General features: G+C 40.6%; 9 protein-coding genes and 1 long non-coding RNA gene across 18 annotated transcripts; 7 read left to right on the top strand and 3 right to left on the bottom strand.

The window, feature by feature from the left end:
- Nucleotides 1-7,844: 7,844 nt before the first annotated feature.
- Nucleotides 7,845-13,312, bottom strand: mtfr1l (mitochondrial fission regulator 1-like). Of its 3 annotated transcripts, XM_080784834.1 has the most exons (8): nucleotides 13,185-13,312; nucleotides 11,884-12,027; nucleotides 11,628-11,735; nucleotides 11,396-11,505; nucleotides 11,051-11,262; nucleotides 10,216-10,582; nucleotides 9,831-9,979; nucleotides 7,845-9,647 (listed from the first exon to the last, which is right to left on the bottom strand). In XM_080784834.1, the coding sequence occupies exons 2-7, from the start codon at nucleotides 11,896-11,898 to the stop codon at nucleotides 9,862-9,864; spliced, it is 930 nt and encodes a 309-aa protein (XP_080640960.1). In that variant the 5' UTR covers nucleotides 11,899-12,027; nucleotides 13,185-13,312; the 3' UTR covers nucleotides 7,845-9,647; nucleotides 9,831-9,861. The 3 variants fall into 3 exon arrangements, with proteins under 3 accessions (XP_080640960.1, XP_080640959.1, XP_080640961.1); XM_080784833.1 differs by having other exon boundaries at nucleotides 7,845-9,979; XM_080784835.1 differs by having other exon boundaries at nucleotides 7,845-9,979; nucleotides 11,884-11,929; nucleotides 13,185-13,276.
- Nucleotides 13,313-13,580: 268 nt separating this feature from the next.
- Nucleotides 13,581-28,237, top strand: LOC308330115 (nuclear receptor coactivator 7). 2 transcript variants are annotated; one of them, XM_080784812.1, is made up of 16 exons: nucleotides 13,581-13,690; nucleotides 14,429-14,654; nucleotides 15,119-15,318; nucleotides 16,021-16,100; nucleotides 17,226-17,372; nucleotides 18,159-18,332; nucleotides 21,656-21,787; nucleotides 22,020-22,204; nucleotides 22,863-23,245; nucleotides 23,823-23,982; nucleotides 24,672-24,852; nucleotides 25,372-25,485; nucleotides 25,650-25,802; nucleotides 25,909-26,004; nucleotides 26,308-26,381; nucleotides 26,579-28,237. In XM_080784812.1, exons 2-16 carry the CDS (start codon nucleotides 14,551-14,553, stop codon nucleotides 26,712-26,714), a joined length of 2,319 nt encoding a protein of 772 aa, XP_080640938.1. In that variant the 5' UTR covers nucleotides 13,581-13,690; nucleotides 14,429-14,550; the 3' UTR covers nucleotides 26,715-28,237. The 2 variants fall into 2 exon arrangements, 1 of the variants encoding a protein (XP_080640938.1); XR_013965440.1 differs by lacking the exon at nucleotides 26,579-28,237 and having other exon boundaries at nucleotides 25,896-26,004.
- On the bottom strand, nucleotides 26,803-36,190 carry selenon (selenoprotein N). The gene is made up of 12 exons (XM_080784817.1): nucleotides 35,719-36,190; nucleotides 34,163-34,280; nucleotides 33,565-33,695; nucleotides 32,843-33,055; nucleotides 32,602-32,726; nucleotides 31,893-32,030; nucleotides 31,441-31,522; nucleotides 30,812-31,000; nucleotides 30,569-30,674; nucleotides 29,653-29,765; nucleotides 29,414-29,515; nucleotides 26,803-29,190 (listed from the first exon to the last, which is right to left on the bottom strand). The coding sequence occupies exons 1-12, from the start codon at nucleotides 35,932-35,934 to the stop codon at nucleotides 29,023-29,025; spliced, it is 1,701 nt and encodes a 566-aa protein (XP_080640943.1). The 5' UTR covers nucleotides 35,935-36,190; the 3' UTR covers nucleotides 26,803-29,022.
- Nucleotides 36,191-36,437: 247 nt separating this feature from the next.
- znf593 (zinc finger protein 593) lies at nucleotides 36,438-39,935 on the bottom strand. The gene is made up of 4 exons (XM_080784839.1): nucleotides 39,858-39,935; nucleotides 37,828-38,022; nucleotides 36,986-37,048; nucleotides 36,438-36,861 (listed from the first exon to the last, which is right to left on the bottom strand). Exons 2-4 carry the CDS (start codon nucleotides 38,016-38,018, stop codon nucleotides 36,732-36,734), a joined length of 384 nt encoding a protein of 127 aa, XP_080640965.1. The 5' UTR covers nucleotides 38,019-38,022; nucleotides 39,858-39,935; the 3' UTR covers nucleotides 36,438-36,731.
- Nucleotides 39,936-40,552: 617 nt separating this feature from the next.
- On the top strand, nucleotides 40,553-60,760 carry rlf (RLF zinc finger). 2 transcript variants are annotated; one of them, XM_080784800.1, is made up of 8 exons: nucleotides 40,553-40,750; nucleotides 46,025-46,179; nucleotides 47,232-47,313; nucleotides 48,754-48,889; nucleotides 49,010-49,212; nucleotides 51,880-52,016; nucleotides 52,303-52,444; nucleotides 54,967-60,760. In XM_080784800.1, the coding sequence occupies exons 1-8, from the start codon at nucleotides 40,565-40,567 to the stop codon at nucleotides 60,259-60,261; spliced, it is 6,336 nt and encodes a 2,111-aa protein (XP_080640926.1). In that variant the 5' UTR covers nucleotides 40,553-40,564; the 3' UTR covers nucleotides 60,262-60,760. The 2 variants fall into 2 exon arrangements, with proteins under 2 accessions (XP_080640926.1, XP_080640927.1); XM_080784801.1 differs by lacking the exon at nucleotides 54,967-60,760 and adding an exon at nucleotides 53,918-54,056.
- A 2,620-nt stretch (nucleotides 60,761-63,380) lies between these two features.
- Nucleotides 63,381-70,652, top strand: zmpste24 (zinc metallopeptidase, STE24 homolog). The gene is made up of 9 exons (XM_080784821.1): nucleotides 63,381-63,774; nucleotides 65,239-65,385; nucleotides 65,595-65,798; nucleotides 66,031-66,183; nucleotides 66,749-66,890; nucleotides 67,497-67,672; nucleotides 68,118-68,222; nucleotides 68,731-68,874; nucleotides 69,037-70,652. The coding sequence occupies exons 1-9, from the start codon at nucleotides 63,664-63,666 to the stop codon at nucleotides 69,259-69,261; spliced, it is 1,407 nt and encodes a 468-aa protein (XP_080640947.1). The 5' UTR covers nucleotides 63,381-63,663; the 3' UTR covers nucleotides 69,262-70,652.
- A 706-nt stretch (nucleotides 70,653-71,358) lies between these two features.
- LOC308330134 (ATPase inhibitor, mitochondrial-like) lies at nucleotides 71,359-75,757 on the top strand. 2 transcript variants are annotated; one of them, XR_013965441.1, is made up of 4 exons: nucleotides 71,359-71,474; nucleotides 73,176-73,276; nucleotides 73,630-75,231; nucleotides 75,271-75,757. XR_013965441.1 is itself a non-coding variant. In XM_080784841.1 (3 exons), the coding sequence occupies exons 1-3, from the start codon at nucleotides 71,403-71,405 to the stop codon at nucleotides 73,769-73,771; spliced, it is 315 nt and encodes a 104-aa protein (XP_080640967.1). In that variant the 5' UTR covers nucleotides 71,359-71,402; the 3' UTR covers nucleotides 73,772-75,757. The 2 variants fall into 2 exon arrangements, 1 of the variants encoding a protein (XP_080640967.1); XM_080784841.1 differs by having other exon boundaries at nucleotides 73,630-75,757.
- A 490-nt stretch (nucleotides 75,758-76,247) lies between these two features.
- Nucleotides 76,248-77,490, top strand: LOC308330133 (uncharacterized protein). Its single transcript, XM_080784840.1, has 3 exons — nucleotides 76,248-76,373; nucleotides 76,959-77,071; nucleotides 77,186-77,490. Exons 1-3 carry the CDS (start codon nucleotides 76,302-76,304, stop codon nucleotides 77,325-77,327), a joined length of 327 nt encoding a protein of 108 aa, XP_080640966.1. The 5' UTR covers nucleotides 76,248-76,301; the 3' UTR covers nucleotides 77,328-77,490.
- Nucleotides 77,491-78,767: 1,277 nt separating this feature from the next.
- LOC308330137 lies at nucleotides 78,768-85,936 on the top strand. Of its 4 annotated transcripts, XR_013965442.1 has the most exons (19): nucleotides 78,768-78,831; nucleotides 79,603-79,677; nucleotides 80,078-80,141; nucleotides 80,569-80,629; nucleotides 80,824-80,956; nucleotides 81,228-81,291; nucleotides 81,731-81,794; nucleotides 81,989-82,137; nucleotides 82,397-82,462; nucleotides 82,662-82,725; nucleotides 83,064-83,129; nucleotides 83,327-83,450; nucleotides 83,716-83,778; nucleotides 83,969-84,129; nucleotides 84,340-84,451; nucleotides 84,647-84,775; nucleotides 84,971-85,050; nucleotides 85,242-85,401; nucleotides 85,584-85,936. It is a non-coding gene; the product is annotated as an uncharacterized lncRNA (long non-coding RNA). The 4 variants fall into 4 exon arrangements; XR_013965445.1 differs by lacking the exons at nucleotides 80,078-80,141; nucleotides 80,569-80,629; nucleotides 80,824-80,956 and having other exon boundaries at nucleotides 78,791-78,831; XR_013965443.1 differs by lacking the exons at nucleotides 80,078-80,141; nucleotides 80,569-80,629; nucleotides 80,824-80,956; nucleotides 82,397-82,462 and having other exon boundaries at nucleotides 78,791-78,831.
- Nucleotides 85,937-87,841: 1,905 nt separating this feature from the next.
- rpl13a (ribosomal protein L13a) lies at nucleotides 87,842-91,525 on the top strand. The gene is made up of 7 exons (XM_080784837.1): nucleotides 87,842-87,887; nucleotides 88,563-88,635; nucleotides 88,905-88,970; nucleotides 89,184-89,285; nucleotides 90,132-90,217; nucleotides 90,419-90,478; nucleotides 91,166-91,525. The coding sequence occupies exons 1-7, from the start codon at nucleotides 87,867-87,869 to the stop codon at nucleotides 91,373-91,375; spliced, it is 618 nt and encodes a 205-aa protein (XP_080640963.1). The 5' UTR covers nucleotides 87,842-87,866; the 3' UTR covers nucleotides 91,376-91,525.
- Nucleotides 91,526-117,716: the final 26,191 nt, after the last annotated feature.

The raw sequence follows: 117,716 nt of genomic DNA, 5'->3' as shown, positions 1-117,716 counted from the left end.
TAATCTCAGTGCATGTCACACAGGCTACATTTAACAAAACCGCCTTTCTGATGTAATAGGTTACCATTTATATAAAATGTATTTCTTAATATAACTACCTGAATGATACTGATTTGATTTATCGATAGTTAAAAGGGGATCTAGAATCATATAGATCATCACAATAGACTAGGGTATGCATGTGACATCATCCTCATCATACCCAGAAGTTATGCGGGAATGCCTACTGAGTGGCAAAGAACTACTTTCTGCTCTTGACAGCCCATACATTCAAACAGAAAAGTCCTACCTATTTTGTTAAACAACGTTAAACTCACACTGCCACACACTTTGCCACTCGATTAGCCACTCACTTTATGCATCTGCATACCCTCTATATAAAATGTAGGCCTACTGTAAGACAGTAATAGTAATATTTCTGTTATACAGTAGCGGCAACATTGTTCGTATTAACGTGTCCATGTAAACTGTCTGGGCTCAATATGAACACAATCATTTGAGAAAAAGGGGAAAAGGTTGCACTGAACTCCATCAATGCCACAGCTGAGCAATTTCACTGATCCCACAATAGGATGTTACTATATCCCTTCTGACACTTGCAGTACAAAGGGACGTGCGTCAAGCTCCACATTTATGTACCTCTTTCTGGTTGGTTCTTGTGTCCTCTGAGAGACATAACATGTCAGCCAGTTATTCTTAGAAATCAAATTCCTAAATACACGTGTTGCAGCATGATGCGGTGGCAACAAGAGAGTCTTATCACCTGCTACACAGCCTCCAAGCTCACAAAGCCTATGCTCAGCTTTAGTGATGATAAATGATTATCCATTCATCTTGTATATAATTAATAGTCCTGATGTATTTCCACAAGACTTCATTTTGTGAAAAATGTATTACAATTGAAAATGATTATAATCAATATTTAAATTGACTCGATCTGTACCATGAAACCATTCTCATTTGAAGAATCCAGTATAGCCCTAGAAATGATATGAATGATAGCTTTATTTTTAAAGACCATCAATTAGATATGTAGCCAGCACTCAATATATAATGTGATAGAATATCAAAGTTGCTTCATCAAAGCAATCCATTTGTACACACTTGTTTTGAAGTGGTGTCATTTGAGGCTGCAAATAAACAGGAATATGACATTATATCTGATGGTGCAGAAATCCCTCTGAAGTGTATGGACCACAGGTATGCAGTATGCACCTCATTAATTCATTTTCTGTGTCTTCAACTCAAACTGAGACTAAAAATGTTACCAATTACCGACCCTTACCAACCACACTTGCATGTACTGTACATGTGCTTAGTGCACGCGCACACACACACACACACACACACACACACACACACACACACACACACACACACACACGTGTGTGTTGGGCAAATGGACTCCCTACAGAACCAACCATGGCTAATTAAGCCACCTTATTAGGAGAACTCGTGGAACGGTCTCTGCAGGGAAGGGGACAAAATGATGAGAGAAATTAGTGTGTGTGTGTGTGTGTGTGTGTGTGTGTGTGTGTGTGTGTGTGTGTGTGTGAGACGAATGTGCGTGCGTGCATGCACGCGTGTGTGTGAGGTGCATGCCTGCAGGCGTCCGTGTGTGCGTGTACAAGAGAGAGAGAGAGATGTATCAAAATTACATAAAAATTTGTTCTGAAAAACTTCAAATATTTATTCCAAAAATGTTATATTGCTATATACTGTACATAGCATAGGGGGAAGAATGAAGATAATAAAAAAGTAATCAACAAACTAAACTATAAAACCTGGTCAAACATTGGCCAAATTGTCAAATAAGAAAGGAAAAATAAATAAAAAAGCTGATCTATAAGCTCAAAACTTTGCTATTTTCCACAATATTTATCTGTGCAACTGAATCAAACTAAATGTAATGCCGCCTCAACTCCTGCATTCCCAAGTGCTTATCAGGGTGGGACTTGAGCGGTTCCCAGTTCAAATATGATTATTTTGTGGGGTCACATTAGTCTGAAAAGGTTGAGAACCACTGTCCTAGACCTAGACCACCAATTACCGTCGCTGTTTTGACTGATATTATATCAAAGAGTGCAAAATGAATTCTAATCAATTAGAAAAACTTAAAGTCAATGAAAAAAATAAGAATATTCAAAAGTAGATGGTCACGCATCGTGGACTTGTACTGTAGATCGGCTGATTTTTTTATATTAGCCGATCTTTTGCCTATATGACATGCCCAAAACTCTTTACAAATAATAGTTGCCGATACCAATGTGGTCCAAAAAGTAAAGTAATGGCCAATATATATAGGCCAAACCAATATAGTCGTTACTGCACTTCCGTCGGTGACGCACAGCTGACCCCCTAGGCCTAGGACCATGCTGCATGGTTTCCAGCTGGTCATCTCTCAATCTCTGGGAGCACAAAAGCACGGCTAATGAGACAGAGCAGAGACTATAAATGGCACAGAGCTATAGCAGGTCTCCTGCCTTGTCGGACACATCACAGCTGTATACAAACAGAGCACACGACACAGCAAAATCTCGAGTTTACCGGTCCAGTTTCACGTTGTCACTGGTGGGGCGGTAATCACAAGTGGAATTCGCAGTTTACAGAGTTTGTCTTAACTAGATTATGACATTGATATTATTATATATTTTATTAGATATGTGATATAGTTTAGAAAAAGCCTGCATATGTCAGTATGGGCTGATATCGGAATCGGAAATTAAGAGTTGGACAATATCAGAAAATCAACACATTAACTTTCTGGAGAAACTAGAAAATGCCAATGAATACAAACAACAGTATCCAAATTGATATAAGTCTTAGTTCTGGTATAAATCCCATCCTTAAAAGAAAACTCTTGCAGCCCTGGTTCGGTATCTGAAGTATTTGTGGTGTCTTTGCTCCTGTAGAGCAAAGACACCTGTATAACCTATATAACCTAAAGGTATTAACATTGATATCGATTGGAAACCTTCTCCAAAACTGCTTCTCTTTTTTTTACAAAGCCTAAAAGCCAATGTATCAAAAACACAATTACATCATTAAATGCAATTATTTGTATGACAACTAATAGTCAAGTAAAGTTTCATGATTGTGACAATGCTAATTCTGAGACCTATTCCTGTAAGTAGCACAGTATAGGCCTGCTAGCTATCCCTCATCTCCCTGGAGCACTGTATTTTAAACTGAGGAAAAGTGGAACCAGTGTTCTCATAACTTCCACCCTGCCCCACTAACTGTGCCTTTGATGATCACATGATCTGTGCAGTACACACACAGTACAGTACATATCGTTTTGCATCCTAACACCTGGACAAGTTTGAGTTTCATGACCTCTAAATGTTAAACACTAAGCTTATCTTGTGGCACATTAAGCAAGCAAGGTTGCACCCCAAGCGAGGTTAGGGTTAGCGACCTATGTGGCCGGTTAAGACTGAGGTTAGTATAGTGATCTATGTGGCCGGTTAAGACTGAGGTTAGGGTTAGCGACCTACGTGGCCGGTTAAGACTGAGGTTAGTATAGTGACCTATGTGGCCGGTTAAGACTGAGGTTAGGGTTAGCGACCTACGTGGCCGGTTAAGACCCCAAACCTAAAAGATTGAGTGCTGGAATAAAGCTCACTAATTTGTACTCTGTATTTTGAGAAAGTAACGTTTTGAGTCACCATGCAGGCTCTTTCTCAGGCCTTGGGGATCTCTCCATATTGTCCAGACATACAGACAGAAAACCTTTTGCCTGTTTTTACCAAAATAAAAGTCAATGAAGCTGAACAGGCCGATATAATAAGCTACTCGACTATCAAATCAAACATTAACTTTGCCCTGCAAAGCTGTGGGCTGCTTTCCTAGTATTCAGGAATTCAGTATGTTTGTCAGTTTATGTTGATGAAGATAAACCATAACCTTTTACAGACAACATGCCATAGCCCGAATACCAAATGTGGCATTTTCAATTGAGAGTACATTTCTGGCCATATAATGACTTCACTTCATCATAATGGACTCCTAGAAATCCCATAGCATAGAGAAATCCCCAGGACCCACCGCTGAACCTGGGGCGACCGGGGGGCAGACCTTTCACAGGTGCCGGCGTGCCGCCCCCTCACAGTGGAAGTCACTAAATCAAAGCAGTTCCCACCCTCTTTCTTTTAAAGCCGCCGTCAAAAGCTTTAATCTAATCCCATTTCTGTTGTTTTCAACTTTTTATTTGAATCGTCTAAAACAGTTGGCCGAAGGCCAGTGTCCCTCCGTGTGAGTGCCAGAAATACCCATGTGTCTATCCATTTGGGGCCAAGCAATTTATTGATCGATTCAACTTTCACTGCAATTGATAGATTCAGATTGATGCAATTATATTGTGGCTATTTCCCCTCTCTGCTCATCTGTTGCTGTGGGCTGGGGTGAGGCAGAGTTCGAGCGCTGCCGTGCCCATTAGAATCATGCCTCTGGTATTTCCTCTGGTACTTCCACATTGGCAGGCCAGTCTGTCTAGACTATTGTGTCATTACCATGGAGGAAAAAGGTAATATGACTTGACTCTGGGAGGCGATGCATATGCAAGGTCACAAATGGCATTTTCTATGGTTCCCTGTCACTGATAAGGCCTTCCTATGAAACTGCAGCACTGAAAGCGAGACATTCTTGCACATGATACCTGTAGATCCAGACAGTCACGCAGTCCTTTAGGCTACCCACAATATGAACCATGACTAAGGGATCAGGATCAGGAGGATACGCCTTCCTTAATCTTGCATATCCAGACAATCAGAGAAAAAGATTTCCACCTACAGATAAGTCTGGTGTGACATTTAAATCCAGTGAATGGGCAAAAACTGGGAGGAGAAGATTGGGGAAAAGACACGAAATAAAACTTCACAGAATCAGTGCAAAGACTTCATAGGGCGGTCCTTCAGAATTGGTTTTCAGCAGTGGCCGTAGGTTTGTTACCTCTTGTTTTCTCCAACATTCGATCAAGTCCTGTTCATTCAATTAATTTAAATGTCAGCTAGGCAGAGATCTCTGATTGTCTATCTATGCAAGACTAAAACATCCGTAACCACTTTTATACTATTAAAATGTTTGAACTTTGAAGAAATTGTGAAAAAGAAAAAGGTCTCCGCAAGTTATTGTGGGCCAGCAAATGTTCTGGAATTATCGAGGCGAGTGGAATCTGTAGAAGTTGAGGGATTAATGTCGATGAAGTTATTGCAGACATGCAAACTTTAGATGCCAATCTTAGCCAATCAGGATGGAATGTGAAAAAACTAACAGATCCCTATTGATCACGTCTATAGAGATAATGTAAAAACCGATTTGTGTGATGTTTGGACAAAAGCTGCAGTAGTAATAATATCAAAAATATTGTTTTCAAAGATTCTTGAAAATGTTCGTTTATAATGATGACATGCGCATGTCATGTTATCCAGGTTGAAAGTGGTCTACAGGGGTGTGAATCTGCCAGTGTATGCTGCAGAAATGTTTTCACCTATGACCTTCTTATGCTGCTCCTTGGTTTTATGAGAATGATAGCTTCTGGGACAATGTCTAGTTCCTTGGTTTCACTTCACTTAGCCGGCCACTGGTGTGCAATGCTTCAGTGCTTGAAACATTTGTCAGGAAGATTAATCAAAGCTAAAGCCTGTAACATTGTTCCTGCACAAAGTGAAACTATCACTTCAACAGCACAAGGAAATTATTGTTCCCTGAAGGGAAACATTTATAGCTGACAGAATCAATATTTCTGTTAGGGAGAGGAATAGAAAAAGGGTTACCAGCGTTTGACAAGAGAGAGATAACTACGTCTACTAGTAATAGGGCATTGGGTATACATTTTGTTCTCAATAGCAGGTTTACTACAGTCTATGGTTTACTTACTAAGATCTTCCAGAAAGCCAAGGATACAGTGATGAAAAGTGAGCTTGAGGGAGAAGAACGGTCCTGTTGACCAGTCAATATGACAGATAGGACTATTGTACTTGCTGGCCTGTTTGTTGCCTCACGGCCACTAATCATCACAGGCTAGCACGGTTGAGAAGGCCACCGACCCTCTTGGTGGTAATGTTGTAGATAATGAAAGGCAGGGATACTACTAGTGACATTGAAAGACATCTCTCTGATGGAAATAGTTTCTTTCCTTTGATCTGTACTCCCTTTCAACTAGAGTAAACACTTGTACGCATCGTTACATAACCTTTGAGGGTATTAGCTTACTACCGGTATGTATGGTTTGAAGCTGTAGATTATTTTCTAACTGTCAAAAACATAATCTGTTTTGAATACATGTTATGCACATCTTCTAATCTAAATGATGAAAAATATGTCAATGACATTCTAAAGTACTATATTTAAAGATTGAACAAAGACACATTATGATGCTGAGCCCTATTAATTGAACTCTCCATAGACATCTCCCTGCATCTAAAATGGGTACAGTGGGAAGTCCATAGTGGAGGTGACAAGGGACAAAGTAGGCCAAGGACTCGGAAACACAGAAAAGAGGCGCCGGGGGGAGGGGCAGGATCATCTTCGATGTTTGAGAAGAAGTAGAAATTGAACAATGTGGGTTAACAACAAACGTTATAGTTCTACAGTACTTTGACCCCCAAGGGGAAATTGATTTGTCCTCCGCATTTAACCCAGACTAATGGGGCAGCCACTGTGAGCAGCCCCCGGGATTAGCTTTTTACGGTTGGTGACGTACTTTTAGGAGTATATCCCTAATCTGTGTCTTTTGGTACAGGAGGAAATTAGGGGGAAGACTGCAAACCTGGGAGCACAGGCAGATATAGGTTACAGCCCAGGCAGTTTGACAACCCGGCAGTTTCACGCCCCAGACCTCGGTGTTATCAGAAAATAATAGTTTGTGTGAAATTATTCAATATTGAGCAGCGCTGCAGCAGCATGGCCTATTTCTATCAGAAAATGTAATAAGAAAATGAATCAATATTGAGCAACGGCATGGTCAATTTTTCACCTAAAATGTTATCGGACACTATTTTCTGATAACATTTTAGGTGAAAATAGCCCATGCAGTTGCTCAATATCGATGTACAAAGTTTGTTAACATTTCGGAGCAGAAATGCATTTCATAACATTTATAGAAGTAGCCTCAAAGTACTCTCATTTACTTTCATTGTAATAGGGAACGCAGCCTCTGCACAGCCGGTTATCAAATTATTGGCTTAGGAATGTGACAAAATCAAAATAAACAAACGAAACCAATGAATTCAAGGCTTCATGGGATGTGTAATTGCTAGAAAAGTCATTTTTTTGGGGTGAACTACTCCTTTAAGGTTATTTTGTTCTGGGTTGTGAAACTGCCTGTGGCATGTACTATATGCGTGCTCCAGCCTAGGTCTGCAGCCTGCCAGCCTCTGGAAAGCAGAACATCCACAACTAAACTGCAGCTCGCTGTGAGGCAACAGCGTTAGAGCAACAAAAATAGGAGAGAAATAGGCCCACCAATGTGTGAAGAGAAGGTTCTATTGTCTCAAACATCTGATCATTCTAACTCACATTTTAATAGCATCAAAAGTTACATATTGTTTTTAAAGGAATACAATGACTAATTTCCCTTTCTTTAATACTGCTTGTTCATCATATTTCGATGCATCAGATATACTGAAATACATACAACTAACACACCCTAGTGTGTTTATAATATAGTGTGCATAATAATTAAAGAACAAGGCTTACAAAGTTTAAAAGTTTCATTATTTGGAAATTACTATTTTATTTGGTGTCTCTACATTGCCACCTCTTGGTGAGTCTGTGCAACTGCAACTTAGGCTGCTACGTTCTTCTTTTTTAAGTATAGCATAATCCCAAGTAATTCATCATAATTTCAAAATACCAGCCCATATTTATTTACATTTCAAAAGACAAACAAGACATCCACATTACAGCAGGAAACAAACATACACATGGTGGTGGTAATCCTCACTAACAATTAAGTATAAAGGGAAGAAAAAAGAAGAAAAAAAAGAAAAAAGGTTACGTTTGTGAATTATAAGGTAGCACTGGCAGACGGTTTTCTCGCTCCCTTTCACACTGTTTATAGGTTCAACAGCTCAAGTAAAAGACCGCATACAGCCGAGTGAACCATGTCTAACATAATCACAATAACGAAGTGCTCAGAAATACGATCATCGAATCCTTTATCAACTCCATCTACAGTACAAGAATGTTACCGAGAAGGCCAAAGGGTATAATTAATCCCAACAGATGGGCATATTATTGTCTCACACTGCAAAACTACATTAAAAGAGTCACTCACTCGTGTTCCATGCGCAATTACACATATAGTAATTCAAAAAAGGAGTCGGTCATATCAAATCATTCTAACTTGATATGGTTGGAGCTACAAACGACAAGCAAACAAAAGCTATTGGGGCATACAAGTCATTGTGCCATGAACACTCTTCAGCAATAGGGGCATATTCTGGGAAAAAAAAGAAATGTGGGTGAAAATTGTGGGGGGTGGGCCGAATAAAAATAGCTTTTGAACTGAACAATGGAGAATAAAATCAGGCAGGTTGCAGTAAGGCGTCAACAGGAAAACTAGTTTTCACACAGGCATCATAGTCGCTTTGACATAACCCTGAATACAGAATATTAAAGCACACATGCAGAGTTTAGGAGTCTGTATGTCACAGGAAATCCAGTGACATGGTAATAGTAGATTTTAGCAATTTCGGAGAGACACCCTTTCTAAGACACAGGGAAGTCACTGTATTAATAAAGAAAACTGTACAAGCTTGTTTCTGGTGTAGTCTTCAACAGACAACCCAAACACGCAGTAGATACATACTGTATTTCTGTCACACAACCGTAGAACAGTCATTCAGCAGTCTTGCTTAAGTTTTAATGCATCACACAAGTCACTCCAGCTCAAACCATGTCACACACATGTATACGGCTTCCGAGTTGTGATAAACTGTCACGCTAGCCAGTGGCTGCTCTTAAATGAAAGGTTAAAGGAAAACCAAAGACAGGAATTAAATTAGCGGATTTATGGGTGTGGTGGAGTGGTTTATGAACAGGGAGAAGTGAGCAACAGATATGATGCCGTTAATGGACTATTAACAAACTCAATATTTCAATGAAAGACATTAACGGGCTCCAAAGTTGTAATAAGCTAAAAGTCATCACCGTTTGTTGGCTAGATCTTTCCGCTTGTACATAAAATATTTTCAAGTATGTTGGAGGACTTTTTACATCAATTTAAAAAAAAAAGGTTTACTTGCGTCTCTTCTATAGAAAGTTTATATTTGTATGAAAAGAATCGCACTATACAACTTGCCTCTTGCAATAGCAGTACAATTTCTATGCTCTTTAGAGAATATAGCCTGCACAAAGGGCAAGTTATTGGCAGAAGTTAAATCAATCCTTCTTATGGGAATGAAGTAACTTAAACATGAATATCTTCCTGTACCATTGTGATAAGGTATATTTCAGGGAGATTGAATTGGGTATGTGTTGATAAACTGACTGTTAACTGGATCAAGAGTAGGGATCAAGAGTAGACAATTTCCCTTTCCATTGCACCAGGACAGTGCATTTGTTTTATACTTTGTTAGTTTTCCTCATATTGCCATTGGTCTGTGAGGCCAAGATGGGTCTTCTTGGGTACACATTTCCAAGGCCTTGTAACAAGCAGAGACATTTCATAGAATGAGCGGAAACTCATATTTCTTTTAATATATATATATATAGAACACTTGCAAATCTTTAAAACAAATGACCCTAAACAATAACCCTTGAATAAACAGCTTGTTGAGGTAACTTTTCAAGCATCGTCTCAAAGCTATTGTCCTGTTCCGACTTACATGCTGTAGCACTGAGAGGCGGAAAAATGAGCTACTTCCGTTTCATGTCTTCTTCCTTCAGGGTAAACTTTTTCCGCAGGGCCTCTGAAATCAGAGAGGCAGAGTCCTCCTCTCTCAAGGAGGTACAGCCCCTGTTAGTGTAGTTGTACCTGTATTGACATATACCAGACAAAACAGGTTGTTATCCAAGGACTGATTGATGGTGATAACATTTATTCAGAAGCCTTCAAATGCTGCTCAAGGAAACTCATCAATATAGAACACAGTTTTTATGCAATATGTTCTATATTATATTAATAGTTGGACCAAATGGGCACCGCTCAGGACATTGTCAGTCATAAACAAATTATCTAAATTATGAGACACTTGAACTGGCATCTCTTACCTGTCCTTGCTCATTTTCATGCGGTTCATATCTTTTAGGATATCCATGACATCGGCAAAACTGGTGGACTTGGAAAGCGACACAGTGTCCTCCTCCGCCTCCCGGAAGTCCATGCTGGGTCTATCCAGGTCAAAGGTCGCAGAGGCCGTCATCGAGACAGGAGGTAGGGGATCGGGGACCAGCTCCGACACCACAGAGACGACGTCTTCCTCGTCTTCCTCCTCCTCGTCCTCCTCTGTGACATCACTGATGACGAAGGAGGCGCTGGCTGCCGGTTGGTAGGGTGCCGTTTCGAAAGGAGCCAGGGAAAAGCTCATGCTGGTGTCGTCGGGTGAAAGAAGGTCAGGGGTCACCGGGTTGGAGGAGTCTGAACGAAGGGGAAGAGCAGAGTGGGGAGAGAATTTGTAGGTTTGCTATGAATTCACAAAGACTTGAATTGGATCATGAATGGTGAGACCATTATCTAACTGAGACAACATAGCATTTAAGATGTCTGAGATAAGGGGCATGAGCATGGGAAAGGTGGTAACTCTCCTGGACTCACTAGTACTACTACATCATGACATGTCTACATCATCATAACTCACTAGTACTACTACATCATGACATGTCTACATCATCATAACTCACTAGTACTACTACATCATCATAACTCACTAGTACTACTACATCATGACATGTCTACATCATCGTAACTCACTAGTACTACTACATCATGACATGTCTACATCATCATAACTCACTAGTACTACTACATCATCATAACTCACTAGTACTACTACATCATGACATGTCTACATCATCATAACTCATGTGCCAAAGACCTGAGTCTTACCGGATTCAGTTGCGACGATCTTGGCAATCTGTGAACGTAGTCTGCTCAACTCATCCTGAAGAGCTGTAGTGCGGTTCATTGCAGTCACACCAGGCTTCCTTAGCCCCTCCACCTTCTTTCCCTCACGGCGGAAGTTGGGTACAGATGAGTTCCTATGGAGTACCAGGAGTGGTGTGGGTCTCCATTCATGTCTAAAGGGACGCGAGTCACTCCTGGAAGCCAAAGCAAAGTATGGAAACCATTGAAACCATGGAATAACATAATTAAAGGGTGATATTGAAATCACACCCAATAATCCCCACCGTATCGTTTGGGGCTAGACTGGGTCTAGACTATATAACTTACCGTACTCTGGCATACGTTTCCTCTTCATCTGCGGCAATCCAGGCTATGTCTGCCAGGGTAGGAACCATGGGGCCATCCATAGGCCGCAAGGGGGGCAGGCCTGGTAGTTCCTAATATCCAGATATTGAGGGACGACAATAGAGATCAAAGTTTGTACATTTGTAATTGTCATGGCAGAAATAGGAGATTATTGTCTTTATACAAGTGATTCACCATAGCCTGTACAACATACCTGAAAGCATGCCCGTTGTGGAGGTTTAAGGGGAAGAGTGGAACCTATTCTCCTCACCACACTACGGGTGGATCCATGAGGCTTGTTTTGCCATATGGGTATCACTTCCTAAACAGGTGAGTGAAAAAAACAGTTAGCCTACTAGTGTCACCAAGTTACATTCCCATGTCAGTTTATAGGCCGGAAATATCAGCCATCAAAAGCTGTATGGAGATGAAATAAACCCAAAAATAAAGGACATGAGATTTAAACTTACCGTTTCTGTATCCATGGTTAAGAATCTGTGTCCACCGAAGCTGGTGCTTAAAGTGGTTGAAGATGGATGGAGCAATTCATTAAACAAACACCACGTCAACCCTCTGCTATGTTTTCAGTATGGGACCGCGAAGTCTCAGAACATCTGTTTTGAGCAATAGGCAATAGCAATACATTTATCCATTAGACAAAAGCAAGCTAATGTGCAGCTAATGTTAAAAGAAAACCCTTGTTTAAAGCAGGAAAACGATATGCTCATCCCAGTTTCAGAATACGGTGCTGGACCCAAAAAATGACTGAATGAAGAAACACGATACGCACACGATATAATTCCCTGTCTTTTTTATTTTAACCTATAAATACAACAACGTTTCACCCCTCCGGGCTTTCTCAAGTTACATGGGTATGGCCTTGTTCTCATCATCAAATATTGACTAGAATAAATTGTGTTAAAGTGAGTAGTGTTTTGTTTTACAAGTGACCCTGTCACTGGTGACTTTCAGCCAAATACTGCAAGTCTGTGGTTGTCAATTACTGTAGTAATTCTACAGTAGATATTCTCTTGAAAACAGGTTAGAGCAAAGATTCACAACTTTTTTAATTTCAAGGACCCCCAGTTATAGATATTATCTCTGGGACCCCAATCTAAGACAAATATCATAATAGTGGACAACCCAATTAAGCATTACACTTAACCTTGTAAATGCCTCTGCTTGTTTTTCTCTATTAAGGTTTTTCCACGCACAGCTTTGTGTGATGAATGTGATATGGTTTGATTGGCTGAGCACTGAATGTGCTGATGTATGATAAGAGCGCCCCTCACGTCACACGTGTGTGATTTAATTCATCATTGGAGTCTTGTTTGATGAAACGTTTCGCGTACCAACACCGTCAAGTTTTGAAAGCTGCTTGTTATGTTGTTGTTGGTGGTCGTGACGTGGTGTGTGTTTACGGGAAGCGAACTCATTCACGTTGTTATTCTGTACTCGTAATAGAAGTAACACAACAACTCATACCACCACCAACTACCAGGCACAGACAGACGCGGCTGAAAGTCGCCAGTTTTTAACAGGGGGTCACTCGTTAAACCAAACACCATCCACCCCCCTAGCCTTCTGCCCCCACTTAGGTTATTATAACCATAACCTAGCTAGCTAAGCAAGCAACAGTAGCATCGGAGACCGTCACCCTGCCGTTGACCCTCTCTACCTTTCACCGTCACTCACTATGTCGTTTTTTGGGACACCATTCCGTACTTCTACCACAAAAAATGTGAGGAATATGACTTGCACATATACTTACCATATATGATACAGTATCTGGGCACGCAAACCAGCAAATTACAATCACACAAACACCTCCTTCTCCTCTTCGCCTTTCAACTGTGTATTTTAGGCCAGGAACTGGGGTCTTCTCTTTGTGTCGTCTGATTGGTCGTATTGGTCTTCTTCTTGTGTGGCTGAATGGCCTGTGCTAGTGTGCTTACAGTGCACAGCGCCCCCAGCCGGGCAAGAATGGACGAATAACGGAGCGCCTGTTTTTCAGCCCAAAAATAAAAGGAAATAAAAACATTATTTCAGATGCAATTGTAAATGTAATCACATTGCGCACAGGACACAGCATTCTGCATGACCACAAACAATCCATCACTGTCCACAGCACCACCACTGGTCCTTTAATTAATGGGCGGAGCATGGATGCTGAACTGGTCACTGACGGCGGACCGTGGTCTGCAGTGATATCACTGCAATATGAGGCGTTCTTAATTATGGTTGCAGCAATACGTCTCCATCCCCAAACAAACCGAGGTCAGTTTCAAAATCTTCTTCATCTATGTTGTTGTCTAATGTTGTTCTTATCAGAAGAAGCTCTCTTATCTCTTATATTGGCCTTAATGGCCCTGAGAATGAAGCTTAGCTGTATTTCTTCTGCTGTTCTGTAAACATGCAGGTAGGCGTCGCATGTCATCCTTCCATGTTATCAAAGCTAACGTTATATACTTCACGATATGGTGGAACGTAGCACTCGACTTGATACAATTATCTTCTATATTGTATAGTCATGTAGTGTATATGTATAGGTCTACATGCACGATCTAGAGAAAGATGTAGGCTATACGTAGGTCTGTCTTTGCAGTCCTTGCCAGAGATCTTACTCTGGCGGAAAACTGTATTAAAGTTGCATACATTTTGGCTGTTGCAAGATCACAGGTTCCGGAATTGTCTACTGCTGCAACAGCAGCAGTGGCATTGCACATAACGTAATACATAGTTTCATTCGTTCAACAAAGGGAGGCCATATTTTTGTACATTATATTTATTGAATGCTATTAGAGTGATTATATGCAGTATGCACGGAATGGATTAACAATTTGACGAAATGGAAAAACGTAGGTCTATTTATAGGCACATTATTTTGTTAAGAAAGTGAATAAATCATGTTACTTAAAGAGCTGGGCATGTGGGCAGCTGTTGGTTGAGATTTTGTCTCCCATAACAAATCTGTGTTTTTAATTCCCCTCGCTTTTATTTTACACTGTCTCTCAGTTTCATCAGGTGCTTTAGCTGAGGCATGTTGGGCATGGAGATCAAGAGGAGGTGGAAGGCTGATACTATAGCTGAGCCCCTCATCACTGCCGCTCACCTCAACTCAGACTAGCACAGACAATATGGCTCAGTCTGTGAGGAGGCCTGAGGTGCTTGGAGCCGTTGTGGAACATAAACTCCAGAGGGAGAAGAACAGAACCAGCTACTTTGGCAATGTCAAGACCAGGTCAGCCTCAATGTTATAGGTGGATTATTGTGATAATAAAAAATTGCTTGTTGCAGGATATTGGCTGGCTTTGTCTCTACGTCATATTTTGAGTACTGTCTGTAAGTCTCCCTCGCGCTCTCTTATCGTTGAAATGGTGAAAGTACGAGTGTTGTGTTAGAGCCAAAGAAAAGTTTTCGGCAGCCACACGTCCTTCCAGCGATGACCCAGACCCTCCAGCAAATGCATTACGTAGGCGATAACTTCACCATTGCTTTGCTATAGTCACGACTCTAGCAACTCCTACTCTCTTATAAAGTATAGAGTGTGAACTCAGCCCTAGCTATCATTATTCTTATAATATGCCCATAATAAGCCTACCAAATCTGCAAATAATTCTTAAATGGAAATGAAGGGATATTGTGTGTGCATGTACACAAGAACAAATGCATTACCTATAGTTGCTCCTGCTCTTTTTTGCTTAGGTTGGGTTCCAAGTTGCCTGCAGGGGTCAAACAGCCACCAGAGTTCACCAAAGGCCCACACAGGTCTACACAGAAGCAGGTTCAAGTTGTCAACGATGCCACAGACAACTGCACCATTCACCACCACCCAAATGCAGGTCGCACTCTCAACCGTGTCCCCCATATCAGAAACCCTAAACTGCGGCAATACTACCTCCAAGGTATAGGCTACTCAGGCAATGTGTTGACGTTTCTAACTAGGTCAAGAACTGGATTATTTGCACCAGGAAGAGCAATGAAGTAGCTATAGTGGGATGAACATCATAGCTGATTTATAGCTGGCCAATTTGCATTTGCTTATCTTCATTAATTTTCATATGTGATCACATTATGCAGACAAAGGCAGGTATTGACTTGCTGTGCATGACTTCACATATACTGATAATGACACTACAATGCACCAACAACTAATTGGAAAACATTTGTTTGACATGGCATGAACATGGGGAAAGACCCACATGCGCACACAAACACGCACGCACGCGCACACACACACACACACACACACACACACACACACACACACACACACACACACACACACACACACACATGCTCAGTTGCTCACGCCATATATTCCCACTATGACGACACTCGGAGCACATGACTGTCACAGCTTCATGCTTATCATGATTGACATGTGGTACCGCTGTTGACAGTAGTGAAAAGACAACTGGCTGAATGTATATAGAGGGCTTTGGGATATGTTATTACTGGATAATAAATAGTCCTATGCATTTGTAGGTAAATGGATACGCACTGTAGATGCACTGCAGGGGACACAACAAGCATTAATATAATATTAGCAAGTTGGAGAGAGAGTTTAGAGAGAGAAAAGGACACACTGTTCTTTGCCTTCTCAGGAATTCCATCGGAGCAGAATAATGTCACAGTGAAGCCAGGGTACGAGAATGGACAGCAACATGACAAACCAAGCGGAGAGGTTAGTAAAAAAACAAAAATGTCTTCTTGTAAAGAGAGGTCAAAACCTTGCTTGGTATCATTCGATGCTGTGTTCATCTGGATGAGGGCATCTGTTAAATGTCTAAACTGTAATCTATTGAGTCCAGAGAGGAGCAGGTGCAGCTACTTGAGATGATTGAGTGTGTGTGTGTGTGTGTGTGTGTGTGTGTGTGTGTGTGTGTGTGTGTGTGTGTGTGTGTGTGTGTGTGTGTGTGTGTGTGTGTGTGTGTGTGTGTGTGTGTTCGTGCAATGAATACGTAACAATCTGCAGGCATGCGCAGCAAACAGCCTCATAACACTGATACACCCAATATCTTAAGTCATTTATGGCGAGTCTGATAAACAATGTCCAAGGTTCATGGAAAAACTGTGTGTCAGAGTCTGAGTGGCCACATACAGTAGCAGTTCCCTCACCATGGGTAAAGCAGGTCTATTTCAGAATCTCTACCACAAGTACTCCGGGTGGAATGTGTATTCTAAGGTATTGTTAAGCATATTACTTAAAATTGATGCTGTTGTTTTCGGCATTGATTAAACAGAATCAGGAAGAGCATTGATTATCATTGTCCTGTCTTCATTGATAACTGTAGTGATATTGAAAGCTGCCGTGGTGCTCATAATGCGAAGTTCCTCTTTGGTCAGATTATAGATACATTATTATTAGGTTTGTTTGATTGACAAGTTTTTGTTTGTTTGAAAGATTTGTCAATATTGTAAATGTAAAAAAATAAGAATGACAATGACATTATTTTCACTGATCCTATTTATGTTGTGTGTGTTCCTTAAACTACAGAGCAGTAATTCATCATTGTCTGTATCCCGCCATATATAATGTAAATATTTCTAATTCTGTGAAATTCTGTGGTTAGTCTACTCTACTAAAGGAAATTGTCTTAGAAAGGGTTTTAAACAGTGTTTTAGGAAATAACAGTAGACATATTATATATGCTGTACCAATATGAACACAGAAAACTTATAAAGATTTGATGATTGATATGCTTCTTGGGAAGATTGGGGAGTTTGGTTTTATATTCATGTCTGTTGTCTAAAACAGAACAGGCGTGTTGGGACTTTGGTGTTGTATTCATGTGTGCTTTCCTCCAAGGGGCTCCCGGTCCCTGCGGACACAGTGTTCAGCATCAGCTCCCACTTGAAGAACAACAGCACGTTAGCAGATAAGACCAAAACGAACCCAGATCCTAGTCCGTCTTCACATGTGTCCACCTTATCATCTACCCTCATCCCCAGGCAGGTACGTGGGTCGACTATAGGATGATGATGCTTTTGTAATTACATACTACACACTTGTAGTATGTATGTGCACTTGAGGTGCACACTGCACATTCTCTTAAAATGCATAAAATATGATATGTGGAAATAGTCTTGTCAAATGTATTGCGACTGCAGGTCGCAGTTACGAAATCGCCCCATATATGGTCATGTCTCGTGACATCACGTGATTTGACGTCATCAATATTAAGCCCATATATGGAGACCCCTGATGTCATCAATATTTGCCAGCAACTCTACATCTCACCTCAAACCTCAAACCCTTAGATCTACATATATGGAACTAACCTGTTCTGACATTCCATATGTTGATCCTTCCCCATCCATCCTTCCTCTTCGAAGTCTCCCTTTTGACTGATACCTGTCCAAAGTTATTAGTGCAGCCACGCCCAGAGAACTGTGTGCCCAGGGCGGTAGGTTTCTTCTCGCCCTCAGGCGTCTTACTGATAGGCATACATTTAGATGGCGGACTAGTGCTATCTTTCAAAGATATTTATCTTGTGTGGTTTTTATGTTTCTAAAATGGATTTGAAGTGCAAAACAAGACCTTTGCCAAGTCTGCTGTCACTTTAACTATGTAGTAGACAGATGGTTAAGAAGTTTTGCACGCAGCACTCCCCCCACCCCCTATGTGTCAGGACCAAAAACAAACAGACGAGGCACGCAGGAAGGTCAGTGGAAAGAGGAACTACTACTAAGTCATGAGACTGACTTATATTCTTCTCTTGTTATGGCTGCCTTTTTTAAGCAACTACGTGTCCCGAAAGAAAACAAGAGCTTCACCAGCCAAGGCTCATCTCTATCAGAACTCAATCCAGACCCTGATCCTGATCCTGAACTGAGGCTACAACCACAGTTAGTAGTAGCTGATCCTGGCTGTTCCCACTCCCCCTCACCAGATGCGGAATATGACAAACTACTGGTAAGAAGCAAAGTGTTTTCTAACATATTTACATAGACGCAGAAGCTCTCACTTAAGAAAGTTATGTAGTGGCAATGGTAATAAATAATAGAAGGTCAGCTCAGTGGGAAGGGACAGCCCACAACAAGCAAAATTTTTCACAGCACGTAATACTGTATATTCCAGTTTGTGCTAAGCATTTGTTAAAATGAACTGAAATTTAGAAGTTAGAATTGACCTTGGTTTTCTTGCAAGCAATCTTTGGTAAAGAAGAGAAGTAAGATAAGTTTATTCTTAGTCTGCATTGGTTTCCAATGAGTGACCGAATTGATTTTAAATCACTCTTGGTTTAGGGAACTATGCAGTTTGCTTTTATATTGTGAATCCTTGAGTCATCTCACGTCGTCTGGGACTGGTCTGTCAACTGTTCCCAGAGTTACAACAAAACATAGTGAGGCAGCTTTGGAATCCAGGCTAAAAACGTGTATGCTCTCCATGCCATTACAAAAATGTAAAAATCAAGCTTTCAGTTTGTGTGTGTGTGTGTGTGTGTGTGTGTGTGTGTGTGTGTGTGTGTGTGTGTGTGAGTGAGACAGTTGTTTTGTGTCTGTTGAAGACAGACAAAGCTTCATCAGAAGGATACATTGATCCAACTGTATGATATTTTCTGTATGTTTAAGCCTTTAAATGCCTGTCTTTGACTTATGTAATGACCTTTTGTGTGACAAATATGCCTTGCCTTGCCTTGCCTTAGATTGGAATGAATCAGGCAGTTCTGCATCTCAATAGAAACTGTAAAGTTTAAGTAGTAGCAAACTTCCCCCTTTTTTGGGGGACGGGGCTATACTGAATGGAATATTAGGTGGCCATACAGTAGTAGCTGAAAGAGTAAAGAGGCTGTCTGGGAATTAGAAGGTCCCCCGTTTGCCCTTTGGGAATTAGAAGGTCCCCTGTTTGCCCTTTGGGAATTAGAAGGTCCCCTGTTTGCCCTTTGGGAATTAGAAGGTCCCCTGTTTGCCCTTTGTTTTGGCCATTGTTGACGTTTCCCCGAGCAAGAAACCTAACTGGTCCTCGGGCACTGGATTAGGGGTAAAACCTCTAGGTTGCCTTGTTTGAAATATGTTACAGTTATTATTTAACATTGTGATATGTTGTGTTAGGCTACCTATTTTAGGTTGGCCTTCAATATAAGCCCATGTAGCTGAACAAAACAATGTGGCATTTCTCAATGCATTTAGGATCAATGTAGGTGTGGAAAAAACTACTCTTGAGTGGTTAATGGCTTTCATTGATTGAATTGTCATGGTGCTTCTATTTGCTTTTAAAAATGTCACAGTCAGCATTACAATAGATGTACTGTATAGTGTTTCTGTAGGGAAAACACTTAAACATGCATCAAGCTTGTTAACCATTTAAAGGACAACTTTAGTTTTTTTCAACCAAGGTTCATGTTTTAGGTTGTTATTAGAGAAAGTAAAAGATGAGTGTTATTTGCTGCTTTCTTTCCTTTTAGCCCCAGTAGGCTACCTTCACATTCAGTAGATTCTGTGATTCTTTTGTGGCCAGATGTAATTTCCTGGGGTTTATTAGGACGATAGTAAATAATAAAAAAATAAATCGCCATAATATTTTGTAAAGAAATACATATTTAGCCCCATGCTCGAATGCCCCCGCCCCCCTAGCAAAAACAGCTAAAATCCCTAAAATGAAAGAAAGCAGCAAATGAAAAAAAAATAACACTCATCTTTTACTTTCTCTAATAACCTAAAACAAGAACCTTGGTTGTCCTTTAAGCACTATAGTACCAAAGTACCCATGGCTATGGGTCTAACGGCCCTGTTACGACCCCCTGTCTAGGGTAAGGGGAGGTGACATAATAATGAGGAGACAGCTTTCACAAAAGAAGATTAGTTTATTACTCTCCTTTTTTATCTTTTGACAGAGACAAAAACGTGTCAATTCTCTGTTGGTTCAAAGAAATAAAGGCTTCAGGGTGTCTGTTACATTGAAGAAAAACGTACTATCTAAGAAAAGAAAATTACCCCTAACTAAAGTCCCTAACAAAGTGGAAACAAAAATACAGTTACTAACCTCACTACACTAACTAACAAAATACAGTAAATGGGATTCAAACAAAAGAACTATCAAACACCCCTACGGGTTGGTAAAGTAGGGTTTCACATTACATGGGAAATACGAAAGTACAATAAATAACTGACGATCAAAAATAAGAGCAAATACTAAAGGTTACTTAAGAACTCATAACTGACATGAAACTGGGATAACAAAATAGAACTTACTCAAAGGAACTGAAGACAGACTAACTAAGAAACAGAATAGAGGACAAGAGGGATGGGGTCTCCGCTGCAGAATTAGCTGTCGTCCTCACAGCAGTCAGGACAGACTGAGCACATTTATAGACAGCAGGGCCATTACCCAGCTGCTGGGAACCAATGAGGAATAAGGGGCAGGTCCAGGTAGGACCTGTCATGATTGCAGCCACCCGCTTTCAATTGACCAGTCAAGTCATCAGCACCACACCCATTCTCTACATTCTCCATTCACCTCCATTCATGACCTTAGAGAACACAAAAGGGAAACAATATAACACAGGCCACCAACATTTCCAACTCATCACAATTATTCCCAAATTAACTAAACACAATAATAACAATACTAATCATAAGGACAGCGGTCCGTAACAGGCCCCCTCCTTTTTCCATCTACACCAACATCTCTTAACTGAAGCAGATCTGCAAGCCCATAATGCTTTGACACGTTTTGAGCTTGTAAATCTGCTATTTTCGCCAACTGTTTGCCTATTTCTTTCATGTTCACCTATTATGTTATTGCCCAGAATATACTGACACTAGGCTTCAAGACTAGAAATCTGTATACTGTACGAGCGGCCTAGAGGTCTGAGGCTGGTAATCCAGTCAATCTACTGTGATCTATCAATAAAGGCAAAAAGGCCCAAAGATATCTTAAAAAAACATCCAATGTGGTGTGGAAAGGGCTGATATAAACATTTTAGGGATGGAAAAGCAAAAACAGCTATTACGACATCTATTATGATTCATGCATTCATAAATGTTTTGGTTTAAAAAAAAGAAAGAACTGTATTACTTTGCAACTGCTCTGTGCCTTTCTAGGCTTACAGTTTCAGGGTTAACTAATTGCTGATGAACTAAAGACACGCAAAATCAGACATTTGCCTGCAGTAGCATTGCTATACTGTATGTATAAATATCAATCAAATGATCACGTTCGGTTCTATGTGAAACCAAGCACTTTTTACTTCATAAATATGCTACAATAATACACATTTATTGTGTTTCTGACAGGATGTGGAGGCAGTACCAATGCCTGATGGACATACGTGCCTATTGGCTCTTCCACCAGAGTGCACCGAAGGGGAGGGACCGACGGTCATGCCGTACCTCAAACTGTTCTGTCGCTATATCACTGACCGCAAGGTGAGTTTGAAGACCAACTAAGTTAAGTAACACATTTTTAAATGGGGAAATATAAACCTTAATGGATTGTTGTCTTATAAAGCCACTGACGGAAATGAAAGAATGAAACTCAAACTAAATGTGTGTTATTGTAGTAGTTTTCATTTGCAGGCTAACAAGATATAACATTCTGTCATTCTCATCCTCTCTCTCTCTCTCTCTCTCTCTCTCTCTCTCTCTCTCTCTCTCTCAGGGTGTGGTCTCTGGTGTCTTGCTGGTGACGTCCAATAAGATCTTCTTTGATCCGTGTAAGACACATCCTCTGGTTATGGAGCATGGATGTGAGGAGTACCTCATGTCATGTTCAATCGACTGTCTGGCATCTGTCACCTTCTTTTCAGATATAACACATGTTCACTTCAACCCTTCCCAGCTCAGGTTAGCATGGAATTGCAGTTTGGAATATTCATGCATACATACACATGTACACTACAGTACACGCACGCACGCACGCACAACACAGTGATGCCACCTGGGATGTTTTATAGCCACAACCCTCAGTGGTGGTTGATGTAATAATAGCCATGGACCATATCGTTGCTGTCGAGAGGAAACCACCTAACTAACTACATTTTTTAGATTTTTGATTGATTTGCATAAATCAGTGCTGTTGAACACCCTTTACGTCTGTGTGTTGTTTTGAAAATATTGAACTACTAACGCAACTAACTCCACCACATCTCTCAAGTAATTGACCACCAACTTTGATGAGACAGTATTGCTTTGTTTTCAAAATATATGTTTTTCTTAATTTCCTGAAAGTTTTATATTTTGAATTTCCTGAAACATGGACATTTTGGAGTTAGGTGGTTTCTTCCTGACAGCAGACATATACTGTAGGTGTGCTATGATGTTGCTTACCTGCAAAATGTATTATGATAATTGTAGGAAAACCATGAACCGCCAAAATACACAGAAATGAGAATTGTCTCTGTCAATGGGGATGTAGGCCTATGGCCTAGCGTAAATATTGTGGTTTCGGTAGACCATGATAAGACTGACATTGTAAGTCAAGTGCATTCTTCTCTATTTCCAGGTGGAAAGGACCAAAAAGTGTCCAGAAGTCCAAAGCTGAGTGCCTCCAGGGTAGCTCTTCGAACCACGAAGCAGAGGCAGTCCCAGCCCTGGTGTCTGCAGCTATGTCAAAAGTGCAGTCCACCCCGGCTCTGAGTCTGAGCAGAGAGGTTTCTGAGGAGGGGACAGCTGAGACCAGAGATATGGCCGAGACCGAGAGCCAGCTGGACGGCGGCCCACCGGAGGACGAAGGAGCACAGTCTGCAGGAACACTGGGGGTGGCTGTTCTCAGCGGTGCCGCCTCCCTCTGCTGTGGAGGCCAAGATGTGGGCAGTAAAGTCAAAATGGAGCTGTTGCACACCGACAAAAGAGAGAAGGGTTCCTATGTGAAAGATCAGACTGCAGGTGGGAATAATTGTCAAATCTATACTGAACAGTTTTGTCTGTAATTCCATTCAAAATAAATTGCCTCCTACTGTATATGTGATGCAGGGACTTACTGTATGTTAGTATGCTACATGAATGCATTGTATGCAAAGCTTTACTCCAACATAGCGATGCATGTTTAATGCAATAGTTTCTCCTGCATACCATGACCACTTGCTGTGGTCATGCCTGAGGCTAAATCAATACTGGTATTTATATAAGATATTTGAATTCTATCAGAAGGCTTTTAGTTTGACAATAAATCAAACCCCCCCTTTTTTTATTCCAGCAGTACTGCTATACACATCACATAGGTATAAAGATAGCTCTCCAACTCCTACACATGATCATGTGATGCAGAAAATTAGGTTCTCTGAAAGCGTACTCAACACAAATTTAAATACAAAGAGACCTTTTCGGTATTATTTGGTCACCTTACATCACATCTGAGGTTGACGGCAGCTAGTTGCTTTGACCTATTTTCCATTTGTAAATACAGCATTTCTGTTGCGGGACATGTTGTCACAAGACATTGACCTTTAATCTTGTCTTTCAGTGCCCCAAAGACTACCTTCATGTTGTCCTGGGGATCTGATGTTTATCCGGATGCGGGTCCACCAGGCTGCAGGGAAGAAAAAAACGATTGCAGGCCTTCGGTTGGGAACAGCCAAAACCCTACCCAGAAGGGACTCCTGGTTAGCCGTCTCAAAAGAAAGGTACAGTAACAGCAAAACATTCTGTTGATTCAGACTGTGTAGCATTTGGTTTTTTAAGAGCTAATATAAGTAACCTACATTAATGGGGGAACTGTATCTGTGTTATATTACTGATTTGTTAAGTGCTAGGTGCACAAGTTTTATTTTATTATTTTCTTGTCAATATCCAGATTCAGGGTTAAAGTGAATTTGGTTTTACTTGGTTCTTTGTTTTGGATGTGCAGTCCTGTAACACTCTTTAAAGCACTTTTTAAATCACTGTATAACAGTCACTATTGCTCACACCTAAGATTGTGCATGTTAAGGTTTATCCTATAAAAAAATACTTTTGACTGAATCCAATCCATCTGTTGTATCTTAAAAATGTGAACTGTAGGAATCGGATAACTCAATAAAAACATATCTTTGAACAATTGACGTCATGAACAGACGTCACTGAACATTAATGTGCTAGTATTGCCATAGCCATAACCAGGCAGTGTCATCTTGTGCATTGCCCAATGTCTCATCATGTTGACATAACTATAGGACCTGTTTGTCATTTCAACAATTTCTCTGTGCCAAGAATTCGCAGCCCGTAACTGTATCAGGGAAAGCACTGGAGGCGGAGTTCCTTAAAAAAAATCCAGATCTTGTGATTCTGATTCTAAATGTAACGGTATGCACTGTTTGTTGCCTTCACTCTTTAGCTCAGACGAGCTGTACGCCTACCTAGCCCACTGTCGGCCAGACGTATGTATCCTAGAGGGAGAGGGGGCAGGTGGTGATGGTGACGAAGAGGAGTTTGTAGTGATTGAAGACAGAGAGGAAGAGGCAGACAAGGAGGAAGAGGTTTTCCAGAGCCACTGGTGTTCAGGGGACGAGTGGGAGGTAAGCGCATGAATTCTGTTCCTGCTGTGATTTAGGACTAACTTACTGAGTGAGTACTCGTCTGAGAACACCAGAAGTACTGAATGTCAGCTTGTGTATATACGTATGTCTTTAAAAAAAAGATTGGTGCTGCGCATTGTTGTTTTTGGCAGCAAAATTTGATTTTAGTCTTTTGAATAGTTTTCATTTAGTTTCAGTCACATTTTAGTCCCCTGGAATGGTTTTAGTCAACTAAATGTCATGAGATTTTAGTCGACTAAATCTACGGTTGATTTAGTCAACTAAAATGTATTTTGGCGGGCCTCGATGCCGCCGTAATGGCTGATTTTACGCTTAACATTTTAGTCTAGTTTTTATTTATTGAAATTGTCGATTTATTTAGTCTTAGAATGTAGTACTGTAGAGTGTAGAATCCTGATGGTCCAGTTGTTGAAATATCTATAGTGTGCAAAATAAAATGTGTTTTCAAGCTCTTGTAAAAGTCTTGTTTTTCGATTTTTCTTTCTGTTTCTGTTTCAGATGGTGTCAGTGGAGGAGAGTGTGGTCAAACCAGTGGTCATTGACAAAGACCCAGAGGGACTGAGTGAAATTGTTGCTCAGAGCCGCATTTTAGATGCATCACTTATTAGAGAGGTGAGTCACAGCAATTCCACTATTCCGTCTAGCACATTTTAACCGAGATAGTACTCGTCTGATACCGACAATAAACCTCTTAATTAACCTACTTAAATCACCTTGTTTTCTGTAGTTGCATCCTTTGTATTCTCCGCCTCACGCCCTGTCCTCTACCCACCCAGCTATGTGCAGAACTGCCCCCCAGGACAATAGGCCATACCTGGCATCTGTCATACAGCACGTCCTGCCACGGTTCCAGCCTCAAGACCCTCTACAGAAAACTCAGCAACACTGAGTCTCCTGCACTCATTGTTATCAGGGATGCACTTGATCAGGTAAAAAAAAAGAAAACAAAAAAATGTATTGTTGTGTTAACTGGTCTTAATTTTCACTTAAAGACTTAAAGTAAATTCATTTAATTAAAACAGTTTATTGTTGCAGGTGTTTGGAAGTTTCCTCTCCCATCCCCTGAGAATTAGTGAGACGTTCTATGGCACAGGGGAGACCTTCCTCTTCATGTTGCATCCCCGCTTCAAGGTTCAAGACACAGTCTTCATTGCTTAGCTCTTCTGAGAGTGCACACTGCACATATTAGATAATTAACCAATACACATTGTATTTTGATCAACTGTTTTCAATTCACTTTAAATTCTAAAATCAGTTGTATCACAACTTTACACACCGACTACTTCATTGCTCATCCAATGTCTTTTAGAAATAGGCGTCCATTATTGTAAAAAGGTCTAGTGTTACATTAATTATAGATGGTTAACCTGAGCTTTCTTGTACATTTACAGGACTTAGTTATATATTGACTATCTCTGCTGTCCCTATTTGCAGTGCTTTCGGTGGACTGGGGAGAACTCCTTTTTCATCAAGGGAGATCTAGACTCCTTTGCCGTTGGTGGTGGCAGGTAATGCATTTTCTGATCGATTCGATCAATTCTTCTGGCAAAGCCTGATGTAACACCTTGTATTGCATGGTAAATTCAGTATTTTGATTATGGATGTCTACTAAATGGAAAATCAATATTAAACTAACATAAAATATACCTTCTCCTTATCCTTGTGTGTTCCCTCCATTTCCCTTTCTCTGGCTGTTTCTCCTCAGTGGCCATTTTGGTCTGTGGCTGGACGAGACACTATATTTGGGGCGGAGTAGCCCCTGTTATACTTTCAATAACTGCAGCCTCTCTGAAACCGACGACTTCAGGGTCATGGATATGGAGGTGTGGACATTCAGCTGAGGAGACCGCTGAGCTTTGACCTTCTCCTCACCTCAGTCTTCTGGCAGACTTCAGCAAGACAGCATTCATCAGTGAACAGAACACCCACATATACAAAGGATCATTAGATGGTGACAGCAACTTTCAAATATCAACTGTTGGATGTGCTTATTTGATCCAGTCATTATGGCTTTTAACCATATTGAACTTTTCTGAACTTGGTCTCCCTGAATGGGTTCTATAGTCATGAATAATTACATGGCAGGCTCATTCCTGAATCCTGTGGGTATGGCAGCCAAACGGAGGAGTGCTGAACTGAATCTGAAACCAATTCTTTGAATGCTCATTTTTGAACGGAGAGGGAGCTGAAGAAGAGGGTTTGTAATTTGCACAGGAATGCTACTTTTGAAAGCAATTTGACCCATGTCTCCTTATTCCTTAATGTAGTAGGTATGTAAACTTACAAACTATTTCTTTATTGGTATTGTATATCACCTACATCACACAACTACAGTATATATATGCAAGGTACAAGATAAAAACAACATGCATGGATGGTTCATTCCTACCATTCTGAAAGCCTACAGTATGTGCATGTACGTACCTGTATATGGCCCAGAAGTCCACAAACACACCTTCATGAGCCTTTTTGCAGCAACTCGATCAACATTGAAGGCAATAACCCACTTAAAGGACATTTGGACTTTCTGAGGCATTTATATTTATTATATCCCTATACTGCACTTTTTGTTTTAGTTTGAACACTTTATCCAATGTTGATAAAAAGCATGGGTTCTCACATCAATCCCATGCTTTTAAAACCCACTGTGGAACAGATACACTTTACAAGAATTTAATGCAATCCAGTCATTCAGCAACACTCGACTATGAGATGCACTCACTGATCCTCTCAGACGTTCTCATATTGTATAATACTGTAGATGAAATAATAAAATTAGCACAAACAATGACCATTGGAATATTGTCACTTACAGTACTTGTGATATGCCCGGCATGTTTCCTTGAATAGTTTTTGCCATTTGTTGTGACAGTTTTATTTCATAAAGTTATTTTCCACATAAGCTGTAAAAAAAAAAAAAAAAAAAAGGAAAACTAAAAAAACACAAATTCCAAAGACCAAGAACAAGAATGGTCTTAAGGCGTTTCAGAGGTAACATTAAAACTGAAGTTCCCATTAATTCCAAATTTACTGACTGAAATGTAATAAGTGTCCTTCATCACAAATTCTACTAGTTACTCTTTACACGTATAGGAAGAAACAACTATCATCGTAAATAATTAGTCATTAGCCATTTTGGCCTATAAACAAATCAGAGAGGAAACGGGGACATTCAAATCTATTATGTTACATGAAAATATCCTTGTGTACAACTTACACAATGTACAAGTATTTCTGCTGAATATTATTTTGCTCAGCATCTAGTCTACTGTCTGTATATGTACATGTGTCTTTGGTGTGGGTCACATCGTGTATGACATGTGGGCTATTATCCCACATTGGAAAATCTACAAAAGTATATATATATATAAAAAAACATTATTACACCTTTTATGTGCCAGCACTATCCAGTCTCGTTTCCCTTCTGCTTTTGCTGTCCTGGGGTAGAGATGTTCCCTCCAGAGGCCTCAGCAATGACATCAGGCCTTGCCCAGCCCACAGAAAGCTTTAAGGCAAGGCCTTCACAAACTACTTCAGCTCAATGGCAGGCAACAACTGGACCCTCCCTGTCCCTGGGATTATAATATGACTAGCAGCAAAAATCAGAAACACACGCTGGCGGTAGTTCAGTCTCTAAACACACACACATCATTGAGATATACAAAAATAAATGTGGAATATTATGTTGCAAGCTTGCATCATATGGGAAAAACACCAGTTCAAGAATTACTTGGCAAACATCAGTCCTAATGGTTAACCAACTATAACGCTGTGCTTGGCTACAGTACAAGCAGCGACACCATAGTTGAAATATATCAAGCTTTGTTACTATTTAGTGTGCATGGACTTTGTATTTAGTCAAAATATACTGTAGTGTCTGACAAGTGACAACAAGTATTTTACAAAACATAATTTTTTAACTGATTTTAACTCTTGCTTGCACTGTTATGCAAACTGAATACTGAGTGAAAAGTGAAAAGGCCTGAATAAATATTAAGAAAAAGAAGAACAGGATAGGAAGATGGCAAAACAAGTTTTTCAGCTGCCAAAACTATAGGAAATATATCCCTTCCACAAAACTGGAGATTGTTTGTAATATTTGATAATTTCCTCCTTTTTTCCTCCTATAAACAATGACACAAACACACATTAATGTGCTAGGTACTCCTTAGCTTTCTCCAAGCCTTCCTTGAGGAAGGTGATGTATGTTGCAGTGGAGGGGTCCTCAAACCCAGCCGAGAAACTAAATGTGGCTCCTTCCTCTTCTGGCTTCATGGCCGTCTGGTCGAGGAAATAATTTGCATTGATGTGGTGGACCTAAAAATCATTAGAATCACAGATAGAAATTATATAAAAGTTGGACTGCAACATTCGATTATTGTATTAACTTTAACGATTATTCTATAGATTACTTTTTTGATTAAGCGATGGATTATGGAGGACATTTTTCATGGCTTAGTAGATATTTAGTAGATATATTAAATCTTTAGCTATTCTTGGGATATTTCTGGAAAATAGAGGATTGAACTACAATACTTACAATAGTGCCATTGGGCAGTGCCACCATCATTTCTACTGGGAAGTTGTACTTCTCCAGATGTAGACGGGCCTTTTCGCTCAGCAGAGGATTTTTCCCATCAGCCTGATGAATCAGAACAGTAATAGGAAATTGAGAATGTGACTTTTTGTTTGTTTTAGATAAAACCCTTCTGACATTTTGTTTAAAAGAAGAAAATTAAAATTGGTCATGGCCCATGGGTGGTATGGCTGTTTTCTCACCTGCATGTCCTCTAGCTCTTTGACCAGGGACCAGCTGCTAATGAAGCTCTGGTTGAGCAAGGCCAGAATGGGCGAACTTTCCAGGACTGTCTCCCGGAGAGTTCGCCCCGAACCTACAGGGAATAAGGAGGGAGGACAGGGAAGAAAAGGTCAGGCACAAAAAGTAATTCAAATAAAAAGAGTATCCATGGCAAACAAATTTGTGAGGCAAGACAAAATTACAATGATGCCCCCCCCCCCCCCACACACACACACACACCCACACACACCAGTCCTATCAGTGTTTTAGCTTTGTTCTTTTATGTCTAATTTACCCGAGTATTCGACAAGTGGATACCATCACATCCTTTAAATCCCTTCCTAATTTGTTCAGAAAAACATTCCCCCTCTTTCCTTGTTGAACTTTGTATCAATTGTAGCGGTGAAATCTTCTATGTTGCATGTTTTGTTGTTTTCCTTGATTTGTTTTAATTTTGTTTTAACTTTGTGACTTATGTTTAGAAAGATGCTGTATATAAATTATCATTAAAGTTATTCCTTTATACTAAGTATAAATTAGCTCTGACCACAATGACCTTTTCTCACTATCTGGTCCAATATTATTTGCTTAAAACTTATTTTTTTGTTGTCAGTATATAAGGCTTAGAAATATATGTGCCTTGTGACATGTGCCTTGTGACTCCGCCAGTTAGTAAATACCATTATGCTCCTAGTGAGCATGAGGACCTGAGTTCTAATCTGACCCGGGTTCTAATCTGACCCCCATCTGGTCTCTGCCCTTGGTTTCTTGTCTCTCTACACTAGCAATCTGAAATAAACATAACATGCCAAACGTAAACCTTTAAAATGTCAATAAATGAAAAGTTAAAACGGAGTATATTTCAAGTATTTTAAAATATTACTGTAATTATCTCACCTCAACAGGACTGATCATCTAATGCACCCCAAAGGAGAATGGAGTGCACTAGCTTACTTTCCGCTTGTGCTTGATTAAAGACTTCATAAAAAGGTAGGTAAGGCACCTATGAGGCAAACACAATGACAAGGTTTTGCACTGTAAGTGTACACAGCCATACATACAACAGTGAAACAGAGTGGCTGTAGATATAAAGACAATAAACAATTCAAACCAGACCACATATGTGGCACAGAAAAATACCTTCTTAAAGGGGTAGAATGTGACCTCCATATGTCTAACAGCCTCCTTGTGGCTGATCTCTGAGGTCCAGTGGATGTCCTCAAAGATAAATTGGATGGGCTCGCTCCCTTCGCCCCGGCTGTCGATGATGTTACCCTGCTCATCCTGGATGAATGTGGGAGTGGATGGACCAGTGGACTGTAGCTCCAACTATGAGAGAACACACACACACACACACACACACACACACACACACACACACACACACACACACACACACACACACCTTAAGTCCTATATTATAATTGATTGTATGTCAGTGTCGCACAAAAGTAGCTGATCTACAAGCACAAGCACACACCGTGTTGCAATGAATGCAATGCATTGTGATACCCAAAATAAAGACGCCAGGTTTAAAGTGGTTAAGCATGGCGGATGTCACACCACAGGATAAAACGCTGTTATACACAAGCACCAGCCATTCATCAGAAAGCCGAAATGTAATAATGATATTAATAATGAATTGCACTTTTCAAGGAATCCCAGAGTGCTACATGGTTAAAAACATAAAATCTATCATAGAAGGTTAAAAACAGGGTTAACAAAAGAAACTTTGCAAAGCGACAGTGTGTGGCCATTGCAGCTTTTACCTGTGGTAGGTAACCAATGTCCACCTCCATGTTGCTACTCTCACTGGCCCCGTATAGCCACTCCATATCCACATTCAAAGACCTGGGAGACCAGAGGACATTGCACTTGAATTAGAGGGGTGGGTGTCTGCTTCTATGTTAGTGGTTCTCAAAAGTTTTCATGTCAATTTGAACAGATATTTACCGGGGATCACCATAAGAGATTTTTAAAATATAATATTACCGTTTCCAAAATAGCCAAACTACAAGCTGTATGTTAACTTGTTAACTTGTAGGGAAATTTCACATAGCCAATGAATACATTTGGGTTAACGTGTAAACTGTTACTCATTTTGCTGGGGTTCCCCCTGGGACTCTCTCAGACCCCTAGTGGTCCTGCTGGGACCCCACTTTGGGAACCACGGTTCTATGAGTGTTCATCTTGTGTAAAACAGCATACTGACAAGACTAACCTGTCATTGGGGACATAGAGGTGGAAGTGACGGACATGGGATGCATCTCTGGACAGGACGACGTTCCCAGTGAACTGGCCTGGGGTGAACCAGAAGGGAAAATCTGGAACATCGTTCAGCTGGAATTCTGCATGAATCCTGTGGAATGTGAAAGCAGTATCGTTAAGAAAATAGGCCTCCGTTAGCCAGTAACAAGAATATCCCATGACGGAATTCATCTATAATATCGAGGTGTAATACAATAAATGCACTTCTCATTCCACTGTCAAGTCAAAACAGATTTATGCTACAATGGTATTACACTGTATAGTCAAGTCTGTGAAGAAATCACTACAGTCTCCTGAAATTTTATACGACACAACAGTGTCGCTTGCCAACAAGAACCAATCTTCAGGCTAACCAGCTGAAAACTTCTAACCAGTAGACACACAAGCCAGTCTCTATGCATTGCTTGGAGATTTTTTTTTAAACTACACTGCAGAACCAATCCAAACTCTTGAAGGGGTGGTGACTGGATTGGTTTCCAAAGCAGTGGGTGTAGGTTTGTTAGCGGCTCAGCTGTTCTAGCAACTAACGTTCATTTAGAAGTCTCCAGACATTATCGGTGGGTGAAGACCTCAGATCTTTTAAGTAGAAGATCAGTTTTTGGGGGGCTAGCGGCGACATCATTGTGACGCAGTATACTGGTAGATATGGCATTGCTCCTCACCTGAACACAATGTCATAGTAAAAGTCATTGCTGGCACGAATGCAGGCCACTGTGCCCTGAGGAGCAAAGCGTGACTTGATGAAAGGCCGAGGGTGGAACATACTCAGCAAGGTATGGATAAGAACCTGGACAGGTAGGGGGAGAATAGATTAACTTATATATGTAGACATTCAGATAATGTATCACCATGTTCTCATTGTTCTGGCCAAGTATTATACTGTATTATGCAATGCAAAAATACCTCTTTGCCCTTCGGTGTGGGAGGATGGTAACGGTTGTTAGGCAAGTACCCGGTGAAGATATTGAGCTCACTAGCAATCACCCACCAGGTGTCTCCCACATTGACCTTGTTCTTTGGGGGCAAGAAGGCCCTGAATTGGCTGGCAGAGAAGATGGAGGAAGGCACGGCTGGGGTCTTCCATGACCGCAGTCCACTCAGAGAGCTATGGGCAACCTGGGAGAGACAGAAGCCAGGAATCACTTATATATTACTATAACCAATAGTTTAGAAGAAATTATGAAATACATTTAGTAAGACAGGGTCTAATAACTCCATATTTGGGCAAGGTTTCAGCACGATCCGAGCTCCACTGACTTCCATTACAACATTTATTAAAGTTAAATATTTCTATTCTGTGATCACATTTTGGCGGGTGGAAAACTGCTCAAGGCCATGGTTAACAAACATGCAAAGCCAACTTTTAAAGTACCTTTTATTCATTTAACATGGCAAAACGCAAAAGACATTTTATTGTTGAGTAGAGTATGAGTTTGAGGGCTTTTTTTTGGTGTCTGGTCTGAGGTCTCAGCTTTGCCCTTGACTGTGATTTGCCGCATACTGTAGCTACAAAATAACATCCTCCACATTCATTTAACTCTGAGAGTGGTCTATTTTTACAGTTACATGATGGGATTCCATATGTATAAGCCTGCCTGGTTAGTCAGGTTAGTTTCTCGTCTTACCCCAAGGAACCCATCTTTGCTTTTGGTCATGGTGTCTAGAAGCAGAGGTTCCATTTTAGCCTCCAGTGTCAGAGTCTCTCCATTAGGGTCATGGCTTTCTTCCTCTTCAAACTCTACTGGAGCTGCGAGCCCTGCAGACAGTCAGGTAAAGCAGACGTTCTCAACATGGGGGTCACGATCCCTCAGTGCGTCGCCAAATTAGTTTGGGGGGGTCCCCAGACTAAGACTTTTTTGCAACTGAATGGCTGGAAAATGTAAATTAAGAGTTTACATAGTACACATAGTACATGCATAAACTTTCCTTAATGATTATATCTGGTTTCAGTATTTATTTATGATGTATTTTCTCTATTATTAAGGTTAATGTAGCGGTCAATTTGTATTGGGGGCGGGGAGGGGGGAGCGTCAGGGGTCACGAGACATGGCCAAAGCATTTCTGGGGGTCCCCAGCAAAGAAAAACAAAAACGCTGATCAATATCAGAGTAGATGGCTAGTCAGAGTGTACTTTAGAAAGATTGGATTTAATCACACACACACACACACACACACACACACACACACACACACACACACACACACACAATGACTGTGGCAAACCTGTGAGTTTCTCAGCAATGGGTTTAAACTCCTCAGGGCTGAGAAACAGGTCATGGTCTGTGTCCAAGGATGCGAACAGAAAGAGCCCCTCTGCACCCAGGGCCTTGACTCCGTCTTCCTATTGGAGGAAGACACAGAAAAGGATTGTCCGTACTTGGAGTCATTACACATGCTCCACAGAATTTCAATAGCATGTGTCATGTTAAACAAGAGCAAAATAGCCATATTATTGTTGCATAATCAACACAATTTTTTTGGTTCCTGACGAAATACAATAAATAAGAGGCAATAATGTGCCACAGAATTCGAGGGCTTATTGAATAATTGTGACAGTTTGACTGACAAATCTAGACCCGAGAAATAACATGGTACCAGTCCTGCTCAAACTTTTGGCACAGAAGCTTGAGGCCCTACTGCAGTTCCAGGGGGGGGCAGATAAAATAGTGATTGATAGTTGGGAACCAAATGAACCCTTATGGGTCTGTAATGAGTCTACAATTTGTAACATTTGATCTCCATTTGTACAGTTACTCTGGATCCCCAGTTTGATATGGATTATAATGTATCATTAGTCTAATCTAATCACTCTAATCATAATGCATATGGGCAAAAGGCCTCATGGCCCCACACTTAATGTGGCCTGCACGTCAATATCCGAAAAATGATATGGATTTCAGCTGTTCCAATTCCAAACATGCAAGTAATGGTAGCCTATTGTATTTTTATGTCCAATGTATTTGTTCATATAGTTACTAAATACAAATTTTACACTGAATAATCATGATTGTTAATATCCCTTTATTCATACATTTGATTTGGTAGGCCTACTATCCTGGACTATTTGAGTGGTTTACTGGTGACTGACTGAGAGTAGGTAGGTTATTGGTACGCAATACGCATGTACGCAATGTGCCCCCCGTGGGTAAATACAGTAGCTCTCTCCATCAGTTGGCCGCAGCCCACCCCTAATATAAAACTGTGGGTCCTTGAATTAGAAGATTTGAGAATCACTGGTCTACTACTACAGTACCAACCACCAAGTAGGCCTAGCCGTCTAGACATACTGTTTTATTATGAGACCACCCTGTCCCAGCGCAGACTGCGTGCCCGTTGTAGCTTGTACAATGGAGGGCAGGGGGAGGTACATTTTGAACTTCAGTGTAACTTTTGTAGGCACACTGTTGGATGGCTGACGACTCCAACAGCTGTGCCAGTCTGCCAGACTTCCAGCCCCCTAATAGAAAAACCCAGCCGTTTGTTCCACTACTGACAATACGTGGCAAAGTAGATGTATACAGTATTATCTATCGCATATCAAAGCAAAAAAGGATATAAATAGGCTACATTTATCTCTACAAATGGTCATGATGCACATTTTAAGTTGCCCAAGTGCGGGTCTCTCATCCTTCCTTAAAAAGTTACCCAAGAGACAAAACACTATAGCCAGCCCTATGTTTAGGTAGGTATAGTAGTGGTACAGTAATCAGAAAAGGAATAAATGATGATAAGGATCCTTTCTCGACCTTTACTATAATAAACAAGAGATGTGATCTCACCTGGCGTTTAAGGAGCAGCGTGTCTTGGTAATACTTGATCCCAAAAGCTAGGATGGGGACAACAGCGACCACCATCAGAGTCCAAATGAGTCTGGTCCACGATCTACTTGCGCTTCTGTCTGAAGGTACCCCATCGCCAGCACCGTGCTGGTCCTCTGGTGGAGTAACATTTTCGGCCAACTCCTGGGGGATCCTCTTGTCCACGTCCGCGGCCATCCTACCCAGCTATTTAGAAGAAGACATGGTATAGCCGAAGAACGTCCAATTGGGCTAACCGTAGCGTCGGCGGACCGCGAATTGCTTCTTCCTTGCGTAATAACGTTAACGATGGCTAAAGTCTCATCATTTATTCTACACGTCGTCTGAATCTGAACTGAACCAAACGCCCTTTCCCAAGGCGCTTGTCTGACAGCTAGCCTGTAGATGTAACCACACACATCCAGGGGAACCAAACCAAACTGCTGCAACCCGGGAGACATGTAACCCCTCTTAAAGGGCCAGTGTATACATGGCAGGAATGTGAGTTTGGTTAGTCATCAACCATAATTATAGTTATTCCGGAAATCTCCCCCCCCACCCAAATCATGCCTCAATTTTAGCCAATGTACAAGTAGAATTCAGCGATTTTCTTCAGATAGATATTTAAATGGTTTTATGATTAACATTCTAATGAAAAGTATACAATAATAATCATCATCAAAATAAATTCCCCTCAATACTCAATATCTTATTTTAGTTTATTATCATGTGTAGAATTGGTCAGAACAGGTCATATTTAAACACGTGTACAATGTTGCAATAACCAAATCAAGACAAGGTTTTTCTTGGTTCTGGATGGGAGCCCAAGGCATAACATAACTGAAGGAGAAAAGACATATCTGTCACAGAAAGCATTAAATGAAGCATCAGCCAGGCCACCCATCTCCACACTCCACTCCATTGGTGGCATATGATATTCCAATTTATTAATCTGTGATTGAGTAAATCAGTCCATTCGTTGATGTCGTTTGTTCTTAAGCCATGTCCTCTTCCACAGACTGTGTCTTCACTTTGGGCCCAACTTTGGGTTTGATGTAGGAACCCATACCTGCTGCTCGATCCGCCTCTGCATGGGAATACGGTTCGTCTCTGAGATCTTTGAGTCTGAATGGTGCAAAAGAGTGAGTTATGACAATCTTATGACTCCTCAGTTAGTCTTCTTAGAATTATATTATACTACTATGCCTTCAATCAAGAATTGTAATAGTAAATTAATAGGGTATATTACCGTCTTTTGTGCGCTTTCGTTTTAAAGTGCTCTTTCAAGGTTCTCATGTCAGAAAAGTATTTCCTGCAGGACAGAAAAAACAAAATTTTAACATTTAAAGTATGTATGCCACATTCCCTGAAGAAGACCTCCTGGCAGGTCAAAACATTGGTTTCTTTATAAATAAACATAATCTTCTGCATCATGGCTACCGTTTATACAAGCCACTGTGTGGCCTCTTCTTTCATATGTATGCTTTGGCAGGCACACCCTGCTTGTTTGTTTGCCAACATCTACGCTACAACATATTTTAACCCATGAAAAGTGAAAGGGCTGCTGCATGTCAAGGGCTGTCAAGTAATGGTTGGAATGAAGTTATCTTTTAAGATGAATAATCTAGATAAATATGATGGTGCAGCCGAAGTGGAACATGTTCCTCAGTCATGTTGCAGGCCATGTGTTCTTTGCCAGGCATTCCCTTTTGATTGTTCATTGTTTTTAACATACATATGATACGGTTGATGATGCTGCGTCGTTGGTCGTGTAAACTTTTTCTTTTTTTTAAATTATCTTGTCTATCCATGTTTTATAGTATGTTTCTGTGCTCATACATCATGTCCATGCATACTTGTATTCTGTTGGTGTTGTTGTTTCTTGTGTAACCCAAATAAAGTGCTGATCATAAAGAAATGGTTGGAATAGAGGTGCTCTTTGGTGCAGATAGTATATTCAGAAAGCTCTCTAATTTATCAAAGACATTTTATATTTAACAGTTGAAAGGCTTCCAGAGCATTGCAAATATATGCCCAAAATACTAAATAGGGATGGCAGGGTTAATGTGTTTGAATAAGGAAACCACTTACGCGCAATGTAAACAGTAGTGCTGGGCACATCCTGTCACATCAAAGTCTTCCTCCTGGTTGAGCAGCTTCTTTGCCATCTCAGGCTTCATATCATGGTGGATCTGATCTATGTCCTTCACCCTGTGCTTTGTCTTCCATTTCTTACCCTGGAAATTGGTCTTGTGGTTGTTGGAATTCCTGGACTTCCCCATGGTTCTAGGCAGGAAAATGAAGTATGCAATTTTATCCAAATGTAATGCGTGTATGTTTGTCAAATGACAGATTTCCCCTTTTCTTGGTATATTGCAAACAGTTAACAAAAAATGACACCCGTGTGAAGTGCTCTTATCATCTTACGTCATCATGCATCATCTCATTCTAGCCAATCACAATTTGCATCCTCACTTTTAGCTTCAATGTTTGTGTTTACACACTTTTGTCTTCAATGTTTTGTTTACACAAACCCCCAAAGCTGGACATAGGAGGGGCTAGTGCCCCTCAAAAAAGTCCCTGTGAGAGAAGGAAGAATTGCTACTAATACTAAATGTCTTTAGCACTAGGTTTGTTTGATACAACAGATAATGATGAATACAAATAAAACAGAGAGGGTATACATGGAAGGTAAAGTAAAAGAAGGATGGATTGAGCAGCTGTCACATTGTGAAGGTCCAGGAGTCTGACACTGATCTGAAAGTTGAAATAATAGAGCTCCAGGAGGATGCAAAGTCGAGTTTCCTGTTTTTCCTGTGTGTACCGCAGTACCGGTATATTTGTACGTCTTTAAATGTTCTGATGAATTGAAAATGGAGGAACCTAGCTGATGTAAACAAGTCTTAGTGACTCCTACAAAACCGCTCTCAAAGGGCACCTACGGACAGCTGCAATTCGAAACTGGCCCACGTAAAATCTGAATCCTGCACCTTTTTCCCTCACTGTATGTATTTCCCCCCTTTTTACCTCCTTTATGATAATTTCCTGTTTTGGCTATATAGAAGTGCAGAAAGATAGAGTATGTCTCTATAAAATAGCTCAAAGCTCTGTTGCTGGTTGCTTAGGTTAGAGCCCGCCGCAGTGGTGTCCAACTAGAACTTAAACCAGGATGCTTTGCCTTCTAAGCTCTGAGAAGACCTCTATTAAATATTATCCAACTATGCTTTGTCACGATGACTGAGCCAATAAGATCTATACATATGGGTTCTATGGTTCTTCCACATCGATCTAATATCAGCACTAGGTCGACCCGGTCCAAATATAGGGATTGTCATACTAGACATATAATCCAACGTGCTAGTCGAATATCCCCATGTATGGAGACTAGATCTAATGAGCAACTCTCCCAGATACGATAATATGAATGGAAGTGAGTCTTCGTTACAGTCTCTAAATGTTATGATGAATTGAAAACGGTGGACCCTCTTGTAAACAAGTGTAATGCTTTATGGTGTCGTCGACTCACAGTTAACAGTTGTTGTATTGAGTTGGGCTTGAAATGTACTGTCATTCTGCAAACTGTTATACTTCAATCAATCAATCAATGCTTTCATATGAAATGTACTCATTCTACCATTCTATCAATCAAAACAGTATTTTGGCTCCTTCCTCAGTAAACATCGTGCAATTATCCCTTTATCCAATATCCGCCAGCTAGCCTATGTTGACATTCTCTACCGATACAGGGCTTTCCGGAAATCATCCAGATACACTTGCAAATTGCTGTGCACTATACTATTATAATGCACTAATAATGAGCCGTTCAGACTACAGTGATGCAAAGGGACATACAATGAGTGCTGGTATTTTCTTCATCTAAACTTTGTAATATAGCCTACACATCGTTGATTTGGCTAAGCTAGCAAAATGATAAACTTGCATGTTACACGACACGTACCAGACCAAACAACACAGTACACCTATAAAAGGAACTTTTAAATGTTACAATTCACACTATAGCCTATTTACATAACTGTAAGACCAAAAACATACGCCGTTAACTCTTTATATTTCTATATTAAACAGTGCTCTTTGCTGAAATGTGTTTTGGATTTGCTTACCTCTAACACGTGTTTATCGGAAAGAATGATTTATTTCCGGGTCAACAGAAGAAAAAACAAAAACAAGTATATTACACGCCGGGAGAGGGCAGCACACACTATTTGGAATATGAAAACGGCTGAGGATACAGTGCTAAATTACTCGTCTTTCTCACACGTTAATTTAATATTTGCATTGCTTGGTGTCTAATTAAATTAGCACCCGATGTAGTATCGAATGCACAGGATTTACCATCTATTTTATCCACACACAAATGTGTAATACACAGGCGCTACTCCTGGCCTGTACTGATTGTTGATAAACAACACGGTCAATGTAAGTCAATTCAACTTCATATACAGCTCCTTCGGAAATGGGTTGCTTCATGCTTTCAAAACATTACTAATATATTTTCCCATATTTGTTTCAATAAGCTTTATTTCAAAGAGTCTCTCAGGACAGACTGCTGACTGCCTGACTCACGCAAATCCAAAGGAAAGGCGGAGGGCGCTGCTTTTCCTCTGTTTCCTTTGCATCTCCTTTGAATTGAATTCGAAAAACTGTGCTCATTTATTTTGAAGTGTGTCCACAGGAAGTTGTGTTTTTATTGAAGCTGGTTTGACGGCTTGACGCCAGTGAGTGTGTGTGGGGGTTCGGTTCAACTTCACATCGTTTTATCACATGACAGAAACAGAAAGCTGCATACGCGCTGTGGCGGAGTGCGAAGATGGCGGAGAACAGTGTCGAGCCCTCGGATGAGCCCGAGTGGGGCAACCGGGCCCTGGACACCGCCGAGGACACTCTGGTGGCGATGGAGACCTTGCTGGCCACACTGAAAACGTTCGAAGACGTCCTCAGGCAACAAGAAATATCCTCGTCGTCTTCCACCGAATACTGCGACAACTTCTGTCAGGTACTGTAGTGTGTGCATGCTCAAAACCAATGCTAACCCGGGCTAAAGCCTGGGCTTTAGTTGGCACGGCGGTGTCCGACTTGTCCGTGCCGCGCAGCGAAAATAGCCGATCTGCAAGCTCACAACGGGTCGCGCTGCGACGCGTTGTGAGCTTGCAGATCGGCTAGTTTCGCATAACATTAACCGAGCGAGGTTGTTTCGCTTTCTAGTCTGCAAAGCAGGCTACACGACGACGGCCTGGCCAAGCAAGCACTATGGCCCGCTAGCTTCTGCCCTGATAAACAATAACAATACTTTTTTTTCCACAGTTTGCAATGCACAAATCAATTATGTTTTGTCACATTTGTGTGGCAAATGTTAACGTTCATGCATTAACGCTTACGCAATGTTGACAATTCTTTCGAAGCCTTGTTTTTTTTGCTCGTTTGCAAAACGGCTAAATGTGCAATATTAAATAAATAAAAGTTAACTAGGTTTGTTTATGGACATCTTCAAAGATTTCAAGCCGTGCATGTACGTCAGATAACAATGTGAGTTGTGCAGTGTACTGGAACAGATGTGTGTGGGGCGGGGCGCAGACATTATGCATACTGTATATCTAGTTACCCCAAATAAAATAAAATAAAATCATGTAATGGTTGTAGCTCAGTGCCATGCAGTGGATATTATTATTATCGTTATTTTGGTCAGTTGTACCGGTTATATATGTTTTCTGCATAACTAACGTATGCAGTAAAACATGTTGGTTGAACTAGTTCAAATCGGAAGCATTCCTGTGTGATGTCATGAGTCGTACCTCTGGGCGGGGGGGGGGGGGGGGGGGGGCTCTCCTCTAGAATTAAACCACGTTCGGCAGGTTGTATATTTAGACTAAGGGGAATTAAAATAGTAACTAACCTTGGGCACCAAGGTGTCCGCCCCCTGCAAATGAGACTCTTGGGATGCTGAATGGAGCCTTGATGCACTTTTTAAAGTTGTGCAACCACTTCCCCTAAGTGACTGTGGGTCGGTGCGTCTGAGCACGGAAACAGCATGGTTGTTTTTCACCACCTGTGCGCAACCTAACACACGCACATATTAACTGTATATATGGTGATTTCGGGTGTGACAGTACAGTACAGTGGAGGGTACAGGTATGTTCTGTATCCTGTGTCTTGCTTTGGTCCTGTAGACTGGGTATTTGAGATTGTTGGAGATACCGTGTGCGTTGGTTGAGATAGAAAACCCATTGGACTAAACCAAATTATAAAACAGCAAAGGGAAAACTATCTGACACATTGGAAAGAAGCAACACAAAAGCAGAGTAAACTAGAATGCTATCTGGCCCTAAACAGAGAATACACAGTGGCAGAATACCTGAGCACTGTGACCGACCCAAAACAAAGAAACATCTTAACTAGGTACAGACTCAGTGAGCACAGTCTCGCGATCGAGAAAGGCCGTCATAGGCAGACCTGTATCCCGAGAGAAGACAGACTATGCACCCACTGCACACTAAATGAAGTGGAAACCGAGCTACACTTCCTAACCATCTGTCCATTGTACCAAGACATCAGAGACACATACTTCCCACAGATTACAACCACACAGAGATTTTTAAAGCATGACCAATGACAAAAAACTCCCATATCTGCTGGGCGAAGTACAACAATGTGCAAACACAGCAGCAAGACTTGTGAGTTGCTGTGATAGGAGAAGGATATCAAATGGAACACAACCACCCTAAAGACTAATCATTGTGTATATTCCTGCACTATACCTGCATCGAGTGACCTTGGTACATAGAAGTTGATCTATTGAAGATTCTGACCTTCAAAGTACATAATTTTTGTTTTGATTGTATTGCTGTATTGTTCTTTCTGCTTTGGCAATGTAAACGTATGTTTTCTCATGCCAATAAAGCCCTTTGAATTGAATTTAATTGGTTGGCATGTGAGGTTTTGATTGAAGCTGAGAGCTGTCCTTTTAGACTGTGTAAGCCTGCTGTCAGGGTGATGTGTCGTCATTCCCATCTGAAGATCCAAGTGATGATGTTAGTGTTGGTATGCCCATATGAGTATTCAGGTAATGTAGTCTCGATGGTCGGTCCCCATGTAGAGAGCCTTAGTTGCGAATGCAGTGAGCACTTACTATGAGACCTAGCAGATCATGTCTGTCTGTGTGTGTGTGTGTGTGTGTGTATCTGTCTGTCTGTCCCGCTATTGTGCCCATATATGGAGCTGAGTGATTACGTCACCATGACTCAGCCATAACCATATAAGGAGCCCCCAAAGCAGCTATACGTCCAAAACCCAAATATGTACGAGCTGCGTTCGCTTCCCGCGTCTTACTGGTAATAGTAACGTGGGTAGTGTTCATACCCAATTTTATCTTAAGTTGTCTATAAATTGACAATAATCTTCTTCATTAATAAGAATAAAACTTATAAAAGTACTTCACAATAAATATGTTGGTGTAGCCTAACTTGCTATAAATTGTAAAATAAAATATGTGTAAAAATATCTAGGTCTTGTTTGGACATCAATCATCAAATTCTGGCCAAGATTATATCAAAAATACTTTCTATTGTCAGGCAAACAGGAAAAACTGACATTGTCATTGTCATTGTAAACAGCAATGAGGTTAGCTTTACTTGTGCTTTGTGATTCATATTTGTTTTATATAGTTCAACTCAAGAGTTCCTTAATTATGAGAAAAGCCTTGCAAACAATTACAATGTGATTTAAAAAAAACAACAACCTTTTAATGACACCCAAGCCTGCCTGTGTCAGGTGCATTTATATTTGGTAGATGCCTTATATTTGAATACCCTTAGGCCCAATCAGGAGAACCTCACACAAGACAGAACGTCAACTGGGAGCAGTTTGGTCTAGACAGTAGACTGGCATCTCTCATGGGTGTCCAACACCTCTCATCTAGTATTACCATCTTTGGGATCACATCAGTGACAAATGCAAAGTTCACTAACGAGTCTAAACGTGTAAAAGCCTTGAACTGGACTGTTTGTGTTGAAGTGTTTTGAATGAACCATCATTTTCATCCTTAGAACCCCATGCTCTCACTAGTGCAGCTAAACATTTGGGTGGGAGGAGGCTAAGACGAACATTATTGTGTGTCTACAAGTTGATGAGGTGCAGAGCGTATTACATTGCTACTATACCCATGAGATTCTGTTTTTGTGACATTACCATGTCGTATGTCTTGTAGCCACAACATAACCAGTAAGACGACTAAGGGTGAGAAGCGATCTCACCCTAAAGGGCGAGGTCGCGTGCACGCATCCACTTTGTTGACGGCAGACTGCTGGGCGACTGCTGGCGCTTTGGCATGGGGGGTCAGATAACATGGAATTAATTCTGTAATCTGTACTGGCCATTACAATTTACAATTTACAATTTACAATTTAGGCATTTAGCAGACGCTCTTAATCCAGAGCGATTTACATTAAGCAAGAACAAAAGCATGGGAATACATCATATAAGGAGCATGTCTTGAGTTGAGTGTACAGGGTTTGATGAGGTCAGATCAACACATGAAATGTCAGAACAGGTCAGCTGCAGAGATCTAAGAATGGTAGCGGGGACATTCTCTTGAGTGTACAGGGTTTGATGAGGGCCAGGCCGGGCACGGCTGCGTGCACTAATAACTTTGGGGGAGGCCTGTCTATAGTTTAAATGGACAGGTATCAGTCAAAGGGAGACATCATCCCTGATGATGTCACGAGACCTGGGCACCATACTGTATATGGGGGCATTCCCATGTATGGGGATTTTGAGTGACTGCATTCCCATGTATGGGAATTCTGAGTGACTGATGGGGAAATGTACGATTTCATAGTAAATGCGGCTTTCAGTCGCAACTAACTGAACTGAACCAAGGTTAACTGACGGCACAATTAAATAGATTTTCATGAGAAACTATCTGTGTTATAAGATCATTTTGAGGGGCACTTGCACACAATGTCCGGCAGAGTCCAGACAAATGTAGACATTTGTTGCTGTCCAAAATGGTCAATTTTCAAGGAAATGGGAAGAAGAACCTGGCTGTGTTCCCCCTGGAGTAGTTGTGGTTAATAGTAGTTATTGTGTGTAGTTATTCCTTCTAATCTTTAGTATTACACGACAGTTATTCAGTTACAAGCGCTCATTTCATTGGTTAAAAAAAGTACTTTCACTTACAATCTGTTAAAGGAAAATCAAACCCGTGTGAATGAGGGGCGCCTTATCATCATACGTCACATCATCATACTGTACATCATCTCATTCTGGCCAATCACAATTTGCGTCCTCACTTTTGTCTTCAATGTTTGTGTTTACACAAAGCCCTCAAAGCTGCACATAGATGGACTTAGCACCCCTCAAAAATAGATCTATGAGCTCACAAGCTTGTAGATCTTCTATTTTTGAGGGCCTCCTATATACAGCTTTTATCACCACATGTCTCATATTTTTCCATTGACAATGAAAGGAGAAATTAGGTCATATGTCCGTCAAATATGAAGTAAATGTGTGGCACCACAAACATTAAATGCCATTGACAATGAAGGGACGATTTACATCATAGACGAGCAAATTGGCTAACCAATCACATAAATTCAGTTGTTCATGAGATGATATATAATGATAAGATAATAAGATAAGCCCCTCACTTTTTCTACTTTTGTGTGACTTATTATTACTTATTGTGACGAAGTAAGGCATTAATTTACAACACAACATAATTTAAGGTAAAATTTGGAGATGCAAGGTTTTTGTCCAACAGCAACGATAGAGCACCGAAGTCCTGACGTAACTCGCTCATCCCTTCGATTCCCCTGGTTCGCGGAAGTAATTTCTCTATGGAGAATAACATGGGGTGATCTTAATATCGTCTACTATAAGCGTTGTGGTCCAAAAATAAACAAGCTGTCTCGGCGTTATTGTCAGGGAGGTGTCTCTGTATCGTTTGCAACAGTCACTCACTCATATATGATACAGTCTGCTTCTAGCGAAAATCTAACTAATTCAGCAGCAGTAACATTAGCGTTTTCTCTCAGTCAGTTGATTCTTCATATCCATATGAGTGAAGCGGCCGGGGTGACATGTCTATTTTTCAAACACAGTTCTTATATGAAGCAATCTAAAAATCCTCCTATGGCGATTTCAATGCAACTAAACAAATACATGAACCTGGGGACTGACGCCCTCTACTGAAAGTGACGTCAGACTTCGGTGCTCTATATGCTAGTTGACTATTTGGCTGTTGGACCCAACTCTAATGGTTGTTTGTTTATAGGCACTAATGCACTATGCTGGGAGCAGAAACTCGGTAGAACATGGTCTTCCTCTGCTGGAGGTCTACTGCCTGTCCATAAACTGCTTTGCTGCCGCCAGGAACCACCTCACCCCAGAGTCAGACAGCGTGGCCCTCGTGTTGAAGAGACTTGCTTTGTGAGTACTAATGATTATTACATTAAACAAGGTTTCATTATGAGATTAAATATATAGATTTCTGGAGGATTCACTGGTGTTACTTACACCACAGAAAAGTGCACATATCTTTCCAGTCGCCGATCTGATACATTAATTTGTATATATCCTCATGAGAGACAGCGAGATCATTCCTCGACGAACGACGACGTCGTTATTTTCATCGACGCACGCCTCGACGTGCGGGCGTCATCGCGTGACCGTGCGTCATGACGCACGGCCGTGGGTCGCGCCGAACGTTCTTTTTTTATGAAAATAAAATTAACGTGTCCAGACGGACACACGGATGGCGTGCAAAACATACTCTCCCCATGCCTTTGGCTGGTGGAGACAATTATATACTAAAACATTTTGGTTATTGCTTAAAAATACATGATTATATTCTGGAACTGTATACTACTCCCAGGAAAATGGCATACTTTTATAGAGTTAAAGGCATCGATTACTCACCCCATGGAGACTTATTGGTTTAGGAATGCGACAAAAAAAATAATAATAATCTTGAATTCAAGTCTCCATGGGGTGGGATAGCTGATCTCCGATACATGAAGTACGTCATATCGGAACCCGATCTGGTGTGGTATCTGATCGATTCCATCTGTATCCCTAATAGCGTTCAGATTAATGACTTAGATTAAAACACGTGTCTTTTTTCAGTGGTTAGTGTCTTATGTGTTTACGTGAGTGGATGCTTTGCTAAAAGGTGAAGTATGACACGTAGGCAGTACAGGCACACTGTCGCACGCAGACGCGTCAGAAGAACCGGAAGCCCTTCTTCTTCGTGGGGTTTTTAGACAGCTGGTGGATGGAAAAGAAGCTCCACCTCCGCGGCTGACTGACGCGGAGGAGGGCTTCAGGTTCTTCTGACGCGTCTGCGCGCGACAGTGTGCCTGTACTGAGGGACTGAGCACTGACTGCAGTCAATTAGACTGTGCATTTTCGTGATGTGAATTATAAGAAAACTTAAATGCCCCTGTAGTGTGGTGAACACATTTTCACTTTTGTGCTTACAGGAGCTGTTTTGAATTGCTGCTGTCTGTGCCTGAAAATGACATCCCTCTTGAAGCTTGGGATCAGTTTCACCATGCTGTCCAGGTAAAGAACAGTAGATTGAAGAAAATGTGAAGAAAAACTGTAGGGATGATGACTTGATTTACACAAAGTGGAAAAAGAGCATACCAAGTACGGTTGTATTTTACTAATTAAACTAAATAATATTGAATTGCATGTTTTTAAAAATAAAATGAAAGAACAAACAATCAAGCTCTAAAGATCAACCATAGTTTTGTATGAATGTATTTGAATAGAATGGATCACCCCAATGTACACAGTACCAAACTCATTTGGTAATGAAATTCATGTGGCATCTCCACTTCGCTCAATATAGTACTTGTATTGTAACGCACGCATCCATTTACGTCTCTGCACATTCACAAGTCAATCCAAACTAACAAAAGTAATCCAATAACTTGTCAGGATCAATACAAATAATCCATAGTAATTGAATTTTGCCAATCTAATAGAAGTGAATAAATAAAATATCTTACTGGTAAAATGACTCATTGATACATATTCCTGTGTGTAATCTCCAGTGATTGTGGCATGCAGTTATAGTTTGTAGTCAGGTGGTAAGACATTTATTCTTTTAAGTTTATCGGGGGGAAAGCACAGCTGTTTTTCTCATGTTATGAATATAGAATGTTTTCACTTGTTTAGAAAAGAGGCTGGCGTTATCATCCTTGTGCTCAACGTAGGTACACACACAGACCCATAGCTAAGGCAGGCTTACACATTGGTACTTCAGCGACGGTCAGCTATGGACAGTGGTCCAATATAGTCTAAATAAATCCAGTGTTTTGACAGCAGACGTTGCTGTAACTGAAGACTCACAATGGAGTCTTATCCACTTTGTGATGCACTTAATAGTTGGATATCACATTTCAGCATATAATAGCTGTAGCGAGATATGACTTTTGCTTTTTGTAGCTTGACAATGATTAGCCTACCCCAGCCTGTGATTTCTGGTCTAGAGGGGCAGGTGGCGGCGAAAACAGACGGTTGATCCTATTGGTTCACTGATCTGTGTGCCTGCTGCCCTCTTCCCCTCCCCGGTAGAAAACGTCAGAGAACACTGATTGGACTGACGCCCCTCTGCACTGTTATTGGTTAGCGAAATACAAGTTTGCTCCCACTTCCTATGCCAGATTTTCCAATGGGTTTCCCCAGGCTTTTCATTTTTAGCTGAATATGAACGAAAATAAAAGCCTGGATACTGGAGCTAGGAATACATAGCCTAATGGGTATCAATATCACAGGGAAAATGTTCCAAAACAAGCTATGTCATACAGTTCAGTTGAATTTACATTTGATTGGCCTGGTACCATATCTTATCAAGTTTCATTTTTAAGTGGTGCAATGAAAACAGCATGGTTGTAACTGTCATTTCTCAACCGTTTCGGACGGAGTTGCACCACTTACTCCACACGGGTGTGACTTTTATCACTTGGCATAATCTTTACTTCCTGTGTATTGCAGCTTGCACATGACAACTTGCTGCAGTATGGGAGCACAGACCTCCAAGCGTTGCTCCAAATCACAGGAGAGGGTGGAGCGTGGTGCAACCAAGTTCTTACTGCCCTGTTCACCGGTCAGCATATCAGTCCAGAAGAAGGTTGGTATCTCACTTGAATGCCAAGATTTAGATTTTGAGATGGTGTGTGGGAGGCGTTGTGACATTATTTAAGTCTATCTCATGTTTCCCATTACCTTTCTATTCTTCCTCTTTCCCTAGTTGATGCATACATCAGCTTAGAGGGGGAGGGATTCATGGAAATGCGAGTGAAGCACCTGGAGAAGATGGGTGACTTGACCAAGGCAGTAGTGCTTGCTAAAGCCTGTACTGACTGTTGCCTCATCTCCAACCAAGGCACCTTCCGTCAGACCTACGTTTCCCTGCTATGCCATCTGCTGCCCAGTGAGGAGGCCATCACAGAGGTATTATTTACATCTAGAATGGGAATCGTGTAAAGCTGTACCAAATAGTTTGAAGCTTAATTTGTAATGTTGACCAACCATGAAAATGTTTGCAAAATATTCTTTACTTTATCAATCGTCAGTTGCTGAGCATACTTCACCTTCCCTTCAGACTTCCACTGACTGACATCTGTTAATGACAGACTGCATGATTATTAATGCCTAATAATAGATGTTAGTTTAATAATAATAATAATAATGACCAGGGTGGAGGCACCTGCAATTGTAGATTGTTTTGGCTATTATCCAGTTTGTTTCCTTTCAACTGTAGTTTTCACTTGTTCAATCGTATTTGTTTGCAGTCTGACAAATTTGTTTTTTTTCCCGTGGTCACGGACACAGGGTTATTAGTGTTTTTTCTGCTCAGATGCGATAAAGTACCATGTTTGGGAGCTTATAAAACATTAATCCGAGCTTGCGCTAAGGAAATGAATCGTCCATGCGTTGGTACACAGCCTAGATTAAACAGCAGTGCTTGATGCACATATTTCTACCGTGGCCATCAAAAGGTAGCGATTCTGGTTATCTCAGTAACGCTGGGCAGGGTTCCCACAGTCATTAAATTCCTGGAAATAATTTGAGGCCTTAAAGGTTTGGAATTAATCCAGTTTCATATAAATATTACGCAAAGTACAGTATGATCAAATGAGTCTCTTGAGTCTCACTACTCCAGTGTGCTATGCCCTTGGATAGGTGATGATGTAGCAAACAATTCCGCACGGAATATGGAATGTAGTGATGTGAACGACTTAGTATTTCGCGAGTCGACGTGTCGTGGCCATTTACCGACTTGTCGATCAATTTGATAACTGCTGCGTTAGGGCGAGTGCGCTTCTCGCCCTCAGGGCGTCTTAATGGGAAACCACAGTCAGTGACACGTCACTGACGAATGGTATCTTCATTCAACCAAGTCAACCTTTCACAGCTGAAAATCCTGGTGACGCACAGTTACAGATTCACGTCGGGGAAAACTTGCGATTCCCTTCTTGCGTAACAGTGGGACATGTCCCGCGTACCAGCACCGCTACACGTGCTTGGTTGGGATCCTCTGATATAGACCTATAAATGTAGTTGTTTAATGTTTTATATTATAATGAATTGGTAAAAATGTGAGGGAACCCTGACACCAGTGCAATGGTTCATCGTTTGCATCCAGGTAAATGCAGCAGGAAATGCAGCAGTCTGCAAATACCTTTTAGTTAATGCATTCTCGTGGGGGAGTGAGGCAGTTGATGATGTACTTTGACTCATCATTTTAAGGAGATCTCCTTAGTTTCTTTTATACCAGGAGGCGGCAAACTATCTCCAACTTTGCCAGCAGCAGCTGTCGGATTTGCTTCAGTTTTGTCGTTTGCTGGCAATATCTCTCAAGACAGTAGTGCATATTTAGGGGGTCTGTAATTCTTGGCCAGCAGTCCTTTTATAGACTTCTGCTCCATATTTTCCACACAGAACATCACTTAGCTTCTCTCTCATGTTCCATCAGCGAGTTCAGTGTCGGTAGGTGGGTTTCCATCAAGCCCTTAAATTCCTGAATGGAAACACCTCAAAATCCACGCAATGGGGAGTCAGTGGAGTGAATGGAGGGTGGGTGGGTGTGATGTGGATATATTTTCCCACTCTCATTCAGGAAATTCTAGCAGATCAGGTTTCACCGAAGAGACTGTCCTGCCAGTTATGTATGAGATGTGTTGTTTACGATCAGACACACAAGATGTGAGCAGCCTCGTGCTACAATATTGTGCCTGTCATCTTTGTTCCCCATCGTGTTGTGCAGTCCTCTGAAACATGACAGTTGGACAGTTAGGAAGAGTTAGAACGACTTTAAATAGCATTGTTTAATTTAATGTGTAGTTTAGGCAGGGTCCCAGAGATTAAAGTGGGGGTGCAATGGCCTTTTGGGCATTTTATTTTGTAGTTTCAGTCTGAAACTGAACCAATCAGAGCTTTGCATCCCTTCAGTCTACATTTGCGTTTAGTCTCTTTCTTTACAGGTGTATGAGTATTCGAGACAGTGGCTCTCAGCATGTGTGCTACTATGTGGCTTATTTCTAACTTATTTTGTTTTCCGATACATATTTTATCATGCTGATTAAGGTTAAAATGAGTAATACAGTGCTTGAATGTCATCTTGAATGAGATTAAAAACAGTGTAATTCTGTAATCGAAGGGAATAAAACGGGTGAATGAAATCAAGGTTATTTTGGACCTCGACACGCAGCACATTTTTTGTTCAAAGGAAGTAATTAAAATAGCATTTTTGATATAAAAATACACACAAATTAGAATTTTCCCATTGTTTTGGCAGGTTAGGTAGGCCCATATGATGCTCTAAAAGTGTGAAAAACATATTTTTCCTCGTAACCAAAACATATATTGGTGTCCATAACTTAAAAAGCATAGCAAACCGGGGGTCCATAACTGCTCTTATGCCTTCGATTAGACTTTTTTGTTTTGGCTTTGTAACAGCGGATAGTGGAAATCGGCCACACACATTCTTATTCTTTGTTTAATTGTATTAATAAAGTTTTACAGGTTATTTGGGGGCTCCAGGTCGAACAAGTCAAAAGACAGACACAAACAAATGCTCACAATTGCCTGCTCTGGCTGTCTCTTGTCTCATAACAGATATCTAGGCTCGACTGCAAGGATGTGCTGGAGATCACATGTAACTTGGAGACAGAAGGGGAAGAGAATACAGCCTTCATTTTGTGTACCACTTTCCTGACGCAACAGCTTCAACAGCAAAGCCTTTATTGCTCTTGGTGTGTATAATACATATTTGGTTTGTGGCGTGTGTGAAAGCAAGTCAATGCATATACAGTTGTTGTTTAGAAAGCCTTAATTTGTTCTATGTATTATGAGTCATACAGGGCTAGTTACATGTGCTGGTATGTTATCAGTGTTGTGTCTACTCTTGACAATAGCAGATCTACAAGCTGAGCTCGCAAAACACATGTAACGTGTTGTGAGCTTTTCAGTGTACGACACCATTGTACAACAAAGTCTGAATCGAGACTAAGCCCGACTGTGTTTTCATCTTGTCCAAAGGGAGTTGATACTGTTGTGGAGTAAGCTTCAGAGGAGGATTGACCCTTCCTTGGAATCTCTCTTGGAGCGGTGCCTTCAGCTAGGTGCCATTGCCAAAACGGTCGACCATTTGTTGTACCTGGTCCAAGTTATTCGAACAGAGGTAAGAATATTAAACTGTTTTCGATATTTTAGTTAATTTATGACGCATTTCCGGCTCCCAAACATGGGCGTTGAAACTAAATGTGTTCTGTTCCAATTTCTGGTGTGTGGGTACATCGGAGTGTAATGACCGAAATTCATTTTCTTCCGTAATATGATTCAAACAGTGAAACTTTCATATATTCTCAATTCATTGCGCATAAAGTGAAGTACCGTTATTTAAACACTTTTTTTTGTTTTAACCTTGATGATTATGGCATTCAGCACATGAAAATCAAAAAATCTATTGTATCTCAAAATATTATTACTTAAAAAGATTTTTTAATTGAGAAATGTCAACCATCTGAAAAGTATATTAACTTTTTCTTTGCTTTCTACGATTATAATCGTACACAGTAATACCATGGTCAGTACACCAATTACTAGTAGTTTTGGCACTGTGGGCTGGTGCCAAATCGAGCTGGAAAGGAAAATCAGCATCTCCATAAAGCTTGTCAACATACTGACTGACAGAACAAAGGGTCTCGCTTTATGCTGATGTCCTCCTTTTATACCTCTCCAACCTGTCCATATCTGTTCCAGCTGCACTGAGCACGCTAAACTCATTTAGTTTTATTTCAGGATACAAACTTAACCTTGGCAAAAGTGAACTTTTCCCTCTGGGTACAACAGCCCAAAGCTATCCCTTACATAATCTCCCATTTAAAATATCTGTTTATAGCTTCACATATTTAGGAGTTCAAATTACAAGTGACTACAACAATCTGTTTTTCTTCAAAAAAAATTATAGCTTAATATTGGACTTTATTTGGAATACGAAAAAACCAAGACTCCGTAAGGATTTTCTACAAAAATCAAAACCATTGGGAGGAATGGCCTTGCCAAATTTTAGATTATACTATTGGGCTGCTAATCTCAGTATGCTACAACTCTGGCTACACCCAGGAGCACTTAGTCCTCCACCAGAGTGGTTAGAGATGGAGTCATTTTCCTCAAGACCTGTATCTCTGGCTGCTCTGGTACACTGCCCTCCCAACTGCAACTCCTCCTTGTACACAAATAATACAATTGTTAAAACGTCCTTACAAATTTGGAATCAGTTTAAACGACACTTTGACCTACAGTCTTTCTCCACCCTGGCCCCACTCATAGATAACCATGTCTTCCCTCCTTCCATATCAGACGGGGCATTTGCCGTATGGGCCAATCTGGGAATCAAACGGTTCAAAGATTTATACATTAATAATGTTTTTGGCTCGTTCCAAGAGCTTTCAAATTTGTTCGATCTCCCCAGACAAAATTTATTTCGCTACCTACAAATCCGGAGTTTTGTGCGTAATAGGTTTCCCCAATTTCCTCACAAACCCGAAAAAAGCCCCATAGATAACTTTCTAGCTCAGGTACCGGTGAAAAAACTTATAATTTCATATTTTTATAACCTAATGCAATCCCTATCCACTGTATCTACGAATAGTGTGAAGGAGCGCTGGGTGGAGGATTTGGAGATGGAAATCTCAGACGATCTTTGGCAGGATATCCTCAATCGTGTCCATACTTCATCAGCCTGTGCCAGACATGGCCTACTCCAGTGTAAAGTCGTCCACCGAACCCACTGGACGAAAGCTAAGCTGTTAAAAATATACGATAACATTGATCACATTGATCCTAACTGTGAAAAATGCCTACTGCCTAATTGCACTACTGGCAAGACGACTAATTCTTATGAGATGGAAATCACCCACCCCGCCCTCCCATACACAATGGCTGAGAGATATTTGTAATAATCTGCAACTAGAAAGGATCAGATACATAATGAGGGGCTCTGTCGCAAAATTCCACACAGTATGGGACCCCTTCCTTGCCTTTGCAGAGGGAATCACTTTCCCGGTCATCCCTGAATGACTCCCCCTCCTACCGGATAGTGCTTAAAATATAAACTACATTAATCGGACGTCAAATGGTGAGGTTACGGTGTGACCAAAATGGCACGGTACGTGTGTGTGTGAATCGGTCTCCCGATGTCTCCTCCTTCTCCCCGCTCCCACCGTGATGTGCTACGTTATGTTATGTTATGTTACGTCATGTTATGTTATGTTATGTTATGTTGAAGAAAAAACCCAATAAATATAAATATTAAAAAAAACATACTGACTGACGCATGAAGTGCTCTAAAATCTCTTGGTAGATGGCTGTGTTGAAACCAGTGTTAGGTTTTCACTGTCAGTGGACACCAGCAGATAACATGGCCTAAATCATCACTGTGTTATTTTACAGCACTGTGTGTTTCCGTACGTTGACCAGCTTTATGTTCTTCATATACTATTCAGATGGTCGACATTTCTCTATAAAAAAAAAAAGGGTCTCCTAAAATATTATTATATTTTGAGATAGGATTTTGCCATAATCATCAAGATTAAAACAAAAAATGCTGTATATATGTTGTATAAGTATTTCAGTCATAATAGTTGATGTCTTTGACCACCAAACAACTGCTGCATATTAATAAGGTGTGACTCTTTTCAGGCAGAAGACCTGGGACTAGCTTCATCAGTGGAGCTTTGTGTTAAAGCTCTCCAGCTTCCAAAGCAGAATGACTCGGATACGAGGATCTCTGTCTGCAAGACTGTTTGCGGCCTTCTTCCAGAGGACCTTGAGGTGTTGCGTGCCTGTCAACTCACAGTATTTCTCCTTGGCCCTTGTCAAGAGGGCTTTGGCTGCCTTGAAGAACTGTACCTGCGCCCAGACCAAAAGTATGACCAGGAAAACGGAATTATCCCAAACTCGCTGCGCTGTGAGCTTTTCCTTGCTCTCAAAGCATACTGGCCTTTTGACCCTGAATTCTGGGACTGGAAAACTTTGAAATGTCACTGCATCTCCCTCTTAGGGCTGGTGCCAGAGTCAGAGGGAGAAGAGGAGGAGGTTGGGGTGGAAAGCTTGACAGGCGTTAAACACGATCAACTGCAACAAGAACAGGAGATTGTAGAACCCAAGCATCAGGATTTGCGATGTATTGATGATCAAAATGACAACATGGATGTCAAAAAGGAATCATCTGATAAGGCAGAAAGTTTAGGTGAATCCCATCGGACCAAGACAACTAAGTTTTACTGTCGGCTTTGCAAGAAGTTGGTTTCTGATAAGCAAATCCTTATCCATTCCAGAAGGCATGAAGAAGACAACGGCCACACGTGCCCAGTCTGCATGGTCAGGTTTCCCAGCAGAACGGAGCTTGTTCGTCACTTGAGACACAAACACAAACACATTCATGATACAGTAAAAATTAATGAAAAGAAAAGGAAAGATTTGCTTAAACAGATGGATGAGGATGACTTTGAGCCAGGTGAGATCACCATTGACCCCTCTGTCATGCTTTATTATCAGTCCACACATGATCCGGATGTGCTGCAGCACCTTGTAACGCAAACACAAAATCCGAAACGGGTGGAGGATGATGAGCATATCACTTTTGATTACATTCACAGTCACTTTAACTTGCAGAACCGGGATGAATATCCATGCCCAGGCACTCACTGCACAAAGATCTTTAAACATTCCAAGTATCTATATATCCACTTGAAGTCGGAGCACAAGGAGGATGAGAATGTGAAACATTTTCTTGAAATGAGAGATAAACGGGAGAAGTGTGCGTTCTGTAGACGCCATTTTGTGTCAGTTTACCACAACCGCAAACATCGCAGAGTACACAATAGTGATACACCTTACAGGTGTGTGGTTATAGGTTGTGATGCTCAGTTTGAAACTTCTAATGAACTTGTCACACATAAACAGGAACATGGCTATCAGCTTAACTACCAGTGTGAGCTCAAAGGTTGTTATGTTTCTTTTACTGACTTGGGACAGATGTATCACCATGAAGCGCAGCATTTCCGAGATGCAGCATTTAGCTGCACTAGTCCAGAATGTAACAGGTTCTACTTATCCAAAAAAGAATTCATCCAGCATTTAGCCACACACAGCATTGTTTTCTCAGAAGATGACTTTGAGAAACAAAGAGCTAAACAGAAACGTCTTCAAACACTCACTGAGATGCCCAGCTCTAAGAAGTGTGCGGAATCTAAAACGGTCACTGACATGCCCAGCCCTAAGAAGAAGTGTGTGGAATCTAAGACGGAGGAGTTGGTCAATGGTGACAACCTAACCGCTTACTCAACCAGTTGTGCCTCCTCCTCACATTCATCTAGCAGCAATGAGCCCAAGAGTGTGATAACCTCAGTGGCCGTGTGTTTTGATGGAAGCAAGTTCACCTGTGGATTTGAGAAGTGTGGCATGACCTTCTCCAGAGCCAGAGATGTCCAGAGACATCTGAAATGTGCCCACCCAGAGCACCTCAAGTTGGAGAACAAAGAACACAAACATGACAAAGAGCGAGGCTCAAAATCCAAAAAGATAAATGCGGGAACTGAGCTGAAGACTGAGGAAAAGGTCAAATATGATCTTGCAAATCCATGTCCATCCACTGAGGCAGGAAAAAAAAGAAAAGTAATTCCTCATCTCATCCTCAATGAGACTAACGCTTCAAACCTTGCACCCACTGATACTATAAGGGAGATACTAACTGGACTCATCAAATTGGACCTGAACTCCTCTACCGGTTGCAACGGATCATGTGAGCCCTCTACCTCAGAGAACAATGCGTCACAAGACTCCCTCCACCAGGCTATCATGGCCAATTCCCCAGTTGTATTGCTTCCAATGAAGCCTCCACACGTGGGTGAGAAGAGGGTGGACATAAAATTAGAGCAAGCATCAGAAAATGGCAAAAGAAAACATGTTGAATTGCCCTCCTCTGCTAAGCCATATGTCTGTGATTTTCCAGGCTGTGACTTCAAAAGTGGACTGAATTACAGCTTATCGCGTCATTATAAAACGCAACATCGCAACCACAAACGCAACAACACCAAGCAACAGGCCAACGTGGGTGAGAAGAGGGTGAACATAAAATTAGAGCAAGCATCAGAAAATGGCAAAAGAAAACATGTTGAATTGCCAGCCTCTGCTAAGCCATACGTCTGTGATTTTCCAGGCTGTGACTTCAAAACTGGACTGAATTACAGCTTATCGCGTCATTATAAAACGCATCGCCACACCAAGGAACAGGCCAACGTGGGTGAGAAGAGGGTGAACATAAAATCCGAGCAACATCGCAACAACAAACGCAACAACACCAAGCAACAGGCCAACATGGGTGAGAAGAGGGTGAACATGAAATCAGAGCAAGCATCGGAAAAGGGCAAAAAAAAACGTGTTGAATTGCCTGCCTCTGCTAAGCCATATGTCTGTGAGTTTCCAGGCTGTGACTTCAGATATGGACTGAGTTCCAGCTTATCGCGTCATTATTACCTAAAACATCACCGCACCAAGGAACAGGCCAGGGAGATGACTTCTTTTAAAAGCACTTCCTTTATGCCATTTGTGTGTCAAATCTGCTCCAAGAGTAATAGATCAATGCGTGCATTGAAGGTTCACTATATTAATATCCATAAACTTAACAAAGCTACTGTGGGTATAGTAAACAATGTGTCTGTAAAGATTGAGGGAAGTAAAAGTACAGAGCCTACAATGCACACATCTCCATCTTTAGTGAAAGATAGACTTAAAGTGAAGAAAAGAGAGTTTCCCAGCAGGCAGCATAATTACAAAATAAGAAGGACAAGTGTGATGGGAAGAGAAAATGGGAAACACTTAGACAAGCCCTCTGTTGAGGAAGGAGAGGATGAAGCAGAGGTAGGGGATGGAGGAGAGCAGAGTAGTGGTGACGGCAGTGAGCAAAAGGTGGAAAGTGAGGATGGAACTTCATACCAAGGCAGAGCAACAAGACGGTTGGTATCTAAAGGAAATTTGTGTTATATATTATCCAAATTCAACAAGCCGTTCCATTGTGTAGTGAAGGACTGTGATGCTGCATTCAGAAACCAAGGAGGGCTTGTCCGACACCTACAGAGTGTGCATCACTATAATCGCTCACAACTCTTGCTGGAAAATGACTTGGATGTCCATCCCACCTCTGAAGAAAGGAAGGACTTTGCAAAAAAGAGGCCTGTCTTACACTCGGACGAACCTCAGCCTCAATACAAATGTCACTTTGCCAACTGCAATGCCTCTTACCACCTGAAAAGCAGCCTGATGCGTCACACTCGTGACTTGCATTGTCAGCCAGCAGAACCATTGAGATGCAAGTATGAAGGCTGTATGCGAATGTTCCTTAATGCCAGTGCACTTAAGAAACATCGTCTGTATACCCATTGTGGATACTATGACTCACTCGTGTTGCGTCTGCAGAGCACTCACAAGAAGTCAATCAGTGGATGCCAAAAGAAGCTTATAGTTGCACCCCCTAGTCCCCAGAAAGAAGACCCTCCATTAGAAGAAGAGCCTCCGTTAGAAGGTCCCGAGTCTGAAAATGATGCCCATTCAGAGGAGACCTGTGAGGACGATGTTGACGAAGAAGTCCCAAGTTCAAAATCTAAATCGAAAGGCTCTGACGATTTTATCTACCGCTCTCATGAGGAGGCATTACAGATGTGCCAAGTCCGCTCTACCCATGTCTACCCATGCATGCTTCAGGATTGTGATTCGGTTGTGAAGTACTTGAAGAGCATGCATCGCCACTACGCAAGTGTTCACCGTATGCGTAAAGAAGTGTTCTCTCGCAATGAAGACAAGCTTGTTCTCAGTGCAGAACAGTTGGAGGAACTGATACAGAGGAAATCAGCCCAGTCAACCTCTACTGCAGCATGCACACCCAATGGGGTTCGCAAAATGGAATATCAGGCAGAACCAGACAAACCAGGGGGACTACCCACACCCGTGAGCCTACATTCCATCAACACAGACACGTTGGCTAAGATTAACCATGAGCCATTGGGCTTCCCAGAGGAGGAGCCACCTCCTGTAGAGAGAAATAATGTCCTGGTTGGAGCTGACGACGTGCTATATGGTGAACCAAGCACTGGTGGGCACACAGAAGAGCCAGCTGCCACAACACAAAGTGGTTTGATCTGTGAGAAGCGACCAAAAAAGCAGATATCTAATATGCCTCTTCCTGCTGTTACTGTTGATCTCTCGCCACCATCCTCACTACGCATCACTCTTGATGAGAGCAGCAATGTGCCCAACCCTCCGGTACGTCAACCACTAAAACGTAAAAATGAGATGTCTGAGATGCAACCCTACAATCAGAAGGATACCCAGCCTCACTGCCCCTCCCCTCATCGTCCTTTTGACATTGCCACCTACAAGCCTATAGGCTTTGAGTCCTCTTTTCTCCAGTTCATACAAGAGAAAACTCCCAAGGATATGACACAGTTTAAAATGCGTGACTCTTTCAGAAGCAGTTCTGTCAAGGAGAACAACCAGCTGGGAATCTGTCTCAAACGCATGCGGATCCCACTAGTGAAGCCCCTTGCCATGATTCGGGATTTCACATCAGTTCAAAATCTGAAATTCATATTGGACAAAGCTCTAGCAGAGTGTGGGGACCACCTGGCCATTAAGCAGCTTCAGTACCTCAGGCCCGTGGTGGTCCTGGAGAGACCCATGGAGAGACCTGTGGTGGTCCTGGAGAGACCTTTAGTGGTCCTGGAGAGACCTTTAGTGGTCCTGGATAGACCTGTGGTGGTCCTGGAGAGACCTGTGGTGGTCTTGGATAGACCTGTGGTGGTCCTGGAGAGACCTTTAGTGGTCCTGGATAGACCTGTGGTGGTCTTGGAAAGATCTGTGGTGGTCCTGGAAAGACCTGTGTGCTTCCCTTCAGATGCCAACGGTAGCAAACTACTTTTTGGAAATAATTTACATTAGCACCTTTCTTCTTTTTTTTTTAAAGCCGCTTCTTTTATCATGTCCCAGTATTTCTTTTTTGCCTTTCAAAAATATTAATAGCGAATAATAGCAACATTGTCGTATTATACTACTTTTAAGTTGCCAAACTCTGAATACTTTAACTCCCACAAGCAAGTAACATGTATATTTTTAAAGATATCATGGCACTGTTGTATTTTTCAAAAGGTATGAAAGTGAGAAAAATCTTTCTGATTCTTAATTCACATTTCAGTTAACTCATAAAATATCAAAAATGAAATAGGCTTACATGTTGTACAAATGTTCAGATTACTTAGAGAAAAACAGGTCAGTAACCTAGCCTATGGCAATGACTTGTTATGTTATCCTCACTGTAAAGTTCTTGGGTAACATGTTGAATTTACATTTTACTTTGTATCAAGACAGTGTTTGGGTGCAGTTGGCAGATATTGCCTGAAATGTATGTAACTCTTTATATAAAAATAAATGTTTGAAAAGATCCCTTTTTGAATTTATTTAACTTTCTTTGTAATGTTTAAGAAGCATATCGTTTCTGTCCGGAAGAAACCACCTAATGCCATTTATAGTTTATTCTTTTTTAATCTGCCAAACCAGCTAACCACCCCTTTAGCCAGTTTGTTTTCTTCATAAATCATTGAATCTTGTATGAATCAGTTTCTTCATAATTCAATGCTATTGAACAACCTTTACGCTTGAGTGTTGGTTAAAAAATATTGAACCAATGAAGTGTTAAAAAGCGCTTCGACAAACTTAACTGGATGTTTATTTTTTTCATTTCTTGAAAAATGAACATTTTGAAGTTATGTGGTTTCTTTAAGACAGCAGAGATATTTGTTAGGTGGATATTATCGAACAATGTAAACGGCATTATATAAATTCAAGTTGGGGAACTGCTGCTTTTCTTTACTCATTGCCTTAAACACGCTGGACAAAGATGTTTCATCTTTGCCATCTGGTCAAGTGCTCTCATACAAACATCTTTTATTACCATGATGGTCTTTATTTTGAACAGGTGGTAGTACACTACACTAAAGAAATGTATACTTTTCACTGATACTGTACACGGCAAGCTACAATACAGTAACGCATTCAAATTGTAATTGACTCAAAGTTTTAATGTTTTTATCCACTTGACATGACACAAGGTTCTGTGATAATTCCCGTTGTCTCTGGCCTTGAAATTATTGCATGATTCCAGTGATATTTGCATGCTACCCTTCCAAATTATCCATGGGCATGTAAGTGGTTTGTGAAACCTCTTTATCTGGGCTAAATGGGTTTCTTTAACTACAATAGGATGGGAAAATGTGTGTAGACTTGCATCCTCTGCCTGACAAATTTTGTATTAATGTTCCGTTGTAAACAAACATTCCTTCGCCGAGTGAAAGAATGGGTGGGTGCCTGGATTTGCTAGAGATTGTGGGAGTAATTTGACATCAGAGCTGAAAAAGGTTTGTGAAAATATTCAGTTATGACGAATGGCAATGGTGTTCTCATCTCTTTCAGTCACTAAACAGAAGCTTGGGTCATTCATGAGTACTGAGATATGTGATGATATTCTGATTTATAGTTTGCACATGATTCAATTTATCAGTCCCCTAATTAAATTATTAAAACATTGAAAGGTGTTAGGTGTATAGTTGAGACATGGAATACATATTAGGCAGCAGGAGGAAAACATAGCCTGAACAAAGGACAAGGAAAATTTAAATACAATGTTATGATCAGACCCAGGTGAACTCAAAATAATGAATGGGGGAAACTGAAGGTGATACATCAGTGACATCTGGTGGCCAGTCCAGGAACTCCTATTACTGCTGTTCATATATTGCTGTTTTTTAAGCCCCCCACATAACCTGGAGCTGCAACAAGTTTTCACTGTGTACATTGATGCATATTGCATATTGTGCTACCAAACTTGGGGTTTGAGTGTGAATGCTTTATGGATACAAGACGGTAAAGACACCATTGGGAACATCCACTACTAGCTTCGTGCAGGTTTACCAGAGCCCTAGTCAGCATTACCTGCTTCCACCTTTCAGTGGGCAAAATAATCCTGAATCCTCAAATATTTTTAATTCATGCAATATTAGGTTCACATTCATGATCTCAGACAGACTCACCATCCCTCCATATTTGGGCAAGACAGTGTTTGGGTGCAGATATTGCTTGCTTGCTTGTTTGTTTTTTCACTTACAAAAATATTTAAAAATTAATTTAAATTATACACAAAGTCAATGAGAAACATGTGAAGGAGAAAGCCTAAGTAAAAACGCTTCAGGGGCTTGAGAAGTGGCATTCTTCAGGAATGATTGTACATTCATAGGATAAAAACTACATCAACATTGATAATCATTGAACATGCAGATCTAAAACACAATGACATTTGACAGATATATCATACAGAGAGAGAAAGAAATTACTCACTTTTATAGGCCTATAATATTTTATTTAAATGTTTTTACCAAACCACCATTTGCCTGCACATTAAATGGCTTTAAAGTTAAAATAAAACAAACATGTACCTCCATTATTATTTTGATTTTTTTTGTTAACAATTAACAGATTTTGTCTGTAGCCCTACCTCTCAATTTGTCATGTACTTTAATAATATAATATACATGGTAATAATACTCAACGTTAGTGTTGTCTATCAGGCTAGTAGTACATCTGCCCAATGCCGGTGTCTTTACTGTCTTGTATCCATTAAAAGCATTCTCAAACTTTTTAATCACAATATGCATCTGTGGGATCCCAATCTACATGAAGAGACTAGTGAGAGAAAATGGGTAAATGCAGAAGCGCCACAAGGGGGGCCACAATCCTACTGATTTGAATCTTTGGCCACTGTGTCAATGGATATGATGAACAGCAGCAAGTATTAATGCAATTCAGTCAGTCCGGCTAAATATTATTTGTCATCTTTAACACACTTCCCATTAATTAATATGAATATGAATTTGTATTTAAGATAGAAAGACATTTAAGCAAAATTCATCTATATATTTAATCCTAAACGAAATTTGCAGCGGAACCAAAGTCATTGGTCCTTGTTTCAATAACGACAAAAAGTTTGTTGCACTTCTCTGTGGACTCCGCATCTGGTCCGCATGAATGGGGCGAAGACGAGGCTCTCAGTGGAATGGGAAGTGGACGCATTAGTGACCAAGTTCACACTTATTGCTAATGTCTAGAAATAAAGTGAAGTCAACAGCACTTTACCTCAACTAAAATCTGTCTGAAAATTGCGTTTGTGTACACGTCAAGTGGGGAAGCAGGCGGTTATATTAGCTGCTGGCTAATAAACATTCAAGCTAGCTAGTGTTTAGCTTGAAAGGCTAGCCAACCCAGCTTGAATAACATAGGCTCAGAACAGAAAACATGATGATTGAAACGTTATGTGACCTACCAGTGGAGAAACAAATATTTTATTCTGTGCTTGGATTCTCCTGGACGGTATACCTATGGGAGGCATACCTTTCGTACAGACAGGTAAGTTGAAGTTCACTGTCAAAACAGCTGTTTGATCTTTGACAGTTTAGATTAGAATCTACTAACTGCATTTTGATCAAGCTTTGGAGGAACATTTATATTCATTATGGTCAGCTATTTTGTTTCCGTTAGCCTAATTGTATACATTGAAATTTAACAATTTGACATTTTCTTGGACATATTGAAAATATTAGTGCTGCAACTATCGATTATTTTATTAGACTATTCTATAGATTATCTTTGTAATACATTTTTAAAAAGTGAGTGACTGCAACTTGTTCCTGTTTGTGGATGACTCTGCACTGCTGGTCTCAAGACAGAAACAAACTGCAGGTTGAAAAGGCCCTCACCTCTGAAGTCTGTAGAACTGGCTGGCTGATAACAAACTATCAATGATGGTTTGTTTGCGAGCCAGTTCTACAGAGGATTCCGTTTTTCCCAGTTATAATGATAGTCTATCATTACCCGCAATTGCAACTTTATAATGGGATGAATCTAGATATAATGGGATTGGGATTGACTCCCTACTCATCCAATTTGCGTTTGCGATCTGCTTGTATTAAATGACGTTAAACTCAGAGTATTGCAACTCTAGATTCATGCCATTATTAAAAAAATATATAGTTGCAAATTGCGGCTAGAAATGACCTACCACCCAAGTTCCACCCTGGAGGCAAATCATAATTAATGATAAAAAAGGCCACTAATTGAACAAGATTCCTGTACAGGATCTCCTCACTGGTCAACAAAAACAGGAGCCCTCCTACAATGTTTCTTCGACTATGCATGCACCTCATGGTACCACCCCACAGCACCTCAAAGGCCCTTAAAGCAAGGCTCCAGACTTCCCAAAACAAACTGGTCAGGCTACTACTTGGCCTTACTCCCAGAACCCACATGTCCTGATTAATTGAAAATAGAGGACCCTAATGTAAACAAGTCTTAGTGCTGGTTTCATCCTCGGGGGGTGGCAGTGGCTATGGGGTGACCGGTTGGGAACCCCATGGTTACAGAACATTACTGTCCGTGGTGACCGGTTGGGAACCTGTTGAAGTGTCCTTGAGCAAGACTCTGAACTCTTGCCCCCGATGTGCAGGTTGGTGCCTTGCATGGTTTCCTCCGGCATCGGTGTGTGAATGTGTGTGAATGGGTGAATGTAATGCACAATCTCTGTAAAGCGCCTTGGATAAAGGCGCTATATAAATGCACCATTTACCATTTATCCTCAAGCAGTTTTTGTATTGACTTGTGCTTTCATTTGAAATGTACCCATTCTTCATACTACTGTTGTGAATACAAATTACACACACACACACACACACACACACACACACACACACACACACACACACACACACAATTAGCTATCTAACCTCAGGTGAGCTAATGAGATTACATTGATTAGTTCGATTAACTGTTGCAACCCTAATGTCTTGTCTGTCTACCTTTTTGTTAACCTCACAGAGGAAGATCTACAGAACAGTCACACACGTTCCCCAGGAGCTGGGGAAAATAGTGGACAATGAGACATTTGAGAAGTCACGGCTTTACCAGCTGGACAAGAGCAACTTCAGTTTTTGGTCAGGACTCTACTCTGAGACAGAAGGAACGGTAAGGTTTGACTTATGCCAGTGTCACATTTAATATAAGATCTACAAGCTCACAACACGTTGCAGGCCTGACATGTTTTCAGCTTGTAGATCTACCATTTTCGGTGCACAACGACAATTACTGTATATTATCAATTCAAGTATACAATCATTTGTCCACTTATTTTTTATAGGATCTTATTGTCATTACTTTCCTGTTCTGTCCTGTAGCTGATTCTGCTTCTTGGAGGAATTCCTCTCCTCTGGAGTGCGGCCGGTTCTGTGACATCCCGGTTTGGATTAGGTCCAGAACATGAGATCACCCAGTCCCTTGTGTTTCTGACCCTGGCCACCCTTTTCAGTGCCTTCACTGGCCTTCCGTGGAGCATATACAGCACATTTGTCATTGAGGAGAAGCATGGCTTCAATCAGCAGGTAAACTGTCCTTAAACAACATGTACTGTACATATGACCTCATCCTGGCCTCTCGAAGTTGCTGCCACGTTCAGCAACATGTCGATGTAACATGCTTTGCAGACTGTTCTAACAACATTACAGTATATAACAAGATAATGATATTAACGTGATATTTGTTTTGCACTGATTTGACTGCATACTTATGGCATCATAATCTTTTGTCCTTATTTTCATTTTTCACATTGCTTAGACAATGGGGTTCTTCCTGAAAGATGCTGTAAAGAAGTTTGTAGTCACCCAATGTATCCTGCTGCCTGTGACATCTCTGCTCCTCTACATCATCAAGATTGGTGGAGACTACTTTTTCATCTATGCCTGGCTCTTTACCTTGTGTGTGTCTCTGGTTAGTGATACTTTCACCTCACCAGCCCTTTATATTTGAAATGGACAATATTCTACCAAATCAGTCAGATGTTCCTGAAGCTCATTTGGGGAAAATGTAAAGGTTATCTGAAAATGTAATTTGCTGTTTGCGAGTTTCATCAGGAATCAGGATTCTTATAGAACAGAGCAAAGAATGTATGGCTTTCATGATTTATAGATGCATGCCATCATTTAGTGCTGCGCGATCCTTCATCCTTGCTCAAATGTGAATCTTGATTTTCCGCCATAAGAATTGAGATCTCGATTCTCACAAGATAATTTTTTTCCCCATGAAGGTATTTATTGTCTTTAGTCTATTCTTAGAATGCAACATGCTAACCTGTTCTCAATCAAAAGCAGTAATGCTTGCTTTGGCGTGATGTTATTCCTTTGTTGACAAGATTACTAGTAATATAAACCACATGAACATGTATCAGATTCATTCTATTTGCAGCTTTGTTTAATGTCAGTTAAGCAAAGTTAAAAGCAAATTATCAACACAATTGATTTGATCTTGTATGTGTTTGTCCTGTGTTTTCTCCCAGGTACTTGTAACCATCTATGCCGACTACATAGCTCCTCTGTTTGATAAATTCACTCCATTGCCAGACGGGGAGCTGAAAACGGATATCGAAACCATGGCCAAATCTATCGACTTCCCCCTCACCAAGGTTTATGTAGTAGAAGGTATTAAACCCATGGAACCCCCATTACGCCACACACAAGGTGCTCTGATCGGCCAGCGATGGGGATCAGCAGATAGTTTGTGTAAATATGTGATTGGGATAATGATGTCTAGGATCAGATTGACGAAGCACTGTGATTTGGCAACGTATAAATCGGGCTTCTCTCACACAGATTGTGCTAAACTAGCCTGGTAAACCATGCCAGTCGTGTGAATTCACATCATGTTATGTGTCTTCTGCAGACCGGTCTAGCCCCAAGCACTGGTTCTGGTTGGGTGTTTTGCATGAACCAAGAGCCAATCAGCATCTGTCAATCACAGGGCCCTCTTCCACTTTTTGGTTTCTGCAAAACACCCACACAGCGATTGATGCCCGACCAGATAATGTGAATTCACGTGACCCACCTGGATGGTTTACCAGGCTAGCACTACACCCTCTTCGCAAAAAATAAAATAATCATCCTTAGTACGCTGCGCACCTATATGTAGATGGTGAAAAGTCTGACATTTGTCTTCAACTTTGTTGAACACCAAATTCTAAAATGTTTACCATATCTAGGTAGACCTACCCAATGTAGACTAAAACTAAACTACTACTATTCTTCCAGGTTCCAAGCGTTCCTCACATAGCAACGCCTACTTTTATGGATTCTTCAAGAACAAGCGCATTGTGCTGTTTGACACCCTGTTGGAGGATTACTCTCCTCTGAATAAGCCCGGAGAACAACAGCCAGACCAGACAGAGGCTAATGACACACCCAGCGAGCTCAAAGCCAAGCCTAAGGTTACAATGCAAAATAATATATTGTCATATTAGTAATAATTATGAAACTTCTTCTGCAAGACATACTGCACCAGTAACGGTACAGTAATTAAGTAAACACAATCGGCGATGGTAATATAACTTTTATTTCATTGTCATGCAGAGGATGCGCAATTTATTTTTAGGGTGAAGACACTGGAGGAATAACAATCCAATTAATAACAATGTAGTTTGAGCTGTTGCCAGAGTACTTATTGCAGTACCTGTTATCAGTGTACATCGAGGCCAGTCTATTCCTACCATGAGCATTTTTATTTTGTTTTTATAAATGATATTCTATTTATTATTATTACGCATTTTCTGCTTGACTTGACTTGTCATTTTGATGAAAGTAGAATTATATTTGATGTATGAAGTATGTACTACTTTAACATTTAACATTTTTATTTGCTTTTCTGTCTCTAAGAACAAAAAGCAAGGCTGCAACAACCCTGAGATCCTTGCAGTTCTTGGTCATGAGCTGGGCCACTGGAAGCTTGGCCATACTGTCAAGAATATTGTCATCAGTCAGGTGGGTTTCAGAACAAAGGATCCTTTATATTATAAAGGATATGAGTCAATGTCAGTGACAATTATAATGTGTATTATTGTCACTGACATTGCACCAACAGTGCAGACTGCAGAGTCATCCACAAACGGGAACAAGTTGCAGTCAAAATATTGTAGATACATGTTGAAAAGTCGAAAACTCATAATTTCTGTCCCAGCCGGTCGGACCATTTTGCTGCATGTCACTCCCCTACTCTTGTACTCATGTTTTACTCTCTCTCCACTGTACATCAAGTAAAGGCAAACAAAACCCCAAAAATATAACTGAAAATACATAATATTTGTCAAGAAAAACTAATGTGACAAATACGTCTTGCCCTGAGCATTTTACATTTGTTTAACTTGACCATTGTCCTGTCCAATGTTTTATACACAGCAGTAACTCGGTCAAATGTAGCTATATCAATATATGGATCGAATGTGCGTGTATCTAACCAATTACACAAGTTGTTTCTCTTTCTGCTCTGCAGATGAATTCCTTTCTGTGCTTCTTCCTCTTCGCTGTTCTGATTGGGCGGAAGGAGCTGTTCCTAGCCTTTGGTTTCCATGACACCCAGCCAACCTTAATTGGCTTGATGATCATCTTCCAGTTCATTTTCTCTCCTTACAATGAGGTAATTTTTGTTCTTCCAATACTCGTAATTATGTTTACTAAAATAATTTAAAAGAAAAGAAGCATTGTTCATCTGTTGGCATCTGTCATTGTACCACTATTGAAATGTTGTATTTTATTATGTGTACTGCGCGTCATTAGTTGTCATCATTTTCCTTTGCAGCTCTTGTCATTTTGTCTGACCGTCCTAAGCCGCAGATTTGAGTTCCAGGCAGATGCTTTTGCACGGGCTATGGGCAAAGCTTCTGAGCTCTATTCTGCCCTCATCAAGCTCAACAAGGACAACTTGGGTTTCCCTGTGGCTGACTGGTTATTTTCCATGTGGCACTATTCCCACCCTCCTCTCCTGGAGCGCCTCAGAGCACTGGGCAATGTCAAGCAGGACTGACGGCCCCAGAATGGGGCGTGGGTGTCGCCTCCACCCAAGATCTGCCGGAGACCACTCCTGGCCCTGTGATGTGCTCTGCTCTTTTTTTCCCCCCCAAATATAACTTTCCTCTTTTTTTTATTTTTTGTCTTGGTTTTATTTGATTTTGACATTTAATTTTCATACGGTTCCCTTTACTTAGAATTTTATTTGTTTCAAAGAAAACCAAAAAAAAAAAAAAGAAGAAAAATCAGCACAACACAGCCTAAAACGCTTACCAAACCTGGGATGAAGTTTCTGCTTTTCCTTAAGGCAAATGGAGGTACTTTTTACATATCGTACACCTTGGCCAGTATCAGAGTATGTGTAATGGAATGTTTTTGTCAGATTTTACAAAGAGCTAATTTGATTTTTATTTGTCCAAAGGGTTTATTGGTTGTTTTATTTGTTCAAGGGATTTATTGATTGTTTTATTTCTTAAAGGGGTATATTTTTCATTCAGTTTTATTTGAATGAATGACATTATTTTTTATTAGATTATGAAAATAAATAATTTAACCTAATTCCACACATTTTACTTGCATGGTGTAGCCATTAGCCTATACAGCTGTCTTGCTCAGTTTCCAATTATTAAGCGTCATCCTACAGTTCACCGTACACAAACTAAACAAACAAATCTTTGACTAGGATTAATTGGTTTGTTGTGTGAAAACGAAAAATGAAATGTTTGACTGTAGGATTAATTGGTTTGTTGTGTGAAAAATGAAAAGTGTCCTGTGCTCTTCTCACCTACTTGTTACTAGGTTTTGGATTATACAGTCCAGAGTAAATGGAAATTATCCCAGAACATCCCATGTTTGGTGGTGCTTCTCAGACAACCTCAAACTCAAAACAGTTAACATGCTAGATTTCAATTCCACATCTGGCAGATACAGTTACAGACCACTGCCAATGCTGTAGTGAAATCATTATGAGTCACTGTAAATTTCTACAATGGTAGCTTTTCTGGGCTAGTGAAACATGGTCGAGTGTATGCCATACTTTGCCACCTTGTTTCTCTAAATTTAGGAATAATCATTGAAATTTATATTTTTTACTTTTGGTTTTTACAATATTTTCTTTGTTTTAATGCACTTAATTATTACCGAGGGCCCAATCAACCTGTACATGTGTAATTTTGATGAAGAGCATAATTCCAACATGTAACTGGTTAGAGAACGAACCGTGGAAAATATTGAATGTGGTTTGAAATCTTACGTTCCTCTTTTTTATTGTTTTGTTTCTTCTGTTTTGGTGCCTATTTGTGAGCCCAAAGTTGACTAAGAATCAAAAGATTTATTACAGTCATTGTTTGGTTTGATAGTAGAGTGAAGCCCATACTTGCAGAAATGTGAATAAAAACCCTCAAAGCACCTCTGTTGTTTTCTCTCTAAAGACAGAAATCATGATAAATTGGATCCACAGCAATGTTTAATTGGCTCCAACTCCAACAACTAAATTATAAAATGTATAGTAAAGATACTGTGAACTGTTAAAATAGTTGTATAAATAGCCCACTGGTCATGAATGTTTTTATTTATTGAAACACGTTTTCAACAAGATATTAGAAGTTGATTTTTAGACTAGAGAGTGTAAACCACGACCACGTTGAGACTTCAGAGATAAAAACAAAGATGAAATTATTTACGTTGTGCCCGTGTCAGGGTCAGTTATATCTGGAGTCTGGACCAGTCACAGTACCCTTCACTTTCTTCCAGGAAATAAAACGTCTGGGTTAGTGGGTTTCCGAGGCTACCCTTCCCTTCACTCCACGTGAAGTTGTTACGCAGACGTGCGTGCTGAGACCATACCATTGCAGAGTCTGAGAGGGTCATTGACTTAATGACTTACACGTTTAACAGTGTTCCTGCTATTCCCTAAGAGTTTATAAATGATACATAAATATCAAACTCGTCAGATATCTTCAAGATTAGATTTTGATTGATATTTGACCTATTATTGTATTGGATTGTTCGTTTTCGTTCTTCGTCTCCCCTCTAATGGAAAGCCTGGTGACGCGAGGTTACCCCTTTATAAAAACAGGCACGCCCCTTTTGGTGTATTCAACAACCTTCATAAGTCAGCTGACCTGGATGCGAGTGTTGTTCATTTAGAGAGCAATTATGGCAAGATTTTTGAGGCCCAATGTCAGGACCTTTATCAGCACACAGTTAAGAATGGCATCCGATCATCAGGTAAAAGTATCTGATAGCTAGACCAGGCTTTATGAATGTTCGATTTAGCTACCAAAATACAGTTAATTTCAATGAATGACTGTGTGTTGTTGACTGCATGCCATGTTGTTGACACGGCGGTGACGGTCCATGTAATAACGTAATGTCCTGTTCTTGATTTGAACGTAATGAACTTGACAATTGGAACCAGTTTCGCGTATCGTTGAACAACACTCACTGTATATGACAAATATATTTAATTGATTTTCATTCATGTCAGTAGCTCATTGAGTGGAAATGTGAACTGTTGGGCTAATTTGTTTGAAACAGTGCATGCCTGTGCATGGATACGTGTTCTCAGTTCAGTGCATTATATTGTTGAGATTTTGAGAAACATTCTGGATTATTCCAAAGAACTCATGTGGCCGCGTGGATGACAACAAAGGGGAATTCTCTCCTTTTTTGTATCAAATTTGACCTTCAGAATGGTGTTGCATTTTCAGGATCCATCCTGCACTAGCCTAACATTACTGGGAGAAATGAATTGCTGTTGGCAAGTTAAATGTCATGTGAGCAAATGCAGATTTTTCTAACCAGTAAAACGCCTGAGCATATCTTGAGTGTACAGGGTGTGATGAGGTCAGATCAAGATATGTAATGTCAGCAGGTCAGCTCCATATATGTAGATCTAAGGGTGGCAGCGGGGGCAGTGTATTGAATGTACTGTACATGGTTTGATGAGGGCCCGGGTAGGGTCGGGCCTTAATTTTCAGGTCTGTTGAGAACTCTAGTTTTCGCCGGCTGCCGGGTGCGGCAGGCCTGTCTAGAGTTTAAATGGACAGGTATCAGTCAAGAGGGAGACATCGAAAAGGAAGGATGGATGAGGAACAATCAATTATGGAATGTCAGAACAGGTGCTGACATATATCCATATACTAATATTGATGACATCCGGGATCTCCATATATGGGTCGCATTTACTATGACATCTCGATCCCTGATGATGTCATGTGATGTCACGAGACTTGGGCACCATACTGTATATGGGGCTTTCACATGTATGGGGACTTTCAGTGATAAACTGTCTGACTAACTGGAAATGCATGATTCCGGCATACAGTGGTTATCATGAGACTGTCACAAATTATGATCCCAGGCAGGGATCTCCATATATGGACATAACAGGGATTGTATTAGGGTATGAGCTGGGAATGCCCATGTATGGAACATTTTCATATGATGTCACGATGACCTGGGCACCTGGGGGCTTGCCTGGGGAGACCAGGGGACTGATGTCACGTGATGTCACGATGACCTGGGGGCTTGCCTGGGGTGAGCGACGGGGATTTGAGTTAGGTGACGGGATTTGAGTTAGGGCCGATTCATACTCCTATTTTAGAGCCGAATAAAAGTCGGTTCGGCGCTGTAGAGCCTACAATGTGACGTCATTTGAGGTTCGGGGGGGGGGGGGGGGGGGGGTAGCCGGGTACCGTCCTAAAGTCGCCTCTTCGGTGCTACTGAAAATTTCTGACGAGCCGAAATCATTTCGGCACCACAGCGCCGAAACAGCGGTAAAATAGGAGTATGAATCGGCCCATGAATCGATGTGTCAGGAGAATAACCGGTATTGTGAGTGAGGTGACAAACGCAAGGTTGCATAGTTATCTGTGACCTCTGGTCGCAATAATTATATAAGTCTATATTTCTTCCCTCTTCCCTTAGACGGGTGATCTGGGTGGAGGTGCGGGAAAGGGTGAAGGAGGTGGAGCCGGGGCGAAGAAACAAGTTAAGAGAGAGTATACTCAGGAGGAGATGTACTTCAAGTATGTTTCCCTCTTTTTAGACCACTGACTGCTGGCCTACTGTTTGGTGACGTAGGATTGTATTGTACATGCTTTAGCTCCTCTTAACGCAGTCATAAGTATCAGTGTCTACACTATCTATCTCTGTGTACATAATGCACAATGGGAATGAAAATTAACACTATAAATAAAATAATCTGCACAGTAGAATAAACACAATTTACAGCTTTTGTAGCAGAGATGGACTTGGAAGTGCAATAGGCAGTGCAATAGGCAGTCTCTAAAAGTGGCAGAACTTTAGATCACAATATGCCTGGGCAAGTGGAAGCTTTATTTATTAACCATGTTACTACCCTTCCATTTCTCCTGCACAGGCGTAAAGAGCAGGAGCAACTTGCCAATCTGAAGCAGCACCACAAAGAGGAAATTGACCACCACAAGAAGGAGATTGAACGTCTGCAGCGTGAGATTGACCGCCATAAGGGAAAGATCAGGAAACTGAAGCATGATGACTGAGACGAAACCACACAGCAATCCCAGTCGGAGTCTCAGTGATTCACAGTGCCAAAGTCCCCTACTACTCAAAAATCACACCCGTTTGAAGTGAGGGGTGCTCTGATCATCATACATCATCTCATTCTGGCCAATCACAATTTGCGTCCTCACCTTCGTCTTCCATGTTTGTGTTTACACAAACATTTAAAGCTCAAATTCATTGTCAGTGGCATTCAATATTGGTGTGTACACAATGTGTGTGCACAAATCCTCAAAACTGGACATAGAGGGGCTTACGCCCTCAATAATTTTGCTGCATGCACTGCCTATCCAGGCCCACTGTTGATATTTGGTTGATTTATGTTCTATAAATGTTAAGACAGCAAGTCCTTGTTGTTGCCATTGAACACATATTGGCCTAGGGAGGACTGCAAGTGCAACTACACAGAAGGACAGTGCATACTTTACAATTAAGATATTCTCTGCATTTTTAAATACTGCACACCAACAATAATCAACTTTTATATTGCAATTTAAAATGTATTTCTTAAAGGGGTTTATTTTTCATTCAGCTCTATTTGAATGAATTACATTAACACGTTTTTGTCGTTTTATCGTCTACTTAGGTTTATGTGAACATTGCAGACAGTTTTTAAGTTGCTCGATTCAGTATTTAGATGTTTGATATTAATTTTAGCTTCCCCGCCCCCTTCCTATACAAACCCATTGTAACTTAAAACTCAATTGTAACCATGATACATTAATTGAAAACACCCATCCTTGTTCCTGGTGCTGATATCGTCCTTGTAATACGTGAGGGTGATGTGTTTTTTTTTTCATTTACTGTTTTCATTTATTTTTAATAATTATTCCTGGAGGAGGTTCTTTTCCAAAATAATTATTAAAAATAAATGAAAACAGTAATTGGAAAAACCACTGCCCCTCGTGTATTAGAAGGACAATATCAGTAAAAATGGATTTTGAAGTTACAGTGGGTTTGTATAGGAAGGGGGAGGGCAGCTAATCAAATATCTAAACACTGACTCAAGCAACTTAAAAACTGTCTGGGGTGTTCACATAAGCCTTCGACCCCTTAGTAGACGGTAAAGTCTTCAGTTTTATCATAACGGACTTAATACCATAATTTTGACTTGCACGTTGTAGCCATTAGCCTATACAGCCGTCTTGCTTGACAGCCGTTTCCAATTATTAAGCATCAGTGTTTTTGATGGGGAACAAATGAACAAGTTAATTCTACAGTACACTGTGCACAAACTAACCAATCATATAATTGACTGTAGTGCACAAGTGTCCTGTGCTCTTCTCACCTACTTGTTACTAGGTTTTTATACAGTCCAGAGTAAATGGAAATGATCCCTGACCATCCCATGTTTGGTGGTGCTTCTCAAGTCAAGCTCAAGTTAATTTACATGCTAGATTTCAAATCTACAACTGGCAGATGGACCACTCCCAATGCTGTAGTGAAATAATTTGAAGTGACAAGTTTCTACAATGGTTAGCTTTTCTGGGCTAGGGAAACATGGGCAAATATGCCACTGTTTTTCTCTAAAGCAGTTCATTTTAATGCATGTAATTACCAAACTGTAATAACCTTTACATGTAAAGTTGATGAAGAGCCATGAACCATATAATATTGAATGTGGTTTGAAATCTTATTAACTTAAGTTCCTGTCTTTTCTATTGTTTAATTTCTTCTCTTTGTTTTGGTGCCTATTTGTGAGCCCAAAGTTGACTAAGAATCAAAAGATTTATTTTGGTTTGAATAGTCAGTGGAGCCCATGTGAGATGTGAATAAAACCACTCCAAGCATCTAGTTTTCTCTCTATAGAAAGTATGAAAATTTGGATCGACAGTTAAATTATAATAGCAGTACAGACCGTGAACTTTTAAAATACTTGTCCAAGTCTGTACTGATCATGATTGTTTTTGTGTATTGCTACATTTTGAATAAAAAAAAAACTAGAATTCACGATTGTGTGTTGTTAACGAGTGAAAGCACTACTTTATTGAGATAAAAGATTAAATTCTTCCCATTTTTTGCCCTTGTGTACGGTCCACCTTAATGTTGCGGTGATGCGTTCACACCATAGGCATAGTGTTCACACGGGCTTTTTAACGATGGAAGCCAGCGACATCACGTTGCAAAGACACAAGCAACGCAGCAGACCTACGCAGCCACGCTTCACTCCACGTTAAGCCAGTAGCTACGCAGAGTGTGCGAGACCATACCATTACAAATATGGGTAGGACTACTGACTTTTATCAGTTTTACACGTTTGTTCCAGCTGTTTCCTGAGGGGTTAGAAAAGCTACATGAATATAACACATATCGGATATCTTCAAGATTATATTTTTATTGTTATTTGACTCATTCTAGAAGTTGATTCTTGTATTGGGTTGTTTTTTCTTTTTATTTGCTCCCCTCTATAAAATAGGCACGCCCCTTCTGGTCAACGGTAACCTTCATAAGTCAACTGCCTGCTTGACAATGAATGCGATTCAGTCAGTGTTGTTCGTTTAGAGAGCAATTATGGCAAGATTTTTGAGGCCCAACGTTACGAACTTTATCAGTACACAGTTAAGAATGGCATCCGACCACCAGGTAAAATTAACTGCTAGACCAGACTTTATGAATGTTCGTTTTTAGCTACCAAAATACAGTTAATTTCAAATGAATGACTGTGTTGTTTTGTTGTTGACTGCATGTTGTTGACATGGTCCACTGGCAATAACGTTGTGCTGTAACTGTTCTTGATTTAGGGAACGTAATGAAGTTTCGAGTATCGTTGAACAGTTATGAACACTATATGACAAATATATTCAATTGATTTTCATGACAAATATATGTTTAGTTGGAAATGTGAACTTTTGTGCTATTTGTTTGAAACCTAGTTCAGGCCTGTGCATACGTGTTGTCCTCAGTAGAGTTCAGTTCAGTGCATTATATTGTTGAGAAACCTTCTGGATTATTCCACTCTCTGGCCGTGTGGATGACAACAAAAGAGGAAGTTCTTTTTTTATTTTATTTTAAATAACTTCAAATTTGACTGACCTTCAGAATGGTGTTGCACTTTCAGGGTCCATACTTAATGGGAGAAAGCTGTTCTACAGGTGGCAGATGAGCTAAATGTCACAATCAAGATGGCTATAATATTAATTCCATAGGTCTATATTTCTTTCCTCTTAGATGGGTAATCTGGGTGGAGGTGCAGGGAAAGGTGGAGGAGGTGGTGGATCCATCAGAGAAGCAGGTGGATCCTTGGGGAAGAAACAGGCTGCTGAGGAGGAGATGTACTTCAAGTATGCATTTCCATCTTTTAGTCACTTTAGGCCTACCTCGGTGATGTAAGATTGTAGTTTGTACAAGTGTTTTTGTGTATTTTTCATGCCTACCCTTTCATCTCCCTTGTGCAGGCGTAAAGAGCGGGAGCAACTCAATGCGCTGAAGAATCACCACCAAGAGGAAATTGACCACCAGAAGAAGGAGATTGAACGTCTGCAGCGTGAGATTGACCGCCATAAGGGAAAGATCAGGGAACTGAAGCAAGATGACTGAGAAACCAAACCACATAGCAGAAGTCTCAGTGATTCACAGTGCCAATAAGAAACCCTACTACTCATTACGTTTGTTGCATCACTGCCTAGCCAGGCCCACTGTTATGTGGTTCATTCATTTTCTGTAAATAATTGAAAGTTAATAAAGGAAGTACTTGTTATAATTGTTGCCATTGAACACATCTTCAGATATTGGCCTAGGGAAGTCTGCATGCAACTACACATTTGTGAGGACAGTGCATGCCACAATTAAGATGTTCTTTGAATTCAATTTCAATACTGCACCATCAACAATAACCAACCTATATTTTGTTTTTTTGTTTAGCATGGTAAACACCTTGAACAGATGATACACAATACATAAAATACTATAAGATATAGTAATCTCAAGCAAAGAAGAGTTTTCTTGACAAGGTTATCAAATAAGATTTTTGGGCAAATTTCCTTTGTCAACAAAGGTGCTCTCAGGACTCTTGCCGGAGCCCTCATTCAATGCCACTTTGGTTATGCTTGCACCTCTTAGTTCCCCAATGTCACTAAAGACTAATTGCTTCAGACCTCCCAAAACAAACTCATTCAACTACTTCTTGGCCTGGGCCCACCTAATTCCAACACATTTTGCTAGTCTTGGATGGCTCAGCGTAGAAGACTGTTTAGGAATTCAAAATGGGATTGGGTTTTAAGAGGGGGCTCAGTCAGTGCCCGCATATGTGGGCCACATAATACCAGAGGGAGTGACCACAACAAACAAATGTGGAATACGCTGACAATCCCTTAAAAATGTGGATCAAACGGGACTGAAAATCCATCTTTTAGGAGACCACAACTTCCACAAGGGGAGGTAAACTCACTTTTCCCATAGAAAGGAGATGGCATTCACTGATGCTTTGTACATATAGTGGTTTATATAAATTATATTGGTTGATGATAATGTATTTTGGTGTTATTTTATGATATCCTTATGAATTTAGTACAGGACCACAATTGAAACAAATCCCCAGGCCATTTTTGCGTTGTCCTCTAGGTACAATCAATCAATCAATCAATCAATCAATGTATAATCATGAATCAGAACAAGTCAGTAGACTACCTATATTAAATGCATAACTAACTTTTAGCAAAGTTATGTTAACAGTTAAGCTGATTTACAAACCTTTTTACAGACTGGCCAGGATAATTATTTATAAAACGGGGATGATTCATTTGAACTCATCTGACTTCAATAATCTCAGTTAGTTTACAAATATGATAGATTAATGTAATCACACACAATATTCATATAGCACATTCCATAATTAAAGCCATTACAAAAATGAAATACATAACAGAAGAAACACTACAGCAACTGATACATTTTCTACAGACTATATCCACAGGGTGGCGCTGGAGGGTCATTTCTTTCTCAGTAAAGACGTCGTCACGTCCGCTGAACCCTGGTATAATAAGGGCCATCCCCGCGTGTAACTTTCTTTATGCACATCATCATGGCGAGACAGCACAATGCGGTGGGTAGCTGACTCACAGAGCTTGACTTTCTCACTTTCTTGGCTGAACTGAAAAATAGTATCATAATCAATATACTTGCTTATCGCCTTTTTGCCACCTTGCAACACAACATGGATGATTATGTGTTGTTGGGCCGCTACTGAATAGAATCAACTAGGCCTTAGGCGGAGGCCCAGTGTGGATGTAGTACTGTACACTGACTTTAATTCAATTTATTAGCTTTTAAAAGCTGAATACATTTGTTTCGATTCAGTCACATGGCATTTGGGCCAGTTGACTGCATGTTAGCATGTTTTATTTTATGCACACGTGGTGATTGAAGGTTCTTATTTCGTGCTTGGGGTGTCGGGTTCAGTTAAAAATACGTTTTGTCCATGTGCACTTTGTGCAGTCAAAGTAAAGCTCAGAAAAAAGCAAAATGTGCACCTTATAGAATTTGTTTGAAACGGCTAAGAGGATAAGACTTGTTTACATAGGGTCCTTTTTCAATTCATAACATTTAGACATACTCTACTTCTATGCAAAAAAAACAACTAGGGATTCACATTTAACTACTGTTAAGGTGTAGCTACAGTTTAGTTGCATAGGAGCAAAATATATTTAACCCATTGAACCGAATTGGGGACTTAGTTACCTGTTTGTAATTAAGGAACATTCTATATGCTTGTACTGTATTTAGTGTATTATGTTGGTAACCACCATGCCCACCAATGAGTCGTTTCGTTGTGTCCTTCATTCTGACTAATACATTGCATCCTTATTCCATGTAGGTTCTGCAGCTTGATGGCAGGTGTGATCAACTTGGGTGTTTTGCTCCTGTGGCTAATCGGGACGGGTACTGCTGGGTACGTGAAAGGTTAATGTACACTAACCCTTGCTGTGGCCATGCCACTTCAGAGCTCCTATAGTGCGATCTTCTGGAGGACCAACTGTTGGGTTCTCGAATTTAATTAGGTGACTCTTCTCCTCTAATTCTATCTGTGCAAATGGTCTGTCTGTCAAGACTATGTCTAATGTGACAAACGACACATAAACCTATAAACTAATTTGCCTAGTATCTCTAGAATTATCTTCTAGTGCTATACTGTCTGTCTATGATTACACTACTCGTCTTGGTTGAGTTTAACGACCATGAAAAAACTCACATGCACTACCATCTGAGACTGACTGACTGTCACCAATAAGTGTCAATATGTTGTTGTCTATTGAGTTTTTAAGACTTGTGTTTGTCTTTCCTCCCTATAGGCCACAAGGTGGTATTGCTGAGATGAGGGGGATGGAATCTCTGGAAACTACTACTGCAATAAATGTTAGTAGCCTTAATACTTTCAAAATACTGTAGGGTGCATCCTGTTTGACCTGCTTACTGACACATTAAAGTTATCTCTGAGAATACCTAACATGCACTACCATCTGAGGCATAAGCATGATTCATGTGCAAGGATATCCAATGGTGTTTGTGTCATGACATTAGCTTTTTGAACTGTGGTGCTCTTCGATATTTAACAAGGTGATATGAGCCTTCATAACAACTCATCCAAATGGGTATCATGAGGATGGCTGTTTATTGCTTGACAATGATGAGTCTTTATCCAATACTGATCATCTCTTGATGAAACTATTTACGGATCTGACTACTGAGTTGAGTCATGGACAAATTTGATATTTTAATAGAATTTTGCAGCACATGTCCTTTTAAGGGAATGACTGTTTTCCTTTCTTCGCCTTCATTCCAGGTATGACAGGCTGCACTGGACAGACGGAAGGTGTTGATGCTGTCCCCCTCCATACGACAAGGTGACTTTAATTTTCCAACCAGGGAGGACCAAAGGTCTTGTGTTTAAACCTGTGCTGTCTGTGATGTAACTTTTTTAACCTTACCATGCCTTGTTTGAGTCTTGACTCTGAAACGATACACTTGTCTGAGACATGCTATTTACTCAAGAGTATGTGCTTTTGGCTACTGTATCTAATGGTGACTTCTTTCACAGAGGAAACTTACTGCATGGTTGTCCCAGACGCCAATTGTGCACCTGAAGCCTCTCTTGCTAAACGGATACTGCTGGGTATGTGAAGAACCTGTCGAGTAATCCCTGCTGTGGACCATACCACTATCTGTCAAAGGTGAGCTTGTAGTATTGTACATGACTCATTAATCCTCACATCATTGTGTCTACATTAATGCCTGACCATTTCCTATGAATAAATTTGCCTATCTCGAGACTTGTCGTCTTTATTGTCTGTCAATGATTACACCTACTCGCCTTGGTTGAGTTTAACGACCATGAAAAAACTCACATGCACTACCATCTGAGACTGACTGACTGTCACCAATAAGTGTCAATATGTTGTCTATTGAGTTTTTAAGACTTTTGTTTGTCTTTCCTCCCTATAGGCCACAAGGTGGTATTGCTGAGATGAGGGGAATGGAATCTCTGGAAACTACTACTGCAATAAATGTTAGTAGCCTTAATACTTTCAAAATGCTGTAGTGTAGGGTGCATCCTGTTTGACCTGCTTACTGACACATTAAAGTTATCTATGAGAATACCTAACATGCACTACCATCTGAGGCATAAGCATGATTCATGTGCAAGGATATCCAATGGTGTTTGTGTCATGACATTAGCTTTTTGAACTGTGGTGCTCTTCGATATTTAACAAGGTGATATGAGCCTTCATAACCTTAACGCACCCAAATGGGTATCATGATGATGGCTGTTTATTGCTTGACAATGATGAGTCTTTATCCAATACTGATCATCTCTTGATGAAACTATTTACGGATCTGACTACTGAGTTGAGTCATGGACAAATTTGATATTTTAATATAATATATTTTGCAGCACTTGTCCTTTTGAAGGTAATGACTGTTTCCTTTCTTCGCCTTCATTCCAGGTATGATGACAGGCTGCACTGGACAGACGGAAGGTGTTGATGCTGTCCCCCTCCATACGACAAGGTGACTTTAATTTTCCAACCAGGGAGGACCAAAGGTCTCGTGTTTAAACCTGTGCTGTCTGTGATGTAACTTTTTTAACCTTACCATGCCTTGTTTGAGTCTTGACTCTGAAACGATACACTTGTCTGAGACATGCTATTTACTCAAGAGTATGTGCTTTTGGCTACCGTATCTAATGGTGACTTCTTTCACAGAGGAAACTTACTGCATGGTTGTCCCAGCCGCCAATTGTGCACCTGAAGCCTCACTTGCTAAACGGATACTGCTGGCTATGTGAAGAACCTGTCGAGGAATCCCTGCTGTGGACCATACCACTCCAGACCTCCTATAATGTCTGTCAAAGGTGAGCTTGTACATGACTCATTAATCCTCACATCATTATGTGTCTACATTAATGCCTGACCATTTCCTAGCCTATCTCGAGACTTGTCGTCTTTATTGTCTGTCAATGATTACACCTACTCGCCTTGGTTGAGTTTAACGACCATGAAAAAACTCACATGCACTACCATCTGAGACTGACTGACTGTCACCAATAAGTGTCAGTAGTTGTCTGTCGAAATTTTAAGAAATGCTTTTTTTTTTTGTTCCCTCCTTTATAGGCCACAAGGTGGTCATGGTGAGATGTGAGGGAATCGACATCTCTGGAAACTTCTACCTCAACAAACGTCAGTATTATACATTCAGATACCGAATGGTTCATCCTGTTTGACCTGCTTACTGTCAATGATGATGATGTACACATTTGAGTTAATGATAATACTTTACATGCACTACCATCTGAGACCGACTGTTGCCAATAAGTGTCAATATGATGTTGTCTATTGAGTTTTTAAGACTAGTTTTGTTTGTCTTTCCTCCCTATAGGCCACAAGGTGGTAGTGCTGAGATGAGGGGAATGACATCTCTAAAAACTTCTACTGCAATAAATGTTAGTAGCATTAATACTTTGACCTGCTTACTACACATTAGAGTTATTTATGAGAATAACTAACATGCATTACCAATGCTTTTTGAACTGTGGTGCTCTTCGATATTTAACAAGTTGGTATGAGCCTTCATAACCTTAACGCACCCAAATGGATTTCATGATGGCTGTTTATTGCTTGACAATGATGAGTCTTTATCCAATACTGATCATCTATTGATGAAACAATTTACGGATCTGACTACTGAGTTGAGTCATGGACAAATTTGATATTTTAATATAATGTCATTTTGCAGCCCTTTGAAGGTAATCACTGTTTCCTTTCTTCGCCTTCATTCCAGGCATGACAGGCTGCACTGGACAGACGCTGATGTTGTATTGATGCTGTCCCCCCTCCATACGACAAGGTGACTTTAATTTTCCAACCATGAAGCAACAAGGGTGTTCTATTTTAACCTGTGCTGTCTGTGATGTAACTTGCTTTAACCTTACCATGCCTTGTTTGAGTCTTGACTCTGAAATTATACACTTGTCTGAGACATGCCATTTGCGCTGAAGTGCATCTGCCGTTGGCCCCTGTATCTAATGTTAACCTCTTTCACAGGGGAAATGTACTGGTCATCCCACCGTTTGATTTCTGCAAAATGCCCCAAGTGCTTGAGGCAAGACCGGTCTGCGGTAGACTCGTGAAATGTGAATTGTTGGCCCAGGATGCTTGACCAGACTAGGTACTAATGCCCACAAGTTACAAAATGTACTTCTACTTGTCTGTTACGGCCTCTAAACAATTAAATGTTCATGACTATTGTCCTTGCTTAACAGTGATGAGTACTTTATCCAAAACTGATAACTATTGATGAGAAATTTACGGATCTGACTCCTGAGTTTTGTCATGGACAAATTTGATACTTTATATACTTTGCAGCACTTGAAGTTGAAGGCAGTGTTTTTGTCACTGGAGTTTAAGGTTTCCTTTCTTTGCCTTCAATCCAGGTAGCTGGCTTACGTCTGTCTCCAGGAGGTTGCACCACATCTGCAGCAGTTCATCAGACTATGGTGAGTCACAATGAATGGTTCAAGTTTTAGAGGTTGCTGATCTGGATATGATTACACACCCAGCTCATTGATTTACAATGATACATTTTGTTCCTATTACTTCTGATCCAGAAACATTATAGTTTTTTTATGTTTGGCTTTGTTTAGTTTAGGTTATAACTAAACATTTGTTGTAACTACTCCTGCCCAGGTGTACGTCACTGAGGAATATCAGGATAACGAGAGAATCTGCATGGTGTAACTAAAACCCCTGGTGTGTTGTATCTCCAATCGCTCCATGTGTGCAGCCATTACGATTGGCAGGCTAGGTTACGTCTATCCCCAGGAGGTTGCACCACATCTGCAACAGTGGTGAGTGACAGTCACAATGAATAGTTAAAGTTTTATCTAGTTTAGAATAGAAGTTGCTGATCTGGATATGATGACACACCCAGCTCATTGATTTACGATGATACATTTTGTTCCTATTACTTCTGATCCAGAAACCTTATAGTTTTTGTTTGTTTGGCTTTGTTTAGTTTAGGTTATAACTAAACATTTGTTGTAACCACTCCTGCGCAGGTGTGTGTCGTGTCTCCAATCTCTCCATGTGTGCAGCCTTTATGATTGGCAGGCTGGGTTACGTCTGTCTCCAGGAGGTTGCACCACATCTGCAGCAGTTCATCAGACTATAGTGAGTCACAATAAATGGTTAAATTTTATAGGTTGCTGATCTGGATATGATGACACACCCAGCTCATTGATTTACGATGATACATTTTGTTCCTATTACTTCTGATCCAGAAACATTATAGTTTTTTTTTATGTTTGGCTTTGTTTAGTTTATTTAGGTTATAACGAAACATTTGTTGTAACCGCTCCTGCCCAGGTGTACATCACTGAGGAATCTCCAGGATAACGAGAAGGAATCTGCATGGTGTAACTAAAACACTTGGTGTGTCGCGTCGCCAATATCCAAGGAGGTTGCACCACATCTGCAGCAGTTCATCAGACCATGGTGAGTCACACTGAATAAAGTTTTATCTAGTTTAAAGTTTGCTGATCTGGATATGATGACACACCCAGCTCATTGATTTACGATGATACATTTTGTTCCTATTACTTCTGATCCAGAAACATTATAGTTTTTGTATGTTTTGCTTCGTTTAATTTAGGTTATAACGAAACATTTGTTGTAACCAATCCTGCCCAGGTGTACGCGTGTCGTGTCTCCAATCTCCCCATGTGTGCAACAATTATGATTGGCAGGCTGCAGCAGTTCATCAGACCATGGTGAGTCACAATAAATGGTTAAAGTTTTATAGGTTGCAGATCTGGATATGATTACACACCCAGCTCATTGATTTACGATGATACATTTTGTTCCTATTACTTCTGATCCAGAAACCTTATCGTTTTTGTATGTTTGGCTTTCTTTTAGTTTAGGTTATAACAAAACATTTGTTGTAACTACTCCTGCCCAGGTGTACATCACTGAGGAATCTCCAGGATAACAAGAAGCAATCTGCATGGTGTAACTAAAACCCCTGGTGTGTCGTGGCTCCAATCTCCCCATGTTGGCAGGCTAGGTTACGTCTGTCTCCAGGAGGTTGCACCACATCTGCAGCAGTTAATCAGACTATAGTGAGTCACAATGAATGGTTAAAGTTGTATAGGTTGCTGATCTGGATATGATTACACACCCAGCTCATTGATTTACAATGATACATTTTGTTCCTATTACTTCTGATCCAGAAACATTATGGTTTTTGTAGGTTAGGTTTGTTTAGTTTGGTTGTAACAAAATGTGTTAATGTCTTTCACAGAAGAAACCCATGGTTGTATCAGCTGTCAAGATTGTTTGGCTGCTGCCTGAACCAACCTGAGCTGTCTAGTTTCTCATGTGGCAGTATTCTCTCCCTCTGCTCCTGGAACTCCTGGAAGATGCCCACCAGGATGGGAACTAGTCTCCCCGCAAGGACTGCCACTCCTGGCTCTGTGATGAGACTTTCACGTTTCTTTACTAAGAAATTTGTTTTTAAACTAAAAGAAATTGCAACGCAACAGCCTCAAAAGCTTACAAACCTAATTTGCAAACATTGAGTGAAATGGCTGAATACTGTATCCTGGTTGGTACCATGCACTGTAATGGCCATCTAATAAAAGTGTTTTAACTTCACCAGAAGAGTGACTTTTTTTGTGGTTTCCAACTATCGAGTATCGGCATCCTACTTTGCACAAACTAACAAATTAAATCTTTGACTGTTGGGTTAATTGTTTTGTTTGAAACTAAAATGTATGCAATTCTCACCTAACTGGTTCAAATTAAAACATAAATTTCAATTTACATATTTCCAATTCACATCTTGCAGTTATTTGGAGTGACTACTGTTTCAGAGATGGCTTGTTGGGCTAGATAAATGCTTCAGCATAGTCTTAAAGGAATCATTGTATTTGAGGGGTTTTCTTATGAACGTCATTTTGACCACGGTACTGTAAATGTACCTTTCTTAAATGGCATGCCAGTAGTTGTTAGTACAGTTTGAGCCCAATTACTCTGATAGGGGAGCCCAGCAATATGAATAAACTCCCTCGAATCAGTTTAATTCTGTATGTGTATCTTCCCCAATGGGCTCCCAGTGCTCCCACTGAGTGGTTGCTTCATATGTAAATGCTTGAAAGTTAAAGCATGTGCTTTGTTTAAAAAAAAATATTAATTAAAGTAATTGTTGCCATGGCCTTCATGGTCAGACGTTGGCCTAAGGCGGTCTGGAACTACAGATAGACCTTTTTGTTTGAGACATAGCCTACAGTGCACACTTTAAAGGCCACCATTAAGATGTTCAATATATCAAAGTTGCTATTTACTATATAAATATAGGCATAAACTTAAATAACTTGTACAAACAAGAGCCATTGCCAATTTTGTCAGAACAGATTTCACAGATTTAAAAAATGTAAATGACAAATGAGGCTCAAGTGTGTACAATTGTATGTATTAGAGAACTAGTCGCACTGGAGTGCAGACAGACCAAGATTTGACAATGAAATGATGAACAAAAACATCTGACTGTAATTCACTTCATGCGTTACATGAAAAGGAAAACATTCATAATTCATATACAGTAGGCACATGTGCTCCTACAGCACATTTCACATGAGCGGCGGTGGCTCAGGGGTAGAGTAGCTGGATGGCAACCGCAAGGTTGCTAGTTTGAACACGGGCTCCCCCAGAGTTTGTGTCGAAGTGTCCTTGAGCAAGACACTGAACCCTCCTGATGTGCTGGTTGGTGCCTTGCATGCAGGTTTCTGCTGCCATCAGTGTATGAATGGGTGAATATGTAATGCACAATCTATGTAAAGCGCCTTGGATAAATTAACCATTTACATAAAAAAGCAGAAGTAAATAAATAGAAGTGATTAAATATAAAAACGGCAACTATTTCATATATATATATATATATATATATATATATATATATATATATATATATATATATATACACACACAGTATACACACACACACACACACACACACACACACACACACACACACACACACACACACACACACACACACACACAAAGAGAGAGAGTTTGTTTTTAATCACAGTACTGTACGTCTGTCTACTGATAATAATAAAAAAACCTCTGTCTATCCAGAGGGTGGCGGTGTAGGATCATTGTATGCTCTGTTTTCTTTTTTCTTTCGTTTTTTATAATATGGATATGGTAGGCCTACAGAGAATTCAGGTATTTAACCAGCACAAACACCAGAGAAACAAAAAAATAAAAACAAAAACAACAAAAGAAACATACAAATAATATAATATATTTACAGCAATGACATCAAGTTCGGGGAAAGAGGATTCATTATACAAATTAATTCATACAGTTTATTCTTTCTTTCTTTTTTGTTTGTTATTTAGTGATAAAGATCTGATTAGCATTTTAAATTCCAATTTTAAGTGGGTAAAGTTCATAGTAAAGTTTTCCCATTTTATTTATCCTCTGACTTAATACAAGAGGAAGTAATCTATGTCGTCATGTCCGCCGAACCCCTGCATTATACTGTGGGCAACCCCGTGCATCCTTCTTTTCGGACATCATGGCGGACCGGTTCAATAAGGTGTGCAACTGCGGAGCATTTATAATTCATTTATTTGTGCCGCAGCTGGATATACATCTCTCCTTTAGGGCTGAACCGAAAGCGATTATCATAATACATCTTATTTTAGTCGCAGTGTTGCTTAACGTGTCTCCTTACAAGTGTTTTTAAGCCTATGATGTTCTGTCTTGGACAGCTACTGTTGAGTGCTGCCTGTATCATGGCAGCCCCCTAGCAAGCCAACGTTGTTACTTGTTAGCTGGCTAACGTTAGCATAAGGCCCTGTGTTGATTTTAAGTCTACGGTGTACCGTGACTTTAATTTAAAGTTAGTTTAGAGTTATTGACACAACCAGATTGCTTTACATGTTAGTTTTCCAATTGACTACGTTGGCGTTTTTATTTCAGAGCACACGTGTTAAACTGTCTTGAGTGCTTCGTGCATAATTACGCCGGGCTAAACGTCAGTCTTTCTCCATGCGCTGTCATAAAGCTCAGCATTTTAAAATAAACCTCATAGTTTGACATGTGCGCCGATTGTAGTTTATCACACATGTGTCTACATGCTGCCAATATAGTAGTGCCTAGCTATTTAGCCGTTTATTGGCTAATGGCTAGTTGGCTACCTTGTCCATCAATGGTTTGTTTCCTATCTGGGAACTTTTCGTCTTGACTAACGTGTCCTTAATTCATGTAGGTTCTGCTGCTTGATGGCAGAGGCCATCTACTTGGACGTCTTGCTGCCATTGTGGCTAAACAGGTCCTGCTAGGTATGTAAAGGTTATTTTGACAAACATTATCCATGCTAAATACTTGTTTCTATGGTCATGACTATTTCGATATAATAGGCACATTTGCCCACCTCTAGAATTGTCTGCTGTATTGTCTGTCGATGATTACACTACTCGCCTTGGTTGAGTTTAACGACCATGAAAAAACTCACATGCACTACCATCTGAGACTGACTGACTTGTCACCAATAAGTGTCAGTAGTTGTCTGTCGAAATATTAAGACGTTTTTTTGTTCCCTCCTTTATAGGCCACAAGGTGGTCGTGGTGAGATGTGAGGGAATCAACATCTCTGGAAACTTCTACCGAAACAAACGTCAGTATTATACATTCAGATACTTAATGGTTCTTCCTGTTTGACCTGCTTACTGTCAATGATGATGATGTACACATTTGAGTTAATGATAATACTTTACATGCACTACCATCTGAGGCATAAGCGTTGCATTCTTAATCTGTTATTGTCTTGGCCCACTATCATTCACGTGTAACGATATTAAATGGTGTTTGTGTTGTGCTTTTTGAACAGTGAAGTACCTGGCTTTCCTGCGTAAGAGGATGAACACCAATCCCTCCCGTGGACCATACCACTTCAGAGCTCCCAGTAAGATCTTCTGGAGGACTGTCAGAGGTAAGACTGTAGATCTGATTACTGATCTGAAATTATACCATTATGTGCTCTAAGGCGCAGGGCACCCCAGTCCATGTATCCCACTATATTCAGAATGATTATGAAACCTATTTTAAATTACATGTGGTACCTGACTGCTTGTCTAAATAGGGGCGTTAAGATGTTTAATTTCAGACCCCTCCCATTAGCTTAATTAGTGTAATTTATTGGTTTGATAACCACTTAACCCTATATACTTTGACTGCATTACTCAAATGTGCACTGCATAAAGGCTGAAATCATTAGACATTAAAGTCCTGGGGACTTATTTCTGTTGTAGTCTATGCTAAGCCCCCTCCTGTCAGAAATCACTCGTGTATAAGCTTACAATGCATCATGTTGAGCTTGTAGATTTGTTTATGGGGCCCAGAAAAGCAATGCTACATTTCATGTTACGGCTTAGATCACTTGGTCTAGGAATGCATCTAAACAAATTGGTCAAGGTTACCTGTACGGTTTCTGATTATCTTGGATATTTTTGGTGAAATGTGGTGTTTAATAACGATGTGGCATGATTAACCTTACTTGGAAGAATATTTTTTAAGACGCTCACATGGCTATCATTATCAGACATATGGGTGTGATGGTCCCTTGCTTGACATTGATGAGTCTTTATCCCAAAACTGATCATCTACTGATGAGACACTAACGGATCTGACTACTGAGTTGAGTCATGGAGTCTTAGCCATTGGATATTTTCATGATCTTGGCAACACTTATGCTATTGGATGAGGCTCTGTGTAAAAGTTTAAAAGCAATGATTTGTGACTATAGTTCTAATGTTAACTTATTTTGTCTTAAAACCAGGTATGCTTCCTCACAAAACTAAGCGAGGACAGTCTGCACTGGACAGACTGAAGGTCTTTGATGGTGTCCCCCCTCCATACGATAAGGTAACCTAGTCTTCCAGCCAGGAAGCGACAATGGGGTTCTATTTAAACCTGTGCTGTCTGTGATGTAACTTTTTAACCTTACCATGCCTTGTTTGAGTCTTGACTCTGAAACGAAACACTTGTCTGAGACATGCTATTTTCTCATAAGCTGATCTGCTGTTGTATACAGTATACTGTATCTAATGTTCATGTCTTTCACAGAGGAAGCGTATGGTCGTCCCAGCTGCCCTCAAGATCGTGCGCCTGAAGCCCACTCGCAAGGTGAGCCTATTATAAATTGAGGTGGATATTGATTATCCATTGTATGCACACTAATGATGCCTAAATCTAGCTTCACTTATTGTGCCACAATATGTTATTGATTTACAGCTCTTTATCCCATATTCATGAGCCAATTTGAATCGATGCCTTTGCCCTTAACCCATTCTGACCTGAGATCAGATTCATACCAGGTTTCCACTGGACACACGCTGGTCTGATTAACCCATTCTGACCTGAGATCAGATTCTAAAAATGTCAGTCGTTCTTCGATTTGTCAAAAAATAGCAGACCTACAAGCTCGTAGCGCGCCACTCGGTGGCGCGCTACGAGCTTGTAGATCTGCTGTTTTTCAATAGCTAAAGCATAACATGATGCTGAACACCAAAATGGGTTCCCAGTCAGAATGGGTTAAAATACAATAGCCATATCCTTTTTTAGAGGGTTTTAGAAGTCACACTCCTGGAAACTTGGAAAGACATTGTCCCATGTGCTTTTGGGGCTAATGACAATTTAATAATCTGATCTGTAGTTTAAAGGAGTAGATGACGCAAATCTGCAGTTGCCATGCTTCACATTGTTGGTGGTGGTACTACCAAAAACCCCCAGAAGAACAGACTTAAAAATGTGGATAGTAAATGTCTGTTTACATGTATTCTGATTCCATGTATTCTTTTTCTCCACTCGTAGTATGCCCTCCTTGGGCGCCTGGCCCATGAGGTTGGCTGGAAGTACCAGGCTATCACAGCCACTCTGGAGGAGAAGAGAAAAGAGAAGTCTAAGATCCACTACAAAAAGAAAAAGGCCTTGATCACCATGAGAAAGAAGGCGGAGAAGATCGCAGAGAGCAAGCTTGCGCCATACACAGCAGTTCTCAAAGAATTTGGAGTTCTTGTCTGATTTGGTGGCCAATAAAGGTTCTAAATGTTTATAGAACACGTTTTGACTTATTCCATTGCGAAGAAGATCGCAGAGAGCAAGCTTCCACCATACACAGCGGTTCTCTGAATTTTCAGTTCTGTCAGTTGGCCAATAAAGATGTTTATAGAGCATGTGTTGATTTATTCCCGAGTTTAACTTTATTGTAGAATGAAATTGAATTCTTGGTAATGACATGGACATACTAGCTCATCGCATGTCTACTCTAAATGGGTGGATAAGGTACTGTAGACTAACTGTAGATGTGGTGTTGACAGTTTGGCTTCAGGATGGGTCACCGTGACTGATATAGAATTTCAGACAATGCTTTATATTATACACCTGCAGTATGGATGTTGTAGGCATATAACTGGCCTACACTAACTTACAAAAAGTATTCAAAATGTGGAGTCATACCAAATAGTGCATTGTCTACAGCTTTTGTATACTGTTGGTCATTGTTTAACATTGTACTCCATCTCTGAATGATGTCAAAGGGTTTCTGCTTCACTTTACCCACATATTGGCTTAATGTGATGCTAAATTCAAGAAATGCTTATTGAGCAACAGGAATTTTCAGTGAACTGCTAAAATACAGGCTTGACCTCCTGAGTAACGGACCACAATATAGAAGAAGTCTTTTCATGAAAAACTACTGAACTTAGTTATTGAAATGTGAATGGATTTGGGGCTATAGAGCCCTTGGGGACATAAGCACCATTCAGAATTCAAGTTGAAATATGTGGGCACTGTCCTGAGACTGAGTATCATAAAATAAGCCTTTCACTCGGTTATACGTAGGCAATGGGTATCAATCTATTCTATATGGTATGGTATATCAGCCAGGTCATTAACATTTAGCCCAGTAGGTGGCGGTGCTGCATTAGTCACAACACCATTTGTAGCGGGAATTTCCAATTGAGTTGATTGACTCCTATCCTATGATTGATTGATGCTCAACAGCCGCCAAGCCGACCAAGATGAGTTTTCTTATTTTCAAAAGCCACTGGCTATATATGGATTGAGCAAACACGCCTAAAGTTGCTGGTTAATTTAGGCTAGTGCCCTACTAAAGTAAGTAAAAGTATATATTCTATATAGTAGCCCTTGCCAAAATATTTGGCACACTATTCAAAGTAATAGAGGATAGAGCGACAGAAAAGAATATGGCAGAGAAGTGGGGCCCTGCATGGTTTATTCGTTCCTCAAGTTAGCAAAGTTGCTGGTTAATTTAGGCTAGTACCCTACTACTAAAGTAAGTAAAAGTAGGCCTATTCTAGGTTAAATTTATATAGTAGTACGAGTAGCCTACTAGCCCTTGCCAAAGTATTTCGGCACACCATTCAAAGTAATAGAGCGACAGAGAAGAATATGGCTGCTTATAATAACACTGACATTAGCTTATTAGCATAGACAAGCACTCGTAAATAATAGACAAATTATAGTTAAGCAATATAGCACTCATAAATAGGCTAAATGTTGGTGCTAAGTTTAAATGAATGTATCTATCATTTACTGTGATTTACAACCAGGTAAATAAAGGTATTTATAACATATCTGCGTCGTGCGAGAACAACACAAACATCTTGTCTGGTTATGTATAGGCTAACCCTAACAACCATAATTTAGATTTGATCAAGTCTGACTTTTTCTATGATATTAATTGCAAAAGTCAGACTCTATAAAATACATATTTGATAATAAATAACTACATAGTCTTGATCCAAGGTTAGTCTCGTTATAAGAATGGGATTTTTTATATTCATACAAAGGTCAGGTGCTTTCCTGACCCACATCTGCATTTTAACCCAAGCAGTGTTGAATATATTTAAATTTTAAACAATACCACAACCACTATTTACTGAATTCCTTTCAATTAATAAACAGCAATTTTGAAAATAAATGTGACTTTCTCTCTTAGGGTATAGGCCGATAGAAAACAGTATAATTATTTCTTATGTGGAAATTTGCAGCTGCAAAGAAATGCCTTGAAAACCAAGGCTGCCCTGAAAGAAGTGACTGACTTTAAATACCTGGGCTGAGGGCTCACATGGGTCAACGCAAACAAAGTGAGGTAATAAATTGCATGGAGGGCTCTGAAGGCCATGTCTAGTGTGGAAATCCAACCTGGCCACTACTATTGATTGATTGATTGATTGATTGATTGATTTATTAACAGTTTGCAGAATTACAGTACATTTCAAGTACAACTCAATACAACAACTGTTAACTGTGAGTGGACGACACCATAAAGCATTACACTTGTTTACACACTTGTTTACAATAGGGCCCACCATCACACATGTGAGCAGTGGTGTAAAGTAACATTTACTTAATTCTTAAGTACTATACAATTTGGAGGTATTTGTACTTTACTTGAGTATTTCCAATACTTTTATTTCTGCTCCACTACATCTCAGAGGCCAATATTGTACTTTTACTGTCTCCACTACATTTATTTGAAAAATGGAGCGTAGCCTGCAGAGTTAGTTCATGCAGACATACTCGAGGAGGGGGTTCATGCCATGCTCAAGGGCGCATACTATACTCAAGGGGTTAATATGCTGCATTACTATGTGGGTGTGTAAGTGTGTGCAAGTCCCACACGTCATTCGCTGTTGTGGCAGTCAGCTGACCAATTGGGCGGGCTACTTAAGCTCACCAGTCTGCATACTCTTCCTGTCTTCCTCTGCACATGGTTCCTGGTTGTTATGTGATGTTTGCTCCCACCACCACCGGTGGGCTTGATATGTTCCCCATGGGGGTTTATTGTATATCTATCTCCCTGCTCTTAATGTTTTACGATGGTGTTTAATCGCGCCGAGCAGGGAGAAAATGCAGCAGAGCCGAACGCCGAGTCTTGTATCGTATGCACACTTCTCAGTGTACTCTCATTCTATAATCAATATTGGTTAATAAATCTATTTGTGAGTTGTCTGACTAGAACGGCAGCCGGGGGTCATCATCGACCACCATGAACATGTTACTAACAAGCATCGTTATGGGATAGGTGCCTTATGAAGATGGCATTGACACCGGGAGGTCCCAGCAGAGGAGGAAAGTACTGGCGAAGCTCCGGAGGATGGAGATGATGATCTTGTCCAAGGACGAACTGATCGAGAGGGCCTCTCTGATTTTGAAAGTTTGACCCTGGCCGTCACTTATGATGAAGTCAAGTAAGAAGACTGCTCAAGGTAGGAACCCTTTATTCTTCTGTGTTGCTGCTGCTGCTTGTGCTGTGTGTGTATTTGTTACTATTTGCTGTCATGTTGGTGCCCAAGACTGGTTCTGGGTGGCAATGAAACATGTTCAGTGACTGTTTGTGGCTCTGGAATTGGATGCTGATGTGAATCTTCACTACAATGTGTATTATTCATGTTGTGTTGTTTCTGATGTCGAAGGTGGTGAGTTATGACAGGGTACGGTATATGTGTTCCATCCATTCTTGAGTTGTCCTGACTGAAGTGTAGGACAGGTCTTGGTCACTTAAATTATCCTATGTGTGAGTTTGCTATTTTAGATTTGTGCGTGCGCGGCTGCGCGCGCTGTGTTATGGCTGTTGTTGAAGGTTGTGAGCTGTGACAGGGTGGCTGTATAGGTTCATGACTGGCTTGGTGGCAAAACTTGTGTCTACTGTCTATGTACATCAGGTATATAGGCTTATCCCTCAGGGCCTTCTTTCTTTCTTTCTTTCTTTCTTTCTTTCTTTCTTTCTTTCTTTCTTTCTTTGTGTTTTTTCATGTCAGAAAATCTAAGGGCTCATGGGTCACAATGGCAGAATTGTTCTCATGAGTAAAGGCATATGTATGCTGCAAGTTTCATGGTTTGTCAGAAAAACTATTAAATTAAATAGTTAAAATATAGAAAGAAGAAATAAAAGGAAAAATACAATAGAACTGAAATCCCCCTTAGGTAGGACTAACAAAGGCCCTCACCCATAATTAACGTGATTTCATATTCATTGTTTTTATATTAAATAAAACAACTATTTGAATATGTATTAGAAAACAACAATAAATTCAAGGACAAGCTAACTAAACAGATTATTTATTTTCTAAAGATAATTACTCAAATAAATACAGTTTCTCAATTTTACCAGAAGAGGGTAGTATTGCACAATTTCTTGCAGTTTCCTCTGTATATTTTCAGATGGATCAAAACATGTATTTCTGATCCTAAATGAACATTTGGAATCTGGACAGTTTATTTTATAACGGTAAACAAGAATGTCACTGAAAAGAAGAGGGTATGTGCTATAAAAATTATATTTTCGGGGTATAGGCAACTGTCAGGGTAAATTCCAGCACTCCTTGGGATCCCAATGGTGGCCCCTGTGGCCCTTATGGGGCACCAACCATGACAGTCTAATCACCTGGACCATTAGTTTATGTTTTTTATGACAATGGGTGTTTGCTTTAAATGGTAAATGGTGCATTTATATAGCGCCTTTATCCAAGGCGCTTTACAGAGATTGTGCATTACATTCACCCATTCACACACACATTCATACACCGATGGCAGCAGAAACCATGCAAGGCACCAACCAGCACATCGGGAGCAATTAGGGGTTCATTGTCTTGCTCAAGGACACTTCGACATAACTTTAGTACAGTTATGATGTATAAGTTTGCTGATGACACATCCTTAGTAGGTCTTATTACCAACGAGGTGGAAACCGACTACCGCAGAGCAGTAGAGGAGCTGGTGAGATGGTGTGAGAGTTACAACTTAATCCTAAACATCTCTAAAACCAAAGAGATGTTCATAGATTTCAGGAAAAATAAATCGTGTCCCCTCCCCCCCCTCTTCATCAATGGGGAAGAGGTAGACCGAGTTTCCTCCTTCCGGTTCCTAGGGACCACCATCCATGAATCCTTATCATGGGATCTTAACACCAGTCTCATAATAAGCAAATCACACCAGCGTCTCTATTTCCTGCGGCAGCTTAAGAAGTTCAAAGTCAGCCAAGCAGCCATGACTCACTTCTATAGGGCCACTATTGAAAGTGTTCTCACCTTCTCCATGCTTGTCTGGTTTGGTCACACAACCTCTCAAGACAAATCAAAGCTGGAAAGAGTAGTACGTCGCGCATCAAAAAACATAGGATGCAGCCTCCCTACACTTTCCTCACTCTATTCCACCAGAATAATTAGAAAGGCAAACAAAATCATTGCAGACAACTCCCATCCTGCACATCACCTCTTCAATCTCCTCCCATCAGGCAGGAGATATAGAAGTATCCAGAGCTCTACATGTCGCTTCAGGGATAGCACTTACCCCGTAGCCATTAGACATCTGAACCAATAGTACAGTATATGCATATAGCACTTTAAAAAAAACTGAATGTAATTTCATATGCTGCTGGTTGTACTGTCCTTCTTGTTTGTGTATATGTTGAGTATGAACCAAGACAAATTCCTATCAACTTGTTGACATGGCAAATAAATTATTGAATCTTGAATCTTGAATCTTAACTCTGGGGGAGCCCGGTTGCGAACAGGCAACCTTACGGTTACCATCCAGCCACTCTACCCCTGAGCCACCACCGCCCTTTACACAGGTGGATGCCAGAGCCCTGAAAGGAAACACTGCCACAGGACTCCCACTTATTAGTTTCTGTATTAGTTGCATGTTTGAGACAATTAAAGAAACACTTTTCAAACCAATTATAAGTTAAAACAAAAGAGTGATGATCCTCCACTCAAAGGTAATAGTAGGAATAGCCTTTATTTAATTAAAAGGCAACTGCCAACATGTTTCGACCATAACTGGTCTTCATCAGGGCGATGAATCCCGGATCGTCTCTTTTTTTCTATGCCGTGATCCAGTTTGATCCGTGTGAGCACCTTTTTACATTGTCTTTTTTACTATACGTTTGTATCTCCTGTGAGCACCTGGTTATTCCTGTTTTTTTTTTCCAATCTTGACTTAAATTTGATAAACAAATGTATGAATGTGAAGAAGAAACAAAAAATCTTCTCAGCAGGACCCAAGAAATCTCAGTCTGCTGTCTTAAGCGTATAAGAATCAGTCATTTGTTTTAGGGCTAAATTAACATGACACCAAGGAAATGTCTGTTTTCTGTTTTGATGGTATAAGGTTTGGTTTAGGATAAATGAACATGACAGATAGAGACCGACTATGGCACTCCTGTTAGCTTGCTCTGGATTCTGACAGTGATGATGGATGCTGAAGAACAGGCTCCACCTCACACCTCCCTCAGTGCTTCTGTCTAGGAGGAAGACGGGGGGAGCATCGTGATATGCATTCAATACATGAATGAGCATGTCTTAATAACATTGGTTGAAAATAGTCAATAAGATTTGATGTAGACGGAAACATCCCCAAGTATAGAACCCTGGGGGACTCCGGTCAACTGAAGTGTATAATGGCTAATGTGATTAGGTGCAGTGGGTATTGGAAGGTGATGCATTGCTTATCTTCTTAATTAAGGCATGTATATGTGTGGAGGATTACCTACTTAATGATTTATACTTGGTTGTGTGCCATGTCATGCTCCAAAAATAGCCGAGCTTGTAGATCTGCTGTTTTCATTGCACTACACTGGCGGGCATTTAGGTATCAATCGGGCTCTAAGGGTGGGCACTGCAGGAAGAAGGTGTGTTGTAATGTGTTGTTATTGGTTATGGTTGGCCAATGATAGCAGACATCTTCAATCCTCATGATGACGGGTACTTTCACAGGGATTCATGGAACCGCAGGGTCAACTGGGTTCATGTAAATAGATAATCGATTTTAAAGTCATACTTTATAACATTCATTTTACTAGTCTGTTTTAACAACACCCATTGTAGCTCTCAGAGTAATATAGTAAGACAGTGGTGACACTATAGCGTTGACTCCCATTGTAACAATGGAATGTGGAAGTGCTCATTCTATATCTCAATGGGATAGCTCCAGCCATAGGAGTAATGTTTAGGACTATAGCCCCCATAGGCACCCGCTTTGCGGCGAGATCAAAGTGTGTCGCTACTCTCCTACTCTACACTCTGGTAGCTCTGTTGTCATTGCAGCGTTTGTCCAATATCCATATGGATCTGTACTGCTGAAAAAGGAACGCTTGGTGAACAAAAATAAGGTCTTCACAGTCTTTACAGAAGTTGTCAAATGTTGACACATTATGTGGAATGGTTATTGTGAAAAATATACCAGTGAAAGATTATATCAAAAATAGCGTTTGTTTAATTGAAAAGGTTAGTGGATGAGGATAGGGGTGCAACAGTAAAACAAATTTAATTATGAAAATTATGTATAATGTTTGTTTCTGTAAGGTAATTACAGAAACAACAACACGATTAAAAAACATGAATGCACTTTAATCGCTTAGTTTTTGCACCACAGAACCTTTCTCACTGGATGAATTTCAGGTGTACCGATCATATCGGTGCAGTGGGAGCACACACTGTGAGAAGGAACCCATCAGAACACTTTGCTTGGCCCAGTGGATGGGGCATTTTTCAAATTCATATAAACTCAGTCATTGATTCACTCGTATACCAAAATCTTTAGTTTTAATTGGGGGAAAAAAGGGTTCTCAGGTCAAATATTGATATGCAATTAAAATGCGATTCATTTCAATTAATTAATTACAATGCCTCAAATTAATTAGAATATTTTTTAATCGAGTCCCAGCCCTAAAATGTTGTGGTTTTTTTTTTTAAAGCAACAAAAAAATGCAAAGCAAATGGACAATGAAATCAAAAATGTATTTTAAAACACTGGATTGCTAGCCTGATCTACTCGGGCAGGTTCCAAAGTCAAGGGGCCCTGGTGACAATTAAAGGCCTGATTGGTCTTTGGTCTTCAGTCTAGGATGTCCACAAGGGCCCTACTCAAGGATCTAGACTCCTGCTACAGCGTCTTCTTTGTGTTCAATCTTTGAGAAGTGGCTCATATAACTCGTTCTAAGGTATAAGATATAAATGGATATGAAGTATATACAATACAAGCAAAAATAGGAATATATGGAATAAAGCATCAGACCAACTGTTACCAATTTAGCAGTTAAAATCTGTTTAGAGATCAAGCTGTTCAGTGTTTGAGTAACAGTGCCCCCATTCAATGGTGATAAAATGTATTGGATAAATAATTCTCAACCAAAAAAGAACCAGAATTCTTCATGCATTATAGTTGATAAGTCTATAGGGCACAGATACCAACTTTTTCCTTCCTGTGAATGTGAAGAAAACTCAGTAGTTTGAGGCTGCTTGTATTTTATTGTGGAGTGTGTCTGGAGGACATATTGAAAAAATAAATAAAACGGAGCAGGACTGAAAAACACTGAACATAATATCATCCATAAATCGATTGGCCTTACTCACACTTTCCAGGATGAAAAGTTACTTTTAGTTATTTTTTGTTTACCCATAGAAAGACTTTATTTCTTTGCCTCCCATTAGCCAATTTTAATAGGAAAGCATAGCACCTTTCTAAACCGAAGTCACAGAGTGCTGCACACAGAAATTACTACATTAAAACAAAGGCGAAGAAAGCAAATCACACAAAACACACTTTAAAAGGATGCAAATAGAAATGTAACAACTTAGAAATCTAACGGCTGAAGCTGATTCATCATGAAAAGGGGATTAGGCTGTAAAAGCTAAGGCAAAAGTCCACAATCGCAACCCAGATTTGGCACGAACAAGAGTTTAAATTAGTTCTCCTGCTATCTCACAAAAATGTGGAATGTCCTACACTACAGTCATGAAATATTATTTAAAAATAATTGAAAGGTATGGTATAAGCCAAGGGGTGTGGCGCTAAACTGGCTGAAAAGCTACATGCAACACAGACAACAGTTTGTTCAGATGGGTGACTATAAATCATCATGGGCTACTTGTGGAGTCCCACAGGGGTCAGTGTTAGGCCCATATTTTATACATCAATGATATAATCCCGGCTCCTCCTGTCCACATGTCAAAGTGTCCTTGGGCAAGACACTGAACCCCACATTGCCTCCAATGAGTCGGTCGGTGTGAGCTCGCCACCATTGGTGTGTGAATGTGGGAAGTGAGGACGCTGGCGTCGACTGTTCACCGCTCCACCTCCCAATGTATGAATGAATGAACCATTGTAAAGCGCTTTGAGCACTTTGAAAAGCGCTATAAAAATGCAATTCAATTAATTATTACTGAACCACAAAATCTGCTGGAAAACCCATATAAGCTATGTAAGAACAAAGCTTGCACGGAGCATTGCAGTTCTAGGGAAAACTAAACACATTTTGGATCATAAATCACTACATATATTATATTGCTCGCTTGTCCTACCATATCTCAATTACTGTGTAGAAAGTCAGGATATCTGGACCACACTAATATACAATTTTTACAATCACACATCATGAAGTTAATGGACCTTGTTGAATAAAATCGAAGAGTATGTGCATCTCAGTTTGTGGAGTTTCAACTGTGGAACGGACTGAGTAAGGTGCAACTCAGCCCTAACATTAACCACTTCAGGAGGTCATATAAAACGATTATATTTAGGAGGTATAAAGTGCAATAGCATGGGAAATAAGTATTGAACACACACCAAGAAAAAACAGTATACTTAGTGATTTCATATGGTGCCTTGCCATTCCTTTCCTATGTAATTTGTATGTCTACCTCCTATCTGTGCAAACCAACATTCACTTCAGGAGGTCATATAAAATGATTATTTATTTTACTTAGACGAGGAGGGGTGGTGTTGACGCATTGAGTCAACACAACTCTGGTTGTCTGTCCTAGCACCTTTGTGGCAATCCAGCCCGTTGTGGGCCTTTGGAAATATAGGGTTAGGGTTAGGGTTGGTGGCGTTTGGAGGGCCAAAGAGGACAACTTTATCGCCTGTGGAACGGCAGGACGGAGTCCAGAACAAATCTCCCCAAGGGAACGTCAAAGTATATCATGTGTTATCTTGACTTGTCCTCATGGGCTATTGTGTTTCAATATTTTTCATTAAGCAGACAAAGACATGGACAATACATGAACTTATGACACATGGACACAACATACGACACATTCTGGGCGGGAACCCCCTTCTGTAACAGTTTTTTTCTTTTTCCTTTCTCTATTAGACACTTGAAGGTTCTCTGGGGGTTTAAATCAGAATCTATAAGGCATTCATGAGATCAACCATAATCCCAAATGGGTTGACAGTACCTATTTACAGTTTCACACCAAATTGAGTATATTTAGACATCACAATATAGCTGCCACCAACATCTTTTAGATTATGTAGGTCTGACCCCTATACCTCCTCATTGGTGTGTCGTCTAACTGGCCTCCTCGGTCACACTCATGGGCTATTGATTGAGAGCCCGTTATCTCTTGACTAAGATGTCGCTGACCTATAGAAGCATACAATAGGCTACTACTGAGTGGGTCTATTTCTTGAATTTACTTATACTGATATAATGTATATTCCACTGGCTTCCATTCCTCATTAAAACCCTGTGTCTTAGACTCACACCCACACAGAAATGCAAACAGACGTGCACAACAATACAGATACTGTATGTCCGGCTGTCCGCAGCTCAAAGACCACCCTCCTCCATCTAGGTCTGTCATTCATGACTCACGATCATGACATTTTAGTTGACGATTAATTATCATAGAAGTTGTTGTGATGAATGGTATTATTTTGTTTTTGGCTTTGAACAGTTTGTTTTGCTGTAAATGCTTAAAATAGGGACAGCAGGTTGAAAGTGGTTAAAATATGAAATGATTGTGCACGCACGCACGAACGCACGCACGCACGCACGCACACACACACACACACACACACACACACACACACACACACACACACACACACACACACACACACACACACACACACACACACACACACACACACACACACACACACACACACAACACGACATCCCACTCACAGCATAGGTGCCTTTTAATAAAATCTGATTCAATGATGTATGCTGCTGCTGAGGCATGTGCGGAACTGCGGATAATGTGATAATGTATTCTCATGAACGTGTGATGAATGATCGATTAAGTAGTCATCATGTCTCTACCTTGTTTATATGCAACACTGTTAACTGGGATGACAGTCAGAAATATAACCCACTTTATTCAATCCTGATGTCATTGTATGTTCATTAATGGACTAGTAGGATTTATAGGGGAGAAAGTATTCGTAATAGATTGCCATTGGGCAAGCAGAGCCACAAATTGTGTTCTGAAAATGAGAGCGAAAGAGCGAAAGCAATCACATAGAAACCCTTATCAACCAGACTGTAATGAAATACCTTGGACATAGTACTCTCTCTCTCTCTCTCTCTCTCTCTCTCTTTCTATCTCTCTCCCTCACACAACACATGCAGTGACCTTGCTGTAGGTGGAAGGTGACTGGCTGGTTTCTTCCATGTGACATCAAATGTAGATCCATATCACAATGTCCTTGAACCAGAAAAGTAAACCCAATGCTGCGTGCAGTTTGAGAACACATACTAATGACCTGAACCTGTGCTAGTTCTCTCTGGTGAAACATAAATCATTACTAAAAAGCTTGGCTGAGATGACAGGACTTTTAAAATCTTAAAAGATTTGGAAATCTGGTAGCATCACACATTACAGGGTCATCTCATGAGATTCTCTGATTCTCTTTAACATGCACACACTACAAGATTGTAAAATAATTGGTCATCATCACACACTGGATTGTGAGTATAAATAACCTCAGTGTGCAACACACTGAATGGTGAGAAGAATATAAGTGTAAAACGATGTTGTAGTAAACTGAAAGATTTAAAATGAAACGGTTTTCCCGCAGGGGGTCGATGATGCCACCTACTCCTTCCTGTCTCCCCCATCGTTTTCTCCGCTCCAAACTCAGAGCATTAATGGGCCTATAGATAGCTGCAGTTGATTCAGAAAGCTGCTGCTCCAGTCGTTAGTACCAGTGTTCATTTAAAACTATGGAGAAAGTCGTCTATCTTTTCTTTACGGACAAAAACTAAATAAAAACCAAGCTATGATGACTACATTTCGTTGACAGATGGAAACAAGACTAAAATGTTAGGGAGGGACTAGTGGAGAAGAGATTCAGTAGATTTAAGATAAGATTTGGTTGTGCGTGGGTGTCGCAGAATAGCCAATCTACAAGCTCACAACGTGTCACAGTGCGACACTTTGTGAGCTTGTAGATCTGCTATTTTTGGCATTTAACAAAATACTTGTATAAATCAGGCATTACGACACAATCATGGCCCACAAATACATTTTAGACTAAAACAACCTAAATCAACTGTTTTCAGTTTAGGCGTTAGTCTATCGGCATCAGCAATAGCATTACTGGCAGTAAAAAAAATGAAATATAATAATTTATGAAGAACTACTGATATGTGATTATTTCTGATTAAAACAGCTTTGGACAGTTCCAGGTTTTATCTTGGCTCTTCCCTGCAGCTCATCGAAGTGCCTTTGACTAAGGTACTGAACTGTTCAAGAGCATGCCCACTGCTCCTAGTTTAGTAGCCGATTTACAAGCTTGTATATGTTGAAAGTGGTTAAAAAGTAGACACTGTGACCGGAAGAGGCCTGAAATGAGTAATGACTTATCATTAGTTTTAAAGTGGCCTCATTGATTTCTTGATGTTTTCAATTTAATCTGAAGTGCCATTAAGTGCCAAGTTTGTATCTGTGCAGGATTATCACACGTGATCATGGATGGTGTCTATTTTCAATATTGCTTTTTCATAAAGCGATATTGAATAATCACCAGTATGTTCTTTTCAAGACCATGCAATGGAGCCATGATGGACATTTCCTACATATTGACGTTGTTGCTGTTGTCAGCCATAATTGTCCGACGTCACGATGGTGCGTTGTCTGACTACTAACCCTGACCCTAAGACTATTCTTCAAACAAAGATGGCGAAAGCAAACATTCTTTGTTCTGTACTTATATACATAAATGTGTAAGGTACAGACCACTTAAGTCCTTAAGCCAGAAACCTATAACCTCAGTCCTATAACCGGCTGCGTAAGTAAACATAAAGCAAAGTTGTTGTATAGCCAGTTTCACAATGTTTGCACTTCGGCGGCAGTAATATCACTTCCGCGTTTACTATAGTCGCCTATCGCGGATAGGCAGTATGTAGGAAATGTCCATACTACATTGATATGGACATACTGGTGATTTTGGGTTGATCGAAGCGGGTGGTTTCCACAGGGAAAAATACATTTTCCACTGGATGGTGGTGTGAACCCTGAACCAGCACCCCCTGAGTCCCCACCTTAATTTGTAATTATTATTATTTTGATAGACAGGAAAAAGTTTGAATTTATTATTGTTTATCTGCCCAGTTTATCCTCCAGTGAGCGAGAAAACGTGCGCATGCACGCATACACTTGCGTGCGCACGCCGCACACACACACACACACACACCCACACACATACACACACACGCGAGCAGTAGCACGCACGCACGCGCGCGCATGCACACACTCCTTTTCTCACTCGCATGCAAACACACTGGGGAGTAGGATGGTGTAGCAGATATCATATTGCCCTTAGGAACCAAATCCCCCCCCACCAACTTCAATATTGAAAATACAGCACCGGTATATTGCATACAGTATATTTCATACAAGTGTACATGTTCTCAAGCCACTTATTAGTGATACAAGCTCCATATTCATTAGGGCAGTGCTTTTCAAACCTTTTGGGCACACCTAAGGCAAGGGCAAGTCGAGATCTTTCTTATCCATGCAAAATAGCCTCTACAACACATTATCACTCTTATCTCTCTGTAAATGTAACATTTTACAGTTTTTTGCATCGCTAGCCTACGGTAGCTCCCTGCATGGTGTGACGTCACCGAATATCCAGGGGCGAAAGGACCTGGCAATGGGCCCCAGTGCAAATATTTTGTTTTTAGGCCCCCTAAAATATTGTGGCTGCCGGGGGGGATGCGATGTGACGCGTTCACTTTCAATCAATCTGTATCTGTGTATCTGTAGAACTGCAGGGCTGCAGCCAGTCGGTCATCAGAAATGACTTTGGACAGATGGAAAAAACTTTAGTTAAACTTGCAGAGTGACAGATTACTTTACCTGGGTTACATCTTCTGATAGTGCTGACATATGCCATAATAATCCCATCTATTGTTTCATTAGCGTGACAGAATAGCCAATAAACTACTGGTTAGCCAGGCTAACAGCCATGAGCTTGTTGTGCTGCTGACAGGCAGCACTGCATGAACACAGTACACACGTTGAAACAAGGTGGTAAAGATGCCAAGGAGTAGTGATGATGTCACTGTTATGCAACACGGAAGTACTATGGACTTGAAGCTGTTTGTAAACCATTAAGTCAGTGACATCACTGACGAATCCTTTGTGTTACTCTTCCTGAAACCAGGTTTTCACCTTCGTCCTGATTCTTTTCTTTCTCTTCTTCTTCCTCCTTAATGGGCCCCTTGGGGGCGCTGCCACGCTGGGCCTCGGTGCATTGCACTGGTTGCACCGTCGATATTTTCGCCACTGTGCACATGCACGCCATCTATAGCATTTTATAGGGCTCAGATTGAGCTAATGGACGATGTTTAGAACTTAATAATACCATAATCCGACCTCGCCAGTAGAAAACCATTGTTTTTTTCCAAACACTCCAAACACACCCATAGAGTAGTAGGCTAATAGAAGGATAGAGGCCCGACATATTTTGAGATGGCCGGGGTCAGTGGCCGCCGCCAAATACATCTAATTCTGGGCTGCCACTCCTTGAGATTAAATTTGAGAACCACTCAAGTCTAAAAGTCCTGTTACGTGGGTCCACAGAGAGCAAATGAATGTATTGCAATGTGGATGCAGTTCCTCCTGTGGTGCAGTCCTCTGCTCTTTTGCGGCTGCATTATATTATTCAATTTGTCAACTGGACCAGGTCCTGGACTATTTTCCTAAATTTTGTCTTCTCCCTCGTCTTTTTGTGAAAAAGGAAGGTGAATCAATTTGTGCAGATATATGTACTGTTAATTATGTTATGGTATATATGTTGCAGAACTTTTGGCTGTTTTAAAGATAGGTAATTGCAATGATATCTGAACTGTGATAAAGTGTCCAATCCGGTGCGCCATCCGCTTCAAGTAGGTTTCCTATACCGACACGACACCAGGGTCTAAGTTTCTCCATGGAAGAGTAGGGATACTATCTCCAATCCCTGCAGATGTGCTAGTTATATTGTATTAACATACAATACTCTACAATTTAACATTTTCCATGTTATTAGCATTTAACAGCAGGTCCAACTGGGGATCTGAGACTCATTGGAGGCAAAACAAATCTGAGTAAGCAAAACTAGAAAACTAGAAAAGCGCTATAAAAAATGTGACGTGCATGCGGAAATGCAATCCAATTATTATTTGAACATTTTGTAAATTCAAAGTCAGCCTTGAGTTCTCTGATGTCAAGGTATTTATTTATATACCACAGAGACTTTCTTCTTTGCAGTCAGGTGATCCATGAAACAGATCGTGAGACTTCAGAGAAGCCATCCGATCAATTAGGTCTATAAACCCCTGAGCCTGGGAATAGGGCCAGAGGGAGTTCAGGCCCAGGAGAAAGCCATTGACATTCCATGCGGAACCAAGCCTTTTCCTCATCAGTGGGTAAAGCTGTGGAGATTGTGTCCTCTTTGGAAGAACATGAGTGCCGTTTCCTCCTTAGCAAATGATTGTCTCTGAGACCCAATTTATACTTTGTCGCATGACTGAATGATACACTCATGCAACAAAGTATGAAAGTATATGCCTTATAGGGGACCATTTGGTGAAAATAGAACCTCCTGCATCTAAGAGTCTAAATATTAGACTATCTATGAGGCATGGTCTAAAACAGCGAGTGCAAATGTGTTGGGGGCTGGCATCCACCTCCAATCTTTCTTGTACAGTGGTGTGTTATCTCGGTGAAGAGCTTTGCTCCAGGCATAACATAAATTAGATTTTAGACCAAAGGGTCTTCAACTAAACGTGTGGGTATAGCGCCTCCAAAAGATTTGCCAAATGGAAAATGGCCAATGTTGTCTTTTCCCTTATTACTGTGGGAGAGTGCAATTATCCAATCCGCTATAAGCAACTGAAAGCAAGGGTGAATACCAACCATTTGGCATTTTGGCAATTGTTTTGGATCCCAATCAAAAACCGAAGTCCTTATATTTGGCCCACCTTCTGATAGAGTGCGCCTAGAAAGTAACCTTGGTTCACCGTGTGGGGGTCCCCTGGGGACCCCCACACGGTGAACCAAGGTTACTGGTGGTTTGCACCACTTAAAAGAACTATAGGCGACCAGGCCTTTGCAGTCCGTGCACCCTTACTGTGGAATGCCCTGCCCCTGGAGATCAGGCTTGCCGACTCGGTTCCTCATTTGAAATCACTCCTGAAGACCCATTTTTATAAAGCTGCTTTTAATCCTTTATCGTTGTGAATGTTACACATTTTCTGATGCACTTTGTGACCTTGTTCTTGAATTCAAGACGGATCTGTCCGATATTTCATATTCCATCCTGATTGGCTAACATTGGCTTTCATTGTTGTCAGGATTGGCCCTTTTGAAACAAAAAGCCTCAAATCATGAACGCTGCGTGCAATTTACATGAAATCTTTCACAGACTTTCCTACTAGGCTGAGAGGAATATATACCACCCTTTTCACATTGGCCTGTTAGAGCGACACCAACAGGTGGATTTTAGCAAAACACATTTTTGGAATAAAATGACAAAATTACACTGATATTATTAGCTTGCGGGCCTTGGACATTTGGAATTATGCTGAGTGACCCCTGAGCCATTTTAAAGGTTTCATGACATTCATTTTCATTTATTTTCATTTTTCGTTTTTCTTTTAGGTTGTATGACCTCAATTACACCCACACAACCTGAACTTTGAACATTCAGTGGAATTTCTGTGGTCTGGGGTTTTCTCTGTGTGTTCTGAAGTCTTTTGAGCTGCAATGAAAACAGGCAAAATCCCTCAACAGTGACATCTGCTGGCAAATTGTTATGTCATATATATGGGATTTGTGGACTGTTACTTAACAGTCCACAGGCAAATCAGAGCACTTGTTTGAGCCAGAAAACCCTAGACCACAGAAAAGTAGTGAGTAGCACTGATTTAGAATTCGATGAACATGCAATTCTTTTCAAATGAAAGCATAATGTCTTCCGTCATATCAAAATGCAAAATAAGTTATTCTTATTCATAGACTGTCTTGTCCCTTCGGATGGTTGTTTTCACTCGATGCAACCATGCAAGATATACCATTAGTGTGTGAGTGTAATGGAGAAAAAGATTATAATACTGAGTGCAAGACATCCATGAAATAAAGAATAAAAACACACTTGCCATGAACACTGCTCACCCTTTACTCCCTCCCTCCCGTCCTCAGGGAACATAGACAATTGAAGGGGAGAGCTATATATATATATATATATATAGATGTCTACTTAGCAAATCATTTTATTCATGATCTGTGCTGAATATATTCTCTGGAATGACCTGACGTTCTCCTTTGGCCCCCTTCTAGAGAAAGAGAGAGAGAGAGAGAGAGAGAGAGAGACACTCAAAGTATACTGACACATTGGAAGTTATATACACATATATTAAACCACTTCCAGAGCCCTCTGGGAAGTATAAAAATCACACCGGTTAGCCGATTTGCTCGTTTACATAATTATGACATAAGTTTTCCCTTCAATGTCAATGGCGATTAATGTTTTGATGTTTAATTTAACTCATATTTAGTGGAATTCTGACGTCATTTCTCCGTTCATTGTCAATGACAAATATTGAGACGTCTGGGGACAAAAGCTGTTTATAGAAGCGGCTATAGTGCCCTTTAAAAATGTGGGCCTGCCTTGTATTGAGAGACAGAGAATGAAAAATGGAAAGGACCAAAGGGAGGATTAAGAAAGACACTCGGTGAAGGAGACAGAGTGACAGGGTAAGATTAGAGCAGTAAAAGCTGCATTTGGAATCCAAGAAAGGCATTCCTAAAGTACGCTACACAGCCGCTAGGATTTGAACGAAACATCTACCTCTCAGGCAAAGTGAAATACCCCCTTTAAGGCTGGGATACTCTGCCTTTCAGGCTTTGTGTCACAATAAACTGGTGCCATGTCATTATTCCAACGCCAACAGTCCATTATTCCACCGTTATGTTGGTCTGACTGGCCCCATTACAACTAAGCCTATCCCTACCTCTAACCCTAACCTCACACTAGCTTAAAGTTTGTCTGACTTACTGTGACGTTGGAATAGGTCGGAATTATGAGCGGACCCCTAGTAGTAAACCGTGCAACTAACTAAAGAGGTTGAGGGATAGGGATGGTGGTCTGCGGTTTCAGTGTCATTTGTGCACGCCTAGAAGCCAATTAATTCATTGAAAACGTGTCAGTCTGACCCCCTGACTGTCACTTATCTGTCTTTTACTAAACTGGATCATATTACTCAAGGCCTATTGAGGAACTGGGGAATAGAAGGGTATTTAATCATAGACAGCAGGCAGATGGCATGGTTGAAAGACTGGGAAAATATAGACGGACAAATTAATGAACCAAGACAGAGTTTTTAGCTCATATGCGGACCATAAGGTGCTGAAGGGATGAGATAATTAGATGTATGTGTTTGAGATTAGATGAAATTAGGGTGTTGGAGCAGTATTTTCTTTTCTCTCATGCTTCCTTCATGCCTGAGTGTCCAAGTTGCTCCCTGGTTGGACGTAGCGCGTGGAAGGAACACGTTATTCCTTTCCCCTCCATCAGGCGCCCCGGCTGGCCAGGGGGAGGCAGTTTAGAGACCAGGATTACTGCATGTTTTTTGTGAGGGTACCTACCCTAGGGGACACGGGGAGAACATGCAAACTGCAATATGCAAGGCGATACAAAACAATACTTACTAGTCCAACCAAGTTTGGGTTATGCACTGTGCACAGTGTACAGTGCAGGGATTGAAAGTAACTTTACAGCCTATACTTGGTAGCTCTGGTGCTCGCATGTAAAAATGTAGGAGCACCAGCAACACACACGTACACAGTACAGAATCTTTGAGGAGACATTTGGAGGAGAGATCTGTAGAATTAAAAACAACACACTTTGACCTCCCAATAGTGTGTGTCAATCCAAGCACCCACAGGTGCAAGAAAAATGAAAAGTGCAAGAAAAATGTCCTTCTGTGTGGGTGCGCCTCCCACACTGGGGGGATAGGGGTTACCAGTTAACACAGTACCACACGCATTCACCAGTTGTTCGGTCTGAAACTTCTGTGACCTGCCGTCTTGTTTGATATTTAAAATACCCTGGGGCTTCCCCATCCCTCTTTTATCACATGCCGTGAATGTGTCGGGTGCTTGCACGCAGGCTTCTCCTCTCCATTTAGTCTTGTTTAAATGTCAGATACGTCTAGAAGGAGAGTCTGCGAGACTCAGATGACAGGACATGATAGTTTTTGTATTTAAAATCGAGTAACACCCGTGGGAAAGAGCAGCAGAGAGAGAGAGAGAGAGAGAGAGAGAGCGAGACAGATAAGGGAGTGTTTCCAGCAGGAAAAAAGCTTTGACGGTGCTGGCTGGGGGGAAAATCTCTGGCGCGCGACCGAAGTGCGCCCGCGCCAAACATTTTATGATTGATTCATTCTATAATTTGATTAATTTTTGATTTTTGATTAATCTGTTCTCAAATCTATTAACGTCTAGGTGTGCTGTCATGCCCATTTCAGCACAGCTTGAGAGCTTATTTCAACCAATTGCCTGTGGTATAATATTAAATATTTCACTCCACTTTTCTTTTCTTGGCTTTTCTTGGCATGGTGCCAGAGATTTTAAGCAGCAAACAAGGTCAAAGGGCAAAAAAGGCCTGCTGGAATAAAACCCTGTTCAGAATGAGAGATGGACAATGGAAGTGAATGAGTGCATTCAGTCCACATTAATGCATGGCATGCACATTGTGTTTTGAACATTTTGTACAATGTCTCTCCATCTTTGACACACACACACACACACACACACACACACACACACACACACACACACACACACACACACACACACACACACACGCACGCACATCCATATGCGCACACATTAGCATTTAGCATCGATATTCTTAATTCAAATTACCTCCTATATCTTTCTCTCATTTCACAAGGATTATGTCTTACATCAGTGAGATTCTCCTATGCTGCCTATCTGTTCTGTGTCCTTGGAGACTCCCATGTTCTACCCTAACAAGCACAAAGGCAGGAACAGTAAGCCAGGAGGAAGCTCCCCGGTCCCAACAGACGTGCCTGAGGTCAGAAACAAGGGAAACAATGGGGAGTACAGGCTTGAAAAGATAGCTGGCTGAGTCACTGAATAATATATTTGAGATACAATGTCCAACAGCCTTAACCTGCACACAGTAAAATCCTGAGTGTTCATTTATCTCTAACACTTTTTACTGTGCACTTTTATACAAAACTAAAACATTATCGATGTGAGCATGTATAGCATAATCATTTTGCCAGTCGGGTAGGACTTTTACAGCAACTACCCTGTAACCCTACATTTCCATACATTTCTCAAACACTGACTGCTCTGCAATTAAGTCAAGAAACCACTGACTAGCACACAAATAATATGCCCAGCAATGCACAGCAACTTGACAATATGGCGGCGGTGGCTCAGGGGTAGAGTGGCTGGATGGTAACCTCAAGGTTGCCATTTTGAACCCGGGCTCCCCCAGAGTTAGTGTCGAAGTGTCCTTGAGCAAGACACTGAAACCCTAATTGCTCCTGATGTGCTGGTTGGTGCCTTGCATGGTTTCCGCTGCCATCGGTGTGTGAATCATCTGTAGTGACACAACAGCAGCATTTCCTCATCCCATACATTGTCCTGTCAGTCATGATGGAGCTCTGGAGGACTATTGACTATGCCTGTCTTCGCTGTAGATGCTAATGTCAGACCCAAGACCTATTGCCCTCTCACTCACACACTCAACCGCCCACCTGCTGTACTGACTGTCGGTACTATTGATGTTCACCTTTGTTTTTTCTGTTGTATGCAGCTGGCAGTTCAGGTGGAAGACTGGGTAGATTAATCTCATGTGATAGAGTGAGGACAGGCAGAGAGAGAACTGCTCTGCGCTCATGGAGAGACTTTCATCATCAGTGACAAGAGCAGGAATGCAAAGAGTGCCACTGTGAATAGGTGTAGTGCTCTCCTGTGATGTGCGTGGGTAGAAAACAAACCTAGTGACGACGGCGACAGGTGCAGCTACGCATGCAGCCTTTCATCTTATATGTTCTGACTTCCATGTCCCCTCACCCTTTCTGGAAATACACAGGCTGACTTGTTCACGCCTATATGGGAGCATTAATATGAGAGTTTCACAAGGTGTGAATCTTCTTAAATGACAGTTGTTTAAAAACGTCCTCAACTGAATGATCGATGACACGGTTTCCAAAATGTCTTCATCGTTTGCTTTGTGGCTTTTGAATAAATCCCATTCCATACGAAAGAAAGGCAATTTAGCACTTGAGTGCAGCTATATCTCTCTCATGGCTCATTTGACTCTCCAGTAGCCTATTTGAACCAACTTCATTCAAAGCCATAATCCATAGACAAAGGGGAAGAAAATCTCCCAGCTGCCATCAATCCCTCCTTACAAAAGGAAATTATAGCAATAGACCGACATATATACCTGACATAGTGATGAGATCAAACGTGAAGGTTTCATCACGGTAACTGCAGTATAATGAGTTTTCACCTCATGCCTCAGGAGATTATATGGAATGTCTCCTTCACAAGTGGCATTCCATATAATCCTTTTTGACTATGAGGGGGTCTCTGTGGATAGGGTCAGAAATGAAGGGTGGATTATAGGGCATTCTATGTCACATTTAGGGTGTTTGTTGACTATGGGCTATATCTTGCGCAATCCCTTAACCCTTATCCCCAAACTTATTTGCCATTATTTACTATTTTCAAAAACCTTTTAAAATAGTTCAAATAGCCGATCTACAAGCTCACACGTAGATCGGCTAGTTGAACTATTTTAAAATGTTTTCAAAATAGTAAAAAATGGCAAATAAGTTTAAGGATAAGGGATAAGGGTGGCACAAGATGGAGTCCTATAGCTCAGAGGTTGCTGTGTACTAAAGTATTATCCAACCTTTATCTGCCATGTTTGGGAACTATTGTGAAGGTGCATAATTCAGGAGGTGAAGAAAACATTTCTCTCTCTTAATTCATGAAGCGAACTTTGCTCAAGTTGGGATATTTCATCTTGATCGAAGACGAGGAAGAGGCAAAGATCACCAATTTGCATTGTCCATGCAGTTTGCCTCAAGCGCACTGCCTGATCCAACATCACACAATTCACATCACATTGTGTGAGTCATTCACATTTATTAGGCATTTTTTGTATGACAGTTTCAGAATATTATCGACAATGATAAGTAATTCAGTAAAATAAAAATGAAAAAAATAGTGTGTGATAAACATGAAAAATCAAAAAACAGTTAAACAATGACAAGTGTGAACAGACAAACAAAACAGACAACAGGAAGTCATTCACATTGACTGATGTAAATAGGTTTTCAATGTAATGAGTCCCGGGATGCAGGGATGGTCTTTTAGAATAGATGAGTCCCAGGGACATTTTATGAGTCCCACTTCAACGACGTTAGGAGTCATATTTTGCCATTTTTACCAATTGCAATCCATTTCATTTTATATGGTTCTAATGTGGTTATATTCATGCAGAAAACAGAAGAAGAAATGATTATTATAACTAAAGCTAGCATACCCTCTATAAACTGCGTTTTGGGATGCAAAATGCAACCTATTTTAATCTCTGCTTTATATGCATAGCATTGCATAAAAAATATCTTAACCACCTGTGTGAATGCGCCGTGAAACCCAGATACTTACTGGAAGAAAAATAATAATAACCCTAACAGACACAATGGTTCCAGCATTTTTTTGCAGTTTGGACTCCAAATAATCCTCATCCAGAAAATCTCTTCATGGTTTTTTTATGAGGCAAGCATATTTCCACTTGAGTAGTTGCAGTATCTAGCTACTATGAAGTGGATATGACTTTGTATAGGCAGTAGGTATATTGGGCTCCAGTAGAAGTGGACAAGGTCTGCAACTTGGAAATACTTGCCTTATGTTCGCTTATGTTTGAGTAAAATGTTTTACATTCATGTAGTGTGTTTTATGGAGGATTTTCCCTGGCTCATCAGAGAACTCTATATTGTCTCCCAAGTACTTCTGTAAGTAAGTAAGTATAGCCTTGCCGAGCCATGAGGCCCATAGGGCAGGAGCCTATCTCCTGTTTCTGTAGCGTGAGGCAGCTTGATGTAGAAAGTACATCCCCTGGATATGACGCTAGTATGTCACAGGGATTTACCCCCAATCCAACCCTTGATGCTGAGTGTCAAGCATGGAGGCACTGGGTCCCATTCTTTCAGGCTTTGGTATGACCTCCCAGTCTCAGGGCGGACACTCTAACCACAAGGCCACTGAGCTGGTACTTCAGTGCTCATTAGATTAAGCTGGGTTTCTGCATTATATAGAGACGAGTTGTATCGTAAATAATACAATCTGGGTGAAGGCCAAATCGGGAGTAAAATCCATAAGAGTTTCTTGAGGCTGATTGAGAAAGTGGGGTAATAATAGTTCCTGCACACAAATGAAAAGGCAGGAGGTGGGGAGACCAAATGAGATTCATGGAAAAGTATTTATCTAAAAATCTATCACTGAGCCTGAAATTATATAGATCAGTAAGAAATGCAGCATCAGAAATTGATTGTTGTGCACTGGACTAAGGCAAGCAAATATGATGGCCAAATTGTTTGGAGAAATTCTTTTTTATGTTATTCACATGACTACACGGTTTCTGCGGTTTCTGCTGTACATATTTTGACATATCAAGCGTTGATCTGAAATGCTCTGAGCACTAGTTACTGCATAGGCGGACTTTGAACTTGACGCCAGGGGGTGCGACTGCTTGGCCCGCGACTCCCGCGATTTTTTTAACCTTTTATTTTATTATTTTAGCATTTTTACAATGCCCTAACCCCTAAAAATGAGTTATTTAGGTAGTACAGCAGCTCACACACATACACACATGCACTACAGCTGTACAGCGAGTCATCATATCATGATAAGAGAGATGATTACAAACTACAGTCAGAAGCCATAAGTTAAGTTAAAGTTTTTTTTGCCAGGGGGTGCAGTGCACCCCCTGCACCCCCCCAAAATCTGCCCATGAGTTACTGATAAAGTTAAACATACGTACATGCATACATTAAAAACAATGTCTCTGGGATAGACACTTAACAGTCAGCAGAGTAGACAGCCATCTGAATAGGACTTTCACAGCCCAAGACTAGAAAATGTTTCTCCTGCTCACATACAGAGACACACGCTGACACACGGACAAACTGGGGTGAACACATACTCAATATAGACAATGAACAGCAGCAGTTCAAAAGCTCTCAGTCTACTCTACCATAGACCATGTTCTCGTTGTTGACTCTTCTCTTTTATTCTAACAGACTATTGGCTGGCTGGCTGGCTAAAGCGTTATTCATAGTCTGATTTATCGGTGGTGAGGTGACCACCGCCACTACAACATGACGTCACGGAGCCACGGTGAAGAGAAAACCACCGCTCTCCCCAGCCCTTCTCTCTGTTTTTACTCACCACCGGTCCACGTTATTACAGCACCGGTGGTCACCTCACCACCGGAGCGGTGGTCACCTCACCAACGGAGCGGTGGTCACCTCACCACTGAAAATCCAGTCTATGAATAAGGCCTTTAGTTTACGCTCTTTGGCATTTTTGTGATAACCCAATTGTCTTAGTAGTAGATAATGTTTTCTCATATTGGCAAACTTGGAGGGGAGGGAGGGGTGACATCCTCCAGGTGTCCGCTATGTGTGTGTGTGTGTGTGTGTGTGTGTGTGTGTGTGTGTGTGTGTGTGTGTGTGTGTGTGTGTGTGTGTGTGTGTGTGTGTGTGTGTGTGTGTGTGTGTGTGTGTGTGTGTGAGAGAGACAAACAATGGTAACTGATTTTTGATTTTCTCTGTCCTGCATTCTCTCCTGCATTCTCTCTCACTGTTGCTCTTTGTCTGTCTGTGATAGGTGCTCCCCAAATGCTGATTTCCCTGTCTTTATGCATAATTTATACTCCATCATATGACGGTGTTGCTTGCCAGAATAAATTAAGCCATATACAGTATGTGACTTGTTTGACAAAGTGGAGATGATGATGTACATTGTACATCATCATCTCTACTTTGTCAAACATGTGATTACAGTGAATTGCTGTTTAATGACACTAATTCATAGTGTTCCGGGCTGAGTAGTTTTCTCTCTACTGGAAGAAACTGATATATTGTACATTGTACAATATATCAGTTTCTTCCAATAGAGAGAAAACTACTCAGCCCGGAACACTATGAATTAGTGTTGATGGCGTTTCTCTCTACTGGAAGAAACTGATATATTGTACATTGTACAATATATCAGTTTCTTCCAGTAGAGAGAAAACTACTCAGCCCGGAACACTATGAATTAGTGTCATTAAACAGCAATTCACTGTAATCACATACTCACCAGCTTATGGCAGCAGGCTGTCATAAGCTGTAGTTAGGAACATGTGCATTGAAATAATTGCTTACCACATTGTCATGACCACAGCCAAAAGAAACATGCATGTTAATGCGGAAAAATAAATATACAAAATATTCAAAAACAGTAATTGTTCTTCTTATAGAAAATTGACATGTGAATTGAATGGCAGTCCATACAAGCCAAGGTTGTCTAAAAAATCACACCGGTGTGAAGTGAGGGGCGCTAAATATATTAAAGTCTAACTCATGTTGATTTGGTGATGTAAAACAAACGGTGCCAACACAAACATTAAATGCCATTAACAATAAAGAGACAATATGACTTGAGGTATATTCTGACGTAATTTTCCCTTCACTGTCGATGGCGTTTACAAAACAAATATTGAACTAAAGACAAACATGTGTATAGGAGGGGCTAGCGCCCCTCAAAAATAATATCAAAAAGGTAGAGACTTGTGAAATGGAAATGTAGCCTATGGTTAGGAAGAAGAGCTATCAAGACAAGTATAATGATGTAATTTCTTTCACTGATGGCATATTTTGTAATGATGGAAAGTTATATGGTACATTTTGCACTTACATTTGCGCTCCGCCGGGCAGACGGCAGACTACTGGGTGAGCGCTGGCGCTTTGGCATGGGGGGGTCAGATCAACATATGGAATGAATTCTGTACTGGCCAT

This window comes from Protomyctophum bolini (assembly GCF_963924005.1).
Source record: "Protomyctophum bolini genome assembly, chromosome: 15".
Classification (NCBI taxonomy): domain Eukaryota; kingdom Metazoa; phylum Chordata; class Actinopteri; order Myctophiformes; family Myctophidae; genus Protomyctophum; species Protomyctophum bolini.
The sequence above is the reverse complement of the archived record's forward strand: the minus strand, read 5'-3'. Positions and strand labels throughout refer to the sequence as shown.

What these genes read in the sequence shown, in the direction of transcription:
- mtfr1l (XM_080784833.1), bottom strand. An exon ending in CACAACGGGCATGCTTTCAG is followed by an intron (nt 11,506 to 11,627) that starts GTATGTTGTACA and finishes TCTGGATATTAG; the next exon opens with GAACTACCAGGCCTGCCCCC. An exon ending in ATGAAAATGAGCAAGGACAG is followed by an intron (nt 9,980 to 10,215) that starts GTAAGAGATGCC and finishes ATGTCAATACAG; the next exon opens with GTACAACTACACTAACAGGG.
- LOC308330115 (XM_080784812.1), top strand. Translation starts at nt 14,551, where the DNA reads ATGGCTCAGTCTGTGAGGAGGCCTGAGGTGCTTGGAGCCGTTGTGGAA. An exon ending in ATGACAAACCAAGCGGAGAG is followed by an intron (nt 16,101 to 17,225) that starts GTTAGTAAAAAA and finishes CTTTCCTCCAAG; the next exon opens with GGGCTCCCGGTCCCTGCGGA. An exon ending in CGGAATATGACAAACTACTG is followed by an intron (nt 18,333 to 21,655) that starts GTAAGAAGCAAA and finishes TGTTTCTGACAG; the next exon opens with GATGTGGAGGCAGTACCAAT.
- znf593 (XM_080784839.1), bottom strand. Translation starts at nt 38,018, where the DNA reads ATGGGGAAGTCCAGGAATTCCAACAACCACAAGACCAATTTCCAGGGT. An exon ending in CACTACTGTTTACATTGCGC is followed by an intron (nt 37,049 to 37,827) that starts GTAAGTGGTTTC and finishes TCTGTCCTGCAG; the next exon opens with GAAATACTTTTCTGACATGA. An exon ending in ACGAAAGCGCACAAAAGACG is followed by an intron (nt 36,862 to 36,985) that starts GTAATATACCCT and finishes TGCACCATTCAG; the next exon opens with ACTCAAAGATCTCAGAGACG.
- rlf (XM_080784800.1), top strand. Translation starts at nt 40,565, where the DNA reads ATGGCGGAGAACAGTGTCGAGCCCTCGGATGAGCCCGAGTGGGGCAAC. An exon ending in AGTTTCACCATGCTGTCCAG is followed by an intron (nt 47,314 to 48,753) that starts GTAAAGAACAGT and finishes TGTGTATTGCAG; the next exon opens with CTTGCACATGACAACTTGCT. An exon ending in GTGAGGAGGCCATCACAGAG is followed by an intron (nt 49,213 to 51,879) that starts GTATTATTTACA and finishes GTCTCATAACAG; the next exon opens with ATATCTAGGCTCGACTGCAA.
- zmpste24 (XM_080784821.1), top strand. Translation starts at nt 63,664, where the DNA reads ATGATGATTGAAACGTTATGTGACCTACCAGTGGAGAAACAAATATTT. An exon ending in AGCATGGCTTCAATCAGCAG is followed by an intron (nt 65,799 to 66,030) that starts GTAAACTGTCCT and finishes CACATTGCTTAG; the next exon opens with ACAATGGGGTTCTTCCTGAA. An exon ending in AGCTCAAAGCCAAGCCTAAG is followed by an intron (nt 67,673 to 68,117) that starts GTTACAATGCAA and finishes TCTGTCTCTAAG; the next exon opens with AACAAAAAGCAAGGCTGCAA.
- LOC308330134 (XM_080784841.1), top strand. Translation starts at nt 71,403, where the DNA reads ATGGCAAGATTTTTGAGGCCCAATGTCAGGACCTTTATCAGCACACAG. An exon ending in GAATGGCATCCGATCATCAG is followed by an intron (nt 71,475 to 73,175) that starts GTAAAAGTATCT and finishes CTCTTCCCTTAG; the next exon opens with ACGGGTGATCTGGGTGGAGG. An exon ending in CAGGAGGAGATGTACTTCAA is followed by an intron (nt 73,277 to 73,629) that starts GTATGTTTCCCT and finishes TCTCCTGCACAG; the next exon opens with GCGTAAAGAGCAGGAGCAAC.
- LOC308330133 (XM_080784840.1), top strand. Translation starts at nt 76,302, where the DNA reads ATGGCAAGATTTTTGAGGCCCAACGTTACGAACTTTATCAGTACACAG. An exon ending in GAATGGCATCCGACCACCAG is followed by an intron (nt 76,374 to 76,958) that starts GTAAAATTAACT and finishes CTTTCCTCTTAG; the next exon opens with ATGGGTAATCTGGGTGGAGG. An exon ending in GAGGAGGAGATGTACTTCAA is followed by an intron (nt 77,072 to 77,185) that starts GTATGCATTTCC and finishes TCCCTTGTGCAG; the next exon opens with GCGTAAAGAGCGGGAGCAAC.
- rpl13a (XM_080784837.1), top strand. Translation starts at nt 87,867, where the DNA reads ATGGCGGACCGGTTCAATAAG. An exon ending in AAACTTCTACCGAAACAAAC is followed by an intron (nt 88,971 to 89,183) that starts GTCAGTATTATA and finishes CTTTTTGAACAG; the next exon opens with TGAAGTACCTGGCTTTCCTG. An exon ending in TCCCCCCTCCATACGATAAG is followed by an intron (nt 90,218 to 90,418) that starts GTAACCTAGTCT and finishes TGTCTTTCACAG; the next exon opens with AGGAAGCGTATGGTCGTCCC.